Below are 144,179 nucleotides of genomic sequence, written 5' to 3' on the forward strand. Positions count from 1 at the left end.
CCCAGTGTCTCCCTGTGTGCTCCCCCCCAGTGTCTCCCTGTGTGCTCCCCCCCAGTGTCCTCCTGTGTGCTCCCCCCCAGTGTCTCCCTGTGTGCCCCCCCCCAGTGTCCCCCTGTGTGCTCCCCCCCAGTGTCCCCCTGTGTGCTCCTCCCCAGTGTCACCCTGTGTGCTCTCCCCCAGTGTCTCCATGTGTGCTCCCCCCAGTATCCCCCTCAGTGCTCTTCCCCCCCACAGTTTCCCCCATGATCTTCTATTGCCCAGGGGCCCCATGAGTTGTCAGTCTGCCCCTGGCTGATGGTAATCAAAAAATTTCCAATCACAATCTGACTACTCGGCTTTAAGCTACACCTCGGAGCCAATCGGTGTTTAGCAATACGTATAGACCTGACCTCTACCACCGTGATCTTCCTCCTGCGGTGTAGACTGAAGGTCAGGCTGACTAGGCTGTTATGTTTCTTCCAGGTCTTATATGGCCACCACCAGGAGACATAATTATCACCCTACTTTATGGTAGGAAACGCCCTGCTTACAACAACCATCTATCATACGTAATCTAGGTCAAACCTCAACTGTTAAAAAGATTTGATATAACAGTTCTGACAGTTCAGATGGTGAAACACACACAAGTAGGGTGACCACGTGTCCCGGATTGCCCGGGACAGTCCTGCATTTTGCAGGTCTGTCCCATGCACATTCATTCCAGGACAATACAGTGTCCCGGAATGAAACTGATACAGCCATCCCCCCCCCCCCCCTGGCCAATCTGATGTCCCCAAAAAAGGCCGCCACATCACTGCTTTACTCACTAACAGTACTTGTCCTGGCCGGGAATGCCTGGAGGAGCATAATCCCGCCCCCTGCTTGTGATTGGAGAAATCATAAACCCTGCCACTTGTGTCCAATCGCTGTGATTCGTTACAGCACAAGCTTACTTTTGGGAAGGGAGGGTGTCCCTGAATGGTAGTTTGGAAATGTGGTCACCCTACACACAAGTCCTACAGTTTGTATTGTTTTCTATGATTGTGGAAACTTTGACATTTGCTGTTTATAAAAGCTTTATCTTCAGCTATACCAGATTAGGATACTGCTATGGACTCCATTAATATATTGCTGTGGGATCTCACCTCACCGAAAAACAACTACTACTAAAATGCAAGGTCTACTTGTAGGGTAGGTGGGTGACACTTTCTCCATGTTCCCCATTAACTTATTGGGTGCCAAGTGTGGGTCACCTAGGAGACGTACCCTGGGGTGGGTTCTTTGGGTTATTCCAGGTGATGAATGAGGTCAGTCGTCCTAGCACAAAAGTACCACCTTGCCCAAAGGCATACTTACCAATTCCTGGACCAGGCGAGATCGCCGGTCATGTGAAAGTCAAACATTAAGGCAGTCCCCCAACCTCAAAAATCAGCCACTCGTGTGTAGTGTTGTATACAGGGCTCTCGCAGAAGCACGCACGGATTAACAAGCCAGTGATCCAGAATGGCGTTAGGGTTCCACCCACTGTGATGACATCATAAGCTCTTCCCACTTACGCATTGCATCCCCCATGCATCCCCCATGCAGCTTGTGTGGATTATTTGTAGTAGTAATTGTAGCACTACCCCCGGAGGAGCTGCTGAATATTTTGGGTGGCATGTTACCTCTATTTCCTCGCCGTCCAGGGTAGTAGAAGAGAGTTGAAAAAGTTCAATGTCCATGTAACGGCTACCCCCTAGTAGGGAGGGTATCAGCCGTTGGAGACGTCCTTTTCCCTGGCAAGTTGCGATATGCAGGTACAGCCGGTATATCCCATTCACGAGATCCAGAGAGAGAGTCAGGTTCAGCTGTAAAATTAGCAGAATAGTAATCTCATCGAACGCCCTTTCAAGAACGAGACGGGGCTACGTTTTGAAGGGTCAAGTCGGACTGAGTCTTTAATGGTACATTCACCTAGTTTATATCTGGTTACAAGCTGTTACCGGAACAATGAAACTCTCCACCCCCCCTCCTCACACAGTGGGGGGGAGGGCTTCAATACAGATACTTTAAAATAATGACATCTCCTTGAGTTAATCACTTAATCAGTATCTAGACGTTTCGGCCCCGAGCCCCATTTAACATGACCTGATCAGACACATTCCTTTATCAATAGAATTCAATTAACCTTTAGAACAATACACACTAACAGATAATCCCATCAGCATACACCTGACAGGAGACTGCTAACTTGTAGAACAATACACAAAAGAGAGTCAATTAGCTGAAGAAAGGGGGACATTAGAATTTAGGAGTGAAAGAGTCACTCTACAATTAACCCTTTGTATGCCTCACTGCATGATGATTATAGATGTCCAGGCAGAATACATAGTTCCGTTACAGTCCACACTTTACACTTCCCTTTCTTAGATTTATTTGCAGAACTTGGTTAGAAAAGAAGGAATTGGTGGAGGGGTGGAAAGGGTAAATAGGTAGGTAGGTTCAAGTGCCTAATCTCAATTAGGAAACACTCCTGTTTCCAGCAAACCGTTCTCGTCGCCACTCTAGCCAGAGTGGGCATTGCTCACCCAGATAGGTCCCTCTCACCGACCTAGCAGCCGGAATGGCGCACGGAATAAAGTGCAGTCTCTGCCACATACCTTCCCTTATGAGGAGACACTTTCAGTCCAGAATCCCCTAACACAGAATTCAGCTCCCGGATCTCTCCAGAGTAACTTCTGTAGAACTCAGATCTGACAGGCGATCACCATCAAGCCTCTCGGTGTAGGGTGCATCCTTCGATGAAGTTTCCAGGCCTTCTCCCAAGGTACCAGCCTCTTGCATGGTCCTCTCCAGGATAGGTCCTCCCTTGGCTTCCTTCATCAAGTGGCTTCCTCCCGCAGGATAGACAGCACAGGATCACCTTGAAAGCGCAGACCCAGTCTGACTACTGGGCCTACTTAGATAGACCACAACCCCGGACCAACGTGGTCCCGGAGCCAGGATTTCAGGAGCACGCACCCCCGGCCAGGTGGGCCACGAGGTGCGTGGGACGACAGACCGACCTAGCCGGTCCAGTGGCATCTGTTCCTTAAGTACCCCAGCATTCCCAGCTGGACGATCACCCCCACTGATTGTCTGCCGAGGGGGACACCCAATACACCCTGACTCTGCTGCTGCCACCCTTGGCCTGGGATGGTAATAACAACCCCTGGCGAACAATGGTGGTTACTCCCAGCACAGCCATGGCTGGAACAGAGGTTAAATTTGGCAACAATTACACATGTCTGAGTCAATTAACACTCAGACCCCCTCTAAATTTAACCACTTCCCGACGGCCGTACGACTATTGACGGCCGCAGGGTGGTTCTAATTCTCTGAGGCGACGTCAATTGACGTCCGCCCCTTTGCTCGTTGCTGTGCTGGCCGTGTCCCTTGGACACAGCCAATCACAGATCGCCGTGAACGGCCAATCGGAGTGGCCGTTTCCTAGGCGATCTGTGCGGCCAATGAGAGATGATCTCATATGAGATAATTTCTCATTCCCGGCTCTCACAGACAGCGGTGCTGTCAGGGAGAGAGGAGACGGATCTGTGTCTCTTGTACATAGGGACACAGATCGGTCACCTCCCCCAGTCATCCCCCTTCCCCCACAGTTAGAACACTATATAGGACACACATTTAACCCCTTCCTCACCCCCTAGTGTTAACCCCTTCCCTGCCAGTCACATTTATACAGTAATTAGTGCATATTTATAGCACTGATTGCAGTATAATTGTGAATGGTGCCAAAAATGTGTCAAAAGTGTCCAATGTGTCCGCCATAATGTCGCAGTCCCAATAAAAATCACAGATCGCCGCCATTACTAGTAAAAAAAAAAAAAATGCTGTCCCTTATTTTGTAGGCGCTATAACTTTTGCGCAAACCAGTGGCTTATTGCGTTTTTTTTTTTTTTTTTTACTAAAAATATGTAGAATACGTATCGGCCTAGACTGAGGATAAAAATGAGCTATTTATTATAGCAACACGTAATTTTTTTTTATTTTTTTTCAAAATTGTCGCTCTATTTTTGTTTATTTCGCAAAAAAGAAAAACCGCAGAGGTGATCAATTACCACCAAAAGAAAGCCCTATTTGTAGGGGAAAAAAGGACGTCAATTTTGTTTGGGAGCCACGTCGCACGACCGCACAATTGTCAGTTAAAGCAAAAAGTCCTCTGGGCAGGAAGGGGGTTTAAGTGCCCAGTAAGGAAGTGGTTAAAGCAGCGTCTGCCCAACAGGAGCAGGCCGCTACACAATTATCACATATTACTTATCTGTGGAGGAGTGCAGAGATGTTTCTTTATAGAATTCGTTTTTTTTTTCAATACTATACGCTAAAAGTTCCTTGAGTCTCTCCAAAACCCCTCCCAATGGCCAGTGTGGTACTAAACGTTGGGACCCAGAGTTCTGTGTTGGAGTGCTCAGGTATGTTTGTATCCCATGATAAATGTCATAAATCCCCAAACCTTGGTTAGGGTGGTGATGTCACTGTGAAGCCCTGTACACACGATCGGTTTGTCCGATGAAAAAAAAGAGCATTTTCATCGGACAAACCGATCGTGTGTGGGCCCCATCGGTTTGTTTTCCATCGGTGAAAAAAATAGAACATGTTTTAAATTTTCCTATGGATAAAAAAACGATAGAAAAAAAAACGATTGTCTGTGTTGAAGTTCATTGGTGAAAAATCCACACATGCTCAGAATCAAGTCGATGCATGCTCGGAAGCATTGAACTTAATTTTTTTCAGCACGTCGTTGTGTTTTACGTCACCACGTTTTGGCACGGTCAGATTTTTGACTGATGGTGTGTAGGAAAGACTGATGAAAGTCAGCTTCATCGCATATCCGACGAAAAAATCCATCAGACTAGATTCCATCAGATATCCGATCGTGTAGGAGGCTTAAGAGGAGGGAAGGGAGGTTTCGGCCAGCGGCCTCTCACCACTATGCAGTCTGCTGTGAAGCCTCCTCTAGCTCTCTGGTGTCTGGAACCCTGTGGCATTGTTGGCCAGTCTGGGCTTTGTAACTGTGATCCCTCTAATACCAATGACACCCCTTTCCTTCAGCTCATTGGTGGAAGTCTGTATGTGAATGCAGCAGGGCTGTCGCACTCCGACACAGCAGCAAGTTCTGGCAACAGCAGTCTCTGTGACTTAGTGACACCTTTCAACAGTCACCTCTCAGTCCCCACGTGAGACTGCCCTGAGCCTTGGCTTCTCCTCCTCTCTGCAGCACACTGTCCTCCTGGGACTTGTTGTCCCATACAGTTCTCCACTTAAAGCTTCCGCTTATCCGGTCCCCCCCCCCTCCGGTGTCACATTTGGCACCTTTCAGAGGGGAGCAGATACCTGTCTAATCCAGGTAGTTGCTCCCACTTCCGGCAATAGATCGCCATGTCCACCCCCCCCCTGCTGTCTTCTGGGAGACACACAGGTCCCAAAAGACAGCAAGGCCCAGTCAGAACGCGCAGCATGACTCACGCATGCGCAGTAGGGAACCAGGCTGTGAAGCCACCAGGCTGTGAAGCCGCAAGGCTTCACTTCCTGATTCCCTTACCGAAGATGCTGGCTCCTCCACCCGGGGGGCCAAGGGACGGGTCAGATTTGGGTGAGGACATGGCGGGCGCCCTGGACAGGTAAGTGTCCTTATTTTAAAAGTCAGCAGCTGCAGTATTTGTAGCTGGTGACTTTTCATTTTTTATTTTTTTTGGCCAGCACTCCGCTTTAATAGAGGCCATCTCCTAGGGGACTACACTCCCCCAAAAATCTTGGTTTAAAAATGTTTTACTTTAAAGCGAAGGTTTGGGCAATTTTTTTTTTAAAAGCCAGCAGCTTGGACACTTACCTATCCAGCGCACCCGTGATATCGTCAGCTGAGGACAAGCAATCGCTCGTCCCTCGGCTGCACCCGCCTCCATCCTTGGTTAGGGAATCGGGAAGTGTTGCGTTGCGGCTTCACTGCCCAGTTCTCTACTGCGCATGCGCGGGTAGCGTGCCGCGCCGTTACTGGTCCCCGCTCTCTCCTAGGACCACTGTGTTTCCCAGAAGATAGCGGGGGCTGCGGGTAGGGGCGTGGCTGCCGCAGTACGGTATTCCCAGAAGTGGGTGCAAATACTTGTCTTAGACAGGTGTCTGCACCCCTCTCCCCCTGAAAGGTGCCAAATGTGACACCCTTCCGAAAAGCGGAAGCTCCATTTTTGGGTGGAGCTCCATTTTAATAGGGTTATGACCTGTGATAAGCATTAAAAACAGAGGTTTAGTTACACATATTTGCAAATACCTGTGTAAGCTGCAGACCCCCGTCAAGGCTCTCTGTGTACTGCAGTACACAGAGAGCCTTGACGGGGCCTGCAGCTTACACAGGTATTTGCAAATGCGTGCAACTAAACCTCTGTTTTTAATGCTTACAGCTAGACAGGTTAATTTGGTTTGTTGCTTTTTTGGTTGGTAACTTTGAGCCTGGGTATTATGTAATTTTTTTTTTATATTATATATATATATATATATATATATATATATATATATATATATATATATTTAATTGCTAAAAACGCATCTCATTTAAAGTCCCAACCCCCCCCCCCCCCTTTTTATCCATTTACAGGGATGGAGGCCTATGGTTGTAGTTTATCATATGCCTCATGTAAAGTCCCAACCTCCCCCCTTTTTTGTGAACTGTGATAAGCCTCACCCAATTCTGGGTGTTTGGCCAACTTAGCGTTACACACCTTATCTATTTATACCAGATAGGCTGCTGTAGTCTGAATGATTAATGTACCACACCCTTATCATAAGAGAATCAACCTTAAGAGAAATAGTGCTTTTAATATTTATACAGTACATACAGTAACAATTAGGCTGGCTTCACAACCATTTTCATGTATTTTTCAAAAGCAAGCTTTCATGCGTTTATGTGCATTTTCATCATCCGCTTTCCAGAATGATGTGCTCAGCAGGGACCGCCCTGTCATCTGCCGGCTCAGCGGGGATCAACGGAGCGATCTCCGCTGAGCAAGCGAAGGTTCACGGGGTGGATCATTACTGATCCGCCCCGTGTGAAAGGGGCCTAACTTAGAACAACCAATCCAATCTCAGTTTACTGTAATCAGATTGGTGGAAAGATTGTTACTATGGGTTAATACAGTTTGCACATAATAATTGTGATTTGCACTCTTCCGAATAAGCCTGCTCATGCTTAGTGCCACTAAATAAAAGTTTTATGAAATGATTAGGATAATGTTACAAGGCGTAGTAGTCCAGTGATTTCCAAAAAACGATCCTACAGATCACCTGATCTTGGGTGATATTGCACAATTATGCCTTACATTTAATCATTGTATGTACTTTCTTTGTATAGTATAGTTTAATAGTGACTTGAATGGAGCAGTCATTAGCTTGGCTTTCATAGGATTGTTGAGCAATTCTCTTTTATTCTCCACATACGTTCGTCAGGCTCTTCCTACAGTAGTTGCCTAAGAAGCTTGTACAACTACTTACAATTGCAAACAGAATATCAGTTACAGTAACCTGCCTGCACAGAGTCACTTTGTATGTTAACCCTTTCCCACCCAGCCCTGGTGTCTTTAGAGATAATAAGGCTGCAATATCATTTTGTTTCCATAAAAGATATCCCAGGGCTATTCCGCTGGTTCCTGATCATAACTAGAGGCCGAGAGCTGTCTATGACAACTTGGTCATTGTGCTAGGAGCGTACATTGAACATGCTCACAGCACAGAAGCCTCAGCTGTCCATGGACACATATATGTGGTGTGTGGGCATCTTTGCCCCCCCCCCCCCACACATATGCATTACGCCAGGGGTCCGCGGAGCCCTCTGATGTGGCCCGCGACCTCCTGTTCTGGAATAGCGGGTTTGCAAGCCCAGATCGCAGGTTGCCGATCTGCCATACCACAGCATCAGTGTTGTGAATGAAGCTGGTGGTAGAGGAAGAAAGCGGCTGCAGACCCCAGATTCCCATAAGCTGATGTTTCCTCTACAGCGCCGGCTTTGCCACAGAAGGAGTCTATGGCAAAGTTCAGCTAACCCGCAGAATAGACACAGGTGCACTACGCTGCACCCGTGGTGTGGGTAAACTGCAGCACATCAGTTAAAAGCAGTCTTAGGCCCCATACACACGGGAGGATTTATCCGCGGATACGGTCCAGCGGACCGTTTCCGCGGATAAATCCTCTCGAGGATTTCAGCAGATTTTAATGCGATGGAGTGTACTCACCATCGCATTGAAATCCGCGTCGAAATCCTCTGGCGATGACGTGTCGCGCCGTCGCCGCGATTATGACGCGGCGACGTGCGCGACGCTGTCATATAAGGAATTCCACGCATGCGTCGAATCATTACGACGCATGCGGGGGATCCCTTCGGACGGATGGATCCGGTGAGTCTATACAGACCAGCGGATCCATCCGTTGGGATGGATTCCAGCAGATGGATTTGCTTGGCATGTCAGCAAATATTCGATCTGCTGGAATCCATCCCAGGGGATAAATATCCGCGGAAACAGATCCGCTGGAGTGTACACACCATAGGATCTATCCGCTGAAACCCATTTGCTGGGATTTTTCAGCGGATGGATTCTATCGTGTGTACGGGGCCTTAGGCCTTTTTCACATGATCAGCCCAACCAAATGGGACCCCCAATTCACCTCTACAGAGCGATAGATGTCCATTTACGCTCACCTACCTCCAATCCAAAAAACAGAAGGGAAATCATCCCCTTCCATCTGGGCAGATCGGAGGGCCCATAGAGTAGCCGTGACCTGTCATCTGCCCGCTTCGCTCATTGTGGCCCACGACTGGTTACCAAGTTGCTTAAGTGGCCCTCGCTATTCAAAAGGTTGGGCACCCCTGCATTACGCGGTCGTCAAGAGGTAAAAGAGGAAGTAAACCCTCTCTTAACCGCTTAAGCCCCGGACCATTTTGGTGGTTAAAGACCGGGCCACTTTTTGCGATTCAGCACTGCGTCGTTTAACTGACAATTGCGCGGCAATGCGACATGGCTCCCAAATAAAATTGACATCCTGTTTTTCCCACAAATAGAGCTTTCTTTTGGTGGTATTTGATCACCTCTGCTAATTTTTATTTTTTGCGCTATAAACAAACAAACAAAGAGCGACAATTTTGCTATAATAAATACCCCCAAAATAATATAAAAGAACATTTTTGGTAAAAAAAACGCAATAAGCATTTATTGATTGGTTTAACAAAAGTTATAGCTTCTACAAAACAGGGGGTCGTTTTATGGCATTTTTATGAATATATTTGTTTTACTAGTTATGGCGGCGATCAGCGATTTTTATTGTGACTGCGATTATGGCAGGCACATCAGACACTTTTGACACCATTTTGATTGAGACCAGTAATTTTTACAGTGATCAGTGCTATAAAAATGCATTGATTAATTGTAACGACACTGGGGCTCATGACACTGAAGGGGTTAACCACTAGGTGGCGCTGCAGGGGTTAAGTGTTCCCTAGGAAGTGATTCTTACTGTTAGGGGGCGTGGCTACACGTGACACGTCACTGATGACCGTTTCCGATCACGGGGAACGGCCATCAGTGACAGTGTCACTAGGTTGAATTGGGGAATGCCTTGTTTACAAAAGCATTCCCCCGTTCTGCACTTGCCGACTGCAATCACGGGAACTCCTGGGAGCATCGAGTCCCGGGACCCGCGGCCGCACTCGCGAGGCGCGCTGGGCGGCATATTCAAATGGACGTACCTGTACACCAATCTGCCTGCCCGTGCCATTCTGTCTACGTAAATAGGCGAGCGGCGGTCAGCAAGTGGTTAAAAAAAAAACCTGCAAGACAAAGGCATAATGAGCTGGTATGCATAGCATACTAGCTTATTATGAATTACTTACCTGAGAACGAAGCCCCCGCAGCGGTCCTCGCTCACCTCCTCCGTCGCCGCCATGATACCCAGAGTGACTTCTGGGTATCGCTGCTCCGGCGCTGTGACTGGCCGGAGCAGCGATGATGTCACTCCCACGCATGCGCGCGGGATCCGGCAGTGATGGCATGATCTCTTTCACTAGCGGCACGCTCAGTGCGCCTGCGCCGTTGTCTTCGTCGCGCATGCGCCATAGACATCGGTGCCATCTTTCTTGCAAATATCTCCCACTGATCAGTTCCATACTGATGGGGAGAGAAGACCAGCAGACAACTTTAACGCATTCCTGTAATAGAAGAAGCCACTTTTGGGTGGCCCATTTGTTGATATGCTGCCTCTTTGCCTCTCCACAGCAGCTGGATGTTACCTGTGTTGCATACAGTGGTTCCTCCCATCGTCTTGTACATCCTGAGCTGACAGGAGGAACACTGGCATGTGACTTACTTACTGACTTACTGAGCCAATTGAATACTTGCAGTGGCCAGGGAGTAGCGAAGAGGCCATATATCAAGAAATAGGCACTAGAAAGGCAAATATATCACCCCTCACATTACAGGTATGTGATAACTTACAAATAGGGATGAGCTTCGTATTCGAGTCGAACTCACGTTCGACTCGAACATCGTATGTTCGATCGTTCGTCGAATTACGAACGTTTTGGGCCGTTCGCGCCAAATTAGAGTGGCGTGTCTCACAGTGCATTGCTGGCTGATGATTGGCCAAGAATGCACTATGACCCGCATGCTTGGCCAATCACAGCGCGCAAAAGACTGGCTTTGGCCAATTATGGCTCAGGGCAGGGGCGGACTGACCATTGGGACTCTCGGGCACTGCCCGAGGGCCCCATGCCACTAGGGGGCCCCATCAGGGTTTCCAGGCTGAATAAAACCAGGGATGTATGTAAAAATCTGTGTTTTTTTTTTACATCTGTCCCTTATATGTCCGAAACCGACATGCTTTTGATGTGAAAATCCTGAGATTTTAGCTGCCCCGCCTCTGCACTGCCTCCTGGCGTGGTGGCAACCTGTAAGCCCGGGGGCCCCATAATCTTCTATTGCCCGGGGGCCCCATGAGTTGTCAGTCCACCCCTGGCTCAGGGGGTTTAGTACACGCCCCACACTATAAAAGGCCGCCTGCAAGTCGGCCTTGTGTAGTGTGTTGCGGTGGTTAAGAGAGGACAGAGAGAGATAGAGAGAGAGTGTCATTTATTTCAGGTAGATAGGGCAGGCAGGCAGGCTAGTCAGTTAGGCCTTGAACACACGGTCGTTCCAAACCGATGAGAATGGTCCGACGGACCGTTTTCATCGGTTCACCGCTGAAGTGGCCTGATGGTCTGATGTGCGTACACACCATCGTTTCAAAAACCGATCGGGTCAGAACGCGGTGATGTCAAACACACGACGTGCTGAATAAAATGCCTCCAAGCATGCGTCGACTTGATTCTGAGCATGCGCGGGTTTTGAACCGATGCTTTTCTGTACTAACCATCGGTTTGGACCGATCGGGCAGCTGTCCATCGGTGCGGTTTTGAAGTATGTTTAAAAATTTTGGACCGAAGGTAAACAGACCGATGGGCTATACACACGGTCGGTTTGGACCGATGAAACTGAACCTCGGTTCTTTCTCATTGGTTTTGTCCGACCGTATGTACGGGGCCTTAGAGTTACAGTGTGTAGAGGATATATATGCATCCCAGGTGTTTTATATATGTTTATACACTGTATAGTTTAGCTAGATCCGCTCTTCCTAATTTACTGACAGGCAGGCAGGTGATTGTGCTAGCTGCAGTATTCTCACATGGTGTACTGTCTGTGTCCTCTGCAGTGTGCACCTAAAGCTACGTCAATAGATTTGCTGGTGTTTCTCATATTAATTCCTAAAGGCAGTAGAGCTGCACGATTCTGGGAAAAATAAGAATCACAAATCTTTTGCTTAGAATGATGATCACGATTCTCTCAGGATTCTTTTATTTACACACACATTATATATATATATATATATATAGCACCATGCATTTTGGAGCAGCGGCATTAAAAAATAAAATTAAAAAAAGGCCCATGCACTTTTTTGCTATTGAGGGGTGGCAGGCAGTTCATTCTCAAATTAATATGCTGTTCTGCGGCAAGGCACATACTCTGATGCATCCCATAGATGTGAAGTTGAACCTTTAAACCAGGGATATGCAATTAGCGGACCTCCAGCTGTTGCAAAACTACAAGTCCCATCATGCCTCTGCATCTGGGTGTCATGTTTGTGGCTGTCAGAGTCTTGATATGCCTCATGGGACTTGTAGTTTTTCAACAGCTGGAGGTCCGCTAATTGCATATCAGTGCTTTAACCACTTCCCGACCTCCTCATGTACATTTACGTCGGCAGAATGGCACGGACAGGCACATCAACGTACCTGTACGTGCCTGCCTAGACGTGGGTGGGGGGTCCGCTCGGGGAGCGATCCGGGACGACGGCGCGGCTATTTGTTTATAGCCGCTCCGTCGCGATCGCTCCCCGGAGCTAAAGAATGGGGAGAGCCGTGTGTAAACACGGCTTCCCCGTGCTTCACTGTGGCGGCGCATCGATCGAGTGATCCCTTTTATAGGGGAGACTCGATCGATGATGTCAGTCCTACAGCCACACCCCCCTACACTAGTAAACACATACACAGTGATCCCTAAATGTTACAGCGCCCCCTGTGTTTAACTCCCAAACTGCAACTGTCATTTTCACAATAAACAAAGGAATTTAAATGCATTTTTTGCTGTGAAAATGACAATGGTCCCAAAAATGTGTCAAAATTGTCCGAAGTGTCCGCCATAATGTCGCAGTCACGAAAAAAATCGCTGATCGCCGCCATTACTAGTAAAAAAATTAAAAAAAATAAAAATACAAAAAAACTATCCCCTATTTTGTAAACGCTATAAATTTTGCGCAAACCAACAGATAAACGATTATTGCGATTTTTTTTACCAAAAATCGGTAGAAGAATCCGTATCGGCCTAAACTGAGGAAACATTTTTTTTTATATATATGTTTTTGGGGGATATTTATTACAGCAAAAAGTAAAAAATATTGCATTTTTTTCAAAATTGTCGCTCTATTTTTGTTTATAGCGCAAAAAATAAAAACCGCAGAGGTGATCAAATACCACCAAAAGAAAGCTCTATTTGTGGGGAAAAAAGGACGCCAATTTTGTTTGGGAGCCACGTCGCATGACCGCGCAATTGTCTGTTAAAGCGACGCAGTCCCGAACTGTAAAAACCCCTTGGGTCTTTAGCCAGCATATTGGTCCGGGGCTTAAGTGGTTAAAGGGTCACTAAAGGAATTTATTTTCTTAGCTAAATAGCTTCCTTTACCTTACTGCAGTCCTGGTTTCATGTCCTCATTGTTAGTTTTTGCTTTGATGTTGCTGTAATTCCTCTCTGTTCTGGACACTTCCTGGTTGTCTGTTTCCTGATCACCACAGTACTGGGAGATTTCCCACTGTGGTGACTAATCAAGGAGGTGTGATTACTGTGTGTTTAAAACTCCTCAGCACCAATCCAGTTTTGTTTTAAAAAGTATCACTGCCCTCTATTGGCTCTCTGTCTCTGTACATCAGAGAACCAGGAAACAACAGCAAAAACTAAACTAAACTGCAGGCACATTATATTCAGGCCCGGATTTACTCCCTTTGCCGCCCCAAGGCCAGGTCCTTCAATGCCGCCCCCGCCTGCGCAGTACAGCAGGGGGTACATTATCCGCCGGGGGACTTTTTCTTTTTCGGCAGGACACTAAGAAGCGGGGGGGGGGGGGGTTGTGTCTGCCGAAAATTTATGACAAAATGACATTGAGAGCCGGGAGGGGGATTGCTGCTGCCAAGAACTATCTCACCTCCTCTTCCCTCTGTTTTTGAAAGTAAAAGTGTCCTCTCCTCCCAGCCGCAGTGCCGCCCCTGCACCCACTGCCCCCCCCAGGCCTGGCCTTGTTGGCCTTGTCTGGAATCCGGCCCTGATTGAGGCCTCATGTCTAGGTTTTGCCTAAGGCCTCACAAACCCTAGAGCCGCCTCTGACCTTATATTATATTAGGGGAATTCCTAGGACTTCAGTGAGGGGCCTTTTGAGCATCTTTTTTCTTTTGAAGAGAACTATCGGGTTTACCCCCACTTACTCTCTATCAATGTGCGCCATTCATTGGCTGATGGTCTAGGACCTGTTGGCCTTCATTGTCCCCTCCCCTATAATCAACTTTAGGGGATGGGTTTTGTCTGCCAACAGCTGGCCTTTGGTTTGGGGCAACCATCGCTTCCTCCCACTAAAGCACCATTTTGAAGCTCCTGAAGAAGCGATATATTTGAAATCGCAAAACATGTAGAGCTGCTTTTTAACCACTTTAGCCCCGGGCCTGTTTTTCAGAGTCGGTGTTTACGAGACAAAACCATTTTTTTTTGCTAGAAAATTACTTAAAACCCCCAAACATTATATATATATATATATTTTCTAACACCCTAGAGAATAAAATGGCAGTCATTGCAATACTTTTTGTCACACCGTATTTGCGCAGCGGTCTTACAAGCGCACTTTTTTTGGAAAAAATTCACTTTTTTAAATTAAAAAATAAGACAACAATAAATTTGGCCCAATTTTTTTATATATTGTGAAAGATAATGTTACGCCAAGTAAAATGATACCCAACATGTCACGCTTAAAAATTGCGCCCGCTCGTGGCATGGCGTCAAACTTTTACCCTTAAAAATCTTGATAGGCGACATTTAAAAAATTCTACAGGTTGCATTTTTTGAGTTACAGAGTAGGCCTAAGGCTAAAATTATTGCTCTCGCTCTAACGATCGCGGCGATACCTCACTTGTGTGATTTGAATACCGTTTTCATATGCGGGCGCTACTCGCGTATACGTTCGCTTCTACGCGCGAGTTCATCGGGACGGGGCGCTTTAAAAAAAAAATTGGGGGTTTTCGCATTTATTTTTATTTATTTTACAATTTTTAACACTGAAAAAAAATTATCACTTGTAATAGAAAAAAGCATGACAGGTCCTCTTAAATATGAGATCTGGGGTCAAAAAGACCTCAGATCTCATATTTAGGCTTAAATGCAAAAAAAAAGAAAAAATTTGGAAATGTCATTTTTTCAAATGACAAAAAAAAAAATGTTTCTTTAAGAGGCTGGGCGGGACTGACGTTTTGACGTCACTTCCGCCCAGCAGAGCTATGGGGACGGGCGAAGGAGATTTTTCCGTCTCGTCCCCGCTCAGCTAGCGAACGGTCGCGATCCCCTCCGCCGCTACCGACGGCTACGGTAAGCGGCGGAGGGCGCGGGAGAGCGGCGGGAGCCCTCTCCCGCCACCGATAACGGCGATCTCGCGGCGAATCCGCCGCGGAGACCGCCATTATCGTTTACACGGCCGCCCACAGAAGAGATGAATATCTCGATTGTGGCAGCAGCTGCTGCCGTTACCGAGATATTCATCTTTAAAGTGAGGACGTATAACGACGGTGGGCGGTCGGCAAGTAGTTAATGTTCTAAGGACTCAATCAGTTTTATCCAAGGATTTATTACTCCACCCAGCGTGAAATCTGTACTGCATTACAGCCAGCCTTGAGGCTATTGAGTATTCTTCTTGGAAAGACCCTTTTTGTTTCCTTTTTCCTGTATATTATGAATTACTGTTTTGTTAGATGCATCTATGTATTTATTTATGCAATATTACAATTACATTTTTATCAGCATGTGCCTACAAAGTCCATCTTTTTTTAAAGAAACACCAATTTTTTTTTTTTGTAACCCGTATAATCCAGGATGTGGCACACTTATATTAGAGGGCGTGTGATTACCACCCTAGGGCAATTGTAATCACGAAAAATCGTATACTCTTCACATTGCCTCAGTCTCTGGTACGAGGCATTGATGAGTGCACTCTGTGCAAAAGGTACAAAGGTGCAGATGACCCCGCCACTAGGGATGAGCTTCGTATTCGAGTCGAACTCACGTTTTTCGAACGTTTTGGGCCGTTTGGGCCAAATTCGTGTAGCGCCCCCTTGCTTTCAGCATGGGCACTACGCTAAGGTTGGTGGGGAATGGGAGAGTTACTTTACTCCCATTCATGGTTTGTCTAAATTTGGGACTTCTGTCATTCCAGAAATGTCCACTGGGTCAGTCTGTGGTCCAGGGGTGCAATACCACCCCTGGCCAGCAGTTGGCGCCAGAGGGGTTCTGGCAGAGCAAGTTTTTCCCAGCAGCCAATTAGAGGAGTTTTTCCCTCGCGGGGCATGCTGGGGGAGAGTATATATGTGACAGGGGTCATGTGTTAAGAAATCTTCGCGGGGTCCCCGTTCCAGGTGCGGTATCCACCTTCAGGGTACGCGCATCCATGGACCCCGCCGGCGCGGCCCACCTGGCCAAAGCTGCAAACTGCATCGAACCTCATCCTGAGGTAAAAGGGGACCCCAGTGCTTTGCTGGGTTCCAGGACCTGTTGAGAGAATCCCAGTCTGGGATAGGGTGTCCGGACCACTGACAGGTATGCTTGCTGTCATCCAGGGGCCTATATAGGAAAAGTCTACTGGGAGGATTCACTCTCTTTATTCACTTAAGTCCTTAATTGAAATTGGCCTGTGGCAGAGGCCCTAGAGCCAGGTCTGTGAGAGAGACCTGTTCCTCCCAGCTAGTTCAGAGTGACACTTCGGCTGCCAGGCCTATCATAGGGGTCTGTCCGGGGGCACTTTACCCACTCCAAGTAGAGTGGCGACGAGTTACAAAATTGGTACTATACAGAGCAGTACTGACTGCTCCATTTGATATCCAGGCCTGATACCGCAAGGTTCTCTTTCTTTTCTTCATCAACCTTGACCTTCCCAATTTATGTTGATGTTGGCCGTGTTTGGCCTGGACAATACAGCATTGAAAAACCCTTTATTGGCTGTCTGGACCTTCACTCACTACCGCTGTTCTCACAACTACACCCCTAGACACCGCCAGGGTAACTTAGTAGGCCGATCCCAAAATCAACCAGCGGCTCCTTCGGGAGTGAGCGCTACATTCGAGTGGCGTGTCTCGGCCCATAATTTACTGCGGCATCGCAGTGCATTGCTGGCTGATGATTGGCCAAGCATGTACTATGACCCGCATACTTGGCCAATCACAGCGCGCAAAAAACGGAGAGCCATAATTGGCCAAAGCCAGGGTGGCTTTGGCCAATTATGGCTCAGGGGGTTTAGTACACGCCCCACACTATAAAAGGCCGCCTGCAAGTCGGCCTTGTGTAGTGTGTTGAGGACAGAGAGAGAGTGTCATTTATTGCAGGTAGATAGAGCAGGCAGGCAGGCAGGCTAGTCAGTTAGAGTTACAGTGTGTAGAGGATATATATGCATCCCAGGTGTTGTATATACAGTGTATATTTATACACTGTATAGTTTAGCTAGATCCGCTCTTCCTAATTTACTGACAGGCAGGCAGGTGATTGTGCTAGCTGCAGTATTTTCACGTGGTGTGCTGTCTGTGTCCTCTGCAGTGTGCACCTAAAGCTACGTCAATAGATTTGCTGGTGTTTCTCATATTAATTCCTAAAGGCAGTAGAGCTGCACGATTCTGGGAAAAATGAGAATCACAAATCTTTTGCTTAGAATGATGATCACGATTCTCTCAGGATTCTCAAAAAAATGCATGGTGCTTTTGTTAGCATGCATTTTTGTGATTTTTTTTATTTAATTACAAACACATTATATATATATATATATATTGTGACAGTATGCGAGGTGCGATACATGATCATAGGTACATTTCACCTCGCATACGTTCCATTATGAGAGACTGAACCGGAATCCATTCCGGGTTTTACAGCCTCTGGGCCTGGCTAGGATTCCGGTCCGGATGTTTGGGTCTACTGGAGTTCACAATCAGCTGGACTTTAAATGTCCAGGAAGAGAGCACAACAGGGCTCTGGCTTGAAACTCAGGAAGGGACCTGAGTGAGGGGAGCGCTGAGTGCTGGACTGAAAAGGTTTGCTTTACTACATGTTTTGTGGGTGTCAGGGACTAGCCCCACACTGTATAGAGAGGAGATCCTGTTTGTTTAGTTTAGCGCCGGACGGCAAGGATTTAATTTATTGTTTTGTTTATTTTAATCTGCAAACCGTTTATAAATAAAATCTGGCATCCGCCAGACTTAAAAGAAAGTGCCTGCTTACAGACTGTGATTTCAGAAAAGGTGATCCCCACGAGCTAATCCCTCACACGTGGTGGATTCAGCGGGCACTTTTCTGAAAATGGAAGAAATGTTAAAGGCCCTGCTACAGGCCAATGCAGCCCAGCGGGAAACCAACCGCCAAGTCGCAGAGGCCGCTGCAGCACAACAGGCTGCCCAGCAGGAGATAAACCGCCAAGTCGCAGAGGCCGCTGCAGCACAACACCGCCAAGTCGCAGAGGCCGTTGCAGCACAACACCGCCAAGTCGCAGAGGCCGTTGCAGCACAACACGCTGCCCAGCAGGAGATGAACCGACAGTTTGCCGAAGCTCTGGTGGAACTGAAAAAGGGGTCCGCACCTCCGGTGTTAGCGGAACCAAAGATTGTACGTGCTTCCTACCACCTGCAAAAGATGACACCGGCGGATGATGTTGAGGCGTACATGGCGACTTTCGAGAGAGTCGCTGACCGCGAAGGATGGCCAAAAGAGCAGTGGGCGGGACTATTGGCCCCATTCCTAACAGGAGAACCCCAAAAGGCCTATTTTGACCTAGAACCAGATAAGGCCCAGGACTATGAGACTCTAAAGACAGAAATACTCGCACGCTTGGGTGTCACCATGGCAGTCCGGGCCCAGCGCGTGCATCAGTGGTCCTATTCCAGCAACCAGCCACCCCGGTCACAAATGTTTGACCTGGTCCACCTCACCAGGAAGTGGTTGCAGCCAGAGACTCTGACCAGCCCTCAGATTGTGGAGCGTGTGGTAATGGACCGGTACCTGCGTGCGCTCCCTGCTACCCTGAGAAAGTGGGTCGGACAGGGGGACCCCAACACTGCAGCCCAAATGGTGGACCTAGTGGAGAGGTACAGTGCTACCGAGGACTTAATAAACCCACCCACGCCCCACTTCGGAGTGTCTCGGGGTGCAAGATCTCCCAACGGTTCGGGTAAGACTGTTCCGGGGTTCAAGAGTTTGGGGAGAGTGGATAAGACTGTTGTTACAGCAGATGAGACTGTAGGTCCTAGACCTGGAGACTGGCCAAAGAAGCCAGGAAGGTTTTTGGGACCGGTAAGAGGACTGGGGGTAGGGCAAATACGGTGTTTTCGTTGCCATGCATTAGGCCATATTGCTGCAAACTGCCCTCTAAATGATGAACCTATGCAATGTGATTATGTTGATAGGGTAAGACGCCTTTCTCTGTTTGCACAGGTCGCATGTGTTGCGACAGGTCAGCGTCGCCTGGAAAAACAAATGTGCGTTATTTCAGTAGATGGCAAGCCTCTTACAGCCCTGCTAGACTCTGGTAGTGTGGTGACCTTAGTCAGGAGTGTGTGTGTAGATCCCGCAAAACTACACCCCAGTTGTATTGGGGTAATATGCATCCATGGGGACACTCGGGACTACCAGACAGCGGTGGTTGAGGTTGATACCCCCTGGGGCTGTGTAACACATTCAGTGGGGGTGGTACCTTCACTGCTCCATGAAGCCTTAGTGGGAAGGGACTTTCCTCATTTTTGGAAGTTATGGGAGAGTGAAGGGAGGCCCGTAGATAGCGCTCCCCCTCCTGGGGAAACTCGAGAACTCTCACCAGACCCGTTTTGCCAAAGGGAAGGGCATGCTGTTGGTGGGATCGAGGAGGCCGGAGATCCTCCACCATTCCCTGCCATGGCTGGGGAACCGGAGGACTTAGAAGCTAGCACCCAGCCTGAGGGTAACGAACAGGAAACCTCGCCTGACCCTGACATGGAGAGTAGCCAAAATGTGGTACCCGACTTGGAGGTCAGGAGGGAAGATTTCTGTACCGAGCAGCTGCGAGAGCCCACCCTCATGAATGCCAGGGAAAATGTTAAGGTGTTGGATGGGGAACCGGTGGATCCTAATTGGGTGGTGTCCTTTCCCTACATGGCAATTAAAAACCATTTGTTATATCGGGTGATAAAACATGGAGAGGAAGAGGTAGAACAGCTACTGGTTCCCAAACCCTTTCGCAGGGTGGTGCTAGACCTGGCTCATGGTCACGTAATGGGGGGACATCTCGGGGTCGAAAAAACCAGGGAGAGAATCACCCAAAGATTCTTCTGGCCCGGTTTGCATGCAGAGGTCAAGGAGTACTGTGAATCGTGCCCCGAGTGCCAAATGTCAGCACCATCGCCCCATTTTCGCAGCCCCCTTGTTCCTCTACCAATAATTGAGGTCCCCTTTGAAAGGATTGGCATGGACCTGGTGGGGCCGGTCGTGAAATCTGCCCGAGGTCACCAGCATATTCTGGTGATCCTGGACTATGCGACTCGCTATCCTGAGGCCATACCCTTGCGTAACACCTCCGCCAAGGTTATTGCCAAGGAATTAGTCCAGGTGTTTAGTCGAGTAGGGATCCCAAAAGAGATCTTGACCGATCAAGGCACCCCTTTTATGTCAAGGGTTACCAAGGAATTGTGTAGATTGTACAAAATCTCCCATCTCCGTACTTCTGTCTACCACCCCCAGACAGATGGTCTGGTCGAAAGGTTTAATAAAACCTTGAAGAGTATGTTGAAAAAGGTGGTTGACAAGGATGGGAGAGACTGGGATTTTTTGCTACCATATCTCATGTTTGCCATACGAGAGGTTCCACAGGCCTCCACAGGCTATTCCCCCTTTGAGCTCTTGTATGGTAGGCATCCCAGGGGCCTGCTAGATATTGCTAAAGAAACGTGGGAAGGAGAGGTCAGCCCATATAGGAGCATCATAGAGCACGTCTCCTTGATGCAGGACCGAATTGCAGCCGTTCTGCCCCTAGTACGGGAACATATGGAGCGAGCCCAGGAGGCCCAAAGGAGGGTCTATAACCGGGGTGCCAAGGTCCGTACTTTCAACCCGGGGGACAGAGTGTTGGTACTGGTTCCCACGGTAGAAAGCAAGTTTTTAGCCAAGTGGCAGGGTCCCTTTGAGGTTGTCCAAAGGGTGGGGGAGGTAAACTACAAAGTCTACCAGCCAGGGAAAAGGAAACCACACCAAATTTACCATGTAAATCTCTTAAAGCCCTGGAAGGACCGAGAGACTTTACTGGCCACGTCCCCACTTCCAACAGACCGGATACCCGTGATACCTGACGTTCCCATCACGGATTCCCTGTCTGTAGCACAGCAAAGTGACGTTAGGGCATTCGTGCAGAAAAATAGAGACTTTTTCTCCCCCTTACCCGGACTGACCAACACGATCCAACATGACATAGTGACGGAACCAGGGGTTCGGGTAAATGTAAAACCATATAGAATTCCAGAGGCCCGGCGAGAGGCAGTTGCGGAAGAAATAAAAAATATGTTAGAGTTGGATGTGATCGAGGAGTCTCACAGTGAGTGGTCAAGTCCCATAGTGCTGGTCCCAAAACCTGATGGCAGTATTAGGTTTTGTAATGATTTTAGAAAACTTAACAGTGTGTCCAAATTTGACGCCTACCCAATCCCCCGGGTCGACGAACTTGTGGACAGGTTGGGACAGGCTCGCTACATAACGACCCTAGACCTAACGAAAGGTTATTGGCAGATACCGCTTACTGAATCGGTCAAGGAGAAGACTGCCTTTTCCACTCCTGAGGGCTCGTTTCAGTATAAGCGGATGCCGTTTGGTCTGCACGGAGCCCCTGCATCATTCCAGCGAATGATGGACAAAATTTTGAGACCACATCGCTCGTATGCAGCGGCGTACTTGGACGATGTGGTCATCCACAGCCCAGATTGGGAATCGCACCTGCTCCGTGTACAAGCGGTCGTAGATTCCCTTAGGGAAGCACATCTCACGGCCAATCCAAAGAAATGTGCCATAGGCCTGGAGGAGGCCAAATACCTTGGGTACATTATTGGCCGGGGAATGGTCAAGCCGCAGACCAATAAGATTGAGGCAATTCAAAAATGGCCCCAACCAGTCAATAAAAAACAAGTGAGGGCCTTCCTGGGCATTACGGGGTATTACAGGCGTTTTATACCCAATTTTGCCACCATTGCCGCCCCCTTGACCGATCTAACGAAGGGTAAGGGGTCGGTCATGGTCAAATGGAACCCCGAAGCCGAGGGGGCATTTCAGAAGTTAAAACAGGCTCTTTGTATGGTACCCGTACTAGTAACCCCGGATTTTAGCCAGGAGTTTGTTATACAGACGGATGCCTCTGAGGTGGGACTAGGGGCCGTACTGTCACAGATCAGGGATGGTGAGGAGCACCCAGTGGTATACCTGAGCAGGAAGCTGAACAAGCACGAGAAAAATTATGCCATCGTAGAAAAGGAGTGTCTCGCCATTAAGTGGGCCTTAGACTCCCTGAGGTATTACCTACTGGGGAGGTCATTTAAGCTGGTCACAGACCATGCTCCCCTGAAGTGGATGTGTGATAACAGGGAGAAAAATGCTCGTGTGACAAGGTGGTTCCTGGCTCTACAGCCTTTTAAATTTACGGTGGAGCACAGGCCAGGGAAGCTCCAAAATAATGCAGATGCCCTCTCCCGTGTGCACTGTATGGTTGGGTCAAGTGCTCAGCCGCAGGGGCTTGAGCAGAGGGGGAGGATATGTGACAGTATGCGAGGTGCGATACATGATCATAGGTACATTTCACCTCGCATACGTTCCATTATGAGAGACTGAACCGGAATCCATTCCGGGTTTTACAGCCTCTGGGCCTGGCTAGGATTCCGGTCCGGATGTTTGGGTCTACTGGAGTTCACAATCAGCTGGACTTTAAATGTCCAGGAAGAGAGCACAACAGGGCTCTGGCTTGAAACTCAGGAAGGGACCTGAGTGAGGGGAGCGCTGAGTGCTGGACTGAAAAGGTTTGCTTTACTACATGTTTTGTGGGTGTCAGGGACTAGCCCCACACTGTATAGAGAGGAGATCCTGTTTGTTTAGTTTAGCGCCGGACGGCAAGGATTTAATTTATTGTTTTGTTTATTTTAATCTGCAAACCGTTTATAAATAAAATCTGGCATCCGCCAGACTTAAAAGAAAGTGCCTGCTTACAGACTGTGATTTCAGAAAAGGTGATCCCCATGAGCTAATCCCTCACAATAATATATATATATATATATAGTGTGTAGCGCTACCCCCGGAGGAGCCGCTGATTTAGATTTGGGATCGGCGTAATTATGTTACCTCTGCGATGTGTCTAGGGATGATGATGATGGGGTGAAGCAATAACGGAATGTCCAGATAGCAGGGTGACGTTTTTCAATGCTTTATTACTGGTCCAACATAACCAACAATCCAACTGAGGTAGATAGAAGTAGGTGGGTGAAAGAAGAACACGCAGATTCAGGCCTATGGATAAACTGAAGCAGTACTGCTTCTAATAGCAACTCTTTCCTCGTCGCCACTTCAGCCGAAGTGGGTAAAGTGCCCCTGGACAGGTCCCTCTCACAGGCCTGGCAGCCAGAGCGTCACTTAGAACCTCTGGGAAGGAACAAGTCTCTGCCACGACTTGGCTCTAATGGAATTTAGACTAGTAGTGAGACCTCTGCCACAGGCCTAGTACACGAGAACATGAAATGGTAGAGCGAATCCTCCCAGTCTATAATTTGCTTGAATCTCCCTCAGGTAGACTTCTAAGTTTTGGGGTCACCGACTGACAGTTTGCAGCGTACAACCTGTCAGTGTCCGGTCACCCAGATCCCCGATGGTTCGTCTAAGCCCTATTGGATCACCTGCCTCCGGGGTCTCCTCAGACTGACTCCCCACCGAACAGCACAACTCGCTTGGGATCTTCTCAATAAAGGTGGGGGACCCAGTAAGTCACTGGGTCCCTTGGCAGCATCAGTTGCTCCGGGCCATGAGGACCCAGAGTCGGGAACTCCGCGTGGCACGTGCGCCCTGGCCTGGTAGGCATATCGCCGGGGCCCGTGATGTGCGCACACCCTAAAGGTGGGTGCCGCACCTGGAACCCGCAAAGAACCCAGAGCAATGGCCTCTGCCACAGAAATACCCCTCCCCAGCATGCTCCGCGAGGGAAAACTCCTCTAATTGGCTGCTGGGGAGAAGCGGCTCCGCCTGGACCCCTCTGACGCCACCTGCCATCCAGAGATAGAACTACATCTCTGGAGCACAGAATGACCCACAGGACAGTCCAGAACTGGCAACAGCCGAATTTAGCAAATCAATATAGATGAGAGCAAGTAACTCTCTCATCCCCCAACTAAATTTGACATAGCACCTGTACTGAAAAGTACACAGGCGCTACACATACATATATATATGTGTGTGTAAATAAAAAAATAAATCACAAAATTAAAAATGCATGCTAACAAAAGCACCATGTATTTTGGTGCAGCGGCATTAAAAAATAAAATTAAAAAAAGGCCCATGCACTTTTTTGCTATTGAGGGGTGGCAGGCAGTTCATTCTCAAATTAATAGGCTGTTCTGCAGCAAGGCACATACTCTGATGCATCGCATAGATGTGAAGTTGAACCTTTAAAACAGTCAGGAGGCCGAGGGCATCAAAAACCACAGCAGTGGTAGCTGATAATAGCATGGCTTTTTTGTACAACGTCACTACAGTACTACCCTACCTCACTGAGCACTCACTGCTCTATGTTTTCCAAAAAGCTTAAAAAATAGATTTTTTTGGGCTGGAGCTACACTTTAAAAAAGTACCAGTTCAAAATTACAAACAGATTCTACTTAACAACAAACCTACAGTCCCTGTCTTGTTTGCACCGCCTGTATACTGCTGTTCAAAGTATATAGGGCCAAATGGAGATGGTAATGACCTGGGGGGAGTTGGGGGAATCCCATGCTATTTTTCTCAATGATTTTCATCCATATTGCAGGGATCAGACATTACATTAAAGCCGCAAGCAGTTTTAAATTACTTTTTTCTTATAGTAACACTATATTTAAAGGAATTTTTCATTTTTTTTTCACTTTAAGCATCATTAAAATCACTACTCCAGAAAAAACTAACATTTTAAAACTTTTTTTCCATTGATACATGTTCCCTGGGGCAAGACCCGGTTTCTAAAACCCGATTTACGACAATAACTTGCATATTAGGCTTTAAAATTAGCACTTTTGAATTTGAACGTTCGAGTCCCATAGACTTCAATTGGGCTCTAAATGTTCGCGCGAATATTCGGTCCGTTCGGCGGTTCTGGTGCGAACCGAATGGGGGGTGTTTGGCTCCTCCCTATTTGCCGGTAAAGGGAGGTGGGATGAGTCATAGGAAGGCCAATGAGAGCTGCAGAGCTGGAGGTGTACCTCTGTGTGTCTGTGTAAATCCAGGAAGTGAACAGGCAGTAGCTTCAGCTGCCTTCAGTTAAAATGGATGCAGCCAGACTCAGTGGAGGGAAATTTCTGCAGCATATTTGGCAAGTACAGAATCACAGTACAGTGGAACCTTGGTTTACGAGTAACATTGTTAACGAGCGTTTTGAAGGACGAGCAACTTTAAAAAAAAAATCCTGACTTGGTTTGCGAGTGTTGTCTTGCAAAACAAGCAAAATTCAAGCTAATGGGGTGTGCAGTACAGCATTTGACCAGAGGTGCGGGGGGCGCCGGTGACACTAGGAACGGTTCAGAGCCGTTACAAATATGTGAGCAGACTGCAGTTCCTCTTTAACTTCTCCACGATAGTCACACTTCCTTTGGTAAGCTGACATCATCACTGAGTGTAAAGACATGTGGTGTGTTTCTTCAATGAGGGAAGTTAGTACACAAGGAAATTCTATTTGACACACTTTGAAGTCTTCTCAAGGGTGTTGGACTTTTGACACTATGTATATGAACTTTTTAATGATTCAATACTGTGCTCTATGTATTGCACCTCATCTTTCTATTTGCACAGCATATTGAGTTATTTTTCATGTATGTTTTTCTGTATATTTTATGCTGCAGTTTATGTGTGTTATGCTGCTTACACACGATCATTTTTCGGCTTGTAAAAAAAATGTAATTTTAAACAATCGTGTGTGGGCTTCAGAGCATTTTTCGGCTTCTGAAAAACGTCAAAAAAAAAATTCTAACATGCTCTATTTTTTAACATGTCGTTTTTCGGGTTGTAAAAAATGATCGTGTGTGGGCTTTAACGACGTGAAAAAAACACGCATTGCAGTAGAAGACGATTCGCGCTTTTCTGTCTGTTGCAGCGTGATGAATGTGCTTACTCCATTACAAATGCTAGTTTTACCAGAACGAACGCTCCCGTCTCATAACTTGCTTCTGAGCATGCGCGGGTTTAAAAACGTTGTTTTTGCCCACACACTATCATTTTTTTACAACCCGAAAAACAAGATTTTTTAGAAGCTAAAAAACTATGTGAAGCCCACACACGATCATTTTAAATGACGTTTTTAAAAACGTTTTTTTTTTCATGCCGAAAAATGATCGTGTGTACGCGGCATCAGAGTAAAATTTTTAATTATTGTAAATTTTTTAATAATTATTTACCCCTGATGACGTCACATCTGACGAAACGATCATTGGGACGCTACACTCACACGCTCTGTGCATGCGCGATCGCCCACACATGTTTGTTTGTGGATTTTATACCTGCAAGGAATCCTTTATTTTAATTCATATTGGAGACTCGTTGGAGTCAGAATACCTGTATGCAGCACTGCAAATTTTACCATTAAATTTAACTTAAAGAGACAATACTATACTATTGGAGTTCTTTGCATATTTTTTTACATGTTTGCACCCTTTTTTGCTCTGATATTTGCTCTGATCTGAACATTACCTGGTATACGGAGGCTTCTAGTATGAGACACCTATGACATCTGGATATAAACGTGTATGGGATCATTGATCCAACTAGTGCTTTGTGACCTCCCTGAATGAGCCTAGGTTCACATTGAAGTGATTTATCATGAGATTTGAGAGATTAAATTGCATGACAAGTCGCAGCCTGACCAAGCACAGCGGGAGCGCGGCACTGGCGGTACTCACGCGTGCCACAGAGCCGATGACAGGCGATGATGTACAGGTACGTGATTATGCGCTTAAGGGCCGCCATGCGGCAGTACATGTACGTGGTTCAGTCCTTTAGTGGTTCATTTGCAGGGATTTCCTCTCACTTCCTATTTGGCTATGAGACAGGAAGTGAAGGGAAATCTCCGCAATGGGACACAGCTGGTCCCGGAACTTTGATAGACAGATCACCCGTCCAATCCTGGTGACGAGGTGATATGTCAATCAAAGTTCCCCGGCCAGGGGGCGGGGCTGAATATGACATTGAGCGAGCAGAAACACAGGAAGTAAAATGAAAACGGTTAAACCGTGTGTTCCCCGCTCTGCGCTCTGATCACCTGGGCGGCTCTCCTGTTTCTCTCCTCCCCTGCACACAAGAACCAGGTAGGCTGCATTTAGTGAACACATGCTGCATGGTGGACACAGGCTGCATTTGGTAAACACAGGCTGCATGGTGGACACAGGCTGCATTTGGTAAACACAGGCTGCATTTGGAAAACACAGGCTGCATGGTGGACACAGTCTGCATTTGGTGGACACAGGCTGCATTTGGTAAACACAGAACCGAAGTTCATTTTCATCGGACCAAACCGACCGTGTATATGCTATCGGTCTGTTTTCCTTCGGTCCAAAATTGTAAAGCATGCTTCAAAACCGAACCGATGGACCGCTGCCCCATCGGACCAAACCGATGGTTAGTACAGAAAAGCATCGGTTCAAAACCCGCGCATGCTCAGAATCAAGTCGACGCATGCTTGGAAGCATTGAACTTCGTTTTTTTCAGCACGTCGTGCGTTTTACGTCACTGCGTCCTTACCCGATCAGATTTTGAACTGCTGGTGTGTACACACATCAGACCATCAGGCCACTTCAGCGGTGAACCGATAAAAACGGTCCGTTCGACCATTCTCATTGGTTTTGTCCGACCGTGTGTACGGGGCCTTAGCCTAAAAGTATGAACTACATAAAAAATGTAATCTCACCTAACGTAACGTCATTTTGTAAGTAGGGATGTGCCGAACATCCCCCCCCTCCCCTCCGTTCGGTTCGCACCAGAACCATCGAACGTAACGAATGTTCGCGCAAACATTTAGAACCCCATTGAAGTCTATGGGACTCGAACGTTCGAATTCAAAAGTGCTCATTTTAAAGCCCAATATACAAGTTATTGTCGTAAAACGGGTTCTCAAACCGGGTCTTGCCCCAGGGAACATGTATCAATGGAAAAAAAAGTTTTTAAAAACGGTCGTTTTTTCTGGAGCAGTGATTTTAATGATGCTTAAAGTGAAAAAAATATGAAAAATTCCTTTAAATATCGTACCTGCTGGGTGTTACTATAAGAAAAAAGTCATTTAAAACTGCTTGCGGCTTTAATGTCTGGTCCCTGCAATATGGATGGAAATCATTGAGAAAAATAGCATGGGTTTCCCCGCCCCCCTCCCCCCAGGTCATTACCATCCCATTTGGCCCTATATACTTTGAACAGCAGTATACAGGCAAACAAGACAGGGACTGTAGGTTTGTTGTTACGTATAATCTGTTTGTAATTTTGAACTGGTACTTTTTGAACCATTTCCCTCCCGCACGGCAGGTTTTTACGGCCACATTGTGGCTCTGAATTACCGGGAGGCTGTCTATATATGGCCTCCAGGCCACTGGGGGACTTGCGCACGCCGCCGCGTCAGTCAGGTGCCGATGCGCGTGCCTGGTGGCCGCGATGTAAACACAGAGCTCCACGTCCTGTCAGGGAGAGGAGACTGATAGTGTGTCCCTTGTACATAGGGACAACCATCGGTCACCTCCCCCAGTCACCCCCCTCCCCCCACAGTAACAATCACTAATTAGGGAATACATTAACCCCTTTCTCGCCCCCTAGTGTTAACCCCTTCCCTGCCAGTCACATTTATACAGTAATCAGTGCATATTTATATCATTGTTCGCTGTAAAAATGCGAATGGTCCCAAAAATGTGTCAAAAGTGTCCGATGTGTCCGCCGCAATACCGCAGTCTTGACAAAAATCGCAGATCGCCGTCATTACTAGTAAAAAAAAATAATAATAATAAAAAAAATTACGCTCTATTTTTGTTTATATCGCAAAAAAATAAAAAACGCAGAGGTGATCAAATACCACCAAAAGAAAGCTATAATTGTGGGGAAAAAAGGATGTCAATTTTGTTTGAGAGCCACGTCGCACGACCGCGCAATTGTCATTCAAAGCGTGACAGTGCTGAAAGCTGAAATTTCACATGGGCAGGAAGGGGGTATATGTGCCCAGTAAGCAAGTGGTTAAAGTGTAGCTCCAGCCAAAAAAATCTATTTTTTAAGCTTTTTGGAAAACATAGAGCAGTGAGTGCGCAGTGAGGTAGGGTAGTACTGTAGTGACGTTGTACAAAACAGCCATGCTATTATCAGCTACCACTGCTGTGGTTTTTGATGCCCTCGGCCTCCTGACTGTGTTTTAAAGGGTCACTAAAGGAAAAACATTTTTTAGCTGAAATTACTTTTTTCACTGAAAGGAGTCCCCCCCTTACAGTGAAAGGGAACTCTGCGAGTTCAGATGTAAAAGGGGAAACTCTGTGGACTCTGATGTAAAGGGGGACTCTTGTAATTAACTCCATATGATTAGAAATGTTATTTAATAGCAACATATATGCATAGTTTATCCAAGCATACTATGAAAATAAAATTCTGTGCAACGCTGAAGTGTTCGAGTTTGACTTGAAGAAAGGGTGGCAACCCTAACTCAAAGTCTGCACAATAAAATGTAAGAAATTATAAAGGTTTTTTATTTCACATCAAGATTTGTGTGCTACTTTAGTACAAGCTTTTTTAATTTTTTAAATTTTATTTTTTAGCATCCTGTCAATAGTTATACTAAGCTTGGTGTATTTGTTCTTTTGCAATAAAGATTTTGTATTCAATGTTTTTTTTTTGTCTTTCTACTTTTTGTTTGCCGTTCCCTCCCGCGCCGAAATTTGATTGCGCCTTCGAAGTCCCTGTATGTCTGTCTGTGTTTGGTTTTATGATGCTCATCATCAGCTGGCCGACGCGGTCGGGCTGAGCAGAGTCTTGTGGAATCATTTGTATATTTTGTGTCCGGTAATGGCGACGTTTGTGAGCGAATTGGAGGCGGCCAAGAAGAGTCTGAGTGAAGCGCTGGGTGAAAACGTGAAGCAGTGAGTGATTTGTCTTCTCTTATTGTACGAGTACCGGGAGGCCTGCACATCCCCGGTCTGGAGTAGATACGCCTACCGATGTGTTAGCGGAGAGCTCAGCGTCTCTCTAGTCATGTATTTTAATTAGACGAAAACCCCAACTGAACGGCATTTACTCTGCTAAAGCTCAGCGTTCAATGCACATTTGGCTATTTATATAAATAAAAATGTTTGTTTTCACTTAATTTCCATCCTTTGCTGCTGATCTCCTGCCACCTCTTTACATCCATGTCTGGTGTACTCCAGCAAAAGCTCTATGATGTTTTTTTTTTTGCTGTAAACACAGCAACTTGTAGTCTCCATTGCAAGCCCATGTGACTGGGTGACAACACGGGACGACAACTGGGAGACTGGGACAGAGTGTTGTCACCCTATAACAGGACGTGCCTGAATGAGGATCCTCATGGCAGGATTCCCAGGTGGCATGTTAGTGAAATCTGAAGATCCACAGATATTAAAAATGACTTCTAACCTGACAGTAACCACTTGCCGCCCCACCGCGGTACATTTCGTGTGGCAGCTGCAGGCTATGCGATGTACTGGTTTGTCGCTGAGCACTGGTGCGCCACCGCGATCTGTGTTTACCTGGTGTCCTACCGAGAATTGTCCCCCGGCGGATTTCGCCCGCTCTGTCCTGTGCAGGCGCAGCGAACCTCCTGCTCTGTCCTGTGCAGCCGCAGCGAACCTCCTGCTCTGTCCTGTGCAGGCGCAGCGGACCTCCGAAAATTGCCGAAGCTCAACACAGCTCTGATTCGCTTGGACACAATACTGTGCCGCACGCTGCCGATGCTCGCTCCACTCTGCAAGGGGGGCGGGTGTATTACAATTATATCGTGTAAGGTGCGGATGCCACAAACTCCCCCATCAACAGTGCAAAACTCGCGCTACTTTTCATACACCCGCCCCCCTTTGCAGGCGATATAATAGTAATACACACGGCACGGGGGGGGCATGGCGTGTGTATTACTATTATATCGTCTGCAAGGGGGGGCAGATGTATGAAAGTAGGGCGAGTTTTGCACCGTTGATGGGGGGAGTTTGTGGCATCCGCCCCTTACACAATATAATTGTAATACACCCGCCCCCCTTGCAGAGTGGAGCGAGCATCGGGAGCGTGCGGCAACGACTGTCACAATGCCCTGTTCATTGCGCAGGCGCCATCTACAGCTCTTCATGTTCGGTAATTTTCGGAGCTAGAGCGCTGCGCCTGCGCAGTCCAGGGCGGGCATTATCCACCAGGGGGACACATCTCGGCAGAACACCAGCCTCTGGTATCATGTGATTGGTCAGAGCAATCACATGATTACACTGTTAAAAAAAAAAAAAAGTTGCGAATGGTTGTTTTTCTTACTATTGTGATAAGGTTATTGGCCCACGGCTATCACATGGTACTTGGGCCAATCTCAGCACCCTGTACCATGTGATTAGCTGTTTGCCAATTGCACAAGCTGCCATGAATAAAAGCCGTTCATGACAGCTTAAACTATTGCTTCTAATAGTGAACACTTTTATAAGCAATAAGGCCTCTTGTGAAGTATGGTGGCTGCGCTGTGGGGGAGGGAATGGGAAGAGTAAAGGGATCGTGTGTGAACTAAACAATGAAAAAAAAAAAAGGTATCTGATGATACTACAATGAACAATAAAGATGAAAGTGAACAAACACCTATAATCCTGTAAAGATTTAACAATGAAAATACATAGTAAAATGGCTACTACATATACAAACACCAAAACTAGCATAAAATAAGTGGAAAAAGGTGCAAAACTATAAAAAAAATCACACATGTGATAAAGTCCTGTCTATAAATAAGGTTCAAATCTAGCAGTCCAGTAATTCCTCCACAGAACAGTGTCTATACACCCCCACCCAAAATGCAACGTGCAAAAATGAAATCTTCAGTGATGACACCTCTGAGGCCCCGTACACACGACAGAGTTTCTCGGCAGAATTCACTGAGAAACTCGGTCAAAACCCGGATTCTGCCGAGAAACTCTGTCGTCTGTACAGTTTTGGCTCGATGGAGCCGCCGAGGAACTCGACGAGAAAATAGAGAACATGTTCTCTATTTTCTCGTTGTTCTATGGGAGAAGGCGGCCCGCCGAGCTCCTCGGCGGCTTCATCCCAAAACTCGACGAGGAACTCGACGTGCCAAGCACGTCGAGTTCCTCTGTCGTGTGTACGGGGCCTGAGTGTGCTAGCAGCTCACCTCACGGCTGTTTGTCCAAACAGCTAACAGAGATACTGTTCGCAACTGAATGAGTGGGCTGATAAAACACCTCCTCCTGACTTCTAAGACAGCTCACAGCGGCCAATGTGTATCATGGAAAAGAGAAGATATATGCAATGCATATAGCCTGACACTGTGAGGGAACCTCGAACAGGTAAAGATTTGAGAAAATGCACTCACATGAATGGGGATGAAGTCACGTGATGTGACGATATGTAGGGATTGGAGCACCGGGTACAGACAGAGTCTGAAGTTTTAATACAAGTTCGGCGCTCGTGGATGTTTTATTCTACTTCACTACCTAAATGTGAGTTTTTTTATCTGTTTTTTATTACATTTATCCGTTATATGGAGTCACGCTATGGTCTCTTTTTCACTCTTCCTAATGCTCCTATGATACATTGAGCCTTGCCATTTGGATGTATGAGGATCAGATTACACTCTCATCTGTAGAGCTGACACTCTGAGGAGGATACAAGTTCGGCACTCGTGGATTTATGCCTGCTGTCCTTTCGTTCATGTGAGTGTATTTTCTCAAATCTTTACCTGTTCGAGGTTCCCTCACAGTGTCACGATATATGCATTGCATATATCTTCTCTTTCCCATGACACACATTGACCGCTGAGAGCTGTCTTAGAAATCAGGAGGAGGTGTTTTTCAGCCCACTCATCCAGCTGCGATCAGTATCTCTGTTAGCTGTTTGGATAAACAGCCGTGAGGTGAGCTGCCAGCACACTCAGAGGTGTCATCACTGAAGATTTCATTTGGGCACGTTGCATTTTGGGTGGAGGTGTTTCATATAGACACTGTTATGTGGAGGAATGACTGGACTGCTAGATTTGATCCTTATTTATGGACAGGACTTTATCACATGTGTGATTTTTGATAGTTTTGCACTTTCCACTTATTTTATGCTAGTTTTGGTGTTTGTATATGTAGTAGCCATTTTACTATGTATTTGCACTGTTAAAATATTTACAGGATTATAGGTGTTTGTTCACTTTGATCTGTACTGTTCATTGTAGTATCATTAGATACCTCCTTTTTTCACTGTTTATTTCGCCCACGATCCCTTTACTTCGCATTCCCTTTTCACTTCCCCTTCGCATTCCCTCCCCCATAGCGCAGCTACCATACTTCACATTATTATCACTTTTTCTGTTAGGATCAGATTCACAGGTGCTGCTGCAGTTCCTCCCCAGTCCATCTGACAGCGCCGGAGTTCTCTATTTCTATAATAAGGCCTCTTGCACACGATACTCCAGTTTGAGCATCTACTTTTTCAGACTATTTTTGTATTTGCGCATGTATGCATTCTTGGACATTTTCGTGAAAATGCACAAAAATGTAGGCCTCTTGCACACTGCAGCTTGAAAATGCTCAGCACAGCTTATTTTTTTACTGGGCTAAAACACAGCCTTTTAATTGTAATGTGCCTATGCACACAGGCGCGTAAACAAGCGCTGTGTATTCTTCACTTAAAAAAACCCCAAAAAAACGCAAGACTAAGTTTGCGCAAACGCATATGCTCGAAAATACGCGCAAATACATAAAAAAAGCCTGAAAAAGTATATGCTCAAACAGGAGTATAGTGTGCAAGAGGCCTAATCCTTGCACACTATGTACCGTATAAGCCAAGGTTTTTCAGCACATTTTTTTTTTTTGTGCGCTGTAAAAAAAAATATATATATATATTTCTCTCATTGTTTGTACACGCTATAACTTTCACAGATTGGTAAAAAAAAAAGAAAAAAGAAAAAAAAAATACCAAAGACATGTAGCAGAATTTCTGGCTTACATTCATGAAGAAATTCGATTTTATTGGATATTTTTTTAATAGAAAGTATAAAATATTGTGTTTTTATTTATTTTTTCCAACATTTTCAGTCTTTTTTCATTTATACAGCAAAAAGTAAAAAACCCAGTGATCAAATACCACCAAAAGAAAGCTGTATTTGTGTGAAAAAAAATGATATCCATTTCATTTGGGTACAGCCTTGCATGACCAAGCAATTTCCAGTTAAAGTATAGCAGTGCTGAATAGCAGAAAATGGCCAGGTCATGAAGGGGGTTAAACCTTCTAGAGTTCTAGTGGTTAAAGCAATTCTAAAAGGCTGAGAGCCGGTTCACACACAGGCAGCAAGCACGACTTTGGGGGTGACTCGGCAAGGCGATTTCAAGGCGACTTGAGAGGCAACTTGCAAAATGACTTCTGTATTAAAGGGGTTGTAAAGAATTTTTTTTTTTCATAATAAGCATCCTTTACCTACAGACATTCCTCTTTTCACTTCCTCATTGTTAGTTTTTGCTCAGAAGTTGCTCTATTTCTTCTCTGTTCTGTTAACTTCCTGCTTGTCTGATTGTTACTCACCACCATGAAGGGAGGCTTTACTGCGGTGGTCAGTAACCTGCTCACCCCCTCCTGGGAACTATATATGTCCGGCAGGACGTTCTCCACGTGTTAGAGACTTCAAGGAGGTGTGAATTACTGGGCGTGCCGCAATTCATACTGGGAAATGTAGTTCTTGCATGAACGAGCGCCGCAAATCAGGAAGTGAATAAGAGAACAGAAACTAGAACGCCAGAGGTGATATAGATGAAGGAATTTAATAGGTATTTACTCGTTTTTTAACAGAATCATTACACTATTCTGTCTGTCTACCTTGCAGACATTAATTTTAGGCAAAAAATTTTTTTCCTTTAAAGTCAATGCAAGTCGCCCCCAAAGTTGTACAGGAACCTTTTCCTAAGTCGGAGCGACTTGCGTTGCTCCTATTAGAACGGTTCCATTGACTACTGCGGACCGCGACTTGTCAGGCTGCTGAGTCGCCTCTGTGTGAACCGGCTCTGTAGGTTTTTGCCTTAAAGGGGTTGTAAAGGTTTGTTTTTTATTTTCTAAATACCGTATTTTTCGGACCATAAGGCGCACCGGGATATAAGGCGCACTATCATTGAGCGCCTGTTAACAGGTTTTTTTCCATACATAAGGCGCACCGGGTTATAAGGCGCACACGGGTATAGAAAATGAATGAATGAATGCACACACCTCTGTCACACGCAAGCGCCAGCTCCGAAATGCCGTCGCATTCCAGTGACGTCACCGTGGCTCACGCTGCACACCATGCCTCGCTTTCAACAGTGTCACCGTACCAGCTAGTTTCACTGCTATACGGACGGTTCGACATAGAGGGGCATAGGAGCATTTTACAGCTTACATCTGGTGCGGAAAGACGTTACAGTAGAGACTATTTCCATGATCTACATGCCGGATCTCCTACTATTTACATGTAAGTGGATGCTGTAAACCTATCAAGTATGTCTGTAATGCTCAATACAACCATACATAAGGCGCACCGCCGATTTTTGAGAAAATGAAAGGATTTTAAGTGCGCCTTATGGTCCGAAAAATACAGTAGGTTCCTTTAAGCTGGTGCATTGTTGGTTCACTTACCGCGCTCGGTATATGTCGGCGGCGGCGGTCAAACAGCGTGGGAAGCGGGTATCGGCGTATATCGCGCACCCACAATTTTCCCCTGATTTTAAGGGGGAAAAAGTGCGCGGTATACGCCGATAAATACGGTATCTGAGCATATTCTAAGAACTGACTATAACTACATCCTGCCTCCCTTTCTAGTTCCCACGAAAAGTATTAAATGTAAAAAAATCACAAGTACCTCCTAAAACATGTAAATATTCCCTAGGATATTCCCTAGGATTTAGGGTCTGAACCTCTAAACTCTGCTGTGTCTGGTGATGCCTCGTGTTACTGAGCCACCTGAGATGCTGGACAGCTCCCTGGACAATTTCTTCAATGATGTTGCCTTGAAACCTGTTTTTCTTGAACTCTTTGCTCCTCCCATGAACTTTTTACTTAAAGCGGGGGTTCACCCTTTGAGAGCACTTTTTAGCCTTAGATTCCTGCTCGTTTTGTCTAGGGGAATCGGCTATTTGTTTTAAAATATGAGCAGTACTTACCCGTTTACGAGATGCATCCTCTCCGTCGCTTCCGGGTATGGGCTGCGGGAATGGGCGTTCCTTCTTGATTGACAGTCTTCCGAGAGGCTTCCGACGGTCGCATCCATCGCGTCACGATTTTCCGAAAGAAGCCGAACGTCGGTGCGCAGGCGCAGTATAGAGCCGCACCGACGTTCGGCTTCTTTCGGCTACGAGTGACGCGATGGATGCGACCGTCGGAAGCCTCTCGGAAGACTGTCAATCAAGAAGGAACGCCCATTCCCGAAGACCCATACCCGGAAGCGACGGAGAAGATGCATCTCGAAAACGGGTAAGTACTGCTCATATTTTAAAACAAATAGCCGATTCCCCTAGACCAAACGAGCAGGAATCTAAGGGAAAATTTTTTTTTTTAAGAAATGGGTGAACTCCCGCTTTAAGCAATGCTTTTGCCAGAATTTTGTGCTCTCGCCAACCAATATCTCGCTTTTGCCACTCTTGTCTGTATCTTCGCTACCACTCATACCAAACTTTTGGCTTTTGACCTCAACCTGCAACCACTTGTTATCAACCTTTGGCGTGTACCTCAACTGCCGTTTTGCTTGATTCCTACCTGCGATCACTGTTTACTGACCTTTGGCTTGTTTACTGACTACACTTGTGCTTATCCCTACCTGCTATATCTGCTACTGAACCTCCTGGTGGGGTAATCCTGAGGATGGCGACCTGGTACTAACATGCAGAAAATCCATCTCCACCTCCATCCATCTCTATGCATTAAGGTGAAAAAATATCTCGGCATTAGCACCCCCCCCCCTGAGCCCCCGTTTACTTACCTGACCCTTCGAAAGTCCCGCGCCGTGAACGCCCAGGCTTCTCGGCTCATTCATTGGTTGATTGAAAACACCATGCGAGAGTGCTCGCCAGGTTCATCCTTTTCCCCCCACAAATAGCTTTCTTTTGGTGGTATTTGATCACCTCTGCGGTTTTTACTTTTTGCGCTGTAAACAAAAATAGAGCGACAATTTTGAAAAAAATGCAATATTTTTTTACTTTTTGCTATAATATCCCCCAAAAATATATAAAAAAAACATATGTTTCCCTTAGTTTAGACCGATACGTATTCTTCTACCCATTTTTGGTAAAAAAAATCGCAATAAGCGTTTATCGGTTGGTTTGCGCAAAATGTATAGCGTTTACAAAATAGGGGATAGTTTTATTGCATTTTTATAATTTTTTTTTTTTTTTTTTACTACCAATGGCGACGATCAGCGATTTTTTTTTTTTTTTTATTTTTTTATTTTTATTTTTATTTTTATTTTTTTTTTCGTGACTGCGGCATTATGGCGAACACTTTGGACAATTTTGACACATTTTTGGGACCATTGTCATTTTCACAGCAAAAAATGCATTTAAAATGCATTGTTTACTGTGAAAATGACAATTGCAGTTTGGGAGTTAACCCCTTCAGCGCCCCCTTGTGGTTATGTGTGACCTCATGTCTGTTTCTAACTGTAGGGGGGTGTGGCTGTAGGGGTGACGTCATTGATTGTGTATCCCTATAAAGGGGATCACATGATCGATGCCACAGTGAAGAACGGGGAAGCTGTGTTTACACACAGCTCTCCCCGTTCTTCAGCACCGGGGACCAATCGCGGGACTCCAGCGGCGATCAGGTCCCGGAGCTTCGGACAAGGTCGCGGGAGCGCGCCCGCGACCCACAGCTGGGTACTAGCACAGGACGTACCTGTACGTGCATGTGCCCAGCCGTGCCATTCTGCCGACGTAAATGTGCAGGAGGCGGTCCTTAAGTGGTTAAAGGGGTTGTAAAGGTAAAAAAAAAATCCCTAAATAGCCTCGTTTACCTTAGTGCAGTCCTCCTTCACTTACCTCATCCTTCAATTTTGCTTATGTCCTTATTTCTTCTGAGAAATTCTCACTTCCTGGGAGGGTTAGGACGCTATCTACTTTGCAGATAAAGGAGCTGTGTGTTAGTGGGTGTCCTGACACTCCTGCTCACCCCCTCCCCCCTCAAGAGGCTTTCTCCACACCAGGGAGAAAGTGTCGCATTATGGTGTGTAGTTACAGACCGAAGAACAGGAAGTGAGGATTTCTCAGAAGAAATAAGGACATTTAAAAGCAAAATTGAAGGATGAGGTAAGAGGACTGCACGAAGGTAAAGGAAGATATTTAGGGATTTTTTTTTTTTTTTTTTTACCTTTACAACCCCTTAACCACTTCCAGACCTTAGGTGTTTTTCAGATTTGGTGTTTGCAAGACTAAAACAGTTTTTTCTGCTAGAAAATTACTTAAAACCCCCAAACATTATATATATATATATTTTTTTCTAACACCCTAGATAAAATAGTGGTCATTGCAATACTTTTTGTCACAACGTATTTGCGCAGCAGTCTTACAGGCGCACTTTTTTTGGAAAAAATTCACTTTTTTTAATTAAAAAAATAAGACAACAATAAATTTGGCCCAATTTTTTTTATATATTGTGAAAGATAATGTTACGCCGAGTAAAATGATACCCAACATGTCACGCTTAAAAATTGCGCCCGCTCGTGGCATGGCGTCAAACTTTTACCCTTAAAAATCTCGATAGGCGACATTTAAAAAATTCTATAGGTTGAATTATTGCTCTCGCTCTAACGATCGCGGCGATACCTCACTTGTGTGATTTGAACACTGTTTTCGTATGCGTTCGCTTCTGCGCGCGAGCTCGTCGGGACGGAGCGTTTTAAAAAATTTTTTTTTTTGTTTTCTTATTTATTTTTATTTATTTTATTACTTTTTACACTGAAAATAAATAAATAATTTGATCACTTTTATTCCTATTATAAGGAATGTAAACATCCCTTGTAATAGAAAAAAGCATGACAGGTCCTCTTAAATATGAGATCTGGGGTCAAAAAGACCTCAGATCTCATAATTAGACTAAAATGCAAGAAAAAAAAAAATTGAAACTGTCATTTCTTCAAATGACAAAAAAAAAATTTTCTTTAAGAGGCTGGGCGGGACTGACGTTTTGACGTCACTTCCGCCCAGCAGAGCTATGGGGACGGGTGAAGGTGATTTTTTCTTCAGTCTCGTCAGCAGCTGAGCGCACCCGATCTCCTCCGCCGCTACCGACGGCTCCGGTAAGCGGCGGAGAGCGGCGGGAGGGGGGGCCCCTCTCCCGCCACCGATAACGGCGATCTCGCAGGGAATCTGCCGCGAAGACCGCCGTTATCGTGTACAGGACCGCACACACTAAAGATGGATACCTCGGTTGTGGCAGCAGCTGCTGCCGTTACCAAGATATCCATCTTTAAAAAAAGGACGTACATCGTTGTGCGCAGGTCTGGAAGTGGTTAAGGAAAGCAAAATGGAAGGATGAGGTAAGTGAAGGAGGACTGCACTAAGGTAAAGGAAGCTATTTAGGGGGAGAAAAAATTACCTTTACAACCCCTTTAATACAGGCTTGTTGGGAAAAACAATTACAATCTAAGAGACTGATTCTAGCACATGTAAATGATATTCTGCCAAAAAACACATTAGCTAGACACATATGCGTAGAACAAAAGGGAATCCCAGATTGGGTAATTCAAGATTTAAAAAATTGGCCCAAAAGAAGGCGATTTTAAGCACAGTGGATTTCCAGGCTCCATTCCCAAGCACCATGTGTTTTGATTAAAAGATTTTCAAATTCTCAATTTCTTAGTAATTAAGTGGTTTGACCTTTTATGAGAATAATGCAGTCTTTTAGCTGATGAAGCAACATTAATGTAGATGAATAATGAACACATGATTTCCAAACATTTTAGTATAAGTTTATAAAACTATGTATTAATAGGTTATGGGGATTCCTTGGCAGATTATTTAATTTGAATTTTTAATTTTTCAAATTATCGGTTGGAATTGCATAAGAGAAGATTGTTCAAAAGATGAGAGCAATTCATATTATGAAATTGTAAAATATAAGTAGCATTATATATGTTATGTATGTATGTAAGTTTTTAATAAGAGTTTGTATTTTATCCCCCAGTGTAGCAAGAAACAAGGTACTGGGATTATCCTTCATTTTTTTTTAATTGGTCTCTTTTTTTCTTTTTGAGATAATGTACAGGCATAAAACAATAAGGCACAGAGTTCACTGAGAAATGTTGCAGTAGTCAAAGTATTTACAGTGATTGTAAACGATCACCTTGTAAAACAACCCATTCCTTTTAAAATAGAAATGAAAGGCAAAACATTTTTTATAGATATAAAAAATTAAAATGGTATTTATAAAAAAAAAAAAACTTTTTTTATAAGTGATCACATTTCCTCTGTTCTTATCTGCATAAGAGCTGGGGGGGAGGGGGCAGAGAAGCGGCAGCACACTGAGCTTCCCAGTGAATGGTTGTGCAGCATGGGGTAAGTCTGATCATTTAAAGGAGAGCATAGAGTGTTCTCAGAATAGCTAGAGAACTGACCACGGTGTGCTCTCCTGTTTTAATGTGGTCAGTTTTTAATAGGAATGCAAGAAAACTAGCAGGTAATCACCAGGGGCCGGATTCAGAAACAAGATACAACGGCGTATCTCTGAGTCCGGCCGGTCGTATCTATGCGCCTGATTCAGAGAATCCGTTACGCATAGATATCCCTAAGATCCGACTGGTGTAAGTGTCTTAGGCTGCATTTTCACGCTGGCCGCTAGGTGGAGCTTCCGTTTAGTTGCACGAGGAATATGCAAATTAGGTAGTTACGCCGATTTTAGAAACGTACGTCCGGCCGGCGCATTTTTTAACGTCGTTTACGTTAGGCTTTTTTCGGCATATAGTTACCCCTGCTATATAAGGCGTAGCTAATGTTAAGTATGGCCGTCGTTCCCGCGTCGAGTTTTGAAAATTTGACGTCGTTTGCGTAAGTCGTTGGCGAATAGAGCTGGACGTAATTTACGTTCACGTCAAAAGCAATGACGTTTTGCGGCAGGTTTTCGAGCATGCGCACTGGGATTTTTTCACGGACGCCGCATGCGCCGTTCTAAAAAAAAAGGTAAAATACGCAGGGTCAAAGCAAATTTAAATAAAACACGCCCCCAACATTCCCATTTGAATTAGGCGGGCTTACGCCGGCCCACATACGTTATGCCACCGTAACTTAGGGCGCAAGTTCTTTCTGAATACGGAACTTGCGCCCAAAGTTACAGCGGCGTAACGTATCTAAGATACGTTACGCCGGGCGGATAGATACACCAATGTATCTGAATCCGGCCCCAGGTATTTTAGACAAAGATAGCAATACAAAGAGGACAGGAGACTTTCTCATACAAGTACATGGTACAGCAGGCACACATCAGGAATATGAAGTGTTGGGGTAACAAATGCTTTAATATCAGCATTTCAGTACACAATACACACAGTCCAAAATAAAAAGTGAAACCAAAGAAAGGCTATAATCACCCATTTGGATCCAGGATTTTATACAAGAAATATGGCTTATCTTTATATAAGGAAATGCATCTGGTAAAACAGCCCTTAATAAATATAAAAGGGAGGAAAAATTCCGTCATCATTGATGGCAGCCTTCCATAATGACAGGAATAGAGGGCATTAGAAAACAATGCAATGGACACCAGGAAATGTGCCAACATCACTGGCATGCATGTCATGAGGACGTCTTGCGCATGCACTGAAACGTGTGTGATAATCAAAGGATAGGAAAGGCTCTTTAATAGAAGAGTTAGGCCCCATGCACACGAGATGCTGCTAAACTCGAGTTCAGAGGCATTTGGGCATTTTTTTCAACTGCCCCTGAACACATTTAATGTTATCCTATGTGTCCATGCACACAATCACGTTTTTTGGCATTTCAAAGCAGTTGGGTTTAGGGCCGTTTTTCCAAACCCAAAATTTTGGGTTCAGAAGCATTCAGCTTTCGCGTTTGACGCAAATCGCGGCAAAACGCGGTACCGGCGTTTTGCCGCGATTTCGTCTATAGGCGTTTTTAAAGGTGACCTATTTTTTTACATTAGAAATCTCAAAAATGATGGCAAATGATGAAAAACCATAAAAAAAACATAAAAAATGTAATTGCTTGTATTGCATTGTGGACAATCCACAACTTGTGGCAGGTGACGTGGCCAGTGGACAATCCACAACTTGTGGCAGGTGACATGGCCAGGTGACGTGGCAAGTGGACAACCCACAACTTGTGGTAGGTGACGTGGCCAGGTGATGTGGCAGGTGACGTGGTCAGGTCACGTGGCCAGTGGACAATCCACAACTTGTGGCAGGTGACGTGGCCAGTTGACGTGGCAGGTGACGTGGCCAGTGGACAATCCACAACTTGTGGCAGGTGACGTGGCCAGGTGATGTGGCAGGTGACGTGGCCAGGTGACATGGCAAGTGGACAATACTCAACTTGCGGCAGGTGACGTGGCCAGGTGACGTGGCCAGTGGACAATCCACAACTTGTGGCAGGTGGGGTGGCCAGGTGACATGGCAGATGACGTGGCAAGTGGACAATACACAACTTGAGGCAGGTGACGGGGCAAGTGGACAATCCACAACTTGTTGTAGGTGATGTGGCCAGGTGATGTGGCAGGTGACGTGGCCAGTGGACAATCCACAACTTGTGGCAGGTGACGTGGCCAGTTGACGTGGCAGGTGGCGTGGCCAGTGGACAATCCACAACTTGTAGCAGGTGATGTGGCCAGGTGACGTGGCAGGTGACATAGCCAGGTGACATGGCAAGTGGACAATCCACAACTTGTGGCCAGGTGACATGGCAGGTGACGTGGCTAGGTGACGTGGCCAGTGGACAATCCACAACCTGTGGCAGGTGATGTGGCCAGGTGATTTGGCAAGTGCATAATCCACTTGTGGCAGGTGACGTGGCAAGTGGACAATCCACAACTTGTGGCAGGTGTCGTGGTCAGGTGACGTGGCAAGTGGACAATCCACAACTTGTGGCAGGTGACGTGGCCAGTTGATGTGGCAGGTGACGTGGCCAGTGGACAATCCACAACTTGTGGCAGGTGACGTGGCAGATGACGTGGCAAGTGGACAATTCACAACTTGGCAGGTGACGTGGCCAGTTGATGTGGCAGGTGATGTGGCCAGTGGACAATCCACAACTTGTGGCAGGTGACGTGGCCAGGTGACGTGGCCAGGTGACGTGGCCAGGTGACGTGGCCAGGTGACGTGGCCAGGTGACGTGGCAGGTGACATGGCAAGTGGACAATCCACAACTTGTGGCAGGTGACGTGGCCAGGTGACGTGGCCAGTGGACAATCCACAACTTGTGGCAGGTGACGTGGCCAGTTGACGTGGCAGGTGACGTGGCCAGGTGACATGGCAAGTGGACAATTCACAACTTGCGGCAGGTGATGTGGCCAGGTGACGTAGCCAGTGGACAGTCCACAACTTGTGGCAGGTGGGGTGGCCAGGTGACATGGCAGATGACGTGGCAAGTGGACAATACACAACTTGAGGCAGGTGACGTGGCCAGGTGACGTGGCAGATGATGTGGCAGGTGACATAGCCAGGTGACGTGGCCAGTGGACAATCCACAGCTTGTGGCAGGTGGCGTGGCCAGGTGACGTGGCAAGTGGACAATTCACAACTTGGCAGGTGACGTGGCCAGTTGATGTGGCAGGTGATGTGGCCAGTGGCCAATCCACAACTTGTGGCAGGTGACGTGGCCTGGTGACGTGGTAGGTGATGTGGCCAGGTGACGTGGCCAGGTGACATGGCAAGTGGACAATCCACAACTTGTGGCAGGTGACGTGGCCAGGTGACATGGCAGGTGACGTGGCAGGTGGCGTGGACAATCCACAACTTGTGGCAGGTGATGTGGCCAGGTGACGTGGCAGGTGACATAGCCAGGTGACGTGGCCAGTGGACAATCCACAACTTGTGGCAGGTGGCGTGGCCAGGTGACGTGGCAAGTGGACAATTCACAACTTGGCAGGTGACGTGGCCAGTTGATGTGGCAGGTGACGTGGCCAGTGGACAATCCACAACTTGTGGCAGGTGACGTGGCCAGTTGACGTGGCAGGTGGCATGGCCAGTGGACAATCCACAACTTGTGGCCAGGTGACGTGGCCAGGTGACGTGGCCAGGTGACGTGGCCAGGTGACGTGGCCAGGTGACGTGGCCAGGTGACGTGGCCAGGTGACGTGGCCAGGTGACGTGGCAGGTGACATAGCCAGGTGACGTGGCCAGTGGACAATCCACAACTTGTGGCAGGTGGCGTGGCCAGGTGATGTGGAAAGTGGACAATTCACAACTTGGCAGGTGACGTGGCCAGTTGATGTGGCAGGTAATGTGGCCAGTGGACAATCCACAACTTGTGGCAGGTGACGTGGCCAGGTGACGTGGCCAGGTGACGTGGCCAGGTGACGTGTCAGGTGACGTGTCAGGTGACGTGTCAGGTGACGTGGCCAGGTGACGTGGCCAGGTGACGTGGCCAGGTGACGTGTCAGGTGACGTGGCCAGGTGACGTGGCCAGGTGACGTGGCCAGGTGACGTGGCCAGGTGACGTGGCCAGGTGACGTGGCCAGGTGACGTGTCAGGTGACATGGCCAGGTGACGTGGCAAGTGACACGCTAAATACACGTACACTGCTGCTCTCTCAGCTGCTCTGGTCTCACAAAATAGCTGAAATGGTTAAACAATATTGTTTTTTGAGCTTAGGGAGGGTCTTATGATGTTTCTTAACCAAATGCTTATAAATGCAAACGCGGTAAAACGCGGTAAAACGCCGCAAAATTCGCGGCAAAAACTGGCGTTTTAAACGCCGGTTTTTGCGTTTGAAAACTTGTGTTTAGATGAGTTTGCATTTGCTTCTCGTGTGCATGGGGCCTTAGAGAACAGATACATGTATATTATAAAGCTTTATAGAATAGTGAGAGGATTATTTCAACAGAAATAGAGATATCTTTAGTGTTGGATGCACTTTATACATCTTGTCAGTTAACTTTTTTTATTTTTTAATGTCTGTGGTGGACATTATCCCAATACAAATCATTTACTCAACATTTTCTTCTAGATATTGGGCTAACCTGAAGCTCTGGTTCAAGCAGAAAATTAGTAAAGAAGAGTTTGATGTTGAAGCAAGAAGGCTCCTCACACAAGAAAATGGTAGGTGGTGTAGAATGGTCGCTAAAACACATCATCCCTTTTCTTGGGGTATATCCTTACATATGACAGATATATTGTTCATGCTTTGGCTTCAGTTGTATACATTTTGAAACCACTGTGGAGGTTGATTTATCCGGTGGGCACACAACTGTGCTGTGGGGTGACTATAGAGTATTTGGCTTCCTCTAGGGTGGTTGCGCCACATAGGCTATAGAGGCCTGCAACCCCATTAGTGGCATCCTTCCCAAACATCTCTGATGGATTCTTCACACACATGTATGAAGGATGACTAGGCTACTTTGTGGAAATCTGACCTCTCAGCCTGCAATGGCAGTAGGGTTTGTTGTGAAAGGAGAGATCTTCCACTGGACAGCAGAATGTTTAGGAAAATTATATTGTGTGGATACAAAGAAATGGGTCACATCACTGTCCTTTTTTCATAAAATGGCTTTTATACAGTGGGGGCCACACTCTACCCCTACTACACACAACTGAAGTTGCAGAAATCTTTTGGGGGTTGTGTTTTAAAGCTGTGGTCCAGCTGAAATACATTTAAAGTTCTCTAAGGAAAACACTGTGGTTTTTTAGCATGTTTTGTATAACTGGATTATATTTTCAACTCTGAGAAGCAGCTTACTCATCAAACTAATTTATTTTTTTATTTTTTTATTCTTATTATTTTCAGTTCACTCCCACAATGATTTCCTCTTGGCTATTCTTACTCGCTGCCAAATTCTTATTTCCTCTCCTGGTAAGTATTTTTTATTTTTTTTTAATGTGTGTTATATAATCTATATCGGTGATTCTCAACCTTTTTTCAGTCATGTCACCCTTTCCAATTATGGAGAGCCTCGAGGCACCCCATTCTAAAATGTAAAAATGATTCTAATAAATGCAGCAACATCCACCCGTAAGGCACCCAACATTAAAGGAGATTTATTCTTCCAAAGAAAATTAGGGCCAAAACATCTAATCGATTAATCGACAACTAATCGATTAATTTCATAATCGATTACAACTTTCATAATCGATTAATCGGCCAGTAACATAATGGGGTTAAAAAAAATAAAAATTAGCCCTTTATAGTATAAAAAAGGAAATCGCTACTGTAAATGTTACTTTTACTGTCCCACAGTAAAAAAAATGAACCCCTTACAGTAGCGATTATTTGCTCTTTTTGTACTTATTTTTGTAACCCCATTATGTTACTAAACATCTCAGGCCACAGAGTCACACCTCTGTTTTTTGGTGCTTTTTGCAGAAACACACTACAGTTCATTTACATGTTTTCCTATGGGACATGGTCACATCCATGATTTTTTTTCGGCTGCTGCGTATTTGGAAAGGGCAAGGACTTTTTAACGCCAAACGGTGCTATTTTGTTTTTGTTCAATATACTTTAATGGAGAAGCTGCAGAAAAGCATGTAATGTGTTGTTGCGGCAATTTGTGTTTTATAACAAATTGGCCCCCCAAAAAAATTAAAAATGCAAATATTTTTTTTTTTTTTAAGGCCATTATCCGATTAATCGAAACAATACTAATTATGAAAATAATCGTTAGTTGCAGCCCTAAAGAAAATACACTTTTGCACACTGGTATTGGCTAGTATTCCAATGTTTCTCTTCTCTCTGTTTTTCTCCATCACTCAGCTAATGTGACCTTAATGCTAATGGAGAGAGGAAAGGGAGGGTCAAGTAAAGGATGCTATGCAGGTGACTGACATCCTCCTTAACTGCTGATGTCATTGAAAGGTTTCATCCATCTTCCAGCTTGTATACATTTTTTTGGGCAATTTTAAGGCATTTTGCCAAGGCACTCCTAAAGAGACCTCAAGGCACCCTGGTTGAAAAAGGCTGATCTATATTATGAGAGAGAGATGCACTCACCAGCCACTTTATTAGGTACACCTGTTCAATAACTTGGTAACACAAATTGCTAATAAGCTAATCACATGGCAGCAGGGATGGACTGGCCTTCGGGACTACCGAGAGATTCCCGGTGGGCCGATGGCTCAGTGGGCCGGTCGGAGGTCCGCGGCGATCTACCTGTCAATCGCAGACAGCTGGTGCCTGATGGGTAGATCGAGATTTAGCCAGCATGCAGAGTAGTGCAGGAAGCGTGTGTAATAAAGTTCTCTCTCAAGTCACGCTGCGGCTGCTTCCGGCCGCCCCTCCTCTCTTCTTGTCCACCTCCGATGATGTCACAAGCAAATGGGGATGGACGAGAAGAGAGGAGGGGCCGCCGGAATGGGGGGGGGGGAGAGCAGCCGCAGCGTGACTTGAGAGAGAACCTATTACACACGCTTCCCACACTGCTCTGCATGCTGGCTGATGAACAATGTGCCCCGTGTCCTGTGATGGGCCCTGATGTGCACTGTACCCTGATGTGCACTGTACCCTGATGAAGTCTAGGGCCTCATTTTTGTCCCTGTCCAGCTCTGCATGACAGCAACTCCATGCATTTAGGCATCTAGACTTGGTGATGATGACTTGCTGAGATTAAAACTGATCATCAGAATGGTGGAAGAAATGGAATTTAGGTGACTTTGACTGTGGCATGTTTGTTGGTACCAGATGGGCTGGTCTGAGTATTTCAAAAACTGCTGATGTACTGCAATTTCCACACACAACCATCTTTCGGGTTCACAGAAAATGGTCTGAAAAAGAGAAAATATCCTGTAAGTGACAGTCGTGTGGATGAAAATGACTTGTTGATGTCAGAGGTCCGAGGAGAATGGGCAGACTGGTTGGAGATGATATAAAGACAATAGTAATTCTAATAACCACTCATTACAAACAAGGCATGTAGAATACCATATCTGAACCCACAACACATCAAACCTTGACACAGATAGGCTACAGCAGCAGAAGACCACACCAGGTGCCACTCCTGTCAGCTAAGAACAGGAAACTGAGGCTACAGTTCGCGAAGGCTCACCAAAATGGTAGTGTCAGAATTTGGTGTAAACAATATGAAAGCATTGATCCATCCTGCCTTGTATAAACGGTTCAGGCTGGTGGTGTAATGGTGTGGGGGATATTTTCTTGGCACACTTTGGGCCCCTTGGTACCAATTGAGCATCGTTTAAATGTCACGGCCTCCCTGAGTATTGTTGTTGACCATGTCCATCCCTTTATGACTACAGTGTAACCATCTTCTGCAGGATAATGCACCATGTCACAAAGCTCAAATCATCTCACCACAGTTTTTTTGAACATGACAATGAGATCACTGAACTCCAATGGCCTCCACAGTCACCAGATCTCAATACAATAGAGCACCTTTGGGATGTGGTGGAACGGCATATTTACATCATGGATGTGCAGCCGACAAATCTGCAGCAACTGTGTGATGTTATCATGTGAATATGGACAAAAATCTCTGAGGAAGGTTTCCAACACCTTGTTAAATCTATGCCACAAAGAGTTAAGGCAGTTCTTAAGACAAAAGTGGGTTCAACCCGGTACTAACAAGGTATAATTAATAATATAGCACTAGGAATGCACAAATATATACACATTCTTTATAGCAGGGGTCCTCAAACTACGGCCCGCCGAGGACCTTTATCCGGCCCACTGTACACTTGATCGACTTTGATTTAAAGGCATTAAAACGTGCACCAAAGTGTAATTTTACCTAAAGGCTTGAAAATAAATGCTGTTAATATAACCCTGTTCAGTGTTCAAAAGCTACTATGTGCCATTTGAATAAATGAATGCTAGACCGTGCTGGCTCCACCTAGTGTAGTGATAAAATCCAATAATATAATCCTCCGTCTGTGTCTAGATCATATCGGTAACATAAGCTGATACTTGTGCTCGATATGTCAGGAAATTGAATTAACGTATATATTCGAGTATAAGCAGAGTTTTTCAGCACTTTTTTTTTTTTTTTGTGTTTAAAAATGCCCCCTCGGCTTATACTCGAGTCACCTTTTTGCACCTGATCTCCCAAAATTTGGGGACCCGGTTCCTGGCCGGCCATAGGTCCCCTGGACCTCAAACTTGGTACACAAGTACTCTTTCTCTACAAGTGTGCAAATATTGTTGTCTGGGGGACCTACGGCCAGGGAGCACCAATTTATTTTTTTTACCAAAAGCCGGCCAACCCTTCCATAGACTCCCATGTTAAACGTCAGTCTAGTCATGGACACAGTGAGGCATGCAGATGGACACCCTAGGCTTATACTCGAGTCAATATGTTTTCCCAGTTTTTTGTGGTAAAATTGGGCGCCTTGGCTTATATTTGTGTCGGCTTATACTCAAGTATATACGGTAGTTAAATCAATAAATAGTGAAATTGACATATAAAGTGCATACATTGATGGCTAAAAGAACCAAAATTCAATACAGGTGGTGACTTTATCCGACAATCAAAATTTTAAAGTGACATGTTTAAATTTTTTTTGGTGCATAAAGTGATACTAACTGTGCAAAAAAAGTATTTTCCTTAAAAAAAAATGCTGTTTTTCTCTGTGTGCCAGTGGTATCTGTGCATCCACCTCATGGAGGGCTGTGACTACTCCGCACTCACCAGATTAGTTGGACTCCTTTTACCATATAGCAAGACTGTGCTTGTAGGACTTTAAGGGGACCTCTCCCACAGCAAAATCCTTTGGTGCTCTGGTGTTGGTTACCTCCATCTAGGACTATATATAGAGAGAAACTCCTCCATAGTGTAAAAATCCTCAGATTTATTAAATATCGGCATCATGCATGATAAAAATCCATTAACATTGAATGGTCAAGTATACCCCCTATGGACGTCACTAAGAACAAAATCGGCCCTGCACATGTGTAGATAGTGGTCGCTGCCTATAGTATGGTGTGCATTTCACTATGTATTAAATTTTTTTGGATAAGTGCATGTTGATCATGTCAAAGCCCAAATTCAAAGCTGTCCTGCACATACTTTGTGTTATCTTGAACATTTTTAATTAGCCCTAATAGTTCTTACATTGGACTGCAGAATTGGTGCAGGTTCTTGCAGGGTATTTAAAGGGATAAAACATGGAAAAATGTACATATATTGCAGAAATATGCAGTATATGTTTTTTTCCCTGACCCAAACTTTAAATGCAAAGTGATATGGGTACACTGTGTGTGTGTGTGTATAAATTAAACTGAACCTCTCTGGACTACCAAAGTGTTCAATTTAGCATTGTTGGTAAGTAGAGGAACCTGCATAAAATCTGTGCACTGGTCTTATCAGTTTCTGGTTTCAGGCTGGTGAAGACCCTGGATTCGAAGAACAGTCTTGTCTTCACTGCTTTGACAGGAAGCCCCATTTGCCCGCAACATTAAAGGGGTTGTAAAGACAAAAATATTTTCCTCTTAAATTAAAGTCTGACAGTAGCTGATAAAGTAAAAAGTAATGTTTTGCATTATAACTAGTTTGATACCTGTTGTTGAAATCGAGCTGTTTTATTCACCTCCGTCACTCTTGAATCATTATTCTCACTGACTTCCTGGTTTGCGGTGCGCATTCATTCTTGCTACATCATGACCTAATGGGAACTACAGTTCCCATTATGCTTAGCCTCCATGCCTGTGAGGGATAAGAGAGCATCTTCATGCAGGGCTGTAGTCATAGGGAGGAGGTGAGCACATTCTGCTTTCCACCATGCAAAACGGCTCAGATGCTGGTGGAAAGCAAGAAGAGGAGAGACAGGAAATGGCATTTTTAAACCGGGATTACTGTATTTTGGAGATCAAAAGGAAAAACGAGGCAAGTGATATTTAAATGCTCTAGCTTACAGCAACCAATTGATCTAATAAAAAACGATCCTTTAGTGTTCCTTTAAATAATAAAGTTGTTTATTATTAAAAAATAATTTTTCATACTTGCCTGCAATTTGTAGTGGTTTTGCACTACACAGATCAGGTAAGTAGCCCAGAACCTCCTCTCCTCGGCTCGGGTCCCTCACTGGCACTTCTTTCCCCTCCCTCCTGCCAAGTGCCCCCATAGCAAGCAGCAACCTGAGCCGGGCCGCTACTCTGTGTGTTCATTCAGACACTGAGCCATGGCTAGTCTCTCTCTCTCTCTCTCTCTCTCTCTCTCTCTCTCTCTCTCTCTCTCTCTCTCTCTCTCTCTCTCTCTCTCTCTCTCTCTCTCTCTCAAGCTGCACACTGAAGGTTCTATACCTTCATGCCTTCACCTACTCGCAGGTAATTGTGGGAACCCCCCACTGGGGTTTTCGCATGTAGATGCCAGCCATGTGCATTCGTAAGTGTGAATGCTCCCTAAATGTTGTTAATTTTTACAACTTTACTCCTTTTCTGGAGGTGTGGGGAAATCTGCCTTTTTGACTCCAGGAAGCCAGAATTAAATAATACTGGTGTATAGGATTTTTTTTTTTCCAAGCAGCACTCCAGATAGTATAGTGAGTTCGCATAATCGCCTCTTTGGTGCTCTGGAAGGTGACACAGAAAGGTGAAATTCTGAACCAAGAGAGGGTGTAGTCGCCACCCCAGCTATGTAGTGTAGTAGGGGTGAGTGAATCTGGAACAGAATAAAAAATCATTTGACAGCGTTAACATAAAAATACCGTAAGTTGCATCTTTTTTTCCTTTTTAGCCTGGTGTTCCACTGTGATCTAGAAAAGGTCAGATGTGCCCTAATAGAGAAGACTAGGGCTAATACAAGACACGTGGGACACAAAATGACTCTATAACTCACCTTCTTTATTGGAAATAAACTGTTAATGACATACATGTGTAGATGGTGTATATCCGAACTGGTAATGCAACTGGTAATGGTAATGCACTGGTAATGCATTGGATTTACCTCTTTATCATACTTGTCAACATATGTTCTAAGCCTTTGCTCTAATAAGGAGCCATGTGCCATTTTATAAAAATAAGACAAAATGTGGTATTTTCAAATGTTCTTAAAACTTTTGGGTGTGTTTTTTATAGAAGGACCAAGTGCATTAGGAACCGCGGCTAAACCTGGAAAACCAAAGGGCAAGAAAAAGATTCCATCTGTTCGTCAGAAGTTTGATGTAAGTTTCTTTTTGTGCTTTTATAGTGGAATGGAAGCTTTTAAACCACATTACCTTCTTTTTAAAGTTTTTTTTTTTTTTTTTTTACTTTTCATTGTTTAACCACTTAAGCCCCGGACCATTTTTGCGATTCGGCACTGCGTCGCTTTAACAGACAATTGCGCGGTCGTGCGACGTGGCTCCCAAACAAAATTGGCGTCCTTTTTCCCCCACAAGCTTTCTTTTGGTGGTATTTGATCACCTCTGCGGTTTTTATTTTTTGCGCTATAAACAAAAATAGAGCGGCAGTTTAGAAAAAAATTCTATATTTTTTACTTTTTGCTATGATAAATATCCCCCAAAAACATATATAACATTTTTTTCCTCAGTTAAGGCTGATACGTATTCTTCTACCTATTTTTGGTAAAAAAAATCGCAAAAAGCGTTTATCGATTGGTTTGCGCAAAATTTATAGCGTTTACAAAATAGGGCATAGTTTTATTGCATTTTTATAAATTTTTTTTTTTTTTTTTTACTACTATTGGCGGCGATCAGCGATTTTTTTTTTTTCGTGACTGCTACATTATGGCGGACACTTCGGACAATTTTGACACATTTTTGGGACCATTGTCATTTTCACAGCAAAAAATGCATTTAAATTGCGTTGTTTATTGTGAAAATGACAGTTGCAGTTTGGGAGTTAACCACAGGGGGCGCTGTAGGAGTTGGGGTTCACCTAGTGTGTGTTTACAACTGTAGGGGGGTGTGGCTGTAGAACTGACATCATCGATCGAGTCTCCCTTATAAAAAGGATCACTCGATCGATACGCCGCCACAGTGAAGCACGGGGAAGCCGTGTTTACATACGGCTCTCCCCGCTCTTCAGCTCCGTGGAGCGATCGCGACAGAGCGGCTATAAACGAATAGCCGCGCCGTCGTCCCGGATCGCTCCCCGAGGAAATCCGCACGCAGCGGAGGGGGCCCCGATCGGACCCCCCACCCGCTAGAAGGCAAGGACGTATATATACGCCCATCTGCCTGTCCGTGCCATTTTGCGGACGTAAATAGGGGTTAAACCAGCCGGCCTGTTTCAGTAGAATGATGTAATTGTCATTTTAACCATTCTTCACTAACGGCACCACTTTCTTTGTGATCCAACCAGAGAAATGTGGTTCAATTGCTACTACATCAATAACCATTGGCATTCTACAACTTTTCTGCCCACAAGCATTTGCTGTTTGGTGATTCTGCCACTTGCAAAGTGTCAACGATGACAGAATATCCAGTGTATCATCAACTTTGAGCTTCAGTGTATAGATGCTAAGTGTGACTGAAACATCCCAGCACCCAGCTTTGGTGCTTCTATCTGTACACCGCTTCTTCCAGTCTGAACATAGATACCAGATATTATAGCCGCAACATACAAGACTAGCCGACAAATAGCTTGTATGAAACTGGAACCATTTGTTTAACCAACTCGCACAGAATATATACCCTACCATGTCAGATGAGTCTGATTTACATTATTGTATGCAGATGAAATTGTATACAGAAATATAATTTACCATAACTAAACAACAACCAGCATTAAAGAGGAGGCACAATTTCAACAGCAATTTACACTGAGTAATACAAATTGTAAATGATTTCTAAATGCCAACATGTCAGGAAGTTGTGGGAATTTTTCTACACAACACTCATCTTCTTCATAGTGTCTTAGAAATGCCTTGGTTTTGCTTTTATCTGCATGTAGAAATGAAATGGAGCCTTGCTGTGGTGTTGAGTTATGTGCTGTGTTGCCTTTCGGTCTGTATGGGGCAGTCTTTCAAAACTCACTGATACATTTTGTGCTATATGTATTTTGGAAACATTCCAACTTGAGAATGAGATGGGCTATATCGATCTGTTGTCATTTTTTTTTTGTATTATCTGGGTTTTCCAGTTTTTGTAACCATTTAACTCTTTTCCAGCATCGATTCCAGCCCCAAAATCCTTTGGCTGGAGCTCAGCAGTTTGTCAGCCGAGATCCTCAAGAAGATGATGAGCTAAAGCTATGTTCCCACACAATGACATTGCCCACTCGAGGACAACTGGAGGGAAGAATGATCGTTACAGCATATGAACATGGACTGGACAATGTAACAGAGGAAGCAGTAACCATTGTCATCCATGCATTAGAGGCAAGTATTACAGCTGTATTCTTTAAATATTTAACTTGGAAAGCGGAACAGTTGTGATGTGTTTTATTGTAACGCATTGCAGTTGTGTGACTATTCCTGCGTTTGTGCGGTCGTAACATTTTTGTACCAGGACAGAACAAACCTCTGGAGCTGGGCTTTTATTTTAACTTTCTTGTGTCATTATGATAAGCACAGCTTGAACAGCAGTACAAAATACAAGTCTAAAATCCTTGCAGTAATTATGGTAATACTTTTCCAGATTCACATTTAGTTTGTATAGACTCATTAGTTTGATTACCAATAAAATCAGAAAACAAAAGATTCAATTGGTAATCTAGTCTGTCTTGAATCTTTATTTTTTAGATCAGTCCAGGCACCGCGTCCTACCGACTCTGGGATTCTGGATACACCAGGTGTCTGGACTGATGGCCGTCTCGGCCTCTCGGTGTGAGAGGCTGAGATGGCCGCTCCACTCCCCTCTCCAGCTCAGTGCTCCAATAAGCATGGAGGAGAAGAGCTGCTGTCTGACAGGCAGCAGCTCTCCGCTCAGAGAGCCGAGAGAACCGAGCCATCGACGGTGTTCGATGGCCTGGTTCTCACTGCAGGGGCGGCAGGGGACAGATGCAGCATTGGTCTGATGCTGCACCCACCTAGGTAAGTATGTTTATGAGGGGAAAAAAATTCACAATATTTATTTTTAAAGTGGTTGTAAACCCCATTCATGAAATCTGACCTGGGCACATATATCTGTAGTGGTTACTTATCTCTCTCCAAAGCTCTGAGTCTTGTGTCTTTCTGCTGCTCCGTTCTTTTGTTATCAGCATGATACCTTCTGACAAGTTCCCTGACACACTAGATTAAAGCAGCTGGAAATTTGTGTCGGGGCGGGAGCTTGGAGATGATAAGCAGAGAGCTTGTCTATTTACAGTACAGCTCTGCAAGTTTTTTCATTCCTCTGCCTATGTGGAGGGGGCTTTCCTCCAATCAGCTCTCACACAATGAATGCCCAGAATCCACACCCACTGCTGAAACAGGAATAAAGATTTGTAACACAATGTGCACTTTGTAAAGAATGTAGAAGGAGACTGCAGGTATACAAGTGAAACTTATGTAGGGAGATTTGTTATAGCCATGTGTATTATTCTGAGGCTGTTCTCTTCACTGGGTATAGGAGAGGGTTTACAATAGCAGGCACTGCAGTACAATATAAGATCCACTTAAACTGTCTGCCTTCCCCCCGCCTCTCCTTAAAAATCATCTGATCCTTACCCCAGCGGCTGAGGAATGGATCAATACCTTCCTCTGTACTATGTTCTTTTGGGCTGCATTAAAACTTAATAAAGTATATATCATCTGATGGTAGGTGTAAAAGGTACCTGTAATGAAAAATGTTGATTTATACTTGCCTTACCCCTGTCTCCATAATGCTGGGTATGATATATAATTTACTAACGCGCTGATATGAATATTCAATCGTGGTAATTAACCACTTAAGCCCGCCGCACGACTATATACGTCCTTTTTTTTGCAGCTGCTGCCACAACCGACCTATCCATCTCTTCAGGCGGCGGTGCTGTAAACAATAATGGTGGTCTCCGCGGCGGATTCGTCAGTAGCGGCGGAGGCGATCGGGTCCTTCTCCCTCTGTGGCATGGATACGAGTGAGGGCAAGATGGCCCCCACCTGTCTCCATACCATAGCAGGGCGGAAGCGACGTCAAAACTTCACTTCTGCCCATATGTCTTAAAGGCACATTTTTTTTGTTGTCATTTTTTTCAAATGACAACTTTTATTTATTTATTTTGCATTTTAGTGTAAATATGAGATCTGAGGTCTTTTTGACCCCAGATCTCATATTTAAGAGGACCTGTCATGCTTTTTTCAATTACAAGGAATGTTTTTTATTTATTTTTAAAACCGTGTAAAAATAAATAAAATCAAGTACAATAAATAATTGTTTTTTTTTAAAGCGCCCCGTCCCAACGAGCTTGCGCGCAGAAGCGAACACATACGTGAGTAGTGCCCGCATATCAAAACGGTGTTTAAACCACACGTGAGGTATCGCCGTAATCGTTGGAGCGAGAGCAATAATTCTAGCCCTAGACCTCCTCTGTAACTCAAAAAATGCAACCTGTAAAAAAAATGTAAACGTCGCCTATGGAGATTTTTATGGGTAAAAGTTTGCCTCCATTCCACGAGCAGGCGCAATTTTGAAACGTGACATGTTGGGTATCAATTTACTCGGCGTAACATTATCTTTCACACAATAAAATAAAAAATTGGGCTAAGTTGTCTTATTTTTTATAATTAAAAAAAATTAATTTTTTCCAAAAAAAGTGCGCTTGTAAGACCACTGCGCAAATACGGTGTGACAAAAAGTATTGCAATGACCGCCATTTTAGAAAAAATATATATATAATGTTTGGGGGTTCTAAGTGATTTTCTAGCAAAAAAAATAAATAGTTTTTAATGTGTAAACACGGATTCTGAAAAACAGGCTCGGGGCTTAGGTGGTTAATTAAAGATAAATAAATGATAAAAGCTGCAACCATTAAAAAGTGTTCTGACATCGTGAAAAATGTGTGATAAAATATGCAATGGTGCACTACAATCATCCTCTTTCTAAACACAGGATAAAATAAATGAAAGAGTATAAAAATATGTGATAAAATATCAATGTGCAAAATAATTAACTAGTGAATGTACTATCCCAGTGAAACGTATACAAAATTCCATAAAGTTATAAAATATGTCCACCAATCAGTTAGCCTGTTAAATGTTGGTTCTCAGATGATATTAATCAAATAGATAATCTTGCTAGCAAACATTTCATTCGCCAGTGTTCCTGTTGTTTTTTTCTTTTAGACTTTTCCTCTGAATATCCTCATGCGTGTTGTTTCTCATACAAAACAAAAGAAATGTATCATTGCGCAGTGACAAAAACGGACATTAAGGTCTGCGGTGCATGTAGATCCACTCACATTTAAACAGATTGATCAACGCGTATTGTGAAACTTCAGGCACAGGTCGCGTGATTCCTCCTCACTCCGCATCCAGTGTAATCAAACACAATAGATGTCGTCACTCGGCTCCTCTCGACGCGTTGTGCCACATGTCACATGACTTTTTCAAGGGTAGCCATGTGACAGACGAGCTCCGTATTTATGCTCAAAGACAAACGTGCCGGTTGCCATAGTAACATCGGGGATCATTGGATGATCATGCTGTTCATAACGCTCTGATAATTACTTCATTTATTTGATACAATTACAATTAAATAATATTTAAAAGGATATTAAAACATAATATGACAACATTAAAAACTAGATATGAAAGTATTTTGGTCTCCAAGTACTCCCATCAGTGGGTCACCATTAGGCCCCTTGCACACTGGGGCGTTTTTCATGCGGTACAGCGCTAAAAATAGCGCTGCTATACCGCATGAAAAATCATGCCCTGTAGTGTTCAATGTGAAAGCCTGAAGGCTTTCACATTGAAGCGGTGCGCTAGCAGGAGCGCACCAAAAGTCCTGCTAGCCGCATCTTTACCGCGGTATAGGAGCGGTGTGTTCACCGCTCCTATACCGTGCCTTCCCATTGAAATCAATGGGAGAGCGCGGTAATACCGCCCGCAACGCGGGCGGTATTAACCCTTTTTCGGCCGCTAGCGGGGATTAAAACCTCACCGCTAGCGCCCGAATATCGCGGTAAATACGACGGTATAGCCGCGTTACAAATAGCACGGCTATACCGCCACCGCGGCTGCACGCCTCAGTGTGAAAGCAGCCTTAGGGCTGCAACTAACGATTATTTTCAAAATCGATTAGTTGGCCGATTTATTGTTTCGATTAATCGTATAATAGCCTTAAAAAAAAAAATATTAAAATGTTTAAATTTTTTGGGGCCAATTTGTTGTTGGGCAGATTACAAAACACAAATTGCGGCAAAAACACATTACATGCTTTTCTGCAGCTTCTCCATTGAAGTATATTAAACCAAAAAAAACAAAATGGCACCGTTTTGCTTTAAAAAGTCCTTGCCCTTTCCAAATACGCAGCAGCTGAAAAAAAATCATGGATGTGAACGTGTCCCATAGGAAAACATGTAAATGAACTGTAGGGTGTTTCTGCAAAAAGCACCAAAAAACAGAGGTGTGACCCCAGGCCTGAGATGTTTAGTAACATAATGGAGTTAAAAAAAACAAAAAGTACAAAAAGAGCAAATAATCGCTACTGTAAGGGGTTCATTTTTTTTTACTGTGGGACAGTGAAAGTAGCGACTGCTTTTTTGTACTATAAAGGGCTAATTTTTGTTGTTTTAACCCCATTATGTTACTGGCCGATTAATCGATTATGAAAATTGTAATCGATTCCTTTCATAATCGATTAGTTGTCGATTAATCGATTAGTTGTTTCAGTCCTAGTCACCATTGATATTGCACAGATCATAAAACATTTAATGGGGATAACCCTGCGGTGTTTAGGCTCCATCTAGTGGTCTCCTGATGAAATAGCCCTTATGAAGTGATTATTCAATACCTTAGTTTATGGGGAATAAATAAAATGTGTGTTTATAAATGCTATAAAATGTATACAAAAATTAAGAATCCGAAATAAAACAATTGCGATCAAAATCAATGTTCAAGCCCATGGGTGAGAGGGTGCACATTTCAAAAATCCATCTGGATTAGTTTTTGCTAATTTCTCTTACTTTGTCACTTCCTCTCCAATGTGGCTTGTACTTGTCAATGGCCCAAAATTTGAGACATGAGGGGTCTTGATTGTGACATAATGCATTGAGATACATTATGTTTGGGAAATCCATTCTTGCGCAGACTGGGAATTGAGGCCTCGGCTTTGCGGCCTTCTGGAGCTTGACGTTTACATTGGGCAACTGGCGCCCTCTTGTGGTGGCTGTGACAAGCGGTCACTAGGGACACTGAATGTTTCCCATGCCTGTTTTCACAGCCCACCCATCTCCTTCCCAAGAGAAGAGGTTTAAGTTGTTGCGGGCGTCATCTAGCGCCCTTTGCTTAGTGGTGAGTGGACAGGGAGTGTGGGGCAGCAAGTTGGAACGGCCTCTGTACCATTTACATCCCCACAAAAGATGGAAACATTTTTTTATATAAAAATAAAAAAATAATCCCTTTTCATTGAAACAAATGTTTTTTTTATTTTTTTATTTTTATTTTTTCATTCCCCCCCCTTCCATTCCACAGCTGAAGGCCCCTTTTACACAGGCAAACCAATCGGGTCTGCCTGTCAGTTTTTCAGGCAGACACGATCGATCCTCTATGGAGCGGCAGATGTCAGCGGAGGCGCCCATGTGAAAAAGGGACCTAAGTCGGCATGAGTTACTGGATCTCCTATCGCCCCCACCTTGCTGCACTAGTGAGCTGCTGCCCATCACACAAAGTACACATGGGCCAAATGTTGGGCAACATCGGCCGGCTCAATAAAAACTGTTCGCCATTTGGCCTGTCTGTATGGCAGCTGGTCCCAATGAAGCCGGCTGTTCAGCTGGCTTCTGTCTATTGAGCATTCTGGAAAATCGGCATCCGAAAAACTGGCTCACAACTTTTTTAGTTGGCTCCTAGATTTCAAGCAAATTTGTCAAGCCCTGCTTTATGAAATCCTCATTATAGCCCTTATGAATGAACTTATCTCCTAACACGCGGCTTCACCCGGAACTAACCGTGTGTACCAAGCTTAAGTTTCAGAGGAATAATGTGCCTTAGTTCACATAGCTCTAGACTTTCAATGGCTGACTCTTTTTTTGGGGGGAAAATAATTAATGTTTTTATCTCTCTTCAGAAACATCTAAAAGATCTGTTGATGTCGGTAGTATCACGTAGACAAGCCTATCGCCTCAAAGACGGACACTTCAGATATGCTTTTGGCTGCAACATTAATCCTCAACCCTACCTTAGGAACAGTGTGGCAACCTACAATCAACTTGCTGAATGGTGAGTGCAGAAATTTCATCTAAATAATTTCATTTTATAACTCCAAATGTTAATTTTGCCAGTGAAAAAAAAAAAGGGGAACATGAACTTCCTGTAAAATCTCATTTACTTTAAACAGAGAACAAAGAGAAATGCTGTACAAAGCCTACCAGTGCTAACATAATCTAAATGCTAAGTGCCCGGCCTCTTGCGTGGATTCAGTACTTTGGGTTGCTGACCTTAACCACTTGCCCACCAGGTAAATTCTGGCACTTCTCTCCTTCATGTGAAAATCACAATTTTTTTGCTAGAAAATTAATCAGAACCCCCAAACATTATATATTTTTTTTTAGCAGACATCCTAGGGAATAAAATGGCAGTCATTGCAATACTTTTTGTCACACCGTATTTGCGCAGCGGTCTTACAAGCGCACTTTTTTTGGATTAAAATCACTTTTTTGAATTAAAAAATAAGACAACAATACATTTTGCCCAATTTTTTTATATATTGTGAAAGATAATGTTACGCCGAGTAAAATGATACCCAACATGTCACGCTTAAAAATTGCGCCCGCTCGTGGCATGGCGTCAAACTTTTACCCTTAAAAATCTCGATAGGCGACGTTTAAAAAATTCTACAGGTTGCATTTTTTGAGTTGCAGAGTAGGTCTAGGGCTAGAATTATTGCTCTCACTCTAACGATCGCGGCGATACCTCACTTGTGTGGTTTGAATACCGTTTTCATATGCGGGCGCTACTCGCGTATGCGTTTGCTTCTGCGCGCGAGCTCGTCGGGACGGGGCGCCTTAAAAATTTTTTTGGGGGTTTTCTTATTTATTTTAATTTAGTTTTATAATTTTTTACACTGAAAAAAAAAAAAAAAATAAATTGATCACTTTTATTCCTATTACAAGGAATGTAAACATCCCTTGTAATAGAAAAAAGCATGACAGGTCCTCTTAAATATGAGATCTGGGGTCAAAAAGACCTCAGATCTCATAATTAGACTTAAATGCAAAAAAAAAAAAAAAAAAAAAAAAAGCAATGTCATTTTTTAAAATGACAAAAAAAAAAATGTTTCTTTAAGAGGCTGGGCGGGACTGACGTTTTGACGTCACTTCCGCCCAGCAGAGCTATGAGGACGGGTGAAGGAGATTTCTCCTTCAGTCCCGTCCCCGCTCAGCTGCCGGACACATCCGATCCCCCTCCGCCGCTACCGACGGCTCCGGTAAGCGGCGGAGGGCGCGGGAGAGCGGCGGGAGGGGGGGGGCCCCCTCTCCCGCCACCGATAACGGCGATCTCGCGGCGAATCCGCCGCGGAGACCGCCGTTATCGTGTACACCACCGCCCCCTGAAAAGATGAATGTCTCGGTTGTGGCAGCAGCTGCTGCCGTTATCGAGATATTCAACTTTAAAAAGGAGGACGTCTTTTTGACATGGGGCGGTGGTCAAGAGGTTAAACAAGTATGCAGATTAGGAGTTCAACTTTACTTCAAAACTAACCTTAGAAAGTAGTATTTTACTGAAAGGGTAGTTGATGCATGGAATAAACTTCCAGCAGAGGTAGCGAGATTGTCAACAGTAAATGGCTTCAAACATGTTTGGGAAAAACCTAGATCTATACTTGGACAAAAAAGATAAAGGAAAAACAAAACAAAACCCCAACATAATACAAAACATGTATTAAAAATAAATAAAAATGGGCAGACTTGATGGACTACTCTGTCTTTTTTCTGCTGTCACTTTCCTATGTTTCTACTTGCTACATGATTGTAGCCGATCAGTCATTTAAAAATTTAGACTAGAAACAGCCAGACGTCGGTAAATAATGTAGGCATGCTCATGCCTTTCAATCTAAGAGGGTGGGGGTGGAATAGAGAATTTCTATTAAAATGTCTCATTTTAAAGCATATGTAAACCCAGATACAAAATGTAATCTATAACAACCTACCTGTCCTTAGATGTGGCTGCTTTTAGTTTTCTGTTTTCAGGTGTTTCTCTTTTATTTCCCCATAAGTTCTGGCTAGTAACACACTTCCTGTCTTAGGGTGACTCCTCTACAGTATCTATGGAGGAGCAACAGAGACGCCCTTCGACACCAGCGTTGTCTGGACACCATGGTGTCGTCTGATGAACTAGTAGATTTAGATGTACTTTACACAAGTGACTAATAAATTAAAGTAAAATTCCAGTTAACACATTTTAAACAGTTAAAGCAACATTTTTTTTTTTCCTTTAGTTTAGTTTTTATAAAAAAAAATGCTGACCATGGCAAGCACTCCTGCCATTGTTAAATGCTTTGGCTCAACACTCTAACATTAGAGGTAGTTAAAGGGGTTGTAAAGGTTTGTTTTTTGTTTTCTAAATAGGTTGCTTTAAGCTAGTCATTGTTGGTTCACTTACCTTTTCCTTCGATTTCCCTTCTAAATGTTTTTCTTCTTTGTCTGAATTTCTCACTTCCTGTTTCTCCTCAGTAAGCTTTCCACCATAATCCGGGTGGTGTTTAGTCAGCCAGAACAGCTTACTGAACAGCTTACTGAGGAGGAACAGGAAGTGAGAAGTTCAGACAAAGAAAACAAAGAAAAAAAACATTTAGAAGGGAAATCGAAGTAAAAGGTAAGTGAACCAACAATGCACTAGCTTATAGGAACCTATTTAGAAAACAAAAAACGAACCTAAGGATAGGTAGGTTATTGTTAAGTTACTTACTTTGTCATTTTTCTCCAGTTACTCTCGCACTGAGGCACTTCTAAACTGTCAGTAACGTTTCGGGCACTTTTCAGTTGCTTTTGAAGAGCTTTTGAGTCTTTGTTTTTTTTATAGCTCTCCAAACATGTTGCTTGCAGGAGTTTTTTCACCTCCCCGCCAGTGCACCGCCCCAGTGTGGAAAGCATCCATTGATTTTGATGGGAAGCAGTTTTTGTGAGTTTTTTTTTGCTTAAACGCCTCTGTGTAAAAGGGGTCTGCCAAGATTTATTGGCCTTATTTTTGCTGAACATCTTTGTTTGGTGTTTCCATTTTTGTCCACTAGGTGGTATGCGAATACCTACTTAGATAAACGTATATAAAAAAAAAAAATGCAGTGTACTATATAAAACCAAAAAAACTACAATTATACACCTTTTTATTTTTTTATTTTTTTTAATTGTTGCATCCCATCATAAATACATTTTTGTTTTCCCCCCTGCTTGCATAATGGATAATATATTGGGAAGGGGGGATCTGATGACCTTGAGTGTCCAGACACTGGAAAGGACAGCAGTACCAGTCACAAAGAACTAAGTAAGGAATTTAGTTAGGGCATCTTGGCGTTTCTGCGACCTGTGCTGTAATATGCAAACAAGCCAGACAATACTGAAATATCAGATTTGGGAGAACTGTAACAATGCAAACACAACTAAATGAATGGCCAGTACAACCGCAAGATTTATTTTCATCAATTAAAGTAAGTTGTTGATTTTCCGCATCAATCGGGTAGGGTGGTAACGTCAACAGGTAGAACCAGTAAGGGGTGCGGGGTCACTCTCCCTGCAGACTTCAGAGGGGGAGTTCTGTTTAAACAGAGTGGCAAATCCTAACCTTGGTTAAAAAAAAAAAAAAAAAGGCAAGCTACCCATTTTGAATCTATATATAAACATGCCGCAACTACCATCAGTCTGAGCAGAGGTAGACTTGCATTAAATGAGGGGAACGGTAAAGCACAGTAAAAGCTGGAAGCAGAGCCTGCATATATGGGTACACATGGTGGCCCACATGTACATGTATATTATAATTCTACTTCACAACAAAACCTCATGTGAAAAATTCCCTGCTTACCTGTTGGGGGTCGGAAGAGCTTTAAAGACTCTGCAATACCGTAACTCCTCATTGTCTATTTTTTCATCTCGCTAGAATGTAAGGTTGCATGTAAAGGCATGTGTACTTTTTTAAGCTGCAAGCTCTGGTCTGCATATAGAGGTCCAGTGTCGTTGTTATGTTCAGAATTGGATCAAGTCTCCGTAGGTTTGCATGCAAGGCCTCACTCATACACACACACTAGACTGTGCTTTGTTGGCTACATACAAGGTCTCATCTTTTTACTAGACAGTGGGTTTTGTAGTTTGCATGCTAGGCCTTGTCCTCCCACCCAACTGCGGGCTGTAAACATTGCAATTGTTCTCTGTGATCGGTACGCAGAATATAATTATGGTAATTAACTAATTATCTATTGCTTCATTGGTATGTCAGAGGGCTGTGCTCTAAATAAGCATGGTTTCTGTCGCTGGCAATGTAATGAAATCACAACTTTTACTGTGCTGGGTCTAGCGCTCAGCGGGCAGCACAATCGTTTTACTTGCTGGCCACTAGTGCATGAACAATGGGCTTGGTGGGACTACGGTTGTTAGGCCATAGATCTCTCAGGATCACATCACTGCTGTGAGGGCAGGAACTGGCTTGGAAGCTGAGGATGCAGGTCAGCGGAATGCAGGTGCGCCAAGGAGCAACAGGTGTGCGCAGCAGCTGAAGATAGGAACCAGCCTGGAAGCTGAGGATGCAGGTCAGAGGATGCAGGGGCGCCAAGGAGCAACTGGCACATGCAGATGCAAGCAGAAGGGTCAGACGAGCCAGGTAATGCATAGCGGGTCAGATACAGGCAAGAACGGCAGGCAGCGGATGGTCAGTGTTCAGGCAGGATCAGCAACAGAGGATCAGGCAGACAGATGAGCAGAATAAAGTCAAGGAAGCCAAAAGTCAGGACTGGAGAATAGCAGCAAGGTCAGGGAGCTGGGTCAGAGTAACAGGTGCAGGTTCAGGGTCAGGTCACAGGATAAGCAGCAGCTCAAACCGCAAGGATCTGGACTGTGGAAGCCCCTTTTAAAGGCTACTGCGCACCAAAGCAGCGTCACTGTGTGCGTTTGCATGATCGCCGTGATTGGCGCATGTATGTTTACTGCTGGCAGCCTGCTAGCGGGGATGCGCCTGAGCCCTGTTGCGGGTCTAAGAGGCGTGCGTCCATGACACAATAGATGGCTGCTAAGCATGCAGCAGCAGGGAGTGTTGCCTGGCTGCATCTCCAGCTGCACTGTGAAGATGACAGCTGGTAGAATCCTATGGTACTGTTTTATAAGGGGATAAGCATAACGCGTTTCAAGGGACATGGCCCTCTTTATCAAATGTACCTTTTCTAAATGTTCATAATTTTTTCCACACAAATGGCTTTATTTTGGTGGTATGTAATAACCACTGGATTTGCGCTGTACACTAAAAAAGACCAAAAATTTGGGGAAAAAAATGTGTTTTCTTAGTTTTTGGTATAAAATTTTGCTAATTTTCTTAATACATTTTGACAAATTTATACTGCTACATTTCTTGGGTAAAATTAACCCAAATCGAATGGTCAATTTTCCACTTGATTTTCCCCACAGTAGAGCGGGACTGTGTCCGTCTCTGCTCCGCACAGTGGGCCTGATTCCCAAAAGAGATACGCAGACTTAACTGCTGTTCAGTCTGTGCCTAACTTTGGAAACGGCTTTTTCCAAAGTTAGGCAGAAAATCTGACATGTGTAAGACACTTACACGGTCAGATCTTAGGATGCAGTACCGCATCCGCCGCTGGGGGCATTTCTCATGGAAATGCAACTTTGAGTATGCAAATGAGGACTTAAGCAGATCCACAACGCTTTCCAGCACTGTGATTTCTGCGTAAGTTCCGATTTTGCTGCGCAAAACTAGGGCTGGTTTTACAATGTGGAAAGTTAGTCACACCTTGTAAAGGCCCATTCAAGCGACGGCATTTGGTATACATTCCCGAGGGAGAACTCCACGGCAATTTTTAAATTCAAAACCGGCATGGGTTCCCCCCCCAGGAGCATACCAGGCCCTTAGGTCTGGTATGGGTTGTAAGGAGACCCCCCCATGCCGAAAAATCGACGTAGGGGGTCCCCCTACAATCCATACCAGACCCGTATCCAAAGCACGCTACCCGGCCGGTCAGGAATGGGAGTGGGGACGAGCGAGCGCCCCCCCCTCCTGAGCCGTGCCAGGCCGCATGCCCTCAACATGGGGGGGTTGGGTGCTCTGGGGCAGGGGGGCGCACTGCGGGCCCCCCCACCCCAGAGCACCCTGTCCCCATGTTGATGAGGACAGGACCTCTTCCCGACAACCCTTGCCGTTGGTTGTCGGGGTCTGTGGGCGGGGGCTTATCGGAATCTGGGAGTCCCCTCAAATAAGGGGGCCCCCAGATACCGGCCCCCCACCCTAAGTGAATGGATATGGGGTACATCGTACCCCTACCCATTCACCTGTAGGCAAAAAGTAAAAGTTAGTAAACACACAACACAAGGGTTTTTAAAATAATTTATTATTCTGCTCCGGAGGCCCCCCCTGTCTTCTTTATTAGCTCTAATACCAGGGGGGGCTTCTTCTTCCGCTCTCCGGGGGTCTTCTTCCACTCTCCGGGGGGGGTTTCTTCTTCCGCTCTCCGGGGGGGGGGGTCTTCTCCGCTCTCCGGGGGTCTTCTATCTTCGCCGCTGTTGACTCGGCGAACCCCGGTTCTTCTGCAGCTGTCCGGTGCCTTCTTTTCTTCTTCAGCGCTGGCTGAAGAAGAAGGTGTGTTATCTTTGTGTGTTAGCTCAATTACTAACAGGCAGCCAGCGCGGTCTTCTGTGACGTCAGGTTCTTCTTCTCCCCTCTTCCGATGTTGACTCGTCGCCTCTTGTCACTGTAATGATGGAAGCGCGCCTTGCATCCCATTTATATAGGCATCACTGTCCCATCATGCTCCGGCAGGTACCCACGTGGTGGGTGCACGTGGGTAGGCACCCCCCCCATGTTGAGGGCATGCGGCCTGGCACGGCTCAGGAGGGGGGGGGGGCGCTTGCTCGTCCCCACTCCCATTCCTGACCGGCCGGGTAGCGTGCTTTGGATACGGGTCTGGTATGGATTGTAGGGGGACCCCCTACGTCGATTTTTCGGCGTGGGGGGGGTCTCCTTACAACCCATACCAGACCTAAGGGCCTGGTATGCTCTTGGGGGGGGGAACCCATGCCGTTTTTTTCTTTGAAAATTGGCATGGAGTTCTCCCTCTCAGGAATGCATGCTGAGCGACGCTGTCATTTTTTTTTATAATTATTTGTTTTCCCGGCGCGTATATTTTTTTTCACCCGTCGCAACTTTAGTGTCCCGTCGCAATCCACAAAGCCGCCCGGCGTCAATTACGTTCGCGCGCTGCACGTCGGGAAAATTACGTCACACGCATGCGCAGTACGGCCGGCGCGGGAGTGCGCCTCATTTAAATTTTAAACGCCCCCCGGAGAGGAGGACCGCCTTGCGACGGCGGCACTTAAGTTACACGGCCTGAAATTTCTAGGTAAGTGCTTTGTGGATCAGGCACTTAGGTAGAGATTTTAAGTCAGTGTAACTTAACTGCTGAAAGTTAAGTTAGGCAGCTTTTTTGGGAATCAGGCCCAGTGAGTGGAGACAGACCGGTCATCTGCTTACTCAGCTGGGATCAGCGTAGCGTTGCCCCGCTGGGCAATCGGATTCTGTTCCACTAAGGCACCTGTGTGAATGAGGCCATAGAGTCTACAAGCTATGGTACCAATCTTTAAAAATATATTACACCTGATGTACTGACAGCTCATTTCTTGAGACCCTAACATGCCAGGACAGTACAAATACCCCCCAAATGACCCCTTTTAGGAAAGTAGACATTCCAAAGTATTTTGTAAGAGGCATGGTAAGTTTTTTTTTTCCCCCCCACAATTCTTTTGGAAAATGAAGATATTCCCCCCCCCCCCCCCTCCCACCCCCACACACAAAATTGACATATTAACAAGCTATTTTTCACACTGTATAGGCATACCTGCAACTATACACCAAAGCTCATTCTGCTACTTCTGAGTATGATGATACCACATGTGTGATACTTTTCCACAACCTGGCCACATATAGAGGCCCAACATGCAGGGAGCACCTTTTCTGCATTTTAAGGCCATAAATTACACATCTAATTTCCTGACTACCTATCACACTTTTGAAGGCCCTGGACAATAGAAACACCCACAAAATGACCCAATTTTTAAAGCAAACACTCCAATGTACATTCATTTTTTATTTTTTTCACACACAAAGTTGTTAATCTATAAGATGTTTCTAACACGCAGCATGTACTTACACCCCAAAATACGTTCTGCTAATCCTGAGTATGCTGATACCACATGTGTGATACTTTTTCACAGCCTGGCCACATACAGAGGCCCAACAGCCAAGGAGCACCATCATGTGTTCTAGGGACATAAATTACACATTGAATTTCCTGACAATCTATCACATTTTTGCATGCCCTTCATATTTCTAACTCGTAAATATCAAGAATTACACCCTAGAATACATTCTGCTGAGCAAAGGGTAAACAAAAGATTACCTGTGGTTTCAGTAGTGAAGTTGTCCACAGTGGAGAACGTTGGTCCAGGCAGCCGGCAGGGACATGGTCAGCAAAAGGAATGGTCTGGGCAGCAGGCAAGAATACTGTCCATAGTCAGTACAGGCAGCAGGCAGAGATAATGTCAGCACAGCCAAAGCATTGGTCCAAGCAGCAGGCAGAGATATGGTCAGTAACAGCCAAAGGAATTGTCCAGGCAGTAGGCAGAGACATGGTGAGCACAGCAAAGTATTGGTCTTGGCAGTAGGCTTGAACATGGTCCCTAGTCAGTAAAGGTAGCAGGCAGAGGTATGATCAATTAACAGGCCAGAGTAAGTCACTAGCAGGCAGAGATACAAGCCTTGGGGCCTCATAAGGCAAGACCTGGGCACAGGGGTAGAGGCTTCTTCCCACCCAAATCTTTGAAGCCTCTGGTCTCCAGACCGTAATCCGGGAATTACAAAACCTGGAGAGAACCAAAAACGTTGTTTTCTCCATTTGAAAAAACTATCCTGAAGTCTCTCACATACAAGACCTATGTGATATTGTGAATCCTCCTTCTACTACAGTAGTGGGCAAAAGATCAGTCCAAGTGGCAGGGAGAAACTTGGTCGATAATTTAGGCAGTAAGTAGAGGCATTGTTAATAAAAAGGCCAGGGTCAGTTCAAGAGCAGGCAGAGGTATGGTCTGTTTAGGTGGTAGGCAGTGGTGTGGTCAAAAAACATTCTAGGATCAGTTCAGGAGCAGACAGAGGCATGGGGAGTGTGAAGGAAAATGTCAGTAATTCAGAATTACGTTTACCATACTTTACTAATATTGTAGATTAGTATGGTAATGGTGAAAACAGTCACCTATGTAGAGGCCTGGTTGGGAAGGACACTGGGGATAATAAGTGGTGTCTCGTCTAACTCCTCTTCTGGAGCACACCATATATATATATATATATATATATATATATATATATATATATATATATATATATATATATATATATATATATATATATATATATATATATATATATATATATATATATATATATATATATATATATATATATATATATATATATATATATATTACATATATATATATTACATATATATATATATTTTTACATATATATATATATATTTTACATATATATATATATATTTTACATATATATATATATATTTTACATCTTTTGGTCTCCTTCTCTGGGAGAGACTTTTTCAGGAAAATAGTTTTCGTGCAGTCTGCTCACTGCATCTGAGCGAATGGTTTCTGGTGAGCCTTCTGGATACAAAAGGGGCAGTGAAGAAAGGATAAAGGTGTCTTGGTGGATTTGCAGTAGATCACATATGAATTATAAATAACCAACTTGAAAAAATAAATGGATACTTTCTTGTAGCAATGATGGGTTCTTCTTACAGCAAGGTAGGGCTGAATCATCTGATCTTTTGAAGTCGACTGCTCCCATGAACAAATTGTAATGATGCACACATTGTGGTTTCTGGACTGGGCAATTCCTTTCGGGGACTTACTAGTAGGTGTCATTGATGAAAGCATCTAGATGTCTCATTTGTTCCTCCACTTCATAGCCAATATTTATTTGTTTCACAAACTCACTGACTCCCCTCGTTGTAGCTCTTCCTACTAGCTCTCACGGTGCCCCATACTAGTGTTTTCTTCCGGTGAAGATTGCGCAAAAGGTGCAAACTGGTGAAGGAAATATCAACCTAGAGAGAACCCTTTTCAAGGAGTGAAAATAAAAGCTCCCAAGCTACTTTTCCACTTGATCCAATATAGTCTGGGAAGGGGGGGGGGGGAAAGAGGGGGGAGGAGGGGGGGAAGGGGGGGGGAGGAGGGGGGGAAGGGGGGGGGGGGGGGGAAAGAGGGGGGGGGGGAAAGAATGGGTGGACCAAAATGCTCACATTGAGCCCCGTCAGCAGGTGCTGAACGGGCTAGGATGGATGGAAATGACGATATGGGTCAGAGCACAACCGATCCCCCCCATACAATATACCTGAGACTCTTCTACCTACACCCAGCTCCAGTGCCAAATCCAAAGACGTATGGCCCCATTCTCTCCCAAGGCGCCCATCCATAGCATTAGCTTACCCCAAGATCCTCCACAGACCTGAATTGTCCCCCCTATGCGTGCGGGTCGCAGTTCTCCCCAGTTCCTCCCATTCAGGATTCCCCGACCACTGTAGCTGCCATCTGTTGACGACTTTTAAAATGTGTGTAAACTCTAACAAACTTTTCTTATTTCTCTCATTTGGTCTGTTAACTATACCTTTACCTTTTTAAAAAAATTTTTTTTTTTTATCTGTCTGATAAGTGCAAAAAAAATGCAGATCTTGCCAGATATCTTAATTCTTAGGAATAACTCACTTAAATCTGTCCAAACCAGAGTCTAGTAGACATCCCGGGTATGATAAAGTTTGAAAAACAAAATCATAAATTATAATATAATAAATAATTATAACAAATAATAATGTAATTATAATAAAAAATATTCAATAATGTAATCAAATCAAAAACACTGAACTTTGCTCAGTTGCAGAATTGTCGCTGTCATTACTTTTATTGTTTGATGATGAATTTCCCCACAAATCACTATCACTCAATTCTGCAAGTGATTCTTATTTATTATCGCTGTTTTCTAGCTGCTCTAAAACCACTTTTGATGTAAAGGGACACTTTTTGATTGCTATGGACAATCTACAGTTTCCAGGCAGAAAGAGCAGTTTTTATTTTATAAAAGTACATGCAGAACACTGGGCAGACCACTAGGGACAAGGGGGGTGTGTATTTATTTCAAACAGTACTGTAATCTATAATATTACAGTATACTGTATGTATTGTGTATATTTACTTTTTTGAATTTGGTGCCGATCTCCGCCCCCGTGCGTCGTAGCGTCGCAGGGAGCGAAGCTCGGCGGCACACGGACACTGTGTGAATCGAGCGAGGAGACAGCTCGCTCACACAGCGGGGAGGCATCGCAGGATCCAGGGACAAGGTAAGTTATTCCCTGCCTGTGGACACTGCGATGCGATCCTGAGTCTGGCTCGGGGTTACCGCCTTTGGTTCTGAAATTCCCCCCCGAGCCTGACTCGGGAATACCGCTGAGTGGGCTAATTATTCTATCTTGTTTCGGTTGTTATGATAAATTGCTTTGAGTGAGCATTATCACCCTAGAACAGGAAGTATATTACTTGCAGGATCACCAGGTGAAAATAAAGGGGGGAAAAGCCTAAAAAGGGAAACCTTGCAGGCACCTCATCAAAGTACTGGTTACCTGCAGTGTATAAAATGTTTTCTTTTGGTGTTTAGGTACCTTTTTTAAGCTCAGTCAGACCTGTCAGTTGTGCTATATAGTAAAGTCACTTGCGTTCACTGCAGCACACCATGCATGCAGTGCCATTCCTTTTCAGTGACATCCTAATGCACTAAGGCAAGGCATATATTACAGTGTGTCACAATGCAGGTAAGGCATAGCCATGTTTTATGGTTTATTGCATCTGAGAAAAAAGGGAAAAGTACACCCAACAGTGATCGCTGCAGGTAATCGCTGGCTGAGCGGACAGCTGCTGCCAACTTGTCAAAGTGTCCAGGGCTTGTTGGCCGCAGCTAGCTGCAGACAGGCAGGTTCCTGGCACTGTCGTTTTTACAGGCGCTGATCTATGATGGCGTGGTCAGTTTGCGTCCCTCCGTCATCCCACTGAGATGGACGGAAGTAACGCGATGATGCGATATTAACTCAACGTTTCAGCTAACATAGAAGGAATTTGGACTGATGCTGGCTTCTATGTTGGCGTAAACGTCGAGGTAATATCGTATCATCGCGTTACTTCCACCCAACCAAAATACCCCTGAAAATCGTGCACCAGGACGCCAACAAGGGGCTCATCCGTGCAGGGCAGATTACCCTTTATATAATCGCCTGCTACATACGCCGTGTGCCAGGACTATCAGGCACTCGGCAATGTAATTGTAACTTTTTTAACTTCTGTGGAACCAATACATTTTAATACGGCATTGCGCAATGAGGCTCTCTTTTTGCTCTTATCATCCCCATTCATCCTTATGAGGCACATCTCTACTTCCATGAAGTCATCCTAACCATTCGGGGCATCCCCACATGCGCATAAGACCATACTAGAGATAGGTGGTCCATATCCAGTGGTGAGTGTACAGCTATGTGGGGCACCCAGTCCTAGCACCAATCCTGTAGGAGACATCTTTTGAGCAATGAGTACCATATAGGATTATCTGATGTCATTATTTTAATGATGCCTTTTCATTAATATATTTTTTTGTTTGTCCCATGATTTGTCTACTACTTGTATCTAACTCTTTCTAGCGCAATTTTTTGTTTTCCTATGCATGTTATTGCTTTGGTAATACTCTGCAAGTTTATTTTTGCAGCTGAAATTTGTTATTATAGGTACATTCTCATATACATAGGCGCTGTCCAGTCCTTATAGTCAATCAGGGCTGAGGGCTCTTGTGAGGAGTAGTAAGACGTGATGTTATGTCTTCAGGAAGATATGTACAGCACCCTACTGGGCTCTTCCACCAGCCTCAAGTTGGCTGCATTGCAAAGTGAAGCACAGAAACCTTATAATGTTACTAGGTCCAAAATAAGGACTAATACAAACAGGTTTTATTTTACACATTTCATTAGTGCTTTGAGGGGGGGGGGTGAGGAACCAGGAAATCATACACTGACTAAACTAACTTTAAAGTATATTTTACCTCAATATTTCATATTCCTGATAGGTGCCTGTTTTACCCTGTGCTTGTGTTAAAAAGTATCCTGCTCTCTTTGCGTTTTATTTTCTTTTGTGTGAAATACGTGGTGATCTTGCCAGTCCCTCTGCTTACCTCCAAACTGCTTCTCTGCTTTCATTTGTTCAAACTGACTGTGCTAGTCATGGTAAAACATCCATCTCAGCATGGTCAGTTTTCTGACTGTGCTGGGAACAGTCTGTCTGTTCTCCAATTACCAAGCCTTGTGCGGACATACCCCCTTGCACAGCTCTTCACTGGTAAGATCGGTGTATTGCTGTTTCTCTCTCTTGCTGACGCCCCCCCCCCTGCCGTCTCCACCCACACTTCTTCAAGCCCCTTATGCAGCGGAGAACATACATGTGATTATTTGCCAAGATGCTAAAACTGAGCTGCAGCATGGTTGCCAAGACCATACAGCGGTTTAACAGGACAGGTTCAACAGGCCTTGCCATGGTCGACCAAAGAAGTTGAGTGCGCGTGCTCAGCGTCATATCCAGAGGATAGAAAAAAGTAAAGGAGCGCCCAGTATCCAGTAAGGTGGGTATAAAGGTGTTTTATTGAAATCTCAGCAATAGAAAGAGGCCAATGCGTTTCGAGGGACTAAGGACTTCCCCAAGGTTGCCAATACAAGTGGTTATGGAATGATCCTGTTGCGGGGGGGGGGGGGGGGGTTGCCTCTGGCACATGGATCGGACCGTTCGATGCCCAAAACGCTGGCTGTGAAAATCTAGCGCAAATCTAGTCCAATCCATGCGCCAAAGGCACCCTCCAACAGGATCATTCCATAGCCACTTGTATTAGCAGCCCTGATGAAGGGGGAGTATTTGGTCCCCCAGAGCGTGCTGGCCTCTTTCTATTGCTGACATTTTAAAAAGGTACCGGGCGCTCCTTTATAAGGCTATACCCCCGAGGTAGCAGCCCAGGCCTGAACTGGACTCGCTACCACCTTTTCCTCTAACTGGGCAGGAACCTCTGGAAACAAATTCTTTCCATTTGCCCATACTCCACATATATAGAGATATTCCTGTCAGAGAGGACCGAAAAAACAAGGACTATTATGAATACACTGACTATATGATTATTCAAAAGTACAACATTTATTAAATATATGTATTGCACATGATAGGAAGAAATTTATTGAACAAGGGCTAAAATTAGTTGCAGTGAAATCTGAACCCATGGGTATTAAACAGACTAACACTGTAACATACACATCTATAACAATCAACATAACATAAAACATACAAGGGGGACCATCCAGACGTCAGATAGAAAGGAAGGATGTCCATCTCAAAAGGGAAATCCCTAAGTATACATTACAATAAATAATTGAAAGACATATATTGAAGGAGATAGGCTATCCTTCCTGACCCTCTGGAGCTCGAGTTGCTGTGAAGAAAAAGGCTAGAGATAGTATAGGTAGAGTCAGAATAGTAAGATTAAATCACTAGGCTGCAGCCATTATATATAGGGCAGGTAATAGTGCACATTGTCCTTACATCTGATATAATCCTCTATGAGCAATTCCAGTGTTGTATCCTCTTTTAAAAAAGAAACATAGATCTCAGTTTAGAGAAAAAGGTTCATTGGCAGAGAACACAAGCTTACTTCAGGTGTATTTAAATCAAAGTGGCTTAGTATCACACAATCCTAAGGATGCAGTGGTAATGATGTATTTCACAATTAATTTTCAGAGGAGGCTCCTTGGTCGTTGAGTGTTTTTACATCAGTCAGAGTTCGAGTTCACATCGATACATCAAAGCACCCGGGTGTCCGTAGTATATGATATATATTTGCTTCAGAACACACTTCGGGTATTGCAGGTGTTTTGCATCCGGAGTCTAGCCAGACTAGTGTTCGCTTAATATTGTGGATTGATATGTGGGATCTGGATATGATCACACTAGCTGGGGTTAAGCCTTGATTAACACTCCCGGATCTTTGCATTCACGAACAGGCTTTGTGACACTCTGTAAAGGTAGCCAATTCCACCATCTGTTACTCTAGCAGAAAAGTCTTCATGGATTCCAGCATTGCTTTTGCATCACCGTAGGGGGATCATACAGACACCGAGGTCTGTTTGACGGTTGGATAGCCGAGGTTAGCGCCGACTAGTTTCGCAGGGTATTGCGTAGCTTCATCTGGGTGTACCGATACAAAAAACAGGATCACCATACTCCACATAACCTACAACAGAGACTTCTAGTCAGTCCAGAGCAATTTACACCTCCTCTTCTAAGATATCCAGAGGTTGTCTTTGGGAAATAGACATATGAGTGCTGCCAGCATTGCTGCAGAGGTTAAAGGGGTGGAAGGTCAGCCTGTCCGTGCTCAGACCATCAAATTGGTCTGCATGACTGTCTTCCCAGAAGGAAGCCTCTTCTAAAGACAATGCACAAGAAAGCCTGCAAACAGTTTGCTGAAGACAAGCAAACTAAGGACATGGAATACTGGAACCATGTCCTGTGGTCTTATGAGACCAAGATAAACGTATTTGGTTCAGATGGTGTCAAGCTTGTGTGGCGGCAACCAGGTGAGGAGTACAAAGACAAGTGTATCTTGCCTACATTCAAGCATGGTGATTGAAGTGTTATGGTCTGGGGCTGCATGAGTGCTGCCGGCACTGGGGAGCTACAGTTCATAGAGGGAACCATAAATGCCAACATGTACTGTGACATACTGAAGCAGAGCATGATCCTCTTCCTTCATAAACTGGGCCGCAGGGCAGTATTCCAACATGGCAACCACTACATTGCTAAAGAAGCTGAGGGTCTGATGGACTGACAAAGCATGTCTCCAGATCTAAACCCTATTGAGCATCTGTGGGGCATCCTCAAAGGAAGGTGGAGGAGTGCAAGGTCTCTAACATCCACCAGCTCCTTGATGTCTTCATGGAGGAGTGGAAGAGGACTCCAGTGGCAACCTGTGAAGCTCTGGTGGACTCCATGCCCAAGAGAGTTAAGGCAGTACTGGAAATTAATGGCGGCCACACAAAATATTGACACTTTGTGCCCAATTTGGACATTTTCACTTAGGGGTGTACTCACTTTTGTTGCCAGCAGTTTAGACATTTACGGCTGTGTGTTGAGTTATTTTGAGGGGACGGCAAATTTACACTGTAATACAAGCTGTACACTCACTACTTCACATTGTAGCAACGTATCACATGAAAAGATGTAATAAACTATTTACAAAAATGTGAGGAATGTACTCACTCTTGTGAGATACTGTATACATGATATGCCATTTTGGCTGTGTTAAATAGGCTTCCCCAATTTTAATGTATGCTTGCAAGTGTTTAGAGCTTGCCATCATGTGGAAAGTTACCTTGCTGTTAAAGTGGTTGCAATTTTTTTTTATTTTTTTTAATAAACATTTCATACCACATATCCATATCACATATCCACTGTGCAGTTTGCATTCGTCACTCACAAGTGACTTCTTCACTCACAAGTGACTCCTGAAGAAGTCACTTGTGAGTGACGAATACGCGCAAGAGTCTTGTTCAAAAAGGTACCGGATGTGATGCCAGCGAGTCCGCCACTCGTTTTTTTATATGCTGTATTTTAAAACTACCTTTGTGAGTACCTATTGTATAAGCTGTTTTTATACTATCAAATTGCTCCTACGTTATGCTATTGGTGCTTTCCTTTATCTTTCCGAGGACCATTGCCACCTCCAACGGCCTGAAATTTCGTTGCTGCACTTATCCATATAGAGTTGTTTTATGCTGTTGCCTTACAGCAGTAAGGTAAGGGGACATCTGCACTACTTTTAAGGAAATTTGAACCCTTCCCCGGCAAGCACTAGATGTTTGGACACTTGGCACCAGCACTTTATTACATGCGTTCCAGTAGCGTTCAGCCTGCTGCTCCTGCATGAACACTTATGCTGTTTTCACTGTTTATATGTTTGCTATCACCTATGTGTATAGTTTTGTAGCCTTCTGGCTTTAGCAGTGCCTGCTGTCTTATTCACCTAGCACTATTGTGTTCACCTTGGATTTGTTACCATGCATCACTGAAGTCTTGTATTGTTACACTGTTTAGATGCACTTATTTCATTTTTGGATCTAGCACTGTATTTGAGATTCATACTATTATTTGCTATCCCTACAGCGCAGCACTATTTTTTTTATTCATATATTTTGGGTTTTGATACACTTGCAGTGCCGCAGCAGTTTTACCTTCTTTCTCCCCTTGTTTGTTCACTGTCCTTCCCCACTCTCCCATCCCCCCTCCCTTCCCTTTAGTTTCCCTCCCACAAGTCCTTTGGTAGCACGGTAATACCCCTTTATATATATATATATAATGTGTGTGTGTGTGTGTGTGTGTGTGTGTGTGTGTGTGTATATATATATATATATATATATATATATATATATATATATATATATATATATATATATATATATATATATATATATATATATATATATATATATATATATATATATATATATATATATATATATATATATATATATAAAGTTCTAAGTAATTTTCTAGCAAAACATTTTTTTTTTAACTTGTAAACACCAAATCTCAGAAAGAGGCTTGGTTCTTAAGTGGTTAAATAGAATGTACCATCCTGCAAGAGCAATGTCTCATTCAGATCTATGGGAGCTTAGTGCACAATTGGCTCAGAACTAGATTTTTACCATGCGGGCTGCAATAAAAGTGAGACCGCTGACGGTGATAAGTAAGCACTTGCTGGGGTTGGCCCATCTGTGTGTATTTAGAGAGCTTGTCCTTTACTTTTCAATAATGTTTATTACATTTTCAGCATAACTTACAAAGGTAACGTCTTTCAACATGAAATAAGTTTTCAATCTGGGTCACATGACAATAAACCATTACATTTGAGGAGGCCTCCTCCCATAGCATATGAAACCCATTAGCAAGCAATAGACAAAATTTACGTTTCTTAATAAAACTTCAAGTATGTAGAGGAAAGGAAAGTAGAACAACAAAGAGAATCAAACCCATAGAGGAATGACAAAAAAGGAGTCAGTGGAAGGCGGAGGGGGGGGGGGGGGGGGGGAGCTGAGGCTCAGTACCCCTTAAAGCAGTCCACAAGACCACATCTAAGTTGCGATCGACCTGGGATCGTTGGTCAAGTAACAGATCCATGGGTCCCAGACTTTATGGAACAGCTTCATCTTGTCCTGAGAGCTTGTCCTTTAACCAAAGAAAGGGTAAAATCTGTTTTTTTTTTTTTTTTTTTTTTTTTACCATGAGTTGGCCATTCCCTTGGAAAATCTTAACCGCATAAATGCATAGTGTAAAATAAAATGTATTCAGGTAATTGTCAAATCTTCCAGAAAAGGAAATTTTTACAGTAAAAAGAATTAAGACAATGTTTTTCGCCATCCTTTTTCATGGTTTCGACTCATGTGGAATATTCATGTGTTACTTTCTGGCCAGTCCAAGTGTGGCGATCCCCTGATCTTATTGAGGAACCGGGGCTGCCCTGTTACCCATACATATTTTTGATGGGTAATGGTATACTGGAAACATTTGCTGGTTTCTCATATTACAAACACATGTTTGCATTATGTTTAATGAGTTTTACATCTGCTTAGCAAAGCAGGAAGTCTGACTCACTCATAAATGTTTTAAGGTGTAAAGGTGAATGTATGCTGTCCAGTGTCTCTGTACTTTGTGCAAGGTCTTTTTTTTTTTTTTTGGTGTTTGCTATTTTGCTTTCTGTTTGATGCATGATATGACAGATCAAAAAGGGATCTCCCCTTCACATGAAACAACAATATTGGTTTTTCCCTGCAGGGAAACTTCAAGGGCTTCAGAACATCCTGTGGTAACATCCTAGTGAATTACATAAGCTCACTTTAATTTACACCTTGCTATCTGGGGTATTCTAACATTTTGCAAGTTTTTTTTATTAAATAATTTTTACAAGAACATATGTTGCCATTGAGAACATTATATGTCATTCTGACAGCTACAATGAAATGAGTGGCATTTTCTTAATGTTGTTGAATTTCTTGATTAAGGATCGCCCACTGTATATATCCATCGGCAGAATGGCACGGACAGGCATAATCGTGTACCTGTACGTGGCCCTTTAAATGCCTGCCTTGTGGTTGCGAGTGCGCCGGCGTTCTTGCGACCCCGCCGCCTTCCCTGTGAGTCCGACTGCGGGTCCCACGGACTCGATCCCCGCGGAGATCCCTGGTCTCATGGAGGTATAGACCTGTGAGATGCTTGTGTAAACAACCATCTCTCCGGAGCGGAGATCAGTGTCATGTGACACAGAGCCCATCCCCCCTACAGTAAGAAACACTATGCAGAGAACACTTAACCCCTACAGCGCCACCCCTTCACTGCCAGTGTCATTTCCACAGTATCTAGTGCATTTTTATAGCACGGATCGCTGTGAAATGACAATGGTCCCAAAAATGTGTCAAGTGTGCAATGTGTCTGCCATAATGTCACAGTCATGAAAAAAATCACTGATCGCCGCCATTACTAGTAAAAAATTCATAAAAATGCCATAAAACTATCCCCTATTTTGTAAACGCTATAACTTTTGCACAAACCAATCAATAAACGCTTATTGCGATTTTTTTTTTTTTGATTTTTTTTCAAAATTGGCGCTCTATTTTTGTTTTATAGCGCAAAAAATAAAACCGCAGAGATCATCAAATGCCACCAAAATAATCTCTATTTGTGGGGAAAAAAAGGATGTCAATTTTGTTTGGGGGCCACGTCCCACGACTGAGCAATTGTCATTTAAAGCGATGCAGTGCCGAATCGCAAAAAGTGGCCTGGTCTTTGACCACCCAAATGGTCCGGGGCTGAAGTGGTTAAAGTGATATTTAATAAGAAACATGTTCTGTGCTGTGTTTTGCACAGAGCAACCCTGACCCTCCTCTTTTCGGGTTTCCCGGTTCCTCCTTCCTGCAGAGTGCCCCCACAGCAAGCAACTTGCTGTTGGGCACTTCTGAGCTGCTGCTCTGTGTGTCTATTCGCACACAGACCATGGCTTGGCTTCGCCCCCGCTTTCTCCTCATTTGCTCTCTCGCTGTGATTAACTAAAAATGTATTGATATATGAATAAAAATCTCATCACATGAAGTGCAGATAATTGAATACAGCACTGATTTGTAGTAATTCCATCACAATACATATATGTATATAAAAAAGTTCAATATATCAAAAGAAGTGTGGATGAAAGATTACATCTTGAAAACTTGACGCGTTTTGTGAGACAACGCTTACTTCCTCAGGAGTAAATGCAATTAACAATACATGTCTGTAAATTAATACATCATTATAAGTAGTGTTGTACCGATACGGCGCCGGGTGCATAAATTTAGGGGGACGCCAGGCAGTGTGTGTCACTGCCGGATCCATCCCCCTAATGTTCCTGTGTCCCTGTGCCCTGTGAATGGTCATGTACGGCGGCGGGGCTATCTGTGATCACGGCGGGCTGGCCTATCCACGATCACGGCGGGGCTGGTCCCTCCTCCTTCTAGCCTACCGATATGCTGTCTTCCCATCCTCCAGGCTCCCCCTCTCCTCCGGACACACCTCCTCCAGGCTGATGGAACACACAAGCTGCAGGTGAGACTGTCAGCCAGAGAGAGAGGTTAGAGTAGTTTAGACAAGTCCGTATTGGTCAGTATATAGTGTAGTGGACAGAGCAGTGGTCAGTAGTGCCCTCCAGCAGTTAGTGCCATCCATCCGTCAGTGCCCCCTTGTCAGTGCCATCCATCCGTCAGTGCCATCCGTCATTGCCCCCTGTCAGTGCCATCCATCGGTCAGTGCCCCCTGTCTGCCATCAATCCGTCAGTGCCATCCATCCATCCGTCAGTGACCCCTGTCGGTGCCATCCATCAGTGCCATCCATCCGGCAGTGCCCCCTGTCAGTGCCATCCATCCGTCAATGCCCCCCTGTCAGTGCAATCCACCCATCAGTTCCCCCTGTCAGTGCCATCCATCCGTCAGTGCCCCCTGTCATGCCCATTATTAAAATTGTCACATGACATTAAAAAAAAATATCGGTATTCGGTATCGGCGAGTACTTGAAAAAAGTATCGGTACTTGTACTCGGTCTTAAAGTGGTATCGGGACAACCCTAATTATAAGATATGACACAATATAGTAGAAAGTATATTTTAGTTAAAAAAAAAAAAAAAGAGGGGATGTGGTCCGTGACACCATACGTGATAAGCCTCTATCCCAATTTTAAATCAAATAAAAAACATTGGTCTAGGGGACTTTGAATGAGGTTTGGCAATTTACTACATACTCTTTGGGATTGTAAAACCCTGTCTAGCTTCTGGAAGAATGTATCCTCCTTTATCGCATCCCTCACTGGTAATTTAAAAATACTCACGCCTGAATTGGCCCTATTGGGTATTAATCTAGACATTTATCCCCCTCATTTTAGAACTATAGTCACTAACTGTCTTACTGCAGCTAGACTCACCATAACGAAACTATGGAAATCTACCATAGCACCTAACTTATCTGACGTTATCCAGAGACTCAACACTCAGGCCCCGTACACACGACCGAGTTTCTCGGCAGAATTCAGCCAGAAACTCGGTCGGAGCTGGATTCTAGCGAGAAACTCGGACGTGTGTACACTTTTCAGCAAGGAAGCCGACGAGGAACTCATCGGGCCGAAAAGAGAACATGTTCTCTATTTTCTCGTTGGTCAATGGGAAAAGTCGGCCCGCCGAGTTCCTCGGCGGCTTCCACACTGAACTCGACGAGGAACTCGATTTTTGTTTTGATTATATAAGTTGAGATAATGAGTCATAATCCCTTGTTTACAGCTTGATCCCGTTGGGGTAAACAGGGATTGTTGGTTACTTGTTTAATCATTTGACCTTCCTCCAACTGGGTTTAGGCCCTATATTGTTACGATTGAGTGAAATATAGTTTGTGGCCTTCCCAGGCACATTGTTAAACACAAAGTATGACTTAGGCCCCATACACACGATAGAATCCATCCGCTGAAAAATCCCAGCGAATGGGTTTCAGCGGATAGATCCTATGGTGTGTACACTCCAGCGGATCTGTTTCCGCGGATATTTATCCCCTGGGATGGATTCCAGCAGATAAATATTTGCTGACATGCTAAACATATCTATCCGCTGGAATCCATCCCAACGGATGGATCCGCTGGTCTGTATAGACTCACCGGATCCATCCGTCCGAACAGATCCCCCGCATGCGTCGTAATGATTTGACGCATGCGTGGAATTCCTTATATGACAGCGTCGCGCACGTTGCCGCGTCATAATCGCGGCGACGGCGCAACACGTCATCGCCAGAGGATTTCGGCGCGGATTTCAATGCGATGGTGAGTACACTCCATCGCATGGAAATCCGCACAAATCCTCGAGAGGATTTATCCGCGGAAACGGTCCGCTGGACCGTATTCGCGGATAAATCCTCTCGTGTGTATGGGGCCTAAGAAACTGTTGTATTGCTATGACTTTTATTCGCGCTTTATTGTGTATTTTTGAGTAATACAATAAAAACATTTGAAAAGAAAAATCTTTAATCTACATAATAGTTATTTTATTGCATGATAACAAGTATAAAAAACTATTTTATAGACAAAAGTTCATAGGAACAGAAAAAAATAGTGAGAAGATGATCCCACAGAATCTCAGTCCAGCTCCTTGGTGGGAATAGAGGTCTTCCGGGTCCACCATTGAAGCAAACTAAGATGCTCATGGTGTGCCACCCACACCCCACATAGGAGGCAGGCGTGTCAGGATGCTAGGGCTCCTTTGTCTTGGGGGTTTTGATGCGGCACTGGTCTGGACCCCCCTCCTCATTTCCTCTCCGGGCTGTGGGTGGGTGTAGGGGCTTTACCCCTACATTATCTCCCTTCTGGAATATCCCCATTACATATACAATTTCAATTTTTTTTTAATTTTTTTTTTACTATATGACCCTTAGACTCTATTTTCTGCATCTACTCCTGGGGAAGCGGAGACCATTCCACAAAATGCAAAGAGTTATAGGATGCCCAGAAATTTTCGAATCGTTATGTAATTTTGTTAATATGTATCTCGCTGTGTGGTTTTATCATGAAAATGTTATTAGTACTTACAAAGTTCCATGTTACTATGATGATTAGTTAACATGGTTATGCTTAATGAATTGTTTTTACCCACATTCCATCATGTCTGTAAAATATTTTTTTATACTTGTTATGCAATAAAATGATTTATGTATATTAATGATTTTTCTAGTGGTTAGCCTCTTTCAAAGTCGCCTAGACCAATGTTTTTTCCTTTTCAGTGTATTTAAGTTTGAGCCTCTGAGGGCCACCATGGAGGACTTAATACTCACAAATCGGCTAAAATGGGATGTACATGGCAATAGGGCTGCAACTAACAATTTTTTTCATAATCGATTAGTTGGCCGATTATTGTTTAGATTAATCGGATAATAGCCTTAAAAATGCCAATTCGTTTTATTTTTTTATTTTTTGGGGGCCAATTTGTTGGGCAGATTACAAAACACAAATTGCCACAAAAATACATTACATGCTTTACTGCAGCTTCTCCATTGAAGTATATTGAACCAAAAAAAAAAAAAAATCACACCGTTTTGCGTTAAAAAGTCCTTGCCCTTTCCGAATACGCAGCAGCTAAAAAAAAAATCATGGATGTGAACGTGTCCCATAGGAAAACATGTAAATGCACTGTAGTGTGTTTTTGCAAAAAGCACCAAAAACAGAGGTGTGAACCCAGGCCTGAGATAGTTAGTAACATAATTGGGTTAAAAAAAACAAAAATAAGTGCAAAAAGAGCAAATAATCACTACTGTAAGGGGTTACATTTTTTACTGTGGGACAGTGAAAGTAATATTTACAGTAGCGATTTGCTTTTTTGTACTATAAAGGGCTAATTTTAGTTTTTTTTGAACCCCATTATGTTACTGGCCGATTAATAGATTATGAAATTAATCAATTACAATTTTCATAATCGATTAGTTGTGGACCTCTGCTTTAAAGTGGTTGTAGAGGCTCTTGTTTTTTTACCTTAATGCATTATATGCATTAAAGTAAAAAAACAACTCTGCTGCATAAAAATTACTTTAATTTAAAAAAAGTTTTTAACAGAAGTTAAGAGTTTTTGGTTTTTCATTTGTTCAGCAAGAAATAGAAAACCCAGTGGTGATTAAATGCCACCAAAAGACCACCCTATTTGTATCAAAAAATGATAAAACTTACATATGGATACAATGTTGTATGACTGCGCATTTGTCATTCAAAGTGCGACGGTGCTAAAAGCTGAAAATTGACCTGGACAGGAAGGGGGTGAAAGTACCCAGTATTGAAGTGTTTAATAAACACTTGTTACCCCTCGACTCTGTCTGTCTAGTCATCTATATACCTGTTTTCTGGTCTACACTACAGGGATAGGGGATTGTGTCTCTACACAGGGAGACCAAATCTTATCATATGTACTTGAGCTGCCGCTTTACTCAGATGTTTATTTATATTGAGGGAGTGCTTGGTGTGTGTGTGTGTGTGTGTGTGTGTGTGTGTGTGTGTGTTTTTTTCCCCCTTTTTGCCATTGAGCAATTTTTGGAGGATCTATGCTCATATTGGTATGAAGTAAAGTTGAATAATATCTCTAGAAATTAGTTTGCAGCATTCAGGTTTCAGGAGCAGCTGTTATGGTTTAGAGATGGATAAATTAACATCATCCAATCCCAAAGGTGCTGCTGCATGATATTTGCTATATGTTCACGACTCGGCATTACACTTGGTGACCTGATCTTTTTAAGAAGAGGGTTAGCAACACCAGCCTACAGATTGATGGAAGTTTCCTATAAAGACTGTTTTTACTTTTTGTAGTGTAAAGACCAATTCATTATATTTCCTTCATAAAACAGGTGGCCACATTCTTTAGTCGTATTCATGAACTTGCTTTATTCTTCACTTACTGGGCTTTCCAGAAATGGCTAATATCAGATGTAATAATTACCTTAAAGCTGAAATCCAGGCAAATATACACAAATTAATGCAGCCCTGTCTTCATTAATAAATAACTGCATTTTTTTTTTTTTTTATTGTAACCAATAAAAGAATTGGCGTTTGACTTGATTTGCAGATTCTCCAAACAAAGGGACAATTATAAATGTTCATAAATGGGCCTGCTCCTTTATTACAATTTTGAGGCTAAAAAGTCAAATTTTTTCTATAGTAGACCTGTCACAAGAAAAATATAGGAGCAGCCATTGCTATCCTCATTCTATAAATGATGGTCAGAAAAGTGACAGAATTCCATATCTCTGTATTTGTTCTGTGTTTGCGACTCTGGAATTACTTGGGCCCCTTTCACATTGGAGCAGTTTGCAGGCGCTATTGCGCTAAAAATAACCTGCAAACCGACCCTAAACAGCAGATGCTCTGGAGCGGTGCGCTAGCAGGACCGATCCAAAAGTCCTGCTAGCAGCATCTTTGTAGCGGTGAGAGGAGCGGTGTGTTTACCGCTCCTCCACCTCTCATTCCCATTGAAATCAGTGGGAAACCATGGCTATACTGCCAGAGGAGCATTGCCGGTGGTATTAACCCTTTTTCGGGCCACTAGCGGGGGTTAAAACCGCACCGCTATCTGCTGAATACTACCGCAATTCCGACAGTATAGTGCCACAAAAAATAGCGGCGCTATACCGCCACCGAACGTCCTGCCCCAGTGTGAAAGGGGCCTTAGAGGAGCTCCAGGCTTTTGCAGAAAAAAGTGGTTGTAAAGGATCGTGTTGTGTGTTTGTTATAAAAAATAAAAAAAAACGTCATAATTGCCTCCACTGTGCAGCCTGTTTTGCACCACCTGTTCTGCTCCATTCTTCACTTGCTGGGCTTTTCATAAATTAATAATATCGTAAAGTAAAAAAAAAAAATACCTTTAGTGTAATTGAAGGCAAAACTTTATACGAAAGACTTACATTTTGTGTTGTCACAAGAACAGTAATCCTGTTGGGGAAATCCTCCAATGAGAACACTAGTTCTGGTGTGACACCCTGGAATTCCCTCACTTTGTATGGGTATCATCTCACTTCCTGTTTTAGCTATGTGACAGGAAGTGAATGGAAATCTCCCCTGTAGGACAGAGATGGCAAACAAAAAACCTTGACAGGGGTTATAACCCTCCCTTGTTTTGCTTTTTTAGTTACACTTTAAAGCTGAACCCCAAACATATATAGAGCACATACATTATTGCCGCTCTGTATTAATTGTAACATCATTAAGTGCATTTTTATATGCAGCTAGTAAAAGATTTGGATTATACTTGGTATCAGCCTCTTGGAGACACTGTACAGCCACACTCTGCCTGAAACCGAGATGGGCAGTAAAAGGAGCCAATCAGTTGTGCTGGAGTGCTCATGTGTGACAAGGCAATATGCTGACAGGAGAGAGCATAGTGGCAGAGTGACAAACCCTTTGTTCTGCTGATGTGTTATTTCACTGTCCAGGCAGGGACAAGACTTGGCTTTATTAGTTCTTTTGATATGAGATTAGCATGCAAAAAAGACAAACCGATGATCATTCATCCAATAATTGTGTGTACCAGGCGTTAAAGCAGATCTAAACCTAAGAACAAAGATTGCATGTATTGCAGCCTACTTTCCTTTTTAGATGTGGTGGCTGCATTTGTTTTGCTTTTTTCACACTTTTTTCTTTTGTATTTTGACCTGATGCTACTGCTAGGAATACATTTGTTCTAGGTTAACAACCTTACTGTATCTAGGTGGAAGTGTGTTAGGACAATTTAATGATTTTGTAGTCCCTGTAGTTAGCAGGTCATCATATTAACATAACTTCTTGTTTCTTTTTTCTTTGCACATGTCGAACAGATATAACCAAATGCTTTCAATCTTATATGGACTGTAGGCGATTCAAAATGTATTGTTAGTTTACATACACTCTAAAAACGGTTTTAAAGGTAATTATTTTATTTTTTTTCAATTGAAATAATGAACATGTTACACTTGCCTGCTCGGTGGTATTGCACAGCCGTGAAACTCCTCTTCTGATTTCCCTTGCCAGCGATCTTGGCGGCTCCTCTTGTGTCTGCCCTGCTTGCTATGGGAGCAGATGTGCATGCTCGTTCCCAAGCTGGGCTGTGTGCATCCATTGACTTACACAAGCTAGTGAGATTGGGCAAAAGGGAGAGAAGACCGGCAGACTGGCACAAAGCTGGATCAATATAGGACAGGTAAGTATTTGGAGGATGGTGGAGGGGGCACAGGAAGTAGCAAAACTTTTTTTTTTTTTTTTTTTTTTTTTTACCTTAATGCAGGAAATGGTGAAACAAGAACAAGGTTTTAGAACCATTTTGACTGCCAGACAGAGCTGTGCTTTGTAGCAGGGCTTGGTAAATCTCAGACTTGGATGAACAGAGCTACCTATCTTTCAGGCATGAGGGGGGGAAAAAAAAGCAAATTTTATATGCATTTTACCTTTTTGTGTTTTAGCTGTTCCCTGGAATATCAATACCAATGTGACAATAGCAAGAGAAATACAAAATTGGCTGCTTTGTGTTTTTCCCACCTGACTTCCACCAGATGGCTGATTTCAAATATGGGTATTTATTGATTTGATAGATTTTTTTTTTTTGATTGATTTTGTTTTTGTCTTTTTCTCTTTTTATTTAGTCCCCCAGCATTCTCCACTTCTCCTGGAAACCAGAACCCTGGAACTCATGTTCATCCTGATGATGCTGAGCAGCAAGCTGCCCTCTTACTAGCCTGTTCTGGAGACAACTTGCCTCCCAGCCTGCCACCAGTTAATATGTATGACCTTTTAGAAGCCTTAAAGGTAATGTCCGTTGTCTATGTGAGTGTATAACCATGCATGTAAAAAAATTGCACTTTTACCTCTAAATTTTAAACCATAATAACACGTGTTTGCTAGGTAGAAGGTTTCTGCATTATGCATGTTTTATATATGAGGGTTAAATGAAACCTTTGTTGAGGTCAATATCTAAGCTTCCATTGCTGTTCCTTCTTCTGGAGTGCCGTTTGTTATGCAAATGATTTGACTTCATTGCTTTGAGTCATTGACCTGGATCAAGCACACAGATAAGAAATTTGACGTCTTTCAGAATATGTTTATACTAGAGAATTAGAGATGGAGACTCAGAATTACTGAAGCCAATCACAGACAACCTGCATTTTCAAAAGAACTGCAGCCCCCATATATCTGTCATAACAGGTGTACTTCAAAGGGTTAGTCCACCCACACACAAATGAGATTTCCCTGGGTGTTTTCCCATTCACTTTTGACATGTTTTTAAATATTCTAGCAGGGAGTAGGGGAAACCCTGCTTGGGGCTTATGCGCATGGTCGTAAAAAAACGATATTTTTTTATCGATGCTGCAGACATTTCCTGTGCATTTTTATGGCCTTGAACAGGGGTCTTCAAACTTTCTAAACAAAGGGCCAGTTTACTGTCCTTCAGAGTCTAAGCGGGCTGGACTGTGGCCAATGAGAGAGAAAATACCCCAGCGTCAATGGGAACAAACAATGCCCCCATCATTGGTGTCAGTGGGAGGAATAGTGCCTCCATCCTTGGTGTCAGTGGGAGGAATAGTGCCCTGCTATTGGTGTCAGTGGGAGAAATAGTGCCCCACGCTTGGTGTCAGTGGGAGGAATAGTGCTTCATCGTTTGTATCTGTGGGAAAATTGTGTCCTTTCTTTGGTATCAGTGATAGTAATGGTGCTCCATAATTGGTATTGGGAAGGAATAGTGCCCCATCATTGGTAACAGTGCCAAAGGGCCAGATAAAGGCAAGCAAAGGGCCACATTTGGCCCAGGCAGTTTGGCGACCACTGGCCTTGAACACCGTTTTGTTCTTTTCTTTAGGCCTGTGCACTCATTATGTGAAGATCTGGAAACTTGAACCTGCATTCAGATCCATAAAATTAAAATAGAAAAGTCTCTGTCCGTGATTGTTAATTTATGCATGTACACATATAAATATGTGCATGTGTATATTTAATGGCAAAGTTTGAAAGCAATTTAAGAATCGTGTAAGTGGAGTTGAGAAATAGTGAAAACATGTTTCAGAATCTGTCAGATTTTTATTTCAACCTTTTGTTGTGCGTTTTGGGAGATTTCCATTCAATTTCCATCCTGTTGATAATTTTATCACCGTGACAGCTCTTGGGGGGATTCTCAAAGTGCAACATGGATCACAATAAAAATAAAAAAAAATTAAGAGCTTCTTACCTATCCTTACTCTAATAAAAAGGAATTTTTTTAATTTTCTTGTGTCCCAGTTAGAGAAAAAAAAGATGTGTAATTGAGACAAAAAGTAAAGGCTGGTTCTTCCATCTTGACCCTAGAGGCATTGTTCAATTCCTGGCAGAAGTTTTAATCTCTTGGCACCGAAAATGGTTTGGCTGCAGATTTAAAGTCGGCATAATCATTAAAGCATTCATGTCTAGATGTTCCAAAAACTATATAGTTCAAACACTTGAAGTGATGGCATTTACAGGTCCATTTGTATGGTCAATCTTTTTGGCAAATTGGTAAGCCCAACAAGACAAGAAGTGTTTGTCATTTTTGTATTTTCACGAGAACCATCGGTTTATTCTGTAGGGGCCCATTTTAACATCTGTACTGCATTTGCCATTTATAATGTCTTCCAGTCTATTGTCATCGGTTTCTGTAGTGACTTGTCTTCATCCTTATGAAATTCTTTCAGAAAACTTGTTAGATACATTTCCTGTACAGGTTTATGCATCAAGCATTTAAAACCGCCTTTCTCAACAGGAATTCTATGGAACCTTAGAGTTCTGCTAGGGCAGTGGTTCTCAACCTGGGGTGTCGGGACCCCCTTGGGCGTCGAATGACAATTTGCCAGGGGTCACAAATCCTGGGCTGTTCCTGAATCCCACACCGCTCTCCCAGCCTTTTCATGGCTGACCAGCAGGGCTGTTCCGGGAGCCTGCGGCCGCTCACTCAGCCTTTTCGCAGCCACCCATTCAGTTCATGGCATGGGTAGGGGGCAGAGACTAGATGTCAGCTGGTTGGTGAGGAATGTGAAGTGGGAGGGGCTGAAGGAGCCCCTATCTCCTGATTTCGGCATAGGTGTCACTGCTGTGGGACACCACAAAGTCGGAGACAAAGTGAAGCCAGAGACACAGTGAGTAACAATACCTGTGATTATAGTTGCCATTAAAAGTCCCCACAACAGTTCTCAGATCAGCAGATGACCTTGATCAAGAGCACCTAAGTTGGCTGATCAGAACTCCCCCCCCCCCCCCCAGCATTGACACTCATCCCATTCCTCCCACCAGCACTCTCCCTGATCCCACCCCCCCACCAAGGAGTAAGAGAAGGAGTAAAAATAGAGAATACACCCTTCTGCTAAAAAAAAATATAGAGAATACATGAGAGAGGACAAAAAGGGGGAGGAACAAAGAAAAAGGGAGAGAAAGAATAGGAGAAAGAGAACAAGAAACATGGCTAGAGAGAGGGATGGGGGAAAAACAAGAAATTGGGATAGAGAGAGTTAAAAAGGGAAATGAAGGATGACAAAGAGAAAATCCTAAAATGTACCAGAAGGGGTTTTAATACTGTATGTGTGGAATGGACTCGGGGAGCGCTAAATATCCATGGGTTAGGGGCACAAATTACTTGTCTTGCCTTGGGTGCTGACAACCCACGCTACAAAAATATTTTTACTGTTATGGGTCCCCACAACTTGGGAAATTTTATCAAGGGATCACGGCACTAGGAGGTTGAGAACCACTGTGCTATGGGGTTCTGTAAAGGGGAATTCTTCTATCATTAATCTACAGAAAGCTATAGTTAAAATGGTTGTACAAATCGGTTTTAGATCCTTGTTCAGTACAAAGTGTATGTGTGTGTGTGTGTGTTTTCCTAAAATTATAATGCTAAATACCTTCTTTCCAAATCCCTACTGTGGAGTCATGTAACCTCCCTTTGTGTCCCTTCCCGATGTAAGCGAGTATAGTGGGAGGGACTGAGATTTCTTTCTGATGAATGCAAGCCAGCAAATGGAGGTCATGTGTCTGCACAGCAGGGCTCTACAAAGAAGGTATTTAGCATTCTAGTTTTTCTAGGAAAACGCACACTGTACTGAACAGGGACATAAAACTGAGAGAATCAAAGTAATACATGTTTCTTCACTTTACAAGCACTGGAGTAGCTGCAGACAATAGAATTACACAGGCATGGGAGGGGTTGGAAGAAGATCGGCTCACACACAGACTACGAAAGTAAAAGGAGATCGAGGAGGAAGATGTAGAGATGCAGAGAAACGAGCTGGATGATGGAGGCGTGTAAACTGACCATGCTATCATGTATTAGCAGCCATGATATACTTGGTCAGTTTAAGCAGGGGAAGACTGGAACAGGTAGGCTCAACCAGGTATTGTGCAGCATAGATGGGGACAATTGACATGGCAAAAACACTATGCTATATCTCTTGCCCTAAGGGACAGGAGCATGTTTATTTATTTTTTAGGGTTACAATCACTTTAAAGTAGTTATTAGCAAGGGTTCCCTGAGTCCAGAAATTCCCTGAAGTTAAAAAGGTTGAGAAAGACTTGTGTAACATTTTTATATAGAGGAAATTGATCCATCATAGCTATGTAAAACACTGCATCTGGACTGTTATCTTAGGCTGGATTCACACCTATGCATTTTTAGTGCTTTTTGTCTTGTAGATTTGCACTACAGAATGTGTTCCATAGGAAACCATGTTAAATGGACTGTAGTGCAAATCTGCAAAATGCAAATGGCACAAAAAATGTATAGGTGTGAATACAGCCTTAAGCTGACCATACATGGGGCAATTGGATTGACTGAACTTTCAATTCCTCTTTGCTTTGCAATTTAGAAAAAAAAAAAAAAAGTCGAAGATCTAAAACCAGCCATACATGGATCAAAATTTGTCTGGGTCAACAGGGACCGGCTGAATTTCGATCCGTGTAAGGGCTAGCTGGTTTGTATACAAATTTTCCGCTGGATGAATGCGGTTAATTTATTTATTTTTTGTTCATCCAGCTGGGTTGAATCATGTGTAGCCTTCCTCCTATGCAAGGAGATGAATGAAATTGTCTCAATCTAATGCAAGAGAAAGAGCTGATCAGTTTTAACAAAATTGCAAGATTTGTTTCTAATTTATTTTCATTTCTGTTCCATATTTATTAAACTGTATTGAAGCCGTACATTGTGAGGTTTAAACTTCACAATCAACCAAATTCGGGTGGCCAGTCAAACTTTCGGGTGGTAGATTTCCTAGTTTTTGGCGATTACTTGTGATTCCCGGTAGCTCCAAAGTGGTTGAAATTGACTGAACTTTGCCACATGTATCTCCAGCTTCACTAATGCCGCGTACAAACGATCATTTTTCAGCATGAAAAAAAAATGTTGTTTTTCAGCATGTCGAAAAAACTATGTTTTCCCAACTTCATCATTAAAACGATGTTTTCTACACACCATCGTTTAAAAAAAAAATTATCTAGCAAAGCGCGGTGACGTACAACGGCACTATAAAGGGAAAGTTCCATTCGCCTTTGGGCTGCTTTAGCTGATTCCGTGTTAGTAAAAGACGATTTGCGATTTTTTGTCTGTTACAGCGTGATGAATGTGCTTACTCCATTACGAATGGTAGTTTTACCAGAACGAGCGCTCCCATCTCATAACTTGCTTCTGAGAATGCGCAGGTTTTTTACGTCGTTTTAGCCCACACACGATCATTTTTTACAACCCGAAAAACGACATCGTTTGAAACGACATAAAAAAATGCAGCATGTTCGAATTTTTTTTTTTTGTCGTTTTTCAGAACCTGAAAAATGATGTGAAGCCCACACACGATCATTTTAAATCACGTTTTTGAAAAACAACGTTTTTTTTTCATGCCGAAAAATGGTCGTGTGTATGCGGCATTAGCCTTCTGATGTATAATGGGAATGCATTTTCTGCAAAACTTGGAATAGAAGGTGTTGTATTTAATATCACTGATGGTAAACTTGAAAATGTATTCTACAGATTCACAGAGAAGTTATCCCTTCACACACTGTATATGCACTGAACATGGAGAGGATACTCATGAAGCTATGGCATCCAATCGAACAAGAGCTGCAGCAGGATGTTATTCACCGGCAAAGATTATCGGCCAAAGAGGGATTATTGTGTTAAAGAAAAAAGACTTTTCTGTGGACTAATCGATCAAATGATAGCCATGTTTATTTGTTCTAGTGATCTGCTCTAGCCCCAATCTAAACAACACAACCAAGTACGATCATCTGCCTACATCAGACGCCGAGAATTTTTCTGGACTTTTCTTTTGTTACCAGTATAAACCACTTATCATTCAATTATTTTAATAAACATTTCTTAGAATAATACATCTTTTCATAACCGTGTAACCTAACAGTATATTGGAAATTATAACTCGTGACTTTAGGAAAAAATTCTCAGAAGGTGATTTTTCTTCGTTTATCTTTTGTGGTTTTCTAGACCACATAGAAATTACCATACGTTTTTCGTTCTTGCTTTGTAAAAGCTAAAAAGTGTTTTTTCTTGTTTATTAATCTGCATATTGAAGAGCTGTTGCGTTAACTGGAAATTTAATTTTTTTTTTCCCACAGCAGTCAGCCTGTTTTCAAGGATCTGTGAACAGTCTTAGGCCCCATTCACACACACTTGAGCGTGCTGGAATCGTAGGCAGTATTGCAGCAAAATGCGGGGCAAGTCTGCAGTGCCCTTATTTTTTAATAGCACCACAAACGCGGTGTGATTTTTGCCGTGCCACAAAACTCACAGCGCCAAAGGTGCCTGGCTCAGTGCCAAAGTTTGGTACATCAGCTTCTTTGGCGTGTTTTTGGAACAGAGAGAGGCCCATTCAAAATGAAATGCGCCACAGAAACACGAGGCTGGAGCATTGCTAGATGTCACTCAGATGTGAACGGGGCCTTAATGTGGGCAGTGACTCTGATTCTTTTGAATAGAATGCCCTTTTTTATTTAGATTTTCAAGCAAGGCCAACCCATGCCATAGTTACACTGTGAGAAATGGAAGTATATAGTTGAAGGTTTACAGTTGCTAAATTATATTCTATAGCAATAGCTTTGAAGAAGGCATATTTTTTTTTTTTTTTTTTATATTTACATTTATAGTCAACAAATGGAGCTCTGGGCTCCTTTCCATGTTATTTTTAACCATCAAAATAAAATATAAGCCTGTTTACGGAGCTCAGTAGCTCAAGGCCAAAATTATACACAACTAAATATTAGGAGTTACACTTCCCTCCCTCTGCTTTATTCATATGGCAACAGATTCTGTTAGAAAGAGACAGTCTGAAAACAAATGGCTTCTGCTGTGATTCTTTTTAGAAAACTGATAATGCTCTGTAAAAATACTTCTGTGGGGATACCATGTATTAAATGTTTGTAAAATAAATATATTCTTATGTAATGGCCTACAAAAAAAAAAAGATTTGTTTTTAAAAAGATGGTAACCTACCTCTTTTACTAGACTCTTTTCACTGGGACTATGGGTGGCATCATTATCCTAAAGAATCAAATCCAACACATCAGCATAGTGACATGATTTACAAAGCTTTTGTTTCTCTTTTTTTTTTTTTATGTATGTTTTTTAATAGTATTGAAATGACAATAAGCCATTTTGTATGAACACAATACAATACATAATGTTAACCAATATTAATAATATTTCGGAGGCAAAATGACTAATGAGAGGAAGGAATTGATTTGTTCCAGCCTCGGAGAACAGGAGGGTAAGGCTGGGTTCACACTACGGTTTTCCCGTCCGTCAGCCGCATACGATTTCAGTATTGAAAACGTACGGGCCCGGACGGGAAAACGTAGAGATTGACAATGCATTGCAAATCGTATGCACTCGGATGCATCCGGGTGCGTACGATTTGCTGGCAAAACGTTTTTTAAACGTACGCAAAACCGTGTTCAACCACGGTTTTGCGGTCGTTTTTAAAACAGTATGGCAACCGCATACGTTTTCCTTTAACATTAATGTTAATGGAAAACGCACATATGTGCGGTGCCATACGTTCCCGTCCGTTTCAGCCGCATACGTTTTTTCATATAAATCGTATGCGGCTGACGGACGGGAAAACCGTAGTGTGAACCCAGCCTTAGCAAGGTAAAATAGGAAAGATGTTATTCAAAATAAAATAAAAATGCTTGGGGAATTGTATAATGAAAAAACAAAAAGTTAAGTTCATGCTTTTTGTAGTTTTTACTGTGAGATGCCTAAGGAGTTCAGCACTGATTATGGATACAGAGTGCCGCCATTTTTCTTTTTCTCGCTGTTGAATTTGTGGAGAATTAAGCACTTGGTCACCTGGCACCCAGGCCTGGGAGTGTGCGGCCCTCTATGTAAAAACTGACTATTGTTACTCCTTATGCTGCTAGCTTTGGTAAATAGGAAAGTATATCCTATTTACTTGTGTTTTAAAAAAATTTTTTTTTACATTTCTTCAGTTACTTTCTGATTTTTATGCCTAGACAAATGATGTCATACATTTCAGGAGGGGAGAAGGGATTATCTTAGTTAAGCACACCCTTCTGGCTGCATGCCTGAGCTAAGGACAGATGTATCCCTGGAAGTAAATACATGAATCATCTGCTCTTACTCAAGTTGACCACGGCCAGAAATCCTGGAGGGGGTGGGGGGGGGGGTTTAAAGTGATTGTAAAGACTTTTTTTTGCTTTAAAAATAACAAATATGTTATACTTGCCTGCCCGGTGTAATGGATTTGCACAGAGCAGCCTAATTCCTCCTCTTCTCAGGTCCTTCAGCAGAGCTCCTGGCCCCTCCCTCCTGTTGCGTGCCCCCACAGCAAGCAGTTTTCTATGGGGGCACCCGAGGCGAGTCACAGCTCCCTGTGTCCATTCAGACACGGAGCCTTGGCACATCCTGCCCCTTTCTCTCCTTATTGGCTGACTGATTTTGAGAGCAGTGGGAGCAAATGGCAATGCACTGCCGTCTCAGTCAATGAGGAGGGATGTCCTGGGCAGACGAGACACTTGTGCAACCACGCTGGATATAGATGGGGCTCAGGTAAGTATTAGGGGAGCTGCTGCACACAAGGCATTTTATCTTAATGCATAGAATGCATTAGGATGAAAAAAAACTTCTGCCTTTACAATCCCTTTAATGTGATTTCTTAGCAAAATTAAGCATGGAGACATGGGGCTGTTATCTTTGAATTTTGCAAATAAATTGAACAGCGTTTTTGGTGCTCGGATGCAGTGAAGTTCTGCTTTAACATCATGGACCAGTGTTTCTTAACCAGGGAATGCCTCTCTGACACCAGTGATTTTTTTTTTTTTTTTGTTCTTTTAGCAGTCTTTAACCACTTCCCGGCGGCCGTACGACTATATACGGCCGCAGGGTGGTTCTTCTCTGGGGCACCGTGTATTCACGTCCGCCCCTTTCCGTGTTCCCCGCGCGCGCTCCCGAGAACTTCTGTGCTGGCCGTGTCCCTTGGACACAGCCAATCACAGATCGCCGTGAGCGGCCAATCGGAGTGGCCATTTGCTAGGCGATCTGCGCGGCCAATGAGAGATTATCTCATATGTTTACATATGAGATCATTTCTCATTGCCGGCTCTCACAGACAGCGGTGCTGTCAGGGAGAGAGGAAAACGATCTGTGTCTCTTGTACATAAGAGACACAGATCGGTCACCTCCCTTCCCCCACAGTTAGAACACTATATAGGGAATACATTTAACCCCTTCCTCACCCCCTAGTGTTAACCCCTTCCCTGCCAGTCACATTTATACAGTAATTAGTGCATATTTATAGCACTGATCGCAGTATAAATGTGAATGGTGTCCGCCATAATGTCGCAGTCGCAATAAAAATCGCAGATCGCCGCCATTACTAGTAAAAAAAAAAATAATACAAATAATTCTGTCCCTTATTTTGTAGGCGCTATATCTTTTGCGCAAACCAGTCGCTTATTGCGATTTTTTTTTTTTCTTTACTAAAAATATGTAGAATACGTATCGGCCTAGACTGAGGATAAAAAAAAAAAAATTAGCTATTTATTATAGCAACAAGTAAAAAATATATATTTTTTCAAAATTGTCGTTCTATTTTTGTTTAAAGGGCAAAAAATAAAAACCACAGAGGTGATCAAATACCACCAAAAGAAAGCTCTATTTGTGGGAAAAAAGGACGTCAATTTTGTTTGGGAGCCACGTCGCATGACCGCGCAATTGTCAGTTAAATCGACGCAGTGCCGAATCGCAAAAAGTCCTCTGGGCAGGAAGGGGGTTTAAGTGCCCAGTAAGGAAGTGGTTAAGGGAGAATTCTTCCTGCTGATCATCAATGTTGCAAGCTTTCTTTTTCATTGATCACCAGTGTAAGTTCATACATTTTTTTTTTATTTTTTTTTTTTACCACCAGTGAAGGTGGTATCTTCTCCCAAAAAGCCACCAGTCTATAGTGGCCCCTCTCCCACTCGCCACCATTCTATAGGGACCTTTCTCCCACTGACCACCACCAGTCTGTAGGGGCCCTTCTCCACTGGCCAATACTATAAGGGGCACTTTTTTTTTTACTGTCCACCAATGTAAGGAAACAGTAAATTTTTCTGACCATTTTGACCATTGTTTTTTTTATTACTAAAATACATTTTGTTGAGCAGTGTTAAATATGTTAATATGAGCTGGAGATTATAGTAATTTTTAGAAGGGGTTTACTAATACCTAAAAGTCTATTTGAGGATTCCTCCGTTTCACTGTAAGATTCCCCTTAGAGTCTTTAGTGCCCTCCCATTGTACTTTAATAAAAAGTATAATCTAAAAAAATGTCTTTATTGCTCGTTAAAGTGGACCTAAGCTAAAAAAGTGAAGATTTTTTTAATGTTATAAGGAATGTTTAAAAATTGTGAAAATGTGGCATTTGTTTGGAATTCATCCTGTGAAAAAGCAGTGCACTTTCTGGCATGTGAGGATATCTAGGCATTGTTGTTTGGTAGCTTAGCTTACTACCCATAACGAGATTTTTTTTATTGTCCCTTCTCATTGTTCTCCTTGGGAGGAGGATCTGTTATGAATCAAAGCTATGCCTCCAACCAAGAAAGCCACTTTAATAAATAGTGCAGAACAAGGTGTGGTAAGTCGGTAATGGGGAAAGATCCACTACAGGGAGCCTACATCCAATGCTGGTAGCTAGTCTTTCCCTCTGCCTGCCTTTTTTTTGGACACCACTTTCACAGTTTAGGACTTCTTAAAGCTGAATCCCAGCCTAGCACTAACTAGACTTAAAAGTCTTCTTGCCCCCCTCCTGCTACATACCCTGCCTAACCTGTGTTAAGAAGATATGTATACTTACCCATTTAAAGTCCACTCCGGTCTGGTCATGTGATTTCTGTTGCGATCGTGGTCAGCAGCTGCAGGGGAGAGAAAGGACTAACACAGATGAGCTAGAGGGCACTAAAAATAGGTAAGTATACACATGTTCTTTTTGCAAAGGTTAGCCAAGATCGGTAGCAGGAGGGGGGCAAGGGAACATTTTTAAGTTTTAGTTAGTGTTAAGCCTCATACAAACGATCAGACATTTTCGTGGATTTTTCTCCGAAGGACGTTGTCCGTGAACTTGGTATGCATACACACGGCAGGACTTTTTCAGCCCAGGAACGTAGTGACGGAATAGATGTACTACATGTTTTTTCTGCTCTTTACAGCCACCCTTTGGGCAACTTCTGTTATTGTTGTCTGGGGGAACATAGAAAGTTACTAAAGGGGAGTAACCAAAGTCTGACTTTTAAGGCAAGAAAACGAGCGATAACAAAAAATATTATATATATTAGAGTGAAAAAAGCTTACAAGGCCTCCAGCTCCCGAGAACGCCGCCATCTTGCCTCCCGGAGGAGCGGGTCCCGACGGTTATTAGAGGTAGGGGATTACCTCCAGCCCCTATCATCCACCACTTCTATCCCTACCTGACTTGGTCCGGTGTCGGCGCCGGGTCCCAGGCTCTTCCGCGGCCGCCGCGGACGGGTGCGGCCTAGTCCGTCGGCGGAATCCCCGGCCTTTCCTGGCGTTCTGCCTGGCCCGGTCGCTCTGGGAGTTGGGGGATCTCCTCCGGCCCTCTCCGGAAGCCCCCACACCATCCTGGTCCCATCCGGGGGCCGTGCCTGGTCCCGAGCTCTCCCGCAGCGGTTGCGGCCTAGTTCGTGCTGGTAATCCCCGGCCTTTCCTGAAACTGAGCCCCGCCGGATCGTATCGCGGGCGATCCACCCTCTGTGGTGCAGGCCTCCTCAGGGCATTCCCTGGACGTTTACCCCACCATTGTGCCCTGTGTCGGACCCTGCTGCAGCCTAAGTCTGGGACTGCCTGCCTGACAGAGGAGCTCCTACTTAGCAGGCATACGGCGGCCATCTTGGTACACCCCTGTAATCACCAGAGGCCTATAGTCCTCCTAACTAGGGATCTAGGCCCTGTCCCACCACCAGTATACTCAAAACCGGAGGAGCATCATTCCAGCAGTGGACTGGGGTGGCGGCTCCCTTTGTTACAGAGAGGCTGATCACAACATCTAAGACCTCATAGATCAATGGGACGACCATCTTGCCTTACCCAGCCTTAGTCTACGGAGTTCTCTTTTGCCCCCCTACAGACGCTCTGCACACCCCACTACAGTTTAGGGGAAATAACCTGAAACATTGTCCCCAAAGAATTTTGCCAGAAGAACTTTTCACTCCCACTGTTGCGGACAGAGGAATTCCTAGCAGTAATCTGGAGGGGTTCTGCTGTTTTACTATATCACGGCAATTTCTCTGTCCTATCAAGTTCCCCGGTGCTTACCCCTGACCCCCCTGGAGGACCGCACTTTCCTAATCGAACAATTTGTTCCCACGTGCTGGTGCGGCTCCCTAATGTCCTGCCGGTGACCGGTCATGATGGACTAAATTCACACCTCTAAGTAAAAGGGGGGAGCATGCGGGGCGAGATGCAGACCAGCAGCAACTTGTACTAGCTTCATTGGAATAGCGAAGATTTAAAGCACTATGCAGGAAATATAAAGAAAGTGAAAGGAAGTGGTAGATTTACAATAATTCCCCGAAAACAAATCATTATCTCCATCACCTTCCCCACGGGTCCATCCAGTACATGCCGTCTGGCAGGAAGGCGCTCCGCCGCCACGTACAACAATTTTCTTTATCCACATATCATCTACGCAACAAGGAGCAGAAAAAAATGTCTCATAATAATACCAGCTCCCCGAAGAAGGCACAGTCTTCAAAGTCGGCAGGTGCCCCGTTACAGATGATTGCTTCTACCCAAAACACAAATGAGCACCCCACCCAGATTACAAAAGCCGATTTGGACGACAGCTTAACCAGGATATACGAAAAGCTTGCGGATAAAATACAATATGAGCTCCAAAAAACAACTAGTACACTTACACAAGAAATAGCATCCCTTGGAGGTCGCACAGACGTACTTGAAACTAAACACGACGAGCTTTCACTTGCACACAACGATCTTAGAAAGGACTTTGAACTTCTAGCTGAGAATTACTCATATTTGCAATCACAAGTGGAAGATTTGGACAATCGAAACCGCAGAAACAACCTGAGAATTCGCGGCATCCCGGAATCAATTTCTGACCTAATGCCGGCTGTGTCTAAGTTGTTCCACAATCTCCTCCCAGAATCTCCACCCTCTGCGTTTATTTGTGACAGAATCCACAGGGCTCTACGTCCCAAACCACCACCAGACAAACCACCACGGGACATAGTTCTGTGCATGAAAGACTTCATCACAAAGGAGAGCATACTGAGAGCTTCCAGGAACATGCACAACATTGAACTAGATGGTGTTAGAATCCAAATATTTCCAGACATTTCCCAGGCCACACTAGAAAGACGGCGTAAAATGAAAGAAGTAACCTCGGTGTTACAATCAGTTCGCATAAGGCCCCGTACTCACGACCAAACATGTCTGCTGAAACTGGTCCGCAGACCAGTTTCAGCAGACATGTTTGGCCGTGTGTTGGCCCGAGCGGACCATTTTGGGACGGATCGGACAGGTTTCCAGCGGACAACTGTTTCCCGGACTTGTTTTAAAACAGTCCGCTGGAAACCTGTCCGCCCGGACATGTACGGTCGTCTGTACAGACCTACCGTACATGTCCTGCCGCCCGCATCCCTCGCATGCGTCGAATGACTTCGACGCATGCGTGGAAGCATATTTAAGGCGGCCCGCCCACGTCGCCGCGTCATTGTCGCGGCGACACCGCGTCATCGACGCGGCGACACCGCGGACACGCCCCGCGTAATGTTTACGCGCGGGCTTCTGTTCGATGGTGTGTATAGCCATCGAACAGAAGTCCCCGGGCAGTCCCCGGCCAGACATGTCCGATGGAAACGGTCTGCAGACCGTTTTCATCGGACATGTCCTGCCGTGAGTACAAGGCCTAAGATACAGATGGGGTTTCCCTTTCAAGTTAACGGTGCCCCACAATGGCACGACCTACACCGTCTTTAATGTCTTGGAGGGCAAGGACCTCCTGGTGAAGTTGGGACTTTTAGATCCGGCTGCTGACGCGAGACCGTCGACTCCCGCCTCCTCTCCTATCTGGGCTACCCCATCCACACGTCGAGACCCAAGAAGATGGCGACAATCCTTCAGAAACATGGATGCCTGATGGGATGGTTCCACTCCTTCCTGCTTTTTTTTTTTTGAATAGTAGCAACTACGGGGAAGAGATGGTAGTTGAAGATGGACACTGACGGAGGGGTTTCTCCTCCTCCGTCGGGTTTAGCCAAGTTATAACGTTTTGTTTCGCTCTTTCCTGAAAGGTTGCAGGTTAATATTAATATGTTAATATGTTTGCCTAAGGTGTACATTTGTTGCACTTCTCTAGAGGAGGTTTTGTTGGTATTTTATATTGTCTTTGATAAGAAGTTATATATATTTTCTAGTCCTTCTCTTTTTTATTGACGGATGTACTGCATACATAAGGTATTTTTTCAGTTTTATAGAATCTTCGCTGAGACTGATCTGCTCCGTCTCTGTTAGTTTGTCCCCCTACTCACATTGGGTTTCAAAAATATGTTTCAGTTCGTAGCATTTTTCGCGCAACTGATCATGCTATCTGTTCTTCTTACAGATAGGGCTCCCTATGTGAGTTTTGGACAATTTTGTCCACTTTATATATTTTTTTGGTCATTTGGTGCCTGTCACCCTGACCCCCTATGCTATAGAAAAGGTTTTTGCAAGTTATCTTACATTATAAGGTCAACCAAAATGAATCTAGTGTCGATTTTGATATATTGTATTACAGTTTATGCTAGTGACAATTTGCACTATATTATACAAAAGAATAATCTGATCTCTTTCAGAAATCATATTTGGATTAGAATGTCATCTTTTAATATGATGGTGGTGATTCAGTATCTTTTTACACATGCGTTGAGCCCTGGGCCTTGTGAACTTTGTTTTATCACTGATAATAATAATAGTTACCCATTACCTGTTCAATGGGACTTAGGGTGATATCTCACAATGCTCAGGGCATTAACTCCCCTCAAAAAAGGAAAAAGGCTTTCCGTCACTATAAGAGGTTGGGTGCTGACATTGTCCTGTTACAGGAAACCCATTTTGCAACAGATAAACATCCAAAATTTTTCGACAAATGTTACAGCCAATTCTATTGCACTACGTTTAACACAAAATCCAGGGGTGTAGCAATTTTTGTAAGAAATTCGGTAGTATTCGACATTCACAGTATTTTTAAAGACCCAGACAGTCGATATTTGATCCTGAAAGGTTCAATAAAAGGACGCTCACTTACCATTGTATCAGTATATGCTCCTAATGATGCACATACAAGCTTCTTTTCAAAATTCTTTGATACCTTAGATAGATTCCACTCCACACATTTAATTGTAGGTGGTGATTTTAACCTTGCTGCACATTCAGCATTAGATAGAAGCAGAGTGGTTCCATCATCTAAAGCATTCCCTAAATCTTTAAATAGATCATTATACAATCACCAACTGATTGACACATGGAGAGCTCACAATGTAGGTACCAAAGCTTATACATTCTACTCCCACCCACATGACAGTTACGCACGGCTGGATTATATTTTTTGTACCCCAATCCTATTGGCCAACTCCTCGAAAGCAGAGATCCATCCATGCCCCTGGTCAGACCACCATATAGTTTCCTTCAACACCTCACATATAGGCCTAACAAGCACAACTCATAAGTGGCGAATAAATGACTCCCTGTTGACTGACCCGATAATCCATCAAAAAATCCTATCTCACCTCGAGCAATACTTTGCACTTAACATAGCACCAGACATGCCACCTACGTCTCTATGGATGGCACATAAGGCGGTCATGAGAGGCCATTTGATAAGTATTGCCTCAAACAAAAACAAATCTAAACTCGCGGATATTAGATCCCTCACAAAGGATCTAGATCTTTTGTATCACAAGAATAACCAAAACCCCTCCAGTGACCTTCTAAAGCAAATTCAAGACAAACGCATAGCTTTAGACTCCCTACTTACATCAGACGCAGAAAAGGCCCTCAGATGGTCTAAGGCTAGATTTTTGCTTAATAGCAATTCATATTCCACCATGTTTGCTAGAAAACTAACTCAAACGACAAAACCTTCCCACACCTATAAACTTAGAGATACATCAGGTAACTTAGTGTCACACCCCAAAGAAGTTATGAACATATTTCTAGACTTCTATAAAAAGCTGCTCTCTACACCCCAATCCTCACCTAAACAAACCTCCTTGAAATGGCTTAATGATATTACGTTACCCACCCTGTCTAATGAACAAATTGAGGCGCTCAATGCCCCCTGCTCAGATTTAGAAATTAATAGAATAATAAAATCATTAAAGACCTCTACAGCTCCGGGTCCTGATGGATATTCCACATCCTATTATAAAAAATTTGCATCCACATTAACCCCGCATCTTACAAAATTATATAATCACATTCTGCAGGGAAACCAATTCCCATCAGAAATGCTTCTAGCAAACATGTCCCTTCTTCCCAAACCTAATAAAGACCATTCCACCCCACAAAATTATCGCCCGATCTCGGTCATAGATAATGACCTGAAAATATTTAGCAGATTACTAGCGGATAGATTGGCTGCAGTTATTTCCCCCTTAATTAATCCGGATCAAACAGGATTCATCCCGAACAGACAAATAACAGATAACATAAGACTGACTACAAACATTATTCAGGACTCTAACTTACACTCTAAATCCGCACTTTTACTCAGTCTCGACATCCACAAAGCCTTTGACAGCGTCAGCTGGTCATACTTAGACACATTACTCCCTAGATATGGCATAAATAGCAAATTCTTTCATGGTTTTAAAGCTCTTTATCATGACCCCCAAACTCGTATTAAACTTCCAGGCAACAATTCTGACTTTTTCCCTCTGTGCAGGGGCACCAGGCAGGGTTGCCCACTCTCCCCACTCCTCTTTGCCCTGGCAATAGAACCCCTAGCCTGCGCAATTAGAAATAATATAGATATCAAGGGCTACACTAAAGGGTCCAAAGAATTCAAACTAAGCCTATATGCTGATGACGTCCTTCTCTTTTTAATGAATCCTCTCATCTCCTTACCTAATCTGACCAAGATTCTAGATACATTTCATGATCTATCTGGATTGGGTGTAAACCTGTCCAAATGCTCAGCCTTACCCATCAACATCCCACCAACCTTAATTGCATCGCTCAAAGACAATTTTCCATTCACTTGGTGTACGGATTCATTTAGATACTTGGGAATACGTGTCACCTCCTCATTCAAAGCTCTATTCCATGCAAATTACCCACCATTATTCAATAATATCAAAAACACAATAAAATTATGGTCTTCACACCGAATATCTTTCTCAGGAAGAATAGTGGCCATGAAAATGGTCTTACTACCCAGACTTTTGTTCCTTTTTAGAGCTCTTCCTCTTACATTGCCCAAAAGCAAGTTAGATTCACTCCAAAGGGAAATTAATAAATTCATCTGGCAAAACAAAAAAACAAGATTTAGCTACTCCCTAATGTTTAGGCCCCAATTGAAAGGAGGACTAAGTATCCCAAACTTATGGCTGTATTATCTGTCAGCCAGATTTACTCAACTTGCACAGTGGTATGCCCCAGCCTCCCAAATACCTTGGCTTCAGTTCGAAGAGCAATCCGTCCTCCCTTACCACCTACAAGGTCTACTCTGGTCCAGATCCGTTCTGCCTCAGAGAATTAGACCGTTAAATACAATTGTAACACATTCCCTACAACTGTGGAACAGACAGGTCACCAAATTTAACTTGTCCTCGGACATCCCTCCCTTGGCATCCTTCCTAGGAGACCCTCATTTCACTCTCCAAGATAATCACCAAAACTCATTAGCAATATGGAAGCTACACAATCTAACGAATCTAAAATCTCTCACCCATAACAATACTTTTTACTCATTCACTGAACTACAAACGAGATTTGACCTTGCACACACAGATTATGACATTTATGAAAAGATAAAGCACTTTTACCAAAAATACTACTCACTTACTCTAAACAACCCTTTCTCACTATTCGAACGTATTTGTATTTCCTCCCCTCGTGACAAGGGTTTAATATCAAAAATCTATAAAAACCTAAACGAATTCAACATGCCAGAAAAAACACACCCTATGCTACAATGGGAATCGGACTTAAATGTTTCATTCTCCCCCGAACAATGGGATGCCATATTTGACAATCTACACAGATGTACCAAAACTACCACCATTAGAGAATCTGCCACTAAACTGCTGTACAGATGGTACCTAACCCCTGCCAAACTTAATTTGTTTTATCCATCAACTTCTCCACTCTGTTTCAGGGGTTGTCCTATACAGGGAACACTATTACACATATTTTGGGAATGCTCCCACATCAAACCCATCTGGCACAATGCAAGTCTTATGATTGGTCGAATTTCAGGTAGAAAAATCCCAATAACTCCTCAAATGTGCCTTCTATTTGCTCCCATTCAAGACATACCAATTGTAAGTTCCAGATTAACCCACACTCTCCTTAGCGCCATCCACTGGGCCATAGCTTTCAACTGGCGTTCAAACAATGTGCCATGGCCTCAAATTCTTAACCGCATGGAAAATATCAAATTATCGGAAAGAATACACCACACGCTATATGACACTATGCATCTACACCAAAAAAAATGGTCTCTGTGGGAAGCCTCACTACGGATGTAAAATCCATTATAGGTATTCTGCTTAAGAACATCCACTAATTACTATTCTTATTTTATTTCTTTCTCCCCCACGGAGATCGTATAGATATGCAAATTAGTTGTATACATTCTCCCATGAGATATATCTTCACTTGTATGTACTGTATTATGTAAATGACTCTTTCACTTGTTCATTTTTTACCACTGGTAAATGATTATACTATGACCTTATGCTTCAATAAAAAACGTTTGTAAACAAAAAAAGAAAAAAGCTTACAAAATGATAAACAGTGTTCAAGAATAAAAACCATACAGAAGATACACAGTATAGATTCAGTACCTTGCATGTCTACGTGTTTCGCTGTGAGGCTTCTTCAGGATGAACAAAGTAGCAAAAACAAGTCATCTTGGAATAGACAGGATCTAATGTATAAACATCTGAATATCAAGGAATATATAAGTAGCAGTAGCACCATGTGTGTCTATTCACAAACTAAGTATGAACATGCAGTTGCTTCCAGTTTTGTAGGTTTCCACTATAGGAAAAAACATTGATTAGACAGCAATAAACATGCCACTCATATTTTGGAAAAAGTATGCATATGTCGCATAGCAGATGGCTGTCTCCTGGGGGCATACCATACGTCTAGTGACATCAACCCTATCCGGATCCATTACAAGGCAGGTTCTCAGTGTACCTTACCAGTTCCTTATCTGGCATGTCTGCCGCCCCCATTATGTGACATATGCATACGTTTTCCAAAATATGGGTGGCATGTTTTTTGTTCTTGCTACTTTGTTCATCCTGAAGAAGCCTCACAGTAAAACGCGTAGACGTGCAAGGGACTGAATCTACACTGTGTATCTTCTGTATGGTTTTAATTCTTGAACACTGCGTTTATCAATTTATAAGCTTTTTTTCGCTCTAATAAATATATATATATATTGTTATCTCTATTGTTTCCTTGCCTTAAGTCCGACTTTGGTTACTCCCCTAGCTTTCTATGTTCCTCTCTACAATATACGGATGTGAGTGCTTCTTTTCATTTTTCATTATTGTTGTCTGATCTTTAGCATTGGTTCTGAGCATGAGTGTTTGGACTTTAGTACACACGATCAGATTAGCCGACGTAGGACATTTGTTGCTGGAAAGTTTGTCTGTTCACACAGCGAACATTTGTCCGATGAAAAAGCTAAAAAGTTTCTCTTATGGAGCGTTCACACGGTCGGATTGTCCACAAAAACAGGTCCTTTGGATAATTGTTGTCAAAAAGTCAGATTGTGTGTACGGGCCTTTAGGCCCCATACTGGTGGACTGTGTCGGTGGACCTGCCTGCTCAGCGGGGGATCTCTCTGCTGATGCCTCGATGAGCAGGCAGATGACAGATCCTTGTATGCTTCACTGATGCAGAGACACGGCCCACTGTCCCCTATGGATGTTTTGATGTAAACCGGTCACCTGTCCGTTTACATTCACCTGTCATCCGATCTACTAGATGGATGGGGAATGGATCTCCCCCATATGTCTGTTTTCAGCGGATAGGGTTTGGATGTACATTTAAATCCGCTGCTCAAATAAGGGCAATAGATGGTCCGGATTGGTCTGCCTAAAAAACTTTCAGGTGGACTTGATCGGTCAGTCTATGTGAAAAGGGTCTTAGGCTGAGATTCTAATTTGAGGAGTTCTAAACTGTGAAAGTGGTGTCCAAAAAGGGAACATATTCAAGACTAGCTAATGTGAAGTTAGAATACTATTTTAAAGGTTAAGCGTTTTAAACATGTTATAGCAGCCAAGACTGTAACGGTCAGGGGTTAACGCTGTTACGATATTCCATTCCACCAACCCAAGACAGCTTCCGACACCCCACAATCCAGCAGACAGGACCCATTGGATTTCCCCCAGAAGAACGAGACCCACATAGCTCTGTTCTCTGGTTCCAAACAGAATGACTACTTTAATGGTAAAATCAGCTCTTCTTATACAGTTCGCAACCAAATATGGACAATGACTCAACTCCACCCACAACATGACACAAGCAACTTCAATACACATTCTTTTAGATGTAAGTCAGACCATCTGGCACCGAATATACATGAGTCAATTACTATAGCTGACATGGCAGACATCATGACTTTTAGAGTGTGTTAACTCACAACACATATTGGCATCAATAGAACTTTCACACAATACAGGGTTAGGTAGCATAGCACCATGAAATATCTTAGGAGCCAGGCTTAATTAACACAATAGACAATAGAATGCAATCACAGAAAGCTTTCCTCACTTCAGCCAGGTAGCTGGAGGCGATTAACATCTTACCAGTAGCAGACTTAATTAGCACCTCAACAGTCTATGTTCCACATTGAAGGAGACACTCTCCTATTGACCTGTTGTGGTCAGAATTAACAACTTGTAATATTTCAAGATATTCTGCAATACATGAATTATCATTACTGTCCCATCTCATGTAATCCGAGATATAATTTCTCAGTCATCCTATGCCCCTATTGGACATAGGATGACCCAAGAGTCATTAGTGAAGCTGGCACAGGAGTACCCCGCATCCTTCAAAAGTCTCTGGGTATCACGGGCCATACCGTTACAAGGACTTTTTATATGTCAAGCCAACTGTCGGCTTTTTATTGGAGGTGATTCAGGTGGCTGTAAAGTCACCCAATTACTTCCACACACTGCTGATGGTAGTAAGCAGTATGTTGTATGCACTAAAATTAGCTTTTTTTTTTTTATACTGAAAATATAGTTTGATAAGTTGTGCTCATCATGTGAAAACCAAAATTGCAACTACCACTGTTTTATTCTCCAGGGAACCTGCTTTTTGAAAATGTTTGTGGGTTTTAACTAATCTTCACACCTAAAATGTGCATTTTAATATTTGCAAAAAAAGCTGACAATGATAGGGGTTAAAGGAAACCTGTCGTAAGGAGTCTCATTTCTGAAAATACTATTTGCCTTGCTGTCACACTGATTCATTGCTTCCTATCTTACTGCATTTAAATAAGATTGCAGTCTCTGGGGTATATTCACTAAAGACAAATCCACTTTGCACTACAAGTGCACTTGGAAGTGCAGTCGCTGTAGATCTGAAGGAGACATGCCAAGAAAAAAAAAAGCATTTTTGCTTGTACATGATTGGATGATAAAATCAGCAGAGCTTCCCCTCATTTCAGATCTACCCCTCAAATCTACAGCGAATGCATTTCCAAGTGCACTTGTAGTGCAAAATGGATTTGCCTTTAGTAAATAAACCCCTCTGTGTTTAACTTATGTAGCCTGCTTGCTTGTTGCAGATTGTTGCCATAGAAAGTATTGAATCCTGGAGGCCAAGCCACCAGCATTTTCAGAAGGTCAGCAAAGACAGGATCCCTATTTCCTTCAGTACCAGTTTCCTTTAATCATCGAGCGCTGTGGGTTGTGGTTTCTGCTGTTTTTGACAATGCGGAAGGAAATAGTCAATCATACACAAACAGATAGAAAGGAAAGTCACAGAACTCAACTCTAAATTTTACCTTAAATATATATTTTCAAATGACATTTTAGTTTGAGTCAAATGAAAACTCCTCTTAAAAAAAACAAAACAAAAAAACGGGCATAAATTAATAATTGCTTCACCAGCCATGATACCTGCACTGAAGGAATATGATCTGCAACTTCTGACCTTTTTACTTGATTGTCAAAGCTACAAAAACTTCAACACTTTGGGGGTTATTTACTAAAGGCAAATCCACTTTGCACTACAAGTGCAAAGTGCACTTTAAAATGCACTGAAAGTGCAGTCGCTGTAGATCCAAAGGAGGACATTGTTCTTAACCCTGTCCTCAAGTACCCACAACAGGCCATGTTTGCAGGTTTTCCTTGATCTTGCACAGGTGCTTTAAATCAGAGTCAATGGCTTGGTATTTTGGTCAGCTATTTTATCTAAGAGAAGTTCCTAAAACATGGCCTGTTGGTGGTACTTGAGGACAGGTTTGAGAACCACCGACTTGCTAGGCTAGGTTAGCCACGATTAAGCACTGATCCAGTGTGAAACGCGTAGGCTGTATTTCCCATTTTTTGCTGCCTTTTGTAGTGCATTTTATCATTGATTTTACAATAAAGACAACTCAAGAGTTTTTTTTGGAGTGCGGCTGTCCATCCTTCCGAAGTTTCCACTTATTGTTAGGTGCCTTGTGGCAGCACTAATGTTAAAAAAAATATATAAAAAAATATATATATAAAGCACCCCTGCACAAACCCCAAATAAGAAGTGATGCGTAGGGCACATGTGCATATACAATAATTGCACTACACTTGTGGGGTATCCTCATGAACTTCAGGAAGAGCAAAAATCCTAGGGCCATAATTCATGGTTAACGCTAAACAGATAACCTTTAAAGGCATTGTTTAAATGCATCCTATGCATTAAGGTAAAAAAAACATCTGACAGCACCGCCCCCGTTTTACTTACCTCACCTTTCGAAAGTCCCGGGCCCGTGATTGTCATCCTGTTCGGTTCCCAGCCTGGCTGTTGATTGGCTAGGCTGGGCGGATTGATAGCATCTCAGCCATTGGCTGGCGCTGCTGTCAATCACAGCAGATGACGCGGCGCGCTGGGGGGCGGGGCCGAGTGATACAGTCGGTGGCTATGGCCGCCGCTGTATCACGGGAGCGCGCTCGCAAAAGCTTTCCACCATGCTCGCTCGCTCGCATGAAGGTAGAAAGCTTTTGCGAGGAGGAGCCGAGACAGCCGCCGAGGGACCCCAGAAGACAGGATTCGGGGACACTCTGTGCAAAACGAGCTGCACAGTGGAGGTAAGTATAACATGTTTGTTATTTAAAAAAAAAATTCTGCCTTTAGTGTTCCTTTAAGGGTAATTTTGGGTACCATTGTTTTTTGCGATTCCATGGGCGTGTGCAAATTTAAGACCTAACATGCTTGGTATTTATTTACTTGACGCAACTCAATCCTATTTGTTTGCACTAAAATTAATTTTAATATATTTTTTCCAGAAATGATACATTTGGTAAATAACTGGAAATAATGTGCAACATAAAAAGTGCAACTATGACCTTTATTCTCTGGGGTCTCTGCTTTGAGAAAATATATACTTTTTGGTGGGTTTGCGGTAATTGTCTAGCTAAAAATGCAGGTTTGAATTTGTGCAAAAATGTAAAAATTGTCCTGGTGTAGGCAGTTGGTTAAAATGGAACTACACTGCATCTGAGCACCACAAAAAATGCTATTTAATTAATTTTTAATATTCCAAGCAAACTCACCCATCCATGTCTCCATGCTTTATTTTGCAGAAAATTCACTTTGAAAAACACCCCCTTGCATTTCTGGCTGTGGTTATCTTAAATAAGATCAGATGATTCATTGAGCATTTACTTCTCTCTTCCCCTACTACCCTCTGCCCTTAGTTTAGGCATGCAGGCAGAAAACCCTCCTGAACATGCCTGGCATCCTTTGCCTATAAACCAGAAAGTAACTGAATTTTTTTTTTTAAAAGAAAGTTTAAAACAAATAAATGTGGTACTTTCTTATCTATAAACTAATGCTAGCTGCATAAGGATTAAAATAGTCAATGTTGATTTCAATGATAAACCATGTCGGATCCCAAGCACAATCTGCATTGGGTAACTCTGGCTCACGATCCACTAACATCGCCCAAAAGACCTGACACCAACAGGTAACAAACACCTAAGGCTCTTTAATAGCTCAATCATTTGTGGCTGTCTCTTTTGCTTGATCCAGGGAGGAGTTCTTTGCAATCATGCACAACTTGTTGGGCCAAGTTGCTAATATGACTGCTGAATCAGAATTCAGGAGCTATATGCTTTCACTACTTCCCCTTCAGAATTTGACATATCTGCATCTGCAGGTACTTCCTTGCTTTTGCTGCAGAAGTTCCCTCTGAACTCATAAGTCATTGCTCAATGGATGACTTTGAGCTTATATTTTCATAATAACGAATATGAAAAACAACAAAGATAAGAAAGAAGAAAGAAACGAAAACATAGAAACAACGAAAATACCGAACCCAAAAAAAAAAAAAATTACGAAAAACAAAATGAACGAAAATGCAAACTTACTAATATTCGAAGACCGAAAAGAAAACAACCGAAAAGCCCAACAAAGAATAAAAAACGAAAATCAAAACTGACGAAAAATAAATTACGAATCTTCGGAAAACGGAAATGAAAACAACGAAAATACGAAATAATGTAAATTAGCTTTCGTTAGTACTGAAATATTTCTGGACATTGACCAATAGCCACTGAGCGCTGTCCCTTTCCTCTGAAGAGGTTTGTTCCTTCCCCCAATGAGCTTCTTTCTCATTACCTCCTGGCTCCTTGTGTGTTTTTCTGTACTAGACTGCAGTGCATCTAATTTCTAGATTTGTATTTGTAATATCTGACATATTTTAGTTTTCTTCTACGTCAGACTTCATTCTAGACAGGGTGTGTGTGCTAACTAAGACAGTCAAGTCAATCACAGTAAAGTACGAATTACAAAATTACGACGAGTAGTGTGTCGAATAAACGTAAAATGTATTCTAACAGAATTACGAATGCAATAAAATCTACAAAAGTGCGTTTTTACAATCAAAGGAAATTAGACACGAAAATACGAATGATCATAAAGCAACGGAAATATATTTCTTATGAAAATACGAATGCGGCATGATGGAAAATATAATGTAAATACGAAAAGCAAAACAACGAAAATTAAACTAACGTAAAAACGAAGGAACGAATAAACGATCAGAAAAAAACGGAAACGGAAAAAAGAGTGTTACGAAAATACTAAAGAGTATGAATACGATAACTAACGTCTTACGAAATTACGACTAGTTACGAATCACGATAAACGAACAGAAACGAAACCTAAATAAATGAAATTTTTTGCTGTGCACATGTCTATTCTGAGGTATAAAAAAAAAAAAAACTATATTGGCTAAACTTAATGCTGAGCTCTCTTAAAACCCTTAAATCTGTCAAATCTTTTCCAGTTTGCTCATTATTGGAAACCTAGTTGTACACTGACGTTTATTTGATCAGGATTAATTTGGTGTAAATTTTCGTATGGATTTTTTTTGATAACGTTGAGATGGAAAGACACAACAGATACCTGTACAATGAGGTTCTCTCTCTCAAATAACTACCCCCCAACACCATCTCCGAACATATACCTTCCATCACCTCCTTGTCCAAACTGCACCAATCCTTCTGCAAATTGGAACAGACTGCAAAGGCGGACATTACTCATTACCTTAGACCTCAAAATCACCCTCAGAGGTTTGCAAATCAAATACTGTGACTTTCTCGAAGATGACCTGGGTAAACAATGGAGCAAAATAGATGATTTTTGTTCCCTTAAATGTATTGATCTTATTTTACTAACAAAGTATTACAAGAGCTGAGGTACTTCAAAATATCATTACCACTCTTGCTCCTGATTTTCTAGAACACCAAACCCTTGTACTCTACAAAACTGGTATACCACCTTTCACCTTTACCAACCATCTCTCCAAACACCTAGATAACATCAAACAAACCAAATTGAGAAAATTGCTAAAAAATCACAGATCACCGCCATTACCAGTAAAAACAATGGGCCAGATCCTCAAAAGAGATACTCCGACTTAACTGCTGTTCAGTCTGTGTGTAACTTTGGAAACGATCCTCAAAAGGCTTTTTCCAAAGTTAGACAGAAGATCCGGCATGTGTAATTGAATTACACTGCCGAATCTTAGGATGCAGTACCGCATCCGCCGCTGGGGGCATTTCGAGTCGAAATGCCGTTGCTAGTATGCAAATTAGCACTTAAGGCGATCCACAAAGCTTTCTAGCTTCCTTTTTGCGCCGTAAGTGTTATTTTGCAAGTGTAAAATTAGGGCTCGTTTTACAAAGTGTAAAGTTAGTAACACCTTGTAAAGGCCCATTCCAGCGACGGCATTTGGTATGCTTTCCCGAGGGAGAACTCCACGGCAATTTGTAAAAAACAAAACCGGCATGGGTTCCCCCCCAGGAGCATACCAGGCCCTTAGGTCTGGTATGGGTTGTAAGGGGACCCCCCCTACGCCGAAAAATCGACGTAGGGGGTCCCCCTACAATCCATACCAGACCCGTATCCAAAGCACGCTACCCGGCCAGCCAGGAAGGGAGTGGGGACGAGCGAGCGCCCCCCCCCCCTCCTGAGCCGTGCCAGGCCGCATGCCCTCAACATGGGGGGGTTGGGTGCTCTGGGGCAGGGGGGCGCACTGCGGGCCCCCCCACCCCAGAGCACCCTGTCCCCATGTTGATGAGGACAGGACCTCTTCCCGACAACCCTTGCCATTGGTTGTCGGGGTCTGCGGGCGGAGGCTTATCGGAATCTGGGAGTCCCCTTTAATAAGGGGGCCCCCAGATACCGGCCCCCCACCCTAAGTGAATGGATATGGGGTACATCGTACCCCTATCCATTCACCTGGAGGCAAAAAGTAAAATGTAGTAAACACACAACACAAGGCTTTTTAAAATATTTTATTATTCTGCTCCGGACGCCCCCCCTGTCTTCGTTATTAGCTCAATTACCAGGGGGGGCTTCTTCTTCCGCTCTTCGGGGGTCTTCTCCGCTCTCCGGGGGTCTTCTCCGCTCTCCGGGGGGGCTTCTCCGGACTCCGGGGGGCTTCTTCCATCTTCTCCCCTCTTCCGCTCTTGACTCGGCGAACCCCGGTTCTTGTGCAGCTGTCCGGTGCCTTCTTCTTCAGCGCTGGCTGCCTGCTATGTTTGTGTGTTAGCTCGATTTCAAACAGGCAGCCGGCGCGGTCTTCTGTGACGCCAGGGTCTTCTGGTCTTCTGTTCTTCCGATGTTGCCTCGTCGCCTGTTGTCGCTGTAATGATGGAAGCGCGCCTTGCATCACATTTATATAGGCATCACCGTCCCATCATGCTCCGGTAGGTACCCACGTGGTGGGTGCACGTGGGTAGGCACCCACCACGTGGGTACCTGCCGGAGCATGATGGGACGGTGATGCCTATATAAATGTGATGCAAGGCGCGCTTCCATCATTACAGCGACAACAGGCGACGAGGCAACATCGGAAGAACAGAAGACCAGAAGACCCTGGCGTCACAGAAGACCGCGCCGGCTGCCTGTTTGAAATCGAGCTAACACACAAACATAGCAGGCAGCCAGCGCTGAAGAAGAAGGCACCGGACAGCTGCACAAGAACCGGGGTTCGCCGAGTCAAGAGCGGAAGAGGGGAGAAGATGGAAGAAGCCCCCCGGAGTCCGGAGAAGCCCCCCCGGAGAGCGGAGAAGACCCCCGGAGAGCGGAGAAGACCCCCGGAGAGCGGAAGAAGAAGCCCCCCCTGGTAATTGAGCTAATAACGAAGACAGGGGGGGCGTCCGGAGCAGAATAATAAAATATTTTAAAAAGCCTTGTGTTGTGTGTTTACTACATTTTACTTTTTGCCTCCAGGTGAATGGATAGGGGTACGATGTACCCCATATCCATTCACTTAGGGTGGGGGGCCGGTATCTGGGGGCCCCCTTATTAAAGGGGACTCCCAGATTCCGATAAGCCTCCGCCCGCAGACCCCGACAACCAATGGCAAGGGTTGTCGGGAAGAGGTCCTGTCCTCATCAACATGGGGACAGGGTGCTCTGGGGTGGGGGGGCCCGCAGTGCGCCCCCCTGCCCCAGAGCACCCAACCCCCCCATGTTGAGGGCACGCGGCCTGGCACGGCTCAGGAGGGGGGGGGCGCTCGCTCGTCCCCACTCCTTTCCTGGCCGGCCGGGTAGCGTGCTTTGGATACGGGTCTGGTATGGATTGTAGGGGGACCCCCTACGTCAATTTTTCGGCGTGGGGGGGTCTCCTTACAACCCATGCCAGACCTAAGGGCCTGGTATGCTCCTGGGGGGGGAACCCATGCCGTTTTTTTCTTTGAAAATTGGCATGGAGTTCTCCCTCAGGAATGCATGCCGCTGTCATTTTTTTTCCCCCAACGCAACTTTAAGCCGTCGCGATCCTCAAAAACTCGGCGTAACGTAACTTCGCGCATGCGCAGTACGGCCGGCGCGGGAGCGCGCCTCATTTAAATGGGACTCGCCCCATTTGAATAGGAACGCCTTGCGCCGGCGGAATTTTAGTTACACAGCCTGAAATTTCTAGATAAGTGCTTTGTGGATCAGGCACTTAGGTAGAAACTTTAAGGCAGTGTAACTTAAATTGGATTTTTTAAGTTACGTCAGGTTTTTGTGGATCTGGCCCAATGGGCCTGATTCCCAAAAAAGCTGCCTAACTTAACTTTCAGCAGTTAAGTTACACTGACTTAAAATTTCTACCTAAGTGCCTGATCCACAAATCACTTACCTAGAAATTACACGCCGTGTAACTTAAGTGCCTCCGTCGCAAGGCGGTCCTCCTCTCCGGGGGGCGTTTAAAATTTAAATGAGGCGCGCTCCCGCGCCGGCCGTACTGCGCATGCATGTGACGTAATTTTCCCGACGTGCAGCGCGCGAACGTAATTTACGGTGGGCTTTGTGGATTGCGACGGGACACTAAAGTTGCGAAGGGTGAAAAAAAAAAAAAGCGCCGGGAAAACAAAAACAAAAAAGAAAAATTGTCAGCGTCGCTCGGCATGCATTCCTGAGAGGGAGAACTCCATGCCAATTTTCAAAGAAAAAAACGGCATGGGTTCCCCCCCCAGGAGCATACCAGGCCCTTAGGTCTGGTATGGGTTGTAAGGAGACCCCCCCCTACGCCGAAAATTCAATGTAGGGGGTCCCCCTACAATCCATACCAGACCCGTATCCAAAGCACGCTACCCGGCCGGTCAGGAAAGGGAGTGGGGACGAGCGAGCGCCCCCCCCCCCCTCCTGAGGGGGGTTGGGTGCTCTGGGGCAGGGGGGCGCACTGCGGGCCCCCCCACCCCAGAGCACCCTGTCCCCATGTTGATGAGGACAGGACCTCTTCCCGACAACCCTTGCCGTTGGTTGTCGGGGTCTGCGGGCGGGGGCTTATCGGAATCTGGGAGTCCCCTTTAATAAGGGGGCCCCCAGATACCGGCCCCCCACCCTAAGTGAATGGATATGGGGTACATCGTACCCCTACCCATTCACCTGGAGGCAAAAAGTAAAAGTTATTAAACACACAACACAAGGGTTTTTAAAATAATTTATTAGTCTGCTCCGGAGGCCCCCCCTGTCTTCTTTATTAGCTCTAATACCAGGGGGGGCTTCTTCTTCCACTCTCCGGGGGTCTTCTCCGCTCTCCGGGGGGGTTTCTTCTTCCGCTCTCCGGGGGGGGGGGGGTCTTCTCCGCTCTCCGGGGGTCTTCTTCTATCTTCGCCGCTCTCCGCTGTTGACTCGGCGCACCCCGGTTCTTCTGCAGCTGTCCGGTGCCTTCTTCTTCAGCGCTGGCTGCCTGCTATCTTTGTGTGTTAGCTCAATTACTAACAGGCAGCCTGCGCGGTCTTCTGTGACGTCACCTTCTTCTCTTCTGTTCTTCTCCCCTCTTCCGATGTTGACACGTCGCCTCTTGTCACTGCAATGATGGAAACGCGCCTTGCATCCCATTTATATAGGCATCACCGTCCCATCATGCTCCGGTAGGTACCCACGTGGTAGGTACCCACCGGAGAGCGGAGAAGACCCCCGGAGAGCGGAAGAAGAAGCCCCCCCTGGTATTTGAGGGGACTCCCAGATTCCGATAAGCCCCTGCCCGCAGACCCCGACAACCAACGGCAAGGGTTGTCGGGAAGAGGTCCTGTCCTCATCAACATGGGGACAGGGTGCTCTGGGGTGGGGGGGCCCGCAGTGCGCCCCCCTGCCCCAGAGCACCCAACCCCCCCATGTTGAGGGCATGCGGCCTGGCACGGCTCAGGAGGGGGGGGCACTCGCTCGTCCCCACTCCCTTTCCTGACCGGCCGGGTAGCGTGCTTTGGATACGGGTCTGGTATGGATTGTAGGGGGACCCCCTACGTCGAATTTTCGGCGTAGGGGGGGTCTCCTTACAACCCATACCAGACCTAAGGGCCTGGTATGCTCCTGGGGGGGGAACCCATGCCGGTTTTTTCTTTGAAAATTGGCATGGAGTTCTCCCTCTCAGGAATGCATGCCGAGCGACGCTGTCAATTTTTTTAATAATTATTTGTTTTCCCGGCGCGTATATTTTTTTTCACCCGTCGCAACTTTAGTGTCCCGTCGCAATCCACAAAGCCCGGCGTAAATTACGTTTGCGCACTGCACGTCGGGAAAATTACGTCACACGCATGCGCAGTACGGCCGGCGCGGGAGCGCGCCTCATTTAAATTTTAAACGCCCCCCGGAGAGGAGGACCGCCTTGCGACGGAGGCACTTAAGTTACACGGCGTGTAATTTCTAGGTAAGTGCTTTGTGGATCAGGCACTTAGGTAGAAATTTTAAGTCAGTGTAACTTAACTGCTGAAAGTTAAGTTAGGCAGCTTTTTTGAGGATTTGGCCCATAGTCCCTAAATCTATCCTGTAGTTTGTAGACGTGATAGCTTTTGCGAAAAATAAAGGAATATATTATATACATCAAGTGCCAATATAAAACCACAGCGCTGTGAGAATAAATAAATATTCAAAACTAAAAATATGCAAGTGTACAATGTGATAACACAATTAAAAGTGATTAAACTCATACATTGAAAACATGCAACAGAATTATTATATAATAATAATAATATTAAGTGAAAAAAAGTCTGTGTTGTAACATAAAAGATGTGAAGTATAAAGAAAACAGTTCATGTAACTTCAGTGTGATTAATCCACTTTTCCAGAACTTCCACCACACCTCAGTGTTCAGTGCTCCAATCCCCCTCACAGTGGACACTCACCACAATGCTATGCCTCCCACTCTCGTGTTTGGCTAATGAGCTTGAAATAAGAATATCTCCACGGTGTCACCAGTAAATGAATTCCAATATTAAATGCAAGGATGTTCCAAGTAGCAATGCAAAAAAAGAAAGGTGCACAATAGTGTAAAAACGTAAGACCAGTTTAATAAATACACTCAAATAAACCTCCAAAAGTTGCACTCACAAACAAACTCCAATAAAAAACTTTGTGTATGAACAGAACGCTGCACACTTCAAAATCCTCAATGGCAGATAACAGTGGTCACGGCGGACCCTCGGTCAACTGAATAGTCTCACCGCAATCCTCGGCACAGCACACCACTTCACACGATACTTCTTATTTATGGTAATTTTCAAATAGCTACGAGATGGCTGCAAGCAGTCTTGAATGTAACTATAGGACTTTCTAAACATGGATTAGGCCACGCCCCGACATGTTTCGACTTCCTGTCTTATTCATGGGTATGGCCTAATCATCCCTTCCCCTCTTTTATGTATATCCAGGGATGCTGTCAGCAAATAGAGTCAGACAGTGACGATTGACACCACGCCTCTTGCGTGTGTATATCGCACCATCTGAGAGAGCGAGGACATCACCCGGTCACGTGTACTGTAGTGTCCAATAGGGTGAGATCATCACCGCTGTCTATGGGCGGGAGCTGTGTATAGCGTCTCACTCATCACTACGGCAACGAGGAGCGCAGCCAATCATACTGTGCTTCTCTTGTATCCAATCAGTTCACCGTAGGATGACCAATGAGTGTGGGCTATCGTTATGGTGCCTCGTTGTCCTAACAACGGGGGACGCAGCCGACTGGTCACGTGTACCCCGTGGCCAATAGACACTACTCGCAGCATTAATCCAAACGGAAATGTAGTACATAAAGAATGCACTGATATGTCACACAACGGTCTACTTTTAAACTAATAGGTTGATAGTAGTACAAATAGGAGAATGAAATAGTGCGGGCATAATAGCGCTTTATCAAAAACTAGGAGTAAATAATGATCTAAAATTGGGACCAATCTCTCGAGGATCCCCGTGACCACCAATCCTTAGTTTTACCACACATCTCAATAATAGTCATACATTCATTAGGTAAATGCAGTAATTACATCATTAAAAATTAAAAATAGCACTATAATTATGATCTGACATACATATATGGTAGATTAATTTAGCTGAAATAATTTAATTCACACTAAGCTACATATATATAAAAGAATAAAAAATATAAAATATAAAATATAAAATATAAACAAATCTAAAAATTACTATATTAGAATATGTTCTATATATCTACATAATAGCACGAGAGGAGCCCAGCCATTTCATTCAGGACAACACACCATGAGGTGACTCTCGTGTGTATGGATAAATATACAAATAAGTTTAAAATGAATTAAACAATAAATAGTAATTGAATATGGAATGAATGGTTAATGATCAATAATGGTTGAGGATGAACGAATTTAAATGGATTAGATCCAGACATCATGGTAACCATATGGATATGCATAGAGTCTAGGTGTCTGGCCCCAATACTGACCACTGCAAAGATGAGGGTTTCAACTGGTATCACCCAAGCTAGTGTAGCTTATTATCCTGCAATTCAATACTGGGTACAGCCCAGAACCGAACATTAGAAGATGAACTGCTCACCCATACCATGTATAAATGGCATAGATAGACAGCCTGAGTTTGGAGAGTATAATGAAGGAGCTGTATACCTCAAGAATTATTGATAAAGCAGTTGAGGTCAACTTCTATATTTAAACCTCGAGGCTGGAGACATTTAAGCAGGTATATCCACTGGGTTTCGCGCTGTGAGAGGTCCCTTATTCTGTTTGAACCCCTCCATCCGAAATACACCACGTCGATCCCACAAAATTGAATCAGAGATGGGTCCTGTTTATGTCTCTTTTTGAAATGCATCGAGACGCTATGATATTCAAAGCCCTTTTTTATATTCGCTAAATGTTCAGCGATTCGCACCCTAAGCAATCTTTTAGTTCTCCCCACATAGAGTAAACCACAAGGGCACCATAATAAATAGACTACATAGGAAGAATTGCACGTGCTGAATTCTTTAATTTCAAAAGATCTACCATCACTTCCTGTTATTTCACATTTCCCCCTGTTGTGTGTATGTACTGTCCGACAACATATGCACCTTCGACAGGGAAAAAAACCTTTTAGGTCAATTTTTATAGAAGGATTGGGGGGATCCAGAATTTTTTGGACAACCCTATCTCCAAAATTTGGTGCCTTTCGGTAAATAAACCGAGGTTGTTCTGGTATTACGGTCCCCAAATGTGTGTCTCTAGCCAGGATATACCAATGTTTACGAAAGATGGTTTCAATATCCTTATATTGAGAGTGGAAACCTGTTAAAAAACCCCAATGATGTTGACTATTAGATTCAACAGATTCTTTCTTCCTCAGACATTGTTCCCTCGGTACATTTGCTACATCTCTTATGATGTTATTCAATCTAGTTTCATTGTACCCCTTCTGTACAAATCTCTGTTTTAACATAGTTGCTTGTTCTATATAATCAGATTCCTCAGTACAATTTCTCCTTACTCTTAGGAACTGTCCTTTCGGAATATTGTTTATCCACGCCGGATGATGTCCGCTTCGGATCGACAAGTAACTGTTCCGATCTGTCGTTTTGAAGTGTACTTTAGTCTTCAATTTTCCATCTAGATGTTCAATGTTGACATCAAGGAAATCGACTGAACTCATACTGATATTATATTCAAGCTTGATGTTATTACTATTGTTATTGAGATCTGTTAGGAACACTCTCAGATCCACCTCCGATCCCTCCCAAATGAGTAAGAGATCGTCGATGAATCTGCGGTAGAAAATAAGCTGTTGTTTCTGGTTACGGAAGATATATCTATCCTCCCATTCCGCCATGAACAGGTTGGCGAGGCTGGGAGCAAACTTTGCTCCCATAGCCACGCCAACCTGCTGCGAAAAGAAGAAGCCATTGAACCAGAAATAGTTGTGCGCCATGCAGAACTCCAAAGCATGGCCGAGGAATTTCTTTTGGACATAGGGAATATCGTCCCTCCTGCTTAGTGCCCAGTTTAATGCCAGCGCAGCGTCCTCGTGTTGAATTATGGTATAAAGGGACGCTACGTCCGCTGTTACCAAAATAATGTTGGACTCAGGATTGGTATTCACTAGTTCCAAAGATGTCAATAAGTCCGTAGTGTCCTTCAAAAATGCCTTAGTGTTACGAACACTAGGCTGGAGGAACTTGTCCAGGTATTCTCCCAACCTAGCAGTTACTGATCCAATCCCATTTACAATGGGTCGGGCCGGTGGAACTGTTGGATGCTTATGAATCTTCGGAAGCGTGTATATCACAGGAGTCCTGCACACAGAAGGGGCCAGATAGGCTTTTTCTTTGGCATTAAGGGCATTGGTCCGATATCCCCAACAAACTAGAGCTTCTAGTTGAGATTTATAATCCTCAGTGGGGTCTGAGCCCAATCTCCTGTAAGTGGTAGAGTCACTTCACAATATGGTCAGTTGGTTCAGATAAAACTCCTTATCCATAACGACCACCCCGCCACCCTTGTCCGCAGGGCGGATGATGATCTCTTTATTATTTTCAAGGCTTTTTATTCCCTCCTTAATAAAATAAGGGTTCACCTTCTTCTTTTGGGGGAGTTCATCAATGTCCTTCAGCACTAATTGTTTAAAGACCTCGATGTAATGGTTATTTGGGTTTTGGGGATTAAAAAGGGATCTATTCTTCAGGCCACTATCTATGTGCCCAGGTGCAACATTACTCTTTAAAGATGATTCGGCCGGATGGCTCAAAAAATATTTTTTCATGTTGAGAGTCCTTATAAATTTATGAGTGTCGATGTACAAATTGAACTTGTTCATGACTTTCCTTGGTGCACATTTTAGGCCAGTGTTTAGTATGTTCAGCTCTTTCGAATTCAACACTACTTTACTTAAATTAAAGATCCCTGTATTTAGGTTTTCCTCGGTCTTTTCTTTGGATTGCTTTCTCCATCCGGCCCTACAACCCCTTCTTCTCTTTGGGGGTAATCCCCATTCTTGGAGTGTGGATGTGGTTGTCCATTCCTGTCCACCCCCCTGTTGTGAGAAGTATGAGGGGGTCTCCTCGGGGTTGTTCCTCTCCCCCTCCCCCTCTGCCCTAAAAAAGGCTGTGGTTGATGATAATACTGATTAGGTGCTGGGTGTGCATACCACAGCGGCGGCGATGATCTCACCCTATTGGACACTACAGTACACGTGACCGGGTGATGTCCTCGCTCTCTCAGATGGTGCGATATACACACGCAAGAGGCGTGGTGTCAATCGTCACTGTCTGACTCTATTTGCTGACAGCATCCCTGGATATACATAAAAGAGGGGAAGGGATGATTAGGCCATACCCATGAATAAGACAGGAAGTCGAAACATGTCGGGGCGTGGCCTAATCCATGTTTAGAAAGTCCTATAGTTACATTCAAGACTGCTTGCAGCCATCTCGTAGCTATTTGAAAATTACCATAAATAAGAAGTATCGTGTGAAGTGGTGTGCTGTGCCGAGGATTGCGGTGAGACTATTCAGTTGACCGAGGGTCCGCCGTGACCACTGTTATCTGCCATTGAGGATTTTGAAGTGTGCAGCGTTCTGTTCATACACAAAGTTTTTTATTGGAGTTTGTTTGTGAGTGCAACTTTTGGAGGTTTATTTGAGTGTATTTATTAAACTGGTCTTACGTTTTTACACTATTGTGCACCTTTCTTTTTTTGCATTGCTACTTGGAACATCCTTGCATTTAATATTGGAATTCATTTACTGGTGACACCGTGGAGATATTCTTATTTCAAGCTCATTAGCCAAACACGAGAGTGGGAGGCATAGCATTGTGGTGAGTGTCCACTGTGAGGGGGATTGGAGCACTGAACACTGAGGTGTGGTGGAAGTTCTGGAAAAGTGGATTAATCACACTGAAGTTACATGAACTGTTTTCTTTATACTTCACATCTTTTATGTTACAACACGGACTTTTTTTCACTTAATATTATTATTATTATATAATAATTCTGTTGCATGTTTTCAATGTATGAGTTTAATCACTTTTAATTGTGTTATCACATTGTACACTTGCATATTTTTAGTTTTGAATATTTATTTATTCTCACAGCGCTGTGGTTTTATATTGGCACTTGATGTATATAATATATTCCTTTATTTTTCACATATTATTTATCTAAACAGCAGCTAGGCGCTTTGATTTCTTTTCCACATTGGCGCAGTAGTGGGTTATCAGTCGGGCGCTTTTGTGATATCCCAATTACTACATTTCTATACTTTTTAACTACTAGCAGCCATGGAATCCATCAATTATTTGATGAACAGGCAATTGAGTGCTGACACGATTTTCTCCACCAGTCATGAAATGACAGACTGTGAGGAAGATTATCCAGGGATTTTAAAATCCTTGGAGATTCTATTAGAGAAACAAATAAAAGCCTGGTGGGATGTGTTTACGTTCGAGCACTATAATAAGGAGGGTCTGATTTTTAGGAGTTTAAGGTGGGATGTGACTCCCCAAGATGGTCTCCATGAGACTAAATATATGGATGAATGGAAAAAATTCTTTGATAAAGTGGGGATGGACTTACAACTATTGGTTCTGAAAAGGAAACAAATTAAGTTGAGTATGATTAATGATAAAATCAAAATCATACAAGATAAACTAGTACCAATTAATGACTCTGCCATGATTAAAGAATTTAATACGAACATGAAGAAAAAACTGGAGAAAGTTGATAGGGAAACGCAAAAGAGAAAGGTGAAGAAATATAACCGAGACTCTGAAGATTTCAAGAATGATAAGATATATGCATGGCAAAATGCTGTAGGAACTGACAACGCGAACGAGGGAGTTAAACCTGCACAAAAAACGAATTCCGCGAGTCAGAAAAAGGATTCAATTAAACAAAATACCGGGAAAGCCACAATGAGGAAAAGTGAACACCTACTGCCAAATCAGAGACGGAACTCTGACTCACAGGCTTCTGGAAGTGGACAGTATGGTCCACAATTTGAATCACCTGCAGTATCTAGACGAGAAAGAGATGATTACCAATATGGCCAAAATCATCAATCACCTCGCCCTTATTACACACAGGGTGAACATAACCATTGTCAATATTATCCTCAACAAGAATATCAACAGTGGTATGCACACCCAGCACCTAATCAGTATTATCATCAACCACAGCCTTTTTTAGGGCAGAGGGGGAGGGGGAGAGGAACAACCCAGAGGAGACCCCCTCATACTTCTCACAACAGGGGGGTGGACAGGAATGGACAACCACATCCACACTCCAAGAATGGGGATTACCCCCAAAGAGAAGAAGGGGTTGTAGGGCCGGACGGAGAAAGCAATCCAAAGAAAAGACCGAGGAAAACCTAAATACAGGGATCTTTAATTTAAGTAAAGTAGTGTTGAATTCGAAAGAGCTGAACATACTAAACACTGGCCTAAAATGTGCACCAAGGAAAGTCATGAACAAGTTCAATTTGTACATCGACACTCATAAATTTATAAGGACTCTCAACATGAAAAAATATTTTTTGAGCCATCCGGCCGAATCATCTTTAAAGAGTAATGTTGCACCTGGGCACATAGATAGTGGCCTGAAGAATAGATCCCTTTTTAATCCCCAAAACCCAAATAACCATTACATCGAGGTCTTTAAACAATTAGTGCTGAAGGACATTGATGAACTCCCCCAAAAGAAGAAGGTGAACCCTGATTTTATTAAGGAGGGAATAAAAAGCCTTGAAAATAATAAAGAGATCATCATCCGCCCTGCGGACAAGGGTGGCGGGGTGGTCGTTATGGATAAGGAGTTTTATCTGAACCAACTGACCATATTGTTAAGTGACTCTACCACTTACAGGAGATTGGGCTCAGACCCCACTGAGGACTATAAATCTCAACTAGAAGCTCTAGTTTGTTGGGGATATCGGACCAATGCCCTTAATGCCAAAGAAAAAGCCTATCTGGCCCCTTCTGTGTGCAGGACTCCTGTGATATACACGCTTCCGAAGATTCATAAGCATCCAACAGTTCCACCGGCCCGACCCATTGTAAATGGGATTGGATCAGTAACTGCTAGGTTGGGAGAATACCTGGACAAGTTCCTCCAGCCTAGTGTTCGTAACACTAAGGCATTTTTGAAGGACACTACGGACTTATTGACATCTTTGGAACTAGTGAATACCAATCCTGAGTCCAACATTATTTTGGTAACAGCGGACGTAGCGTCCCTTTATACCATAATTCAACACGAGGACGCTGCGCTGGCATTAAACTGGGCACTAAGCAGGAGGGACGATATTCCCTATGTCCAAAAGAAATTCCTCGGCCATGCTTTGGAGTTCTGCATGGCGCACAACTATTTCTGGTTCAATGGCTTCTTCTTTTCGCAGCAGGTTGGCGTGGCTATGGGAGCAAAGTTTGCTCCCAGCCTCGCCAACCTGTTCATGGCGGAATGGGAGGATAGATATATCTTCCGTAACCAGAAACAACAGCTTATTTTCTACCGCAGATTCATCGACGATCTCTTACTCATTTGGGAGGGATCGGAGGTGGATCTGAGAGTGTTCCTAACAGATCTCAATAACAATAGTAATAACATCAAGCTTGAATATAATATCAGTATGAGTTCAGTCGATTTCCTTGATGTCAACATTGAACATCTAGATGGAAAATTGAAGACTAAAGTACACTTCAAAACGACAGATCGGAACAGTTACTTGTCGATCCGAAGCGGACATCATCCGGCGTGGATAAACAATATTCCGAAAGGACAGTTCCTAAGAGTAAGGAGAAATTGTACTGAGGAATCTGATTATATAGAACAAGCAACTATGTTAAATCAGAGATTTGTACAGAAGGGGTACAATGAAACTAGATTGAATAACATCATAAGAGATGTAGCAAATGTACCGAGGGAACAATGTCTGAGGAAGAAAGAATCTGTTGAATCTAATAGTCAACATCATTGGGGTTTTTTAACAGGTTTCCACTCTCAATATAAGGATATTGAAACCATCTTTCGTAAACATTGGTATATCCTGGCTAGAGACACACATTTGGGGACCGTAATACCAGAACAACCTCGGTTTATTTACCGAAAGGCACCAAATTTTGGAGATAGGGTTGTCCAAAAAATTCTGGATCCCCCCAATCCTTCTAAAAAAATTGACCTAAAAGGTTTTTTTCCCTGTCGAAGGTGCATATGTTGTCGGACAGTACATACACACAACAGGGGGAAATGTGAAATAACAGGAAGTGATGGTAGATCTTTTGAAATTAAAGAATTCAGCACGTGCAATTCTTCCTATGTAGTCTATTTATTATGGTGCCCTTGTGGTTTACTCTATGTGGGGAGAACTAAAAGATTGCTTAGGGTGCGAATCGCTGAACATTTAGCGAATATAAAAAAGGGCTTTGAATATCATAGCGTCTCGATGCATTTCAAAAAGAGACATAAACAGGACCCATCTCTGATTCAATTTTGTGGGATCGACGTGGTGTATTTCGGATGGAGGGGTTCAAACAGAATAAGGGACCTCTCACAGCGCGAAACCCAGTGGATATACCCAGAGGCGTCCCTAGGGGGGGGCCAGAGGGGGCCCTGACCCCCCCAACATCATGCTGTGCCCCACCATGTGGCCCCCCCAAAAAAAAAAAAAAATATTTTTTTTTTTTTTTTGCAATTTTTGTATTTTGCTCCCCGAGAGGGAGAGCGTCCCCAGTCAGCTCTGCGGGGGATTCCTCCCCCTCCCTGTGCTCGCCGACACTGCATAATGCGAGCGCTCACACAACCAGATATTCTAGCCTGGACCGCGTTTAAGTGTGTGCACTGCAGACTGCAGTACACTGTAATCACTGAACTACATTATCTCCATCCCTTCTCTCTCCCCCCCATCTGTCTCCCTCCCCCTCTCCTGTTCTTTCAAAACATTCACAATTTACTTTCACTTTCAGTTAGGCAGATAATATACGGTGCAAATTTCTTTCCTTCATCCACAGATTGCAGGAAAGAAACTTGCATGATTCCCCCATCAACAGACACTGCCGACGGGAATATCCCTCCTGCCCAGCAATTGTATTCTCCCGACAAACAGTGATTATCACCAGTGACTATACAGCAACCACTAGTGATAATCATAAGAGAATCTGCTCATTAATGGTTCAAATCTCAGCCAGTTCCTGCTGAACCAGCTGAGATTTAAACTGTCTATGGCTGGTCTTAGCTCTTAGGCAGCCCATACATTGATTAGCACTGTGGAGTGTCGGCTTCCTGGCGGGATCGGGCATGTGGGATTTCAAACACACCCGAGCCCATCTCTATTGGTTGTAGACAGTTGAGCTCCCTGCAGGTTGCTTAGCAGCAGTGGACCCTTCTCTGACATGCTGATCGGGATGCAATCCAGGTGATGCTCTTAGTCAAATCCTAGTCATAAATATCAGTGATTTTATTGATCAAAGCCCACACTTTACAGGCATAGAGCCCACACTTTACAGGCATAGAGCCCACACGGCTGCGGAACATACGGTTGATTATATTTATGTGGTTGTACTCTTGATGCTAATAAATACTGTGTTTATTAGATCTGACTGGGAGCATCACCTGGATCACATCCCGATCAGCATGTCAACAGAGAAGGTTATACAGCATTACTGCTGCTAGGTGACCAGCTGGGGGCTCAGCTCTCTATAACCAATAGTGCCAGCCTTCCCCCTGCATGCACCCATAATGTCACCAGCACTAGGTCCTAATAGACTGCCGCCGCTGCCAAGGAGACAGACGCCAGACCAGCGCTGTCAATAGCAGGGACAGGACAGCTGGGGATCCCCACTGTGGCAGAACACCAGGCCCCGGTGGCAAGACAACCTTTGCAACCCTGATAGTTCTCCCACTGCTTTGTACCCTTATATTTTCTTGGTGTGCTGGTGACATATATCTCTTGTTTTCTGCCACCCTGGGGGGCCCCAGTATAGTAGGAAGGGAGCTCACTGCAGAACATGTGAAAGGGCCCATAGTGGGATCGTAGTAAAGGGCCCCAGGATATATATATATATATATATATATATATATATATATAATTGCATTTTATAGTTGGCCCCCCTACTTTTGTCCCTGTCCCCCCATGTGCCCCCCCTAAATATGAAAGCTGGAGACGCCACTGGATATACCTGCTTAAATGTCTCCAGCCTCGAGGTTTAAATATAGAAGTTGACCTCAACTGCTTTATCAATAATTCTTGAGGTATACAGCTCCTTCATTATACTCTCCAAACTCAGGCTGTCTATCTATGCCATTTATACATGGTATGGGTGAGCAGTTCATCTTCTAATGTTCGGTTCTGGGCTGTACCCAGTATTGAATTGCAGGATAATAAGCTACACTAGCTTGGGTGATACCAGTTGAAACCCTCATCTTTGCAGTGGTCAGTATTGGGGCCAGACACCTAGACTCTATGCATATCCATATGGTTATCATGATGTCTGGATCTAATCCATTTAAATTCGTTCATCCTCAACCATTATTGATCATTAACCATTCATTCCATATTCAATTACTATTTATTGTTTAATTCATTTTAAACTTATTTGTATATTTATCCATACACACGAGAGTCACCTCATGGTGTGTTGTCCTGAATGAAATGGCTGGGCTCCTCTCGTGCTATTATGTAGATATATAGAACATATTCTAATATAGTAATTTTTAGATTTGTTTATATTTTATATTTTATATTTTATATTTTTTATTCTTTTATATATATGTAGCTTAGTGTGAATTAAATTATTTCAGCTAAATTAATCTACCATATATGTATGTCAGATCATAATTATAGTGCTATTTTTAATTTTTAATGATGTAATTACTGCATTTACCTAATGAATGTATGACTATTATTGAGATGTGTGGTAAAACTAAGGATTGGTGGTCACGGGGATCCTCGAGAGATTGGTCCCAATTTTAGATCATTATTTACTCCTAGTTTTTGATAAAGCGCTATTATGCCCGCACTATTTCATTCTCCTATTTGTACTACTATCAACCTATTAGTTTAAAAGTAGACCGTTGTGTGACATATCAGTGCATTCTTTATGTACTACATTTCCGTTTGGATTAATGCTGCGAGTAGTGTCTATTGGCCACGGGGTACACGTGACCAGTCGGCTGCGTCCCCCGTTGTTAGGACAACGCGGCACCATAACGATAGCCCACACTCATTGGTCATCCTACGGTGAACTGATTGGATACAAGAGAAGCACAGTATGATTGGCTGCGCTCCTCGTTGCCGTAGTGATGAGTGAGACGCTATACACAGCTCCCGCCCATAGACAGCGGCGATGATCTCACCCTATTGGACACTACAGTACACGTGACCGGGTGATGTCCTCGCTCTCTCAGATGGTGCGATATACACACGCAAGAGGCGTGGTGTCAATCGTCACTGTCTGACTCTATTTGCTGACAGCATCCCTGGATATACATAAAAGAGGGGAAGGGATGATTAGGCCATACCCATGAATAAGACAGGAAGTCGAAACATGTCGGGGCGTGGCCTAATCCATGTTTAGAAAGTCCTATAGTTACATTCAAGACTGCTTGCAGCCATCTCGTAGCTATTTGAAAATTACCATAAATAAGAAGTATCGTGTGAAGTGGTGTGCTGTGCCGAGGATTGCGGTGAGACTATTCAGTTGACCGAGGGTCCGCCGTGACCACTGTTATCTGCCATTGAGGATTTTGAAGTGTGCAGCGTTCTGTTCATACACAAAGTTTTTTATTGGAGTTTGTTTGTGAGTGCAACTTTTGGAGGTTTATTTGAGTGTATTTATTAAACTGGTCTTACGTTTTTACACTATTGTGCACCTTTCTTTTTTTGCATTGCTACTTGGAACATCCTTGCATTTAATATTGGAATTCATTTACTGGTGACACCGTGGAGATATTCTTATTTCAAGCTCATTAGCCAAACACGAGAGTGGGAGGCATAGCATTGTGGTGAGTGTCCACTGTGAGGGGGATTGGAGGTGTGGTGGAAGTTCTGGAAAAGTGGATTAATCACACTGAAGTTACATGAACTGTTTTCTTTATACTTCACATCTTTTATGTTACAACACAGACTTTTTTTCACTTAATATTATTATTATTATATAATAATTCTGTTGCATGTTTTCAATGTATGAGTTTAATCACTTTTAATTGTGTTATCACATTGCACACTTGCATATTTTTAGTTTTGAATATTTATTTATTCTCACAGCGCTGTGGTTTTATATTGGCACTTGATGTATATAATATATTCCTTTATTTTTCACATATTATTTATCTAAACAGCAGCTAGGCGCTTTGATTTCTTTTCCACATTGGCGCAGTAGTGGGTTATCAGTCGGGCGCTTTTGTGATATCCCAATTACTACAGTGATAGCTTTTGCGCAAACCAATCAATATACGCCTATTGCGATTTTTTTTTATATGTATTATAGCAGAAAGTAAAAAAAAAAATTTTTTTAATTGTTGGTATTTTTTTGTTTATAGCACAAAAAATAAAAACCACAGAGGTGATCAAATACCACCAAAATAAAGCTCTATTGGTGGGTAAAAAAGTACATCAATTTTGGTTGGGTACAGCGTCGCACAACCGCGCAATTGTCAGTTAAAGCAATGCAGTGCCATATTTGCAAAAATTGGCTTGGTCATTAAGAGGGCAAATCGTTCAGCGGGTGAAGTGGTTAATCACATGTCGGTCATTTTTGTGTTTGTTCACAATACTCCACTTTATTGATTAACATGAGACAGCGCATATCTTTTATATTTTGAGCACTGTATCATTATCTATGGAACAAAAGACACTTTCATGACAAATCCAAAAATCACTGTGTTTTTTTTTCATTATTTAAAGGGAACAATAGTAGTATTTTCAGGGAGTCATTGACCTGGCAAAAGTAAGCAAGATGGAAGCTAAGACTTTTTCTACTTCACTGACTGCTTGTTTGTTCAAGGTAACTAAATCTCTGGGTAGTCAAGCTGGCATTAGGATTGCAGACCCAAATCTTGTAATTGTAAAAAAAAAAAAAAAAATTGAAATTCTGATATTTCTGTTCTTATAGGACTTTTACATTTACAAGATTTGGGTCTGCAATTTTTTTTTGATTTGGTGGACCTATGACATAGGTCCACCAAATCACCGAGCTAAAAAATCATTTTTTTCTGACTTCCTATGCCTTCCACGCTATGAGTTTGTGCATTATCCCTGGTATCCTTATGGTTCATCTGCATCCACTGCCTTATTTGGCTGGATAAGTAACACTACTGACAGGGCCGGATTCTAGACAAGGCCACTGAGGCCAGGCAGTGGGTGCAGTCGGCACCGAGAGCGGGTGGTCATTAGCGCACATCTCCGCGGGCGGCTCCGTGTGCTGGTGGCTCCACAGGCTGGTGAGAGAGCGGGCGGGCCGGGCGGCTCGGTTTGCGAGCGGTCGGCTCAGATTGCGGGCGGGCCGGTTTGCTGGGTGGCTCAGTGTGTGTGTGTGTGTGTGTGTGTGGGCAACCACGGATGAGAGTGAGAAAGCAGACTCTGTGTGTGCAGCTGGCCAATCAGCTAGCTGGGGGAGCAGAGAGATGACATCATCTCTCACTGCCCTGCATCCCTGCAGTAACTTCCGCCCTTACTGTGCAGGCAGCATGGGCAGCAGAGAGATTACATTATCTCTCTGCTGCCTGACTCTGGGACAGCAAGAGACAAGAAAAACACCACCTTAGCAGGCAAGTGACAATCCGCAAGGTGTGGCAAGTGACAATCTGCAAGATGTGGCAAGTGACAATCCGCAACATGTGGCAAGTGACAATCCGCAACGTGTGGCAGGTGACGTGACAAGTGACAATCTGCATCTGGTGGCAGGCAAGTGACAATCCGCAAGGTGTGGCAGGTGACGTGAAAAATCGATAATCCGCAAGGTGTGGCAGGTGACATGACAAGTGACAATCCGCAAGGTGTGGCAGGTGACGTGGCAAAGTGACAATCCGCAAGGTGTGGCAGGTGACATGACAAGTGATAATTCGCAATGTGGGGCAAGTGTCAATCCGCAACATATGGCAGGTAATGTGGAAAGTGACAATCTGCAAGGTGTGGCAGGTGACGTGGCAAAGTGACAATCCACAAGGTGTGACAGGTGACGTGGCAAGTGATAATTTGCAATGTGTGGTAATGGACAATCCGCAACATATGGCAGGTGACGTGGCAAGTGACAATCTGCATCTGGTGACAGGCGACGGTGGTAAGTGACAATCTGCATCTGGTGGCAGGCGACGGTGGCAAGTGACACACTCAGGGCTCCCACTGATTCTGCATTATGGTGAGCTGAACCATTTAATTTTATAGAACAATGTAATAGAAATAATGCGCTTCAATCAGCCTGATACCATAACAACCATGGTGCCGCGATGATTGAAGCGCCAACAACAGCCATTGCCCTGATAAATTGCTCACAAAAAAAAAATAATTTCTTGCTCATACATCACGGGACACAGAGCCTTAATTACTTAATGGGTTATGTAGTCACCACAGGTGATTGGACACTGGCAAACCCAATTAGAATTGAGTTCCTCCCCTATATAACCACGCCCAAATGGAGAGTACCTCAGTTTTTTCGTCAGTGTCCAAGGTGGTCGGTCACATTGAACATGTGCTAAGAAGAAAAAGCTCTTTTGATGGTCTTCTGCGGAGGCCTAGGAGCTCTAACCGGATCCATGCCTCGGGCCAATATCAAAAGCCTAAGATGGGTGGTACCCGGGCCTTGTGTAAAGAAGAAATGAGGTTTGCCTGTAATGTCTCTCTGCGGAGGTCTGGGCTCTGGGATCCAGGCTTTGGTGTACTAATGCAACTGTGGCACGTAGAGTTACTGGCAGAGTCTTCACCGGGTCCAGGTATGAGGTTCGTCTAAGTGGGAACCCATGGTAAACCAGAAGATTGGCCCAACATTACCCGCCGTGATGGGTGAAGCCTGGATCTGCTATTCCAGTAGCTTTCCTGTGGCGGGGATAAAGGTAAGAGAGGATAATTAAATTTTTTTATCTTCTGTGAGTAGGATTTCTTACCTGGTTTTCACCACTAGAGGGAGTAAGTTACATACCTGGTGTATTCTTACAAAGCCATCCAGGAAACACGCTCAGTGAAGTCGGTCAAATTAAACACCACTCACCTCCTCCGCTGCAGGCTCTGCCACAAAACATGTACAGGGGTCCCCCAAAGCCCCCCCAGTGGTCTGCTCTCCCTCCTCCTTTCGCCCTGGCGCCGCCATGGTGGTCGGCACGTGCTTTTGACTGTTCTATAGGCAGGTGAAGAGGGGGAGGGCCGTGGTTGCTCGTCCCTGTGCACGGCACACTTGTGCGCAGGTGCCAAGAGGCTTGTTTTAAAAGCCCAGCACACCAGAGCCTTCTGTAAAGCGGCATGGACACAGAGCTGTGGGCTGTAAGCATTCCTGTGGGTTGAACCAGGCAAACCTAAGACTCCTACTCGGCATCAGGTTGTGCAGTGAGCTAATATTGTGTATTGTAAGACTATAGCACAACAGTGATTGCATTTTGTGATAGTACCTCTGCTTTGCTTTGCTCCCCCAGAAGAGGTACAAGGGGCACTGGGAGATCCCTGCTTATGGCTAAGGATACTGAGCATGTCTGCAGTTTACCATCCCCCTCTGTCAGTCTGGTAGCAACCTCACAGGATGATAATATGCCCCTGTCTGGTTTTTGCACCTTCTCCTATGGCAGCTCCTGTATACATCACTGAGGACACTTTAAAAGTTGCTTTGGGTGGCTTAAAAGGAAGGATTGCTACTATAATCACAATCTCCTCAAAAGGTAGCAGAAAACGGGGTTTTTCATCTGCTCTGGCTCTCTCATCAGATGAGCATTCTGAGGGTGAAAAATCCCTTTCTGGAGATGAGGATCAGGTTCAGTCTGAGGAATCAGAAGATTTCCTCTACTTCTCAGTCGCTAAAGATGCAGGTGCAATATTATGCAGAGATGGTGCGTGCCACTTACAAATTGCCCCCTGTTGAAGCTTCTATGTCCTCTGTTTCCTCCTTGGGATCTTGGAAATCCTGACAGACTGCATGCTCCTTTCCAGTTGATCCCTTGCTGGATAAACTGATGTATGATGACTGGGTTCACCCAGATAAACTGTTTCTCCTCCTAGCAGTTTTTCATCCTCTATTCTATGGAGGAAGGTTTCACTAAGAAATACCTGCTAAGGATGCAGCTATTTCTTCCCGCTGAGGAAGTTTGTGGAAACGTAATGCATACGGGGAAGGAGCTGCCTGACGTCGCTCACTGCCGTCCTTTGGAAACAAACATTTGGTGTTTGTAATATATGCTGCCGTTCAAGCTTCTTTTAGGTGAGTAGTTGTCGTTTATACTCAATAGATTTTTAGTATTGATTAAACGGTGAGCACTTAGATCTTTCTTCTCTATTTATGGTCCGAAATTCTAGCTGACTTCCGAGGAATCTGACATGAATATGTGCTATTTGGTTTACCTGCGGCATTGATTTCTGTTTGCATGACTACCTGGTAATACAGGAGTCCATGCCTTAAGGTGAGAGTAGCCAATCCTATCAGAGGTGGAGGGATCACCAATTATTTTGCTAACGTCACCGGTGAAGTTTGTCTGGAATTTGTTGTCACATTTTTGGACTTTATTTCACTTTGTATTTTATTTTGTCATTTGGACTTTTTCACACAATTATTGGATTCACTATATATATATTGTACACTATATTTGTATTTTTGCGCTGCACTTAACATTTTTATTTATTGGATTTTGTGAATTTCCTTCAGTGTTCAGCTTGCATTTAAATGCGGGAGGATTATTATTCCCAATATTATAAGTTTATTTTTTTTGCGCTGATTGCACCTTTTTGCTTTTAAACAAAAGCATGACCTGTCCTATAGACAATGCTCAGGGCTTTAACCACTTAAGCCCCGGACCAATATGCAGCCTAAAGACCCAAGGTGTTTTTACAGTTCGGGACTGCGTCGCTTTAACAGACAATTGCGCGGTCGTGCGACGTGGCTCCCAAACAAAATTGGCGTCCTTTTTTCCCCACAAATAGAGCTTTCTTTTGGTGGTATTTGATCACATCTGCGGTTTTTAGTTTTTGCGCTATAAACAAAAATAGAGCGACAATTTTGAAAAAAAAGCAATATTTTTTACTTTTTGCTGTAATAAATATCCCCCAAAAACATATATAAAAACATTTTTTTTCCTCAGTTTAGGCCGATACGTATTCTTCTACCTATTTTTAGTAAAAAAAATCGCAATAAGCGTTTATCGATTGGTTTGCGCAAAATTTATAGTGTTTACAAAATAGGGGATAGTTTTATTGCATTTTTATAATTTTTTTTTTTTTTACTACTAATGGCGGCGATCAGCAATTTTTTTCGTGACTGCGACATTATGGCGGACACTTCGGACAATTTTGACACATTTTTGGGACCATTGTCATTTTCACAGCAAAAAATGCATTTAAATTGCATTCTTTATTGTGAAAATGACAGTTGCAGTTTGGGAGTTAACCACAGGTGGCGCTGTAGGAGTTAGGGTGCACCTAGTATGTGTTTACAACTGTTTGGGGGTGTGGCTGTAGGAATGACGTCATCGATCGTGTCTTCCCTATAAAGGGAATGACGCGATCGATGCGCCGCCATAGTGAAGGACGGGGAAGCCGTGTTTACACACGGCTCTCCCCGTTCTTCAGCTCCGGGGAGCGATCGCGACGGAGCGGCTATAAACAAATAGCCGCGCCGTGGTCCCGGATCGCTCCCCGAGCGGACCCGACCCCCGCATGTAGCGGGGGGGTCCCGATCGGACCCCCCACCCGCTAATAGGCGAGGACGTACGTGTACGCCCATGTGCCTGTACGTGCCATATTGTGGACGTATATGTACATGCGGGGGTCGGGAACTGGTTAAGGATCCAACTGATAAAAAGCTGGAATCTTTATTGAAAGCCCCCTCCTGTACGGCCGGTGCTGTAGTACAACCTGCAGTTGCAGCGATTGGCATATGTAATTTCCTCAAGGAACAGATGAAGCAGATTGTTAACCTTCTCCATACAGAGGAGATTGAGATTTATGAGGACCTTCCTAAGGACCTGTGTTTTACGATTGATGCGATTATGGACTCTTTGGATTGTGGGAGGAAACTGGAGTACCCGGAGGAAACCCACGCAGGCACAGGGAGAACATGCAAACTCCAGGCAGGTAGTATCGTGGTTGGGATTCGAACCAGCGATCCTTTTTACTGCTAGGCGAGAGTGCTACCCACTACACCACTGTGCCGCCCCTTTGGTTGAAACATTGGGAAGTCAAGGTTTCTTGCAAAAGATACTTGGCGGCGTTCCCCTTTGGTGGAGGATGCCTGTTTGGGGATGATTTGGATAAATACATCCAATAGATTACTGGAGGCAAGTCTACTCTGTTGCCGGTTAAAAAGAAGAGTAAACGTCCTTAATTCAAGCGTTCTCTTTCCCCAGCCCCTGGAACCTAATTTTCCAGGCAGTGGCGATGGCCTCCCCAGTCTAATACTAGGGGAAAGGCCCAGAGCCAAGCCCAAAGGCAGAAAAGGACTTGGGGTTCAAAATCTTCCAAATAGAACCCCAAACTTCCCTATGAAGGGGCGCCCCCACTTGGCAGAGTGGGGGGAAGGCTGCTGCAATTTGCAAACGCCTTACAGGAAGAAGTTTGGGACAAGTGGGTCATCTCCATGGTGTCCTCAGGCTACAAGCTAGATTTCAGAGAACTTCCGCCACCCCGTTTTCTGAAATCAAGAATTGCCAAAGATCCGAAAAAAGAAGGCCTTTGTTTTTGGCCTTGGAACGTCTGTTGTCCCAAGGGGTAATCATAGAGTTAGCCCCAGAGGATCAGGGATCAGGGTTCTACTCAAACCTTTTCACGGTTCCAAAACCAAATGGGGATGTGAGACCTATTCTAGATCTGAAAAGCCTGAATCAGTTTCTGAACATCCGCTCCTTTCGCATGGAGTCTGTCTGTTCAGTTGTCTCCATCCTCCAGGGAGGAGAATTCCTGGCATCAATAGACATCAGAGATGCATATCTACATGTGCCAATATTCCCCACTCACCAAAGATTTCTAAGGTTTGCGCTGGATCAGCGCCACTTTCAGTTTTGGGCCCTTCCTTTCGGTCTGGCTACGGCACTTTGAGTGTTCACGAAAATACTTGCCCCGTCCCTGGCAAGGCTGAGGGCACGGGGCATAGAAGTAATAGCCTATCTGGACGATCTGTTGCTCATAGATCAGTCCACTACACGCTTGGACCACAATGTGCACAGCACAGTGGAGTATTTAGAGTACCTAGGCTGGGCCCTTTATCTGGAAAAATCCTCCTTACAGCCTCAGAAAAGGCTGGGATATCTGGCCATGATTATAGACACGTCCCAAAGTAGGGCATTACTTCCCAAGCCAAAGGTAAAAGCCATAGGAGACTTGGTCTGAGTGATAAAGGCAAAAAGAAGGCCTTCCATCCAACTATGCATGAAATTATTAGGAAAGATGGTAGCCTCATTCGAGGTGGTCCTTTATGCCCAGTTTCACTCAAGGGCATTGCAGGGCAGAATTCTGTCCTCTTGGAACAAAGATGTTCAGGCCCTAGACCTTCCTATGATGTTATCTACAAAGGTTCGCCAGAGCCTCAATTGGCGGTTGCTCCCCCAAAATCTTTTTAAAAGGAAGATCCTTTACTCCGGTTACCTGGAAAATGGTAACCACAGATGCCAGCCTTCTAGGCTGGGGGGGGGGGGCAGTTCTGGAAGAGGCATCTGCCTAGGGGAAGTGGTCCGGAGCCGAAAAGCTCCTACTCATCAACATTCTGGAGATTCGGGCAATTCATCTGGCCCTCAGAGTTTGGTCTTACAGACTGCAGGGTTGTCCTGTTCGGAAACAGTCCGACAATGCTACAGCTGTGGCCTATATCAATCACCAAGGAGGCACCAGAAGTCTGGATGCTCAGAGAGAGGTGAATCACATCTTGTCCTGGGTAGAAAGCAAAATTCCTTGCCTGTCTGCGGTCTTCATTCCAGGGGTAGAAATTGGCAGGCGGATTTCTTAAGCCGCCAGCAACTGAGTCCAGGAGAATAGTCTCTACACCCCGACATATTTCAAATCATGTGTCAGAAATGGGGTACCCCAGATGTGGACCTGTTGGCTTCCAGATTCAACACAAAACTGGAGAACTTTGTGTCAAGGACAAGAGATCCCTTTGCTCAAGGGTCGGCCCTGACAATTTTGATATTCTCTGATTTATGCGTTCGCTCCTGTTCCGCTTCTCCCACGATTCCTTCAGAGAGTCAAGAGGGAAGAAAAGCCGGTGAGTTTGGTTGCCCCGGCTTGGCCCAGGAGACCCTGGTACGCGGAAATTGTAAAGGTGGCAGAAGGAAGACCTTGGGTTCTCCCACTACGCTCGGACCTACTATCGCAGGGTCCAATATTCTATCCTGCCTTACAAAGTCTAAATTTGACGGTTTGGCTGTTGAGAAGTTGAAGTTGGCCTTGAGCACTATCAAGGGCCAGATCTCGGCCTTGTCAGTATTCTTTCAAAGACCGCTTGCCTCTCATTTCCTAATCCGGGCCTTTGTTCATGGAGCGCTGCGCTTGAATCCGCCAGTTAAGTCTCCTGTGTGCCCATGGGATTTGAATTCGGTATTGTCTGTTTTACAGAAGCTACCTTTTGAACCATTACACCATGCTTCTTTAAATCTTTTGACAAAGAAACAGTTTTTTTCTCGTAGCCATATCCTCAGCAAGGAAGGTATCAGAATTGGCAGCTGTTTCGTGTAAACAGCCGTACATGATTATTCATGATAACAGGGTGGTGCTGCATCCTCACCCGACTTTTTTACCTAAGGTGATTTCATCTGAATCAAGATATAGTCCTACCGTCTTTTTTTCCAGAGGAAGAGAGTCTACACTCTCTAGATGTTGTAAGAGCAGTAAAAGTTTATCTGCAAGCTACGGCCCAGATACAGAAGACTGATTCTCTGTTTATTCTGCCACAGGGCCCAAGGAAGGGCCAGGCAGCGTCAAAATCTACTATTGCTTGTTGGATTAGACGAGTCATTATTCAGGCCTATGGTTTAGAAAAGAAGATTCCTCCTTTTCAGGTGAAAGCGCACTCGACTAGAGCAGTTGGTGCTTCATGGGCAGTGCAACACCAGGCCTCCATGGCTCAGATCTGTAAGGCTGCTACTTGGTCTTCGGTCCATACATTTACTAAGTTCTACCAGGTAGATGTGAGAGGGTACGAGGATGCCGCCTTCGGGCATAGTGTACTGCAGGCAGCAGTATAGATCCTCTGGCGGTCTTATTTCTGATCTGTGTCTCCCTCCCCTCAATTTAAGCATTGCTATGGGACATCCCATTAAGTAATTAAGGCTCTGTGTCCCGTGATGTATGAGCAAGAAAATAGGATTTTTTAATACAGCTTACCTGTAAAATCCTTTTCTTGGGAATACATTACGTGACACAGAGCTCCCGCCCCTCTTTGCTACAAAACTGAGGTACTCTCCATTCGGGAGAGGTTATATAGGGGAGGAACTCAATTATAATTGGGTTTGCCAGTGTCCAATCACCTGTGGTGACTACATAACCCATTAAGTAATTAAGGCTCTGTGTCCCGTGATGTATTCCCAAGAAAAGGATTTTTACAGGTAAGCTGTATTAAAAAATCCTATTATTTTCTGGCAGTGCCCCTCCCGAGACTAGATTCTGGATCTGCCAGGCTGTGAGTTCCCTCTTACACTACTAAATGCCAATACCAAGCACTGTATCTAGTATGAATCTTGAGGGGGAACTCCACGCAAAATTTCAACTAAAAACCGGCATGGGTCCCCCCTACAGGAGCATACCAGGCCCTTGGGTCTGCTATGGATTTTAAGGAGACACCCCCCTGCGCTGAAAAACCGGCCATACCAGACCCGTATCCGAGCAGCAGCCCGGCCGGTCAGGAAAGGGGTGGGGACGGGCGAGCGCCCCCCCCCACCCCAAAGCACCTGTCCCCATGTTGATGAGGACAGGGTCTCTTCCCGACAACCCTGGCCATTGGTTGTCGGGGTCTGCGGGAGGGGAGCTTATCGGAATCCGGGAGCCCCCTTTAATAAGGGGGCCCCCAGATGCCGGCCCCCCACCCTAGGTGAATGAGTATGGGGTACATCGTACCCCTACCCATTCACCTGGCGGAAAAAATATATGTCCCCACCCCTTTCCTGACCAGCCGGGCTGCTGCTCGGATACGGGTCTGGTATGGATTTTGGGGGACCCCCCCCACGCCGGTTTTTCGGCGCAGGGGGTGTCTCCTTAAAATCCATAGCAGACCCAAGGGCCTGGTATGCTCCTGTAGGGGGGACCCATGCCGTTTTTTTAGTTGAAATTTGGCGTGGAGTTCCTCCTCAAGATTCATACCAAACGCAGCTGACACAGTGCAGTGCGGTTACCTGCGGTTATGTGCCGATAGCTGCAGGATTTCGCAGCTGGGCGCATCCAGTTCTATTTTTTCTATCTGCACAAAACCACGGGGAAAAACATCGCAGGTAACCGTAGTGTGTGAATGATGTCATAGGAAAGCATTGTGTGCTTCTAGCTGCGGTAAAATCCGCAGCTAAAAGCACCATTCTATCCGTCCGCCTGAAAGGGGCCTTATAGTGCCGTTGTACGTGTTGTACGTCACCGCGCTTTATTTGAGCATTTTTTTTCACTGTCGTGTGTATGCAAGGCAGGCTTGACAAGAATCACGTAGAGAAAAACCTTTTTTTTTTTCTATGACATTAAAAACGGTCGTGTGTATGCGGCATAACTCTTTCAAGCTAGATAAAGATGCTTGTTGGATAAGAAAAGAATATCTTCAGCATAGACTGCGAAGAAGAATGTATCAAGTTTTTTTTTTTGCACTGAAAGTGCACTTGGAAGTGCAGTCGCTGTAGACCCGAGGGGGACATGCAAGGAAAATAAAAAACAGCATTTTAGCTTGCACATGATTGAATGATAAAATCAGCAGAGCTTCTCCTCATTTCAGCTCTACCCCTCAGATTTACAGCGACTGCACTTCCAAGTGCAATTTCAGTGCAATTTCAAGTGCATGTGCAAACTACATTTGCCTTTCGTAAGTAAACCCCAGTATATTTAGTATGAGAAAAGTTTTGGACTGGGTAAAATGTAAGTCCCTTCTAAAGTTCCCTTGATAGGAACCTCTGATTCTACAGTAGGAATCATTGAAAGTTTCTTGGTAGTGAACTTGTTTGTGGTTTTGTTTAGAACTGACTTATTTGGGCTATCTATCTTTGACCCTGCTGCTCAATAATTTCCGGGAATTATTTTATTTTCTATATTATTTTATGTTGTGAAAAATTGTGCTGAGTGAGAAATGTTGATAATGACATTGTTATCTTAATCTGAGGTTTTAGTTGTTTCTAAAACAAATTCTTATATTTAATAGAACAGAAAGTTGATGATCAGATGGAGAAAATGAAAATACAGTAAAAACTTGGATTGCGATCCGGAAGCATGCTTGTAATCCAAAGCACTTGTATATCAAAGCAAATTTTCCAATAAGAAATAATGGGAACTCAAATGATTCGTTCCACAACCATTTATTCATAAGTCCTCGGTCTATAATCCATATAAAAAGATTATAGCAATGTGATAAGTTGTGTAACCATAAAACGGCCATCCACAAGTGGCAGCCTCCCCAAGGGGATTAGAAGCAAAATCTATCAGGAGCTACAGAGTATAAAAGAGAAGAGAGGCATCTCTAAGTGTAGCAATATGGTTACATTTAATGAAGGTACAACATTCAGCACAATCACACAGTTAATGATTAAAAGAGGCACATCTAAGTATGCAGGCATTCAGGATAAAGTGACCCACATAGACCGTCCTTCTCACCGCCGGCTCTCACCGCTGTCAGTCTGCAATCGTGACCGGGAAGACTACCCTGCAGTAGAGCGAGGCTTGAAGCGCTCGTGGAAGGGACGATATCAATGGTGGTGCGGAGGATGGTCTATGTGGACAGCTTTACCCCGGATGCTTGCATATTTAGATGTGCCTGTTTTAATCATCAACCATGTGAGTTTCTAAGT

The 144,179-nt window shown here is 43.9% G+C and overlaps 1 protein-coding gene across 2 annotated transcripts; it reads left to right on the top strand.

Moving 5' to 3' along the window:
• The first annotated feature begins 29,991 nt into the window (after window positions 1-29,991).
• TADA1 (transcriptional adaptor 1) lies at window positions 29,992-95,277 on the top strand. Of its 2 annotated transcripts, XM_040360113.1 has the most exons (9): window positions 29,992-30,190; window positions 45,437-45,528; window positions 46,214-46,279; window positions 52,448-52,533; window positions 54,483-54,692; window positions 60,505-60,656; window positions 77,485-77,571; window positions 88,478-88,640; window positions 93,850-95,277. In XM_040360113.1, exons 1-9 carry the CDS (start codon window positions 30,015-30,017, stop codon window positions 93,997-93,999), a joined length of 1,182 nt encoding a protein of 393 aa, XP_040216047.1. In that variant the 5' UTR covers window positions 29,992-30,014; the 3' UTR covers window positions 94,000-95,277. The 2 variants fall into 2 exon arrangements, with proteins under 2 accessions (XP_040216047.1, XP_040216048.1); XM_040360114.1 differs by lacking the exon at window positions 77,485-77,571 and having other exon boundaries at window positions 29,995-30,190.
• Window positions 95,278-144,179: the final 48,902 nt, after the last annotated feature.

The sequence above is a fragment of the Rana temporaria genome, chromosome 7 (assembly GCF_905171775.1).
Source record: "Rana temporaria chromosome 7, aRanTem1.1, whole genome shotgun sequence".
Lineage (NCBI taxonomy): Eukaryota > Metazoa > Chordata > Amphibia > Anura > Ranidae > Rana > Rana temporaria.

Coding starts and splice junctions, on each gene's coding strand:
- TADA1 (XM_040360113.1), top strand. CDS start 30,015: ATGTCTGTCTGTGTTTGGTTTTATGATGCTCATCATCAGCTGGCCGAC. Junction 45,529..46,213: donor GCTCCTCACACAAGAAAATG/GTAGGTGGTGTA, acceptor TATTATTTTCAG/TTCACTCCCACAATGATTTC. Junction 60,657..77,484: donor TACAATCAACTTGCTGAATG/GTGAGTGCAGAA, acceptor TATCTTTCCGAG/GACCATTGCCACCTCCAACG.